Source organism: Sceloporus occidentalis, unplaced genomic scaffold (genome assembly GCF_023333645.1).
Source record: "Sceloporus occidentalis isolate IW3139 unplaced genomic scaffold, rSceOcc1.0.p SCAF_469, whole genome shotgun sequence".
Lineage (NCBI taxonomy): Eukaryota > Metazoa > Chordata > Lepidosauria > Squamata > Phrynosomatidae > Sceloporus > Sceloporus occidentalis.
The window spans coordinates 127,326-255,361 of NW_028317449.1; the positions used below are offsets into that span (position 1 = coordinate 127,326).

At 50.1% G+C, this 128,036-nt stretch overlaps 5 protein-coding genes across 5 annotated transcripts; 3 read left to right on the forward strand and 2 right to left on the reverse strand.

Moving 5' to 3' along the window:
• The first annotated feature begins 1,141 nt into the window (after positions 1-1,141).
• LOC149271724 (sodium-dependent multivitamin transporter-like) lies at positions 1,142-6,917 on the forward strand. The gene is made up of 15 exons (XM_089507170.1): positions 1,142-1,471; positions 2,222-2,287; positions 2,753-2,804; positions 3,198-3,265; positions 3,440-3,594; positions 3,707-3,847; positions 4,339-4,468; positions 4,726-4,814; positions 5,114-5,226; positions 5,312-5,379; positions 5,508-5,594; positions 5,712-5,893; positions 5,977-6,080; positions 6,226-6,380; positions 6,762-6,917. The coding sequence occupies exons 1-15, from the start codon at positions 1,142-1,144 to the stop codon at positions 6,915-6,917; spliced, it is 1,896 nt and encodes a 631-aa protein (XP_089363296.1).
• A 35,470-nt stretch (positions 6,918-42,387) lies between these two features.
• Positions 42,388-53,363, forward strand: LOC149271725 (adhesion G protein-coupled receptor F3-like). The gene is made up of 13 exons (XM_089507171.1): positions 42,388-42,477; positions 45,702-45,753; positions 45,997-46,137; positions 46,280-46,453; positions 46,671-46,895; positions 47,559-47,774; positions 48,290-48,430; positions 48,832-49,031; positions 50,280-50,471; positions 50,736-52,208; positions 52,567-52,608; positions 52,715-52,826; positions 53,254-53,363. The coding sequence occupies exons 1-13, from the start codon at positions 42,388-42,390 to the stop codon at positions 53,361-53,363; spliced, it is 3,168 nt and encodes a 1,055-aa protein (XP_089363297.1).
• Positions 53,364-67,127: 13,764 nt separating this feature from the next.
• Positions 67,128-72,980, reverse strand: LOC149271726 (trifunctional enzyme subunit beta, mitochondrial-like). Its single transcript, XM_089507172.1, has 15 exons — positions 72,926-72,980; positions 72,398-72,439; positions 71,920-72,019; positions 71,159-71,203; positions 70,971-71,070; positions 70,758-70,845; positions 70,279-70,466; positions 70,011-70,191; positions 69,324-69,445; positions 68,841-68,920; positions 68,390-68,437; positions 68,175-68,262; positions 67,919-67,993; positions 67,414-67,578; positions 67,128-67,163 (listed from the first exon to the last, which is right to left on the reverse strand). The coding sequence occupies exons 1-15, from the start codon at positions 72,978-72,980 to the stop codon at positions 67,128-67,130; spliced, it is 1,413 nt and encodes a 470-aa protein (XP_089363298.1).
• Positions 72,981-76,618: 3,638 nt separating this feature from the next.
• LOC149271727 (trifunctional enzyme subunit alpha, mitochondrial-like) lies at positions 76,619-90,073 on the forward strand. The gene is made up of 20 exons (XM_089507174.1): positions 76,619-76,676; positions 80,144-80,185; positions 80,272-80,342; positions 80,553-80,686; positions 80,834-80,972; positions 81,079-81,198; positions 82,244-82,346; positions 82,657-82,779; positions 82,952-83,070; positions 86,287-86,343; positions 86,437-86,546; positions 86,934-87,068; positions 87,149-87,320; positions 87,422-87,508; positions 87,622-87,762; positions 88,147-88,215; positions 88,948-89,143; positions 89,251-89,365; positions 89,629-89,774; positions 89,928-90,073. The coding sequence occupies exons 1-20, from the start codon at positions 76,619-76,621 to the stop codon at positions 90,071-90,073; spliced, it is 2,283 nt and encodes a 760-aa protein (XP_089363300.1).
• Positions 90,074-94,504: 4,431 nt separating this feature from the next.
• LOC149271728 (GRB2-associated and regulator of MAPK protein 2-like) lies at positions 94,505-120,119 on the reverse strand. Its single transcript, XM_089507173.1, has 7 exons — positions 120,008-120,119; positions 115,169-115,309; positions 100,402-100,532; positions 97,745-98,908; positions 95,928-96,100; positions 95,044-95,495; positions 94,505-94,980 (listed from the first exon to the last, which is right to left on the reverse strand). Exons 1-7 carry the CDS (start codon positions 120,117-120,119, stop codon positions 94,505-94,507), a joined length of 2,649 nt encoding a protein of 882 aa, XP_089363299.1.
• Between the last annotated feature and the right edge of the window lie 7,917 nt (positions 120,120-128,036).

The following is a 128,036-nucleotide window of genomic DNA, read 5'->3' on the forward strand; positions in this document are numbered from 1 at the left end:
TTTATATATAACCTCAATCCAATGAGCACCGAACCCAACCCCCAATCCCATCACTCCCATCCCATCACAAATCCCATCAGTATACGGGGGATGTATCAGGTGAGGGGGTTAAGGGATACAATGGGTTCCCCCACCTGTGTTATCCCCCTGTAGTGCGGGGGCCGGTGGGGCCGACAGGGCTGTGCTGGCTGATTAAGAGCCCCAGCCGGGTTACCTGATCGTCTCTTTGAAGGCTGGAGCTGCAGCCACATTCAGTCTCTGGGCCGGTTACACAATAAACACAATATAATATATTACCGGGTGACGGTATACAGAACCGGACACAGACGCTCCGTGACCCGGCTACACGCCACACGGACATATGATCCAGCTAGCCCGGTCCTGTCACAGAGCGGCGGGTTTGGTCCGGGGAGGAATAATCCGCGTAGCATTTAGGTGCCATGTTCATGGGTCCAATGGGGAGACCGACTGCCATGACGATTGGACTCTCAGGTGCCATGGTGATGCTGGGTTAATATATTTATATTATATGGCCCCCCGTTTGGTGTAAAGCCCCCCGATGCTCCTGGCCATTCAGTCTCTGCACATGCGCAGGTGGCGCTGCCTCGGCTCCCGCAGGGTGTTCGCTGTCAGTCTTATTCCTTCCTTATGTAAATTACCCCGAACTGTACTTTAACCCCATAACCTCTGGGTCGCCCGGCTCATTTCCAGCAGTGAGCTATTAACTATTGCTGCACCAGATTGCGGTTTGATTGGCCAATGAGAATGCGGCTTGCTGGAGATATATCTGACTTGTGAAACGTTCTTTTCACAGACCGCCGTGCGAGAGCGTCCGAGACAGCCAGAGGAGCCGCCGGGCCGTCCAGAGGAGCCGCCGGGCCGTCCAGAGGAGCCGCCGGGACCCTCTTCCCCTCCTCGAGACCTCGCCGAAACGGCTCTAAGACTACGTCGGGGGATAACGTTAGAGCGAGCGTGACGCCCAGAGCATGCTGATAGTGTGTGCACGGCGTGTTCCTGGCTTTATGGGGCTGTCTCCGGCATCATGCGCGAGTCAAAGGCTGGACTGAGCGCCGCCGATCCGTCAGAGAGACGCTGAGGGGGCCGCTTCCGCGCATGCTTGGCTCCCACACCGGGCTTCACCATGCGCTTCTCCACCGCCGATTACATCATCTTTGCGCTGCTGCTGGTCCTGTCCTCGGCCATCGGGCTGTACTACGCCCTGAGCGGCGGGAAGCAGCGCACCACGCAGGAGTTCCTCCTGGCCAATCGCAGCATGAGCTTCCTTCCCGTGGCCCTGTCTCTCCTGGCCACGTTCCAGTCGGCGGTGGCCATCCTGGGGGTCCCTTCGGAGATTTACCGCTTCGGCACGGAGTACTGGTTCCTGGGCTGCTCCTACATCATCGGCCTGCTGGTCCCGGCGTACATCTTCATCCCCATCTTCTACCGGCTGAGACTCACCAGCACCTACGAGGTGAGGCCCGAGGCCGCTCAGCCTGCGGGGGGTCTCTCCCGGCGAGAGGGGTTACCGCGTGCGGCTGCTTTACCCCTCGCGCTCTGATTCTCTGGATCTCCCCCGTCCCCCGTCCCCTCGCGCGCTCTGATTCTCTGGATCCCCCGTCCCCTCGCGCGCTCTGATTCTCTGGATCCCCCGTCCCCTCGCACGCTCTGATTCTCTGGATCCCCCTCCCCCCCCGTCCCCTCGCGCGCTCTGATTCTCTGGATCTCCCTCCCCCCCCGTCCCCTCGCGCGCTCTGATTCTCTGGATCTCCCTCCCCCCCGTCCCCACGCGCGCTCTGATTCTCTGGATCTCCCTCCCCCCCGTCCCCTCGCGCGCTCTGATTCTCTGGATCTCCCCCCTGTCCCCTCGCGCGCTCTGATTCTCTGGATTCCCCCCTGTCCCCTCGCGCGCTCTGATTCTCTGGATCCCCCGTCCCCTCGCGCGCTCTGATTCTCTGGATTCCCCCCCGTCCCCTCGCGCGCTCTGATTCTCTGGATTCCCCCCCGTCCCCTCGCGCGCTCTGATTCTCTGGATTCCCCCCCGTCCCCTCGCGCGCTCTGATTCTCTGGATTCCCCCCCGTCCCCTCGCGCGCTCTGATTCTCTGGATCCCCCGTCCCCTCGCGCGCTCTGATTCTCTGGATCTCCCCTCGCGCACTCTGATTCTCTGGATTCCCCCCCGTCCCCTCGCGCGCTCTAATTCTCTGTACTCCTCTCTCCCGCAGTATCTGCAGCTGAGGTTCGGGAAGGCCGTGCGGATCTGTGGTACCGCGACGTTCATATTCCAGATGGTGAGTAGCTGCTAACTGTCCCGTTTTGTTGCATTCTGTACCGTGGTATTGATTGTCCCATCCCCCCGGTCGCGCATGCGCGTCACACCGGACATATGTCCTCCGGGCCAAAATCCCACCGGAGTGCATCAGACGTCCGGATGCTGAAGCGAAGTCGCGCAGGATTCCGGGTGTTTCTCCTACGGCGGGATGGTTGGTTCCGTGTAACGTGACAAATTATTTGTGTGGGGGTTTGAGCTGCAGTCATGCGGGTCTCTCATGCGCGGGCGAGTGTCCTTTCCAACACCAGCCATTGTCCTTCATTGTAAGGTTAGTGGCCACTTACACGTACACTCGGTGGACTGTGGCCTCCTGCCCCGGAGGCATTGGGGGGGTATGTTTGTGATCAGCCTCTGTGCCTGCTTAGGCAGTGAAATGGTTAAAGTGCCTCCTCTCTGTTACCTTCTTGCCCCCGTGTCTCCGCAGGTGATATACATGGGAGTGGTGCTGTACGCGCCGGCGCTGGCCTTCAACGCAGGTAATGCCTTCCGCCGCCACCGCATTGTCTTTAGAGATGTTTAGTAAATTGGGGCCCCCTGTAATGGATGCGTCTCATCGCGGGGCAGCTCCCGGGAAGCTTGCCCTGTATAGATAGCGCTGGGTCCTGCGTGGCCCCTGGGGCCCCTAGTGTTTGAACAGAATGCTGTGTTTGTGGCCCCTGTTGCCAGCACTTTCTCTTACTGGTTAGGCTGGCAGATCCCCGTGGGGAGCGGGTGTCACTGGTGATAAATGCCCAGAACCCCCCATTCTCTGCTTCTTGGTGCAGCCCCCAGGACTGGCTCATTTGTAAGATTCCCTCTCTTGTGTATGGTATTGTCACGCGTGTGCAGAACACGCCTGTAGTAATGGCTGTTTGTATGTTTTGTTGCAGTTACTGGATTTAGCCTCTGGGGGGTGGTGTTGACCATGGGACTGGTCTGCACTCTTTACACCACGCTGGTAAGCTGCTCCGTGTCCGCTGGCTGGCAGAGCATTATGAGAGTTGTAGTTGGCGGTCTGTCGAAGAGGATGAATGACCGAGCGTGTCTGTCTCTTGGGGGGGGCGCGCTGTGTGACTGTCACATTGTACATAGACTGTCGCCGACGGTAACCCTTCCTCTCCGCTCCTTCCAGGGGGGTCTTAAGGCCGTCATCTGGACGGACGTCATCCAGACCCTGGTGATGTTTGCCGGGCAGCTGGCCGTGATAATCGTCGGCACCATGAAGGTGGGGGGCATCGGGGAAGTGTGGCAAATCGCCACCGAACACAACAAGATCGCCGGCGTGAAGTGAGTTGCCGGGTGACGTGAGAGCGGGCGCTGGTTGGCTGTTGCCGTAGAAGGGAAAGGTGCCGCGTTTGCCGTGTCTGTTAACCGCCTGTCCCGTTTTCTTGCTCCACAGCTGGAACCCCGACCCGTTCGTCCGCCATTCCGTCTGGTCTCTGGGCATTGGGGGGATCTTCATGATGCTGTCCCTCTACGGGGTGAACCAGGCCCAGGTGCAGCGCTACCTCAGCGCCCGGACCGAGAAGGAAGCCATCTTGTGAGTGGCGGGCGAGTAGCGGCTCTGAGCCCTGTTACCCCTGTGCAGGCGGGGAGGGGGTTGGGGGACATCATGGAGTGAAGATGGGATATAGGCTTTTGATATCAACTGGTAGAGACCGGGATGAGCCGTTCATGCGCGAGGCCTCAGCCGCCGTCTCTCGCCACCGCCGCCGCCTCTCTCCTCCTCTCTCACCGCCGCCGCCTCTCTCCTCCTCTCTCACCGCCGCCGCCTCTCTCCTCCTCTCTCACCGCCGCCCCCTCTCTCCTCCTCTCTCACCGCCGCCCCCTCTCTCCTCCTCTCTCACCGCCACCCCCTCTCTCCTCCTCTCACCGCCGCCGCCTCTCACAGCCGCCGCCTCTCTCCTCCTCTCTCACCGCCGCCCCCTCTCTCCTCCTCTCACCGCCGCCGCCTCTCTCACAGCCGCCGCCTCTCTCCTCCTCTCTCACAGCCGCCGTCTCTCTTCTCCTCTCACCGCCGTCTCTCTGCAGGTCGTGCTACGCGGTGTTCCCCTGCCAGCAGCTGGTGCTGGCGCTCGGCTGTATCACCGGCCTGGTGATGTTCTCCTACTACCAGAAGAACGAAATCCAGCACCCGGAACTGATCGCCACGTCCGACCAGGTGAAGCCCCGCCCCCGGCACCATAAATATTTAAATTAGTGAATGGAGGCGCCCCTCATCCTCCATCATCCCGCAGGTGAGGCCGCCCTGTCCAGAAACTGCCCTCTGTGACGCAGTTAGACTCCAATATGGCCGACCCATGGGGAACGAGACGCCGGGACGCTGCGCGGGGGTGTAATAATACTATATTATGCTTTGGGGAGGGCGGCGCTCGCCGTGACTTATGCTGTTGTGACCGCCATGTTTGTCCTCCCCAGATGGTCCTGTATTTCGTGATGGACGTGCTGAAGGACCTGCCCGGCCTCCCCGGACTGTTCGTCGCCTGCCTGTTCAGCGGGGCTCTCAGGTCAGCACCTGGGGGGTGGGGCTCTCAAGTCAGCACCTGGGGGGTGGGGCTCTCAAGTCAGCACCTGGGGGGTGGGGCTCTCAAGTCAGCACCTGGGGGGTGGGGCTCTCAAGTCAGCACCTGGGGGGTGGGGCTCTCAAGTCAGCACCTGGGGGGTGGGGCTCTCAGGTCAGCACCTGGGGGGCGGGGGCTCTCAGGTCAGCACGTGGGGGGCGGGGGCTGGGCAGGAGAACTTTCCCATATGCGTGGCCCATGGCCGGCACTCGCTCCCCATGGCTTTAACGTCTCTCCCCCCGCAGCACCATCTCCTCGGCGTTTAACTCCCTGGCCACGGTCACCATGGAGGATTTCATTAAGCCGCATTTCCCGGGCCTCACAGAGGCGAAGGCCACCCTGCTGTCCAAGTGCCTTGGTGAGTGGCTGGCTGAAGTGATGGGATTTGTGGATTTCATGTATTTCCGCGGCCGGGTTTAACCCCGTCTTGCCTGTGTTTGCAGCTCTGGGTTATGGCCTCCTGTGCCTGGCCATGGCGTATCTCTCGTCTCTGATGGGCTCCGTCTTACAGGTAACAGGGGCCGGATATGGCGCGGGTGCCACGGCCCTGGGGCAGGGAGGCTCACTCCTGAAATCTTCACCTCGCTAGGGGCCCCGGACCTGTGGATTCATGTGGGATGACTTGTTTTTCCTCCCCAGGCTGCGCTCAGTATTTTCGGGATGGTCGGCGGCCCTCTCCTGGGTGTCTTCTGCCTGGGGTTCTTCTTCCCCTTCACCAATTCCGCGGTGAGTGCCCGTTATGTCGAGTAACACTCATGTGGTTATATCTCTCTGTTCCCGTGTGGGGGGTGACACGCCTCGTAATGCGTGTTTTGTTGACCTCCCCCCGTCTCTTCCGTGTAGGGTGCCATTAGTGGTCTTGTCGCTGGGCTCGTCATGGCCTTCTGGATCGGGATTGGCAGTTTTATGTCCAGAATGTCGCCTGTGGCCCCCCCTCTGCAGAACGTGACCGGGGTCCCTGAGGTGGCAAATCTCACCACGGCAGTTATGACCACGCTGCTGACATCACAGGCCCCCCAAACAAGGTGAGGGCACGGGCGGGGGTGGTTTCCGGGTGGCTTCTCTGTGGTAACGGGGCATTTTCACTGACTGGCGTGTCTCTCCACAGCGTCGGCGGCCTCCAGAAGTTCTACTCGTTGTCGTACATGTGGTACAGCGCCCACAACTCCACCACCGTGGTCATCGTGGGCATCATTGTGAGCCTGCTCACGGGTAAGTACCACTGCGTGGGGGGGTAAATTCCATGTGCGGAACCCCCCTGTATGGGAGCGCGTTGGGACGGCCCCAGCTATAAATGTATCCGTCCTGTGCCTTGTGCGTTTTCCAGACTGTTATTCTGGTGGATTTTTCTTTTTAGGTCCAATCAAGGGGGAGGACATTAACCCCCGCACGGTCTACCTCGTCCTGCCCAAGCTTTTGTTCTTCTTACCGAAGCGGTATAAGGAGAAGCTCCGCTTCGGGGTCCCGCACATTGCAGAGGTAGGGGAGCGTCCGGCCGTCAGATTCCTGCAGGTACCTCGGCTGGGGAGGGAAAAAAAATACCTACGTCTTGGTGACTCCTTAACTAGTGGCTTTTAGTTTGGTTTATTGCATTTTGCAGAATGGGGGAAGGACTTTCCTGTTGCACCAGGAAGTGGGGGGGCGGGTCTGAGATTTATAGGGGTGTGGGATTTATTTGTGGGATTAAGTCTAGTCTAACCCCCCTCCAGTCGGTGGGATTTGGGGGGGCATTTAAATGTCCGGGGCCCGGCGAATAGTTCTAACTTCCGGTTATACCGGGAGGTGCCGTGCGGAGCTTACACTCTGCAGCACAAACCGCCCGGGCCCCGACGCACCCCACCTGCCCCCCGCGTTCTGCCCCGAACCTGTCCCAAACATCTCTTACCCCCTCAGGAGCTGCCAAAAGCCCCGGCCGCTGAGAAATCCTGCAACGGCTTCCTCAACGGCAGCGTGAAGCCAACCGAGAAAGAGGAGATGGAAGAAAGCTACGGGGGCTTTACCCGTCCCGACGGGGGCCACTCGTACGTCGTCCAGGAGACCTCTCTTTAGAGCGCTGATGGACACGTGAGATACGGAGGGTCTCACACGGTGTCGCCCGGAAGCCCCTTTAACAGAGGAGCACGCGGGGGACTGAATGATGGATCTCCGGGACAGATGGCTTATCTGATTCGTCGCGATACCTGCCGAGTTCTGCCCCCGCCGGGTGTTTAGAACGTCTCCCGTCAGCTGCTTTATCTAATGTTACCCGGCAGAGAGCGGAAAGGGTTAACCGGTGCGCCCCTCTCGCAACCAGTGGACCGTTCCTGGGCCATACCAGTTTTTTTGCTGTATTAATAAGACCAACCTTTTTAAAGCTGCCCCAGAGTCCCTCTGATGCCCCGGGTGCCGGGTTTAATGCCCGCGCCGTCGGCACGGAAACGCTTGGAAATGACCGTAATTACTGTGTTTTTGGGGTATTTTGGATCGGTTTGGTGTTGCTGCTGTCACGCGGTTACGTCATAGCCGCCCGTTTATTGGTCAGACATTTTCATGGCTTGGACTGGAATGTGGGGGGGGGGGCAGATTTGGGGGGCATCTGGTGGGGGGGAGCGGCAGAGGGGTAACTGCAGGCTGCTTCCTCCCTGAGAAATGGTTAAATTAATCATATCTTTGTGTCTTGCCCGAAACGTATTTCGGTTTTTAAGGCACTTTAATCGTATTTAGCTGCCGAGCTGTATTAGCGGGGCGGAGGTTGCCGGCCGGTTGCCGGGGGTCTGTATGATTAGATCCATGATGATTATGCAGGGGGGGGTTATTTCAGTTTAGGGGTCTCCAATGCCTTAACCCTATCTCCTCCCTGGGTCGGCTGTGTGACCCCGGATGGACGGGGATCCGCGTGTCCATGTAACGTGGCCCCTCTGCCGCGTGTGCTCAGGTTTCCTCGGCTCGGAGTAGTTATTTAGTGAAATGCCGCTGGAGTCGGCTGGGATAAAACCAAGTAATCTCCGGCCCGTCTCCCCCGGCGCGCTGAGACCGCGGAACGCGTCGGGGGGGGCAGTGTATTTATTCGGGGTTCTCTTGGAATTCTTACTTTTGATGTTTAGTAAGTACAGACCTGGCTGACTGTGATCTGATTTTATGTAAATGAGTATAGCGCCTCCGCCTGGCTGTCGTGGGGAAGAGTCTTGATTTTCTTCCCCCGTAGTTGCTTAATGTGATGTATTTAAAATGAAAAGTGTTAGTCCTCCCCAGCCGGTGCCACGGCGCGCTCCCTGTTCTGTCGTGGCCGGTAACTGATCTCGTGTCGTGCCGCTCCGTGGCCAAAGTGATTCTTGAAATCCTTTCTGGGATTAATTGCACTGATTTTTTTTTTGTAACGTGAAATATTTGTCCATTTCCTGTCATTCCGTGATTTATAAATAAAAGCAATAAAGTGACGCGGAGCCGGACGTCATGTATGTGTAATTCTACATATATAATACACACACCCCAGAGCTGGACGTCATGTATGTGTAATTCTACATATATAATACACACACATGTGAGCGGGACATCATGTATGTGTAATTCTACATATATAATACACACACACACGTGAGCGGGACATCATATATGTGTAATTCTGTGCGTGTGTGTGTGTGTATATATATAAATATATATATATATATGCACACACAATCACCTTTTGCCTCTATACCCACTTTATACACGGATCCCTTGAAAGTAATCGCCTGCTGTCTTCGTCCAACATTCCGCGTAACAAGAAGTCGGACACAAATTCCTCCCTCCCCGGGTCTTCTGGCCCTCCTCCTGCAGAAGGGCCGCTGTGCGGGAGAGGTAGGGAGCCCAGACCCCCTCCTGGGGCGCAGTCCGTGATCCAAAATCAATCCTCACCGTGTTCAACAGCAAAAAAACAATTAAGTGGGGGCCCAGTTAATTGGCACACGTGTGCGTATCCGTGCTAATCGTGAAATAAATAACGTGTGCAGCACCGGGCTCATGGACGGCTGTTTCATCCTCATCGGGGCTCAGCATGAGGTTGTGATGCTGGATTAATACTGGAGGCTTGGGGTAGATAAGAAAAACCATCACAAGTTATTATATAAGAAATACCATCACATGAGTTATTATATAAGAAATACCATCACAAGTTATTATATAAGAAATACCATCACATGAGTTATGGTGGGTAAAGGTGATGGAAACCCTTCCACTAAAATAAAGGGGGTAATAGAAGCGTTATTATTATTAATCACTCATCTACAGACACGCCAGAAATCTCATGGTGCTGCCACAACCACGGGGGATTCTGGGTAGGCGCATGCAAATAAGGTAAATAATGATCACCTTTTGCCTCTATATCCCCTTTATACACGGATCCGGTGAAAGTTATTGCCCCGCTGCACAGGACAGACTTTACACAAAACCCGGGTAAGAGGAGCAGCAGCCGGATCACCGCTCGTTGTGGCTGTGGCTGCACCATGAGATTTCTGAGGGATAAACAGGCCGTCTGTAGATGAGTGATTAATAATAATAACGCTTCTACTACCCCCTTATATATATATATACACCGCCTCCCACCTACTGCCTCCTGCATATACCCCTCCCAGCACTCAAAGGTTTAAAGAGTCACCCTTGCGCAAGTTTATGACCATTAGGCAGTCATTGGGCCTTCTTTATAACCCCCTCCTTGGGGGGCGTGATGATAGTAATCCCCCCCCGTGTGATGATAGTAATGCCCCCCATCTCCCCGCGTGATAATTAGCCCGGGTTGCTTTGGCCGTGTGAGAGCCGGATCTGCCCCGTTCACTGGCTGGGCTCTGTGTAATTGGGGTGAGATCGTTGTGGCCCCGGCCCCGGGTCAGCCGCCTCTCCGTGGGAAGCTTTGCCGGCTCAGGTTCACGTTGGCAGTCTGGCCGGGTCTGATCTGCCTGATTATGGGTGAGAATGTGCCCCCCCCCCCGGGCCGTAACACCCCCCCCCCAGGCCGTGTCCCTGTGCCGAGGAGGTGACGGGCGGCTTAGCGTTTGGCCGGTTAATGAGCTCGTTGGCTTTAAGCCTCTGGAATCCGCTTTCATCGCATTACGGCCGGGATTAAAGCGGATTTTTATTAAACGCAGAATAGTCCAAAAACGGTGAAAAGAAGAAAATAACGTAAACAATACATAAAGTGCCGCGTATGGAGAGCGTCTTCTCCCCGCAATACGAGCCGCTGCGGCCTTCAGTCACACGCTTCCTTCCATAAAGTCCTGCTGTGTGCCGTGTCACGTGAGCTGTCACATGATATATATGTAATGTACACACACGCCTGTTCTGAGTGGCCCCGTGAAGCTCCCACGCAGCTCGGGGACACCATTAGGGGTGCGCATGTTTTCTGTTTGTTTCTGGCGGCATGTTGTGTGAATCAAATGATCCGAACCCCCGACGTCTCCACCTTCACGCCTCGCTGTAATGCCACACAATGGGGCAGATGCCCGGGGGGGGGGGTAAACAAAAGTTACGTGGCCCTGTCCATGGCACCAAGCGCATGCGCAGAGGGACCACCTGGCAGGAAACACGGCACAGACGGCCAACACCACGCAGAGCAGGGATCACACGCGTGACACGCGGCTGCTCTCATCCCCCAACGCACAACACGTGAAGACGCAGCAGGTCCGTGTGTTCCGGCCTCAGCACAACTCCACTCACTCTCAGCCGCTCACTCTCCATGGTTCCCAAACACATGATGCCTATTCTAAGAATGTGGGCGGAGCTGACCTTTACCCCATGTCGGCCACGCCTTCGGGACTTGCCTTTTTAGGAGTTCTGTCAAGATTGATACAAATTGGTGAAGATGGTAACAACTTTCTCCCTCTATCTCTCTCTCTCTCTGGCTCGCTCCCCCTCTCTTTCTCTCTCTCTGGCTCGCTCCCCCTCTCTTTCTCTCTCTCTCTCTCTCGTGCTCGCTCCCTCTCCCTCTCTGGCTCGCTCCCCCTCTCTTTCTCTCTGGCTCGCTCCCTCTCCCTCTCTGCCTCGCTCCCCCTCTCTTTCTCTCTCTCTTGCTCGCTCCCTTTCTCTCTCGCACTGCCTCGAGGTGTCTCGAATTGGGGAGAGATCTGCAAACAGACAAAATAGCAGATTTTTTTACCGCTTTTCATATATTTTGATCATTAAACACCAAGCGGGGAAGCAGACGCCGCGCATGAAGTTCTGCCGGGAGGAGACGTGGCGGCAGCCGGCGGGGAAATCAAGAAGAGACCATCCTGGCTTTCAAGCTCATCGGCCCCTAGGCCTGGTCCGGGGTGCACCGCGCAGGCACTTCCGCCTCCAGGGCTCCGGCGTAAAGACGGGATCTCATGGGCCATTTCTGGAATACAAGATCGACGGGGGGGTAAAAACACGGCAGGGCAGAAGGGACAAAAAGAAAGAGTAGGCTGAGAATATCAGCTGCTGTTTGTTTTATAGGGAGCCGCATGCAAATCAGCCAAAGAGCCGGCAGCTAATTTGCATAGAGGGGCAGCGTTTATAGTGGACAGCGGAGGGAGGTATATAACAGATATCTATATGTGACATATATTTACGTTATAAGATTAACCCCGCTGCTGCCGGTCTCACTGCCGGTCCCAACGGATAGAGCGAGGAGAATAATCGGCTGATACCTTCATGGGGTGCAGGAACCCCCTGCTGAGGTGCGGGGCCCCCGGGAAGCGGCCCTCCTGGTCCAGGGTTTGCGTGAGGTGGGCGATGTAGCTGGTGGCCAGGACCAGTACGTCCAGTTTGGAGAGCTTGGTGTCCGGCGGCACGGAGGGCAGCGCTGCCTGCAGGGACAAGAAGGCCTGGCGCAGGGTGCGGACGCGGCTCCTCTCCCGGGCAGCGTTCTCGGGGCACGGCTTCAGGGGGCCGGATAAAGCCTGAAGGGTAACAAAGACGTGGCGGACTGGCAGTTAGCGGGTTCTCGCCTGCCCCCGAGCCGTCGTTTACCGGATGTCACCCCGGAGGCCCCGACGTCGCCCTCAGGCAGCCTTTAGCTAAAGCCTTATTGTAAGACTGGCGGTAACAGCATGTCTGGGTTTCCGGTCTGTTCTCATCACACCTGCTGTACCGTTTTTCCAGGCATCCACTACTCTTTCAGTAGAGGAAGCCGCCCACCTGTTGAATCCACACTGCCAGGTGTCTAAGGGCCACATTATCGGAACAGAACCGAGACAACTCTAACCCGTGGGCGCGTTTCTATGGCGATTAATGAAGATTTAGCCGTTGGCCCCCAATTACCCCAGTCGGCCCCGATAAAGCCCTCTGGTGAAGGAGAAGGTACTCACAGACGGGGCCGCTTTCTGCCTCTTCGTGCTCCAGCTTTGGGGTGGCCGGTCCCCCACATTTGCCGGCCCGTCCTGTCTTCTCTCTGCAGCGTCGGGCGCTAGAGCGTCGCCGGCCGGCCACCCCTGCAGGTCTGCTGCTCCAGTAAACGCTCCCTCCATACTCCTCGCCTCACACATTAAATAACAGACGATCTCTCCGGCGCCGCGTTGAAGGAGTTGGAAAGAAGAGCGGATTCCGGGGATGATTTACGGCGGCTCTCTGAGGCTTCGCATCCCCCAAAGCGCGGATAATGAGGCTCCCGTCCGGCGATGTCCTCCTTATCTGCTACAGACGGGTAATGAGGGAACGGGCGGCTCGCTTGGCTCGCGCCGTTATCTCGGTGACCATCCCACGTTGTCGGCTCGCTCACAACTATTCGAAGAGAGCAAGACGGCCATTCCAGACATCCGAAGGCGTGAGAGACGGCACCCCGCGAGAAGCCGAGACGTTTTCACCGAGAGGGGAACAGCCTCCCAGCAGAGGTGGTAGAGGGTAATACAGTGAGGGGATTAAACATGCATGGGATAGACAGACGGCTCCTGCATCTAAGACGAGACCAACGACTGATTAAGGTTTGGAGTCTTTACAGCAGGAGAAACGGCGACTAGATGGGGCTGGAGGGGTAGAGGCCTGGGCCCCATCCTGTGGTAGATTTCCCTGATTATTATTATTATGTATTGTTTATATAGCGCCATCATATTCCGTAGCGCTGTACAGTGGGTACACATAACAAGTAGTATGTAACATAACAAACTGACTAAGAAGAGACAGCAGGTGAGGAGGGCCCGGCGCGCAGGAGTTTACAGTCTAAAGGATTAGCAGTATGTGAGCGGCCCCTCTGCCGGGGTAATGTGAGGAGATTACCGGATTAATCCAGTCAGAGCGGCTCCTCCCCCCCAGCGCCATCCCCACCCAGACAGAAAGAATGGGAGGGCTTTAGGGCACAGAGTGAGCTCTGATTGGCTGTTCAGCCTCTTCCCTTTCCCTCCATTTTGTGTGCAGTCACTGGCCGCGCAGGAGCCGCTACCTGCTGGGGAGAGGCCGGGAGCCCCAGACAGCAACGGCTGATGGCAGCTCCAGGTCAGTTTAAGGGACTACTTGACCCTTGCACTGCCCATACCCAGGAGGTTCCCCATTTCTCAAACCCGAAATAAGAGACAGACACCAGCAGGATTGGATTTAGAAAAGGCCGAGACATTTATTTAACAAATGTCTCGACATAACTTTATTTAACATCTTATAAATTATTGTAAAAACACTTTAATAATAACTTCTGTATAAATACTATACAGTCTTCTGTACACCTGTGTACAAACAGCTGAGGGTTCCCAACCTAAACACCAAACAATGGCTTCACACTACCCCTTCCGCCGGATACCACAATCGCCCAAGCGACCGCGGGTCGGATAGGGGAGCTCCACCTTAACGCTTTGGTTAATCCTGTACAGGGAGGGCATTAACTCTAACCTCTAACCAAAACCATCAACTTGCCACTCCCATTATCATTCAAACTTCTCCAGGGAACTCCTCCGCCACAGCAAAGAAAACGGATCCTGCAAAAAGAAAGAGGGAAAGGGGGAAAGAAAAAACACACAAAGCCAACACAAAAACACAAAGCAAAAGACAAAAAGAGGGAGGGCGGGCGGGAAACTGCTCCTGTGGTGTTCAGTAATTGCCCCTTGCACGTGTGCTTAGAGGGGCTTTATAGCCCTGTCCCCTTCCCCCTACAGTCACGTTCCTTGTGACTTCCCCCTCGTTCCCTGTGCATTCTCACCTCGTGCTAACCCTTGCTGAGTTAACCCTTTCCTGCCCTAATACCATGTGCACCGTCCTGTAGTGCTGGCAGGGTCATGTTCCCCTTACGCCTATGACTCCAGGGTTTCTTTCTCCACCCAGAGCTGTGTGGTATCTGTGATGTTATGCTGTGTTATATTTCTACCAGTTGTCCTGATATAATCGGGACAGTCCTGACAGGAATTTTGTGCCGTTTGCAAACAGTCACCACGGATTGGCCTTTCACTGGCTGCAAATGTGCAGCGCCAATTTTACTGGGAAACAAGGATTGTGTATTCGCCGCGCCGGGCCTTGGATTGGGGGGGCATAATGTGATGCCATCATTTAATATGAACAGGAAGTGACATCATGAAGGATTACAGCGGAGTCCGCAGCAAACCGTGTTTTCTTTTACATTCTAATGTTTCATTTGTGTTGACATCGGCGGAAGAAAAGAGGGGCCCTTTGTGAATAAGTGCCCCGGGGGCCTCGTCTCCCCAGATGCTACACCCAGTCCTGGGACTCACTAGAGTGACTGCGGCGGCCATGGATGCCGGGCCACCCACATCAGGTAAAGTGCTGCCCCCTGCAGGGTGTGGGGGGTAACTGATGGAGTAATACCCCCCATCTAATATAATGTTCAATTACATCTGATCACACACTTTAGTGCACTTTTGCTGTAGTGGGTGTGGTCTGGGGCGGGGCTATATGTGTAACTGGGCGGCATTGAGAAGAAGAATAATTAATTTATTTACCCCGTTTTATTTATAAAGCCGTTTCCTGCTGTTTCTATACACATTATCGGGGCTTTTAGGGCCGTAGAACCCTGCGATCCCCCTCATACCCAGCAAACATTCTGACCTCCTAGAAAAGAGGGGCATCAGGGGAGGAGAGAGGGGCATCGGGCGTCATCAGGGGAGGAGAGAGAGGGGCCTCAGGGGAGGTGAGAGGGGCATCAGGGATGGAAAAGAGGAGCATTGGGGAAGCAAAGAGGGGCATCAGAGGAGGAGAGAGGGGCATTGAAAGAGGGACTGGTCAAGCTAAATAGGGATAGTTAGGAGGTATGCCACCTCAAGCTGCCTCCCAAGTGTGCTTTTGTAGAATGAATAATCTTTTCTTTTCTGTTTTTCCTCCCCGCCGGGCCTTCCCAGGTGGCAGCGAGTTACTGTGAAGGCCACGAGCCTCCATGTTCTCACCACAGACATTTCCTCTACGAAACAAACATCTCTCGCCAAATCCGTTTAAAGGAAATGCCTTAAATCACCCGAAATGCTAAAATCTTCAAGGACGGGACAGAAACGAGACAAAATAAATCAGCCGCGATGAGCCTGCGGGGGCGGGGCTGGGGGTGGGGCCAGAGCGCTGGCTTCATAAACCATACATTTATTTCTAAATAGATCTAGAATTATTCTCACATCTTTGTTTTCCACATTATTGACTATTTGTGAAAGGCATGTGGGTGGAGAGAAGCAAAGGCCCAACCCACGCCTGCCAATGCCCTGTGGGTGGAGACAAACACAGACCCAGCCCACTCTTGCTGCCAACATTTAAGTGACTTTTGCCTCGGACGCACTGCCAAAGGCATCGCCCAAATCCCACAATGCAACAGAAGCGTTAGAAGGACCGTCTGAAGGACTCCCAGCAGTAGTCCAGAAATGTTCCCTCTCCATCCAAGCCTTACGATAGGCCGTCCAGGTAGTGGGGGCCAGTGACCGCTGGAGCAACTCTATTGCTGACCGACCACGAAACGCCACATCCAAGCCGGGCAAGAATGACCTTCCAACTCCGCATCTGGTGCCGGCGGCCGGAATTGCTGCCGAGATAGAGTGTCAGTGATGACCATGTTTAACTGTAAACACCGAAGGACCAAGTGCCGGAGCAACCCAACCACCAACGGAGAGGAAGCCGAAGCCACCTCCATGTCATCACACCGGAACTCAATCCTCCTGTCCCGCAACAAGTCCCCCCATAACTCAACGGCCACCACAACTGGATTCCTAACCACATCCGCTCTGGACCAACCTGCTGGCCACGTGCCGGGGCCACCTACCCCGAAACCTTCAGATGCAAACGTGGCGGTAAACAAGCCAACCTCCCGATCCTTGACCTCCTCCACCAACCAGAATGGTTTTCCATTAAAATCCGACAGAAAACCCCCCCCGAACTGCCAGATCATCCTCCAAGAAAATGGCGGGGAGCCTCCATGCCGGCCGTCGCCAGCGCCAGCCGCCCCCCATGGGGATAATCCTGCAGGCGGAATGACGTTTCCACAAAAGTCACTGCATAGGAGTCAAACATCTAAGATCCAACTAAGAGAGCGCCGACAAACCACGCCGACAGCGTCACCTCCAATTCCCAGACACCTCGACCTGGACCCCCGAAACCGCGACCAACCCGGCGCGCGGGGGGTCTCCTCGCACTGGGTTCCCTTGGCACTCCCACTGTGTAAAGGTCACATGTTCATCGTTTGGGGGGCTCACTGGGACACTGGGGGGTCCTGTTAATAAGGTCAGGGGTTAACTCCCCGCACCCTGGGTACTGTGACAGGTCTCTACGGAGTGCAAAGGTGTCGGGGTAATTAGAGAGGGAGGATCGGTGCGAGGCGAGCGCCGTGGGGAGGCTGCTGTGGATGTCGGGTCTTAATGACCCTACAAACACTCGGTGAGATCGCGTCCCAACAGGCTGTGTTTGTGTAACGTTCCGTGTCAGCAAACATCGTACGGAATCCGGACACCATGATCTGATTAGGAATGGGGGCCCCTGGGAATTATTTGGCCCCTGGAAATATATCCATGCGCGGTTATGGAACGAAAGCATCGCAGGGATGCCGCTCGCAGGGTCCTTCCATAACTGCATGCCTCCCGACTGTCCTGATTGCGCAGGACAGTCCCGATTTCTCCATTCTATCAAGCTCTACCTCTGCCTGGTTTCCCAATTTCATCCTGCGGTGACTGGGACCCCGGGGAATGCACACAGCGCTGCCTCCCAAACTCCACCCCCTGGCATCCCGATTCGCTGGGGGTAGAAGTTGGCAGGTATGCACCCAGGCAGCGCTGTGATGTCACATCAGGCTCCGCCCACATAAACCAAAAGGCGCGGTGATGCGCCCGCACGGTACTCGATGGATGGAACACCTGTTTGTCATGACTGTTGCAGCAAATTTGTGACTGTTGACAGCTATGCACCCAGGAGGAATCTGTGTTTTAGAGGAAGAGGTAACGTCTCGGGTCTTATCGGCCAATCAGAAGACAGCCCGGATGATGCAGAGGAAATAGCGCCCCCTATCTGCAGTAAAAGCCCCGGACTCCCAGCTCTTTTAAACGCTGTTGATGTCTCATTAAGTCCCCACAAGCTGCCCACAGAGCTAGCACTCTATGGATCAGACTGCGCAGGCAGATGGGATTTGGGAGTCTCCCCGTCACCCTCCGCCGCTTGTTTATGTGAAAAAGGCCTGATTTGGTTATTTATTTAAATGGTTAAAGTTTGCAGAGCCGGCCCGGTATGTGTCTTATGGAAATGAGCGCGTGCGGAGCGCAGGCGGCTGTGTTTGTAAAGTACACAGCGGCACCGGGGGGCGTCTGATGAGCGGGAGGGTATGTCACGCAGGGGCAGCTCGGGGGCAAAATAAACCAGGGGCAAAAACATGGACTGGGCAGTAAGGGTGTTCCCGGCTGACTAGTGATTTGCCTCTGCCCTGGCTGGCCAGTGATTTCCCCCGTGTCCCCCGCTGGCAGGTGATTTCCCCCGTGTCCCCGGTGGCCAGTGATTTCCCCCGTGTCCCCCGCTGGCAGGTGATTTCCCCCGTGTCCCCGGTGGCCAGTGATTTCCCCCGTGTCCCCGGTGGCCAGTGATTTCCCCCGTGTCCCCGGTGGCCAGTGATTTCCCCCGTGTCCCCGGTGGCCAGTGATTTCCCCCGTTTCCCCGGTGGCCAGTGATTTCCCCCGTGTCCCCGGTGGCCAGTGATTTCCCCCGTGTCCCCGGTGGCCAGTGATTTCCCCCGTGTCCCCGGTGGCCAGTGATTTGTCCCGTGTCCCCGGTGGCCAGTGATTTGTCCCGTGTCCCCGGTGGCCAGTGATTTCCCCCGTGTCCCCGGTGGCCAGTGATTTCCCCCGTGTCCCCGGTGGCCAGTGATTTCCCCCGTGTCCCCGGTGGCCAGTGATTTCCCCCGTGTCCCCGGTGGCCAGTGATTTCCCCCGTGTCCCCGGTGGCCAGTGATTTGTCCCGTGTCCCCGGTGGCCAGTGATTTGTCCCGTGTCCCCGGTGGCCAGTGATTTCCCCCGTGTCCCCGGTGGCCAGTGATTTGTCCTGTGTCCCCGGTGGCCAATGCGGGGCTGATTTACAAACACATTTATACCTGGTCTTCAATCGGTTATGTGGACATCTCAGGAGGAAGAAGAAATCTCTGGTGACCAGATGTGTGGTAGATACATGGAACAGGCTTCCGGCACGAGTGGTAGAGTTTAATGCAGCGAGAGGGGGTTAATAAAGGACGGAGGGATTTATTTCAAAGGAGGAGAAAAGTTAGAACAAGAGAGCGGAATCTAACACTAGAGAGTCAGAGACTGAGATGGAACGGAAGGAAGTTTTACTTTACTGAGAGGGTGGTAGATACGTGGAACAGCCTCCCAGCAGAGGTGGTAGAGGGTAATACAGAGAGGGTATTAAACATGCATGGGATAGACATACAGCTCCTGAATCTAAGACGAGACCAGCGACTGATTAAGGTTTGAGTCTTTACAGCGGGAGAAACGGGCGACTAGACAGGGGGCCATAATATTCTCGTTGTGACCAGACAGGAGTCTGTGAGCCACAAGAGCTTGCACTTCACACAGAAGCAACATGGCAGGTCTGCTCTGAGTTACAGGATAAATGGCGCTTTGTACAGATGCCGATTAGTATTATTTACAACAAGCCGTGCTAGAAACAATTTGTACTGGAAAAAAGAGGAGGAGAGCCCTGCGCACAGGAGCTGACAATCTATAGTAACCCCCACCAAAACCACACCTTCCAAAGACCCCCACCAAAACACACTCACTAAAGCCACACCCACCAAAACCACACCCATTAAAAGCACACACACCCTCCAAACACCCCCACCAAAACCATGCACCCTAAACTACACCCACCAAAGCCACGCCCACCACACACGCCAAAACACACTAACATCCATTATGGTATATCATGATTAATAAAATGAAATGAAACACACACTTACATACTCAAACACACTTACACACACATACACAACACTGTCACACACACTAACATATCCAGACACACTAATGCACCCAGACACTTACACACTCACACATACACAACACTGTCACACACATTAACATATCCAGACACACTAATGCACCCAGACACTTACACACTCACACATACACAACACTGTCACACACATTAACATATCCAGACACACTAATGCACCCAGACACTTACACACTCACACATACACAACACTGTCACACACACTAACATATCCAGACACACTAATATATTCAGATGTATTCATACACACAGACGAGTTTATTCACACACACTAATATATCCAGACACACAAACACTAGTTTATTCACACACACACACTAATATATCCACACACACACTAGTTTATTCACACACACTAATATATCCAGACACACACACACTAGTTTATTCACACACACACACTAGTTTATTCACACACACACTGATATATCCAGACACATACACTAGTTTATTCACACACACTGATATATCCAGACACACACACTAGTTTATTCACACACACTGATATATCCACACACACACTAGTTTATTCACACACACTGATATATCCAGACACACACACACTAGTTTATTCACACACACTGATATATCCAGACACACACACACTAGTTTATTCACACACACTGATATATCCAGACACACACACTAGTTTATTCACACACACTGATATATCCAGACACACACACTAGTTTATTCACACACACTGATATATCCAGACACACACACTAGTTTATTCACACACACTGATATATCCACACACACACACACACACTAGTTTATTCACACACACTGATATATCCACACACACACTAGTTTATTCACACACACTGATATATCCAGACACACACACTAGTTTATTCACACACACTGATATATCCAGACACACACACACACACACTAGTTTATTCACACACACTGATATATCCAGACACACACACTAGTTTATTCACACACACTGATATATCCAGACACACACACTAGTTTATTCACACACACTGATATATCCAGACACACACACTAGTTTATTCACACACACTGATATATCCAGATACACACACTAGTTTATTCACACACACTGATATATCCAGACACACACACTAGTTTATTCACACACACTGATATATCCAGACACACACACTAGTTTATTCACACACAGTGATATATCCAGACACACACACTAGTTTATTCACACACACTGATATATCCACACACACACACTAGTTTATTCACACACACTGATATATCCACACACACACACTAGTTATATCCACACACACACACTAGTTTATTCACACACACACTGATATATCCAGACACACACACTAGTTTATTCACACACACTGATATATCCAGACACACACACTAGTTTATTCACACACACTGATATATCCAAACACACACACTAGTTTATTCACACACACTGATATATACACACACACTAGTTTATTCACACACACTGATATATCCAGACACACACACTAGTTTATTCACACACACTGATATATCCAGACACACACACACTAGTTTATTCACACACACTGATATATCCACACACACACACTAGTTTATTCACACACACTGATATATCCACACACACACACTAGTTTATTCACACACACTGATATCTCCACACACACACACTAGTTTATTCACACACACTGATATCTCCACACACACACACTAGTTTATTCACACACACTGATATATCCAGACACACACACTAGTTTATTCACACACACTGATATATCCAGACACGCACACTAGTTTATTCACACACACTGATATATCCAGACACGCACACTAGTTTATTCACACACACTGATATATCCAGACACACACACTAGTTTATTCACACACACTGATATATCCAGACACACACACTAGTTTATTCACACACACTGATATATCCACACACACACTAGTTTATTCACACACACTGATATATCCAGACACACACACTAGTTTATTCACACACACTGATATATCCAGACACGCACACTAGTTTATTCACACACACTGATATATCCAGACACGCACACTAGTTTATTCACACACACTGATATATCCAGACACACACACTAGTTTATTCACACACACTGATATATCCAGACACACACACACTAGTTTATTCACACACACTGATATATCCAGACACACACACTAGTTTATTCACACACACTGATATATCCACACACACACTAGTTTATTCACACACACTGATATATCCAGACACGCACACTAGTTTATTCACACACACACTGATATATCCAGACACACACACTAGTTTATTCACACACACACTGATATATCCACACACACACTAGTTTATTCACACACACTGATATATCCAGACACACACACTAGTTTATTCACACACAGTGATATATCCAGACACACACACTAGTTTATTCACACACACTGATATATCCACACACACACACTAGTTTATTCACACACACTAATATATCCAGACACACACACTAGTTTATTCACACACACTGATATATCCACACACACACTAGTTTATTCACACACACTGATATATCCAGACACACACACTAGTTTATTCACACACACTGATATATCCACACACACACACTAGTTTATTCACACACACTAATATATCCAGACACACACACTAGTTTATTCATACACACTAATATATTCATTTAAAGATGTTTAAATGCATCGGATTATTCGTTTTCAGTTCCCGGTGCCGACGCGCTTCGCAGGCAGGATCACGGCTTTTGTCTTTATTACTAAATGGAATCCTTTTATCTTATTTTTATTTGGTGAGGGAGCTGATAAGACGCCGCGGGGGCAGAGAAGCCGTGGCTGGTGTCAGTCTGACCCCAAAGGACATTCTGAGGAATCCCGTGAGGTTAAACTAGTTGGGTTTAGAAGATTTTGTTTTCATTCTGAAAAAAAAATGTGGTGCAGAGCAAGCGGCTTTCCCAGTCCTTGTCTTCAGGAGCCATATACCTATCCCGTGCATGTTTAAACCCCCTCGCCGTTTTACCCTCTACCACTTCTGCTGGGAGGCTGTTCCGGTGATGTTAAACTCCTTTCCATTACACTTAATGTAATCGGTGCTGTAATTCCGAACACACTGCTGTGAATTGTATATATTTTCCAAAAAGCTCCTTTTTGAAGGTAAAATCCCACCCCGTTTCGTGCCACGAGGCAGCCCACTGCAGTCATGCGTCTTGTTTAAGGATGAATTTGCATCGGAGTTCACCTGGTCAGAGGAGCAGCGCGCGCTCCGGCTTACACATCGCTTGGCTGATCTGCGAGGTTCCAGGGATGGACTGGTCGGTCAGTTTGCTCAGCTGTCTTCTGCTGGTCTTCATCTCCTTCTTCCTCCTCCATGCGGAGGCCCTGGAGCTGAATGTGAGTAGGACCTTCTCCGAGTGCCTGCAACCTGCGGGACGGGGACGCGGAGCAGGACGCAGAATTCGGTGCAATAATTCAGTATCAGAGTTCCGGCTGGCAGTTGGCCGTGTCTTATATTTAATAAATGGGCCCCAGGGGCCCTTGTAAAGAAAACGGCGTGTGTCTGAGACAGACCCAGGAGCCAGAGAGAACATCTTCCTGCCTCCGGGTCTTACATTTCAGTTAAGCGCTTTTGGGCATTATGGGTGCTATAGAGAGAGCGCTAGAGAGAGAACGCTATAGAGTGTGCTAGAGAGAGCGTGCTATAGAGAGAGCGTGATGTTTCTCCGGGGCGCTGCAGACTGTGCGTGATACTTCAGGATGGTTCCACGTCTCGCAGGCGCCTCGGACTTTGCGTTTTGTTGCCGCTGATCCAGGGTCTGCTACGAGGGGCAGAAGAAGCTGGCCGGGCAGGAATTGCCCCCCTAGCTATTTTTCCCACCCCAACATGTTTCTCTCCTCTCACAATCTTCTAACTTTACTCCCCTCAGAGTTGTTCTCTTTCTTATCCCTCCGTCCTCCCCTCTCCCTCACACCAGCTTTTCCCTTTCTTGCCACATCAACGTTTTTTTTATTTTATTTTTTAATTCTGTGTTTTGTCTCTTTTTTCCCACAATTCCAAAGTTCTTCTTCTTCTCTCTCTCCAATCTATTCTTGCCCTCTCTTTTTTTTCTCTGCCCTCCACTCCCTAAAGGCTTTTTTCACCCCAGTGGTGGGAGCAGAGCCTGGCCCCTCGTGTAGTTAAATGGTGCGGGGATCTGTCCCTCGTGGGCTGGGGTCTCCGTAGAGTTACCCCGCGTAGTCATACGCCCCGCGTGATACCCAGTAACAGAGGGTATCGGGGTAAGATGTCGTATCCACATGGATCCCATCACTCACCCCTGGTACTAATTCACACTAGCGCTGGTGGGGGGTGGGCATTCAAGTTGGGGGCAGATCCAGCCGAGTGGCAAAGTAATAAAACTGCTCAACGTGCTGCATGTGCACCCCCCAGAACGTATAAAACACACTTACAGAACGACACCGCACAGAAAAGCCATCAAGCATGCCCAGAAAGGATCCGCTCACGGGGTAACTGCTGCCTGACGCATGTTATTCTATGCCCCCGGTGGCTGTAAGTGGAACTGCAAGTAAAACACGAAAAAGCTTCAGGTCCAAGATCTGGGAAGCAGAGAAGCCGAGGGGCCGCTTGTCTCCACTGCGCTTCTCGGCAGCCACCCCCTGCCCCCAATTTTAAAAGAAGGAATACAATAATAGTCTGCGGGTCCATGCGCGGGTCCATGCGCGGGTCCATGCGCGGGTCCATGCGCGGGTCCATGTGCGGGTCCGGGGTACCAGGGCATCATTTAGCTTTTGGGTAAATGTGCTAATATTTAAAAAGAGATAATAAACTACAATCAGTGTTTTTATATCAGGAATTAACCCTACGTTAACTATCTTTCTGCTAAAAACCCTAAATGCTGTGATTTCCGTCTCGCAGGGGAACACCAGCCTGGTGGGCAAAGACTTATGGCTTCCTGGAGCAAGAGGCAAGAGAGCTGCGGGTAGGTACCACGAAAACCCCACTGAACCCTCCCCACCAGTCAACGAATTCCTGATTAATATCCAATTACATATACGTTTCCCAAAATATTCATATATATATATATATACTACCCCACCTGTAGTTTTTGCCCCATAATATAATGTTTTCAGGCAGCTGCCATTTGTATGATTCTCGCTCTGTTATCTGATCTCCAATCTTCTAACCCCCCCCAACTCCTTATCATACTGCCTGTGGGGAATAATAGAATGGCTCAGTCTCAATCACCTAACCGGACTCTTTGACTAACGAAAGTCTATGGAGGAACGGACTTCATTAGCATCACCATAAAGCATCAGCTCAGTGTGGTGTTTGAGCCGGGAAAGTCACCTAAAATATCACCTGACTGACAGCAATGGCGCCTGCAGAGGAGAGTTTTTGGGGTAAAATGAGATGAATCCAGGTTTATTTATTTTCTATGTGAGGGTAACAGAGGAGTCCGGAGATGAACTGAAAAACCCAAGAAAAAAAAATGGGGTTCATTGCTTCCTGATTCTGAATGCCCGACATGGAAGAGGGAAGCACTTTGGGGTATTTAGAAATCGCAAAGCCGGCAGCAAAGCCTATCTGCCCCACCAACGAACCCCCCGCTATTAAAAATAACAGATAAACAAAAGTCCTGTGAGCCCCCAGGACAGCGTCCGCGCATGCATGCACCTGGGGTTTATTAGGGGCGGGTAGCTTGCTGCAGGAAGGGTAAGTGAGGGTGAGACCTTGTGATGAAGGGGCAGTTTTTTTTAGAGGATATAGTGGGGCAGACAGTGGCTGGTCCAAGGGAGCGCATGACTGTGAACTGCAAACAGTCTGACCTCTACCACCTCTGCTGGGAGGCTGTTCCACTTTACTACCTCCCTCTGAACTTCCTGTAGCGTTATTCTCTTGTCATGTCGTGCATGTGATGGGGCCGTTACCGGGTTACCGGGTTCTAATAACGTTTCCTCGTTCTTTCTCAGCTAAAGGTCCTGAATGTTACTTCCCGTTCGTGGCTAACGGCGTGCTGTACAAGCAATGCACCATGGTGGGACAGACCAGAGCCTACTGGTGCGCCACCACGGACAGCTTCGACCGCGACGGACAGTGGTCATGGTGCACCGGCCCAGGTGAATTGCCGTTCCATCATCACATGTGCCAAATGCCCCTGTTCCGTTGGGCCAGTCCCTCCTAGCTAGCAATAAGGCACAATTAGGAACAGTCCAACTTCTCCAAAGAACTTCATGCAAATGCCCCCCGCCGTGATGTCCATGTGACGACGTTTTAATGAGCATCCTGTGGTGGGGTCCATACATCAGGGTACCTACTAACGAGCGCGTTCTGCAGGGACCAACAGCTACCTCGCCTGCTACTTCCCGTTCCTGTATAAGGGGGTCCTCTACTCGGAGTGTCTCCTGGACTCTCGGACCGGGGATAAATGGTGCTCCATCACGGCCAACTACGACAGGGACCAAAAGGGCATCTACTGCTTGGTCGTTGGTAACGTATCTCTCCGGGGGGGGGGGCAAAGCGTAATACGTCTCACCTGTAGGAGCCACTTCAGGGCCTGTCAAGCCGCACTGGGCCGAGAACTTCGTCTTCCCAGGTCTGTCCACAGAAGCTCACAGTCTAGTTTGGGCAGACTAAGGCGGGATGACCTTGTTTTGCCTTCTTGCTGGACGTGTAAGGGGGCTAACGAGGAACTGCCCCTGAGACCCCCAATAACTCTCTAATAACCCATCACACTTCCTAATGCTGCAACCAACTGGTTCTTGGCCCTTATGGAAACCAGGACTTGTCAGGAGGTAAAGATATTCTGAATGAAGTCACCTGTATGCAAGCAGGGATCCCAGCTGTGATATAGCAGGGAGAAAGGCACCAATCAGGAGGCTCAGATATCATTAAATCAGAGTATGAAGGGGTCGGCTCCAGACTGTGTGACCCCAGAATCTGCCCGTTCACCCCAAGACTTGGGCAAAAACCCTGAGAATCTGCCCATTCACTCCAAGACTGGGGTAAAACCCTGAGAATCTGCCCATTCACCCCGAGACTGGGGTAAAACCCTAGAAATCTGCCCATTTACCCCAAAACTGGGGTAAAAACCCTGAGAATCTGCCCATTCACCCCGAGACTGAGGTAAAACCCCAAAAATCTGCCCATTCACCCCGAGACTGGGGTAAAAACCCTGAGAATCTGCCCATTCACCCCGAGACTGGGGCAAAAACCCTGAGAATCTGCCCATTCACCCCGAGACTGGGGTAAAAACCCTGAGAATCTGCCCATTCACCCCAAAACCCTGAGAATCTCTTTGCTTTTCGCGTCACTTTAGGCCCAGTTTTAGCTGCTCATCCCTCACCTCTTTTTTTTGGAAATACATTTTTTAGGGGCCCCAATAACCCTTTTTTGGAGGGCCCCTAAAACCCCCCACCACCACCCCACGGCCTGTGACAGAGGGTTACAAATGTTTCCAGAACCATCCATGGCCAGAAAGTCCCAAATCTGACTCGTGGTGAATCTGAAGCAATGTTCCCCGGCAGACATCCCCGATAAACCCCCGCGGGGCGGCGGTGACTCCTTTCCGCTCGTTGCAGATTTTAGGATCGCCGACACCAGTCTGATTCCGAGTGACGTCGGCGGCGGATTGCTTGCCACGACCGCGATGATCTCCACAAAGAACTCCACATCTGCGGCCACAGAGACAGCGCCCCCCACTGTCACAGCCGGGGCGTCCGCCGTGCCGGGACTCCTTCATTCCCTGACAGAACCGTCATCAGCCACAGCAGCCACCACCGGCATAACAGGTACGTTTCACCTCGTAAAGACGGGTCAGAGGACGAGCCGGTATCTGCCGCCACCACCGGCATAACAGGTACGTTTCACCTCGTAAAGACGGGTCAGAGGACGAGCCGGTATCTGCCGCCACCACCGGCATAACAGGTACGTTTCACCTCGTAAAGACGGGTCAGAGGACGAGCCGGTATCTGCCGCCACCACCGGCATAACAGGTACGTTTCACCTCGTAAAGACGGGTCAGAGGACGAGCCGGTATCTGCCGCCACCACCGGCATAACAGGTATGTTTCACCTCGTAAAGACGGGTCAGAGGACGAGCTGGTATCTGCCGCCACCACCGGCATAACAGGTACGTTTCACCTCGTAAAGACGGGTCAGAGGACGAGCCGGTATCTGCCGCCACCACCGGCATAACAGGTACGTTTCACCTCGTAAAGGAAATATACAATCACTAAAACATGCAAATATATGGCACTCGCCACACGTATGTAAACGGACTAAAACACGGCTTCTTCGGCCTCAGTCGTGACCAACTAATCGCGGCCTCGAGTCCTGGACGATTCCCACGACACGCGATGGGGTTTAGGATCCGTCTTTCTTATCTCACTACACAGCGGGTATAAAAGCAGCTGTGACCACCGGGAAAAAACTCCGCAGGAGAAAGGCCATCAAATAGAAACCCAGGACCCGCCGGCGGATCGGCCCCATCCGGCCCCCGTCTAGTCGCCCGTTTCTCCTGCTGTAACGACTCAAACCTTAATCAGTCGTCGGTCTCGTCTTAGATTCAGGAGCCGTATGTCTATCCCATGCATGTTTAATCCCCTCACTGTATTACCCTCTACCACCTCTGCTGGGAGGCTGTTCCAGTAATGTCGATTGGAAACTACATGTATCTCCCGTTTAGTGTTAGATTTTGGCCTCCTGTTGTAACGTTTAAGCCAACGTGAAGAGCGTTTGTAGTGCCGGGGGTTTGTTGGCTGGGATGGGGGATACTGGGATGCAGACCTACGCGAGGGCCCCAAACACTGCATGAAAAAAACTGAAAAAGTATCATTTATAAGCTGATACCGTGAGCCGCGGTCTGAGCTGCCGCCTGGTGGTCAGATGGGGTCATTGCACCTCATTGCTCCATTCAGGGTCTTGTTTCTTGTGGGTCTCCCCATCAAGCTCAGCGCCCGCTTTCCGTGCACTGTATACCAAGGCCGTGCTGACGATTTAAGACACGTATGTTATATCTGAAGCATACATGCCTTGGTTGCCATGGTAACAGAAAAAACCTGCGCAGCCATTAGTAGCCGTTAACCTAAGACCATTATCCTGTAACCTTTATTGGGTTATAATACAAATATAAAACATAAAAAATATAAAATAAAATCCCCCCATGAATTTAATTAATTAATCAGCAAAAGATGGGGGTTCAGTTTAGAATTTCTCTATTTGCGTGTTTTTTTTTTCCTGCAGATTATAAGGATTTAGGGATCACTGAAGCCCCAAGTACCTCCAGCGTAGCGGGTAAGTGGAAAATGTAGAAAATAATGTAAATAAAAATAATTATGGTTTAAGTGATGAAATAAATAGCTGGACAGAACCCCTGGTGATGTCGCTGAGATATTGTCAGGGGGTTCCTTGGAATCGAAAGAGAGTTCCCCGTGTTCTAGGGGCAATAAGGAGGCACGTGGTTGGCTTTGTAAGGAAAAGACCGGGGGTTAAAATGCAGATGGGCTCTTTAAGGCCAGCGGCCGATGAACCGCGTGCGTCCAGCCGCTCGCTCTAACACCACATGCAGGCGCTGTGTGTATCCAGCAGGTGGCAGCAGAGTGCTAGCAGCGGCAATAAAGGGAAGAGGCACCGTGCGGCAGCCCACTGGCCAGGTGTACCTGGTGGTCTGTCCAGGACCGGGGCTTGTAGTTCTGTTGGGGTACATGTGGGAGCAGCTGTGGGCCCCCATTTTGTGTTCCAAAAGACTAGGTCAAACCAGGCCAGGAGGTCAGCAACTGAGGTCAAGCAGCAAAGGGGCAAACCACAAGTGCAAGTCCAATAAACAGGCCAAGGTTGTAAACAGGTAACGGGGACAGGTAAACAGGTAACGGGACAGACAAACAGGTAATGGGGAAAGGTAAACCGGTAACGGGGACAGACAAACAGGTAACGGGACAGACAAACAGGTAATGGGGAAAGGTAAACCGGTAACGGGGACAGACAAACAGGTAACGGGGACAGACAAACAGGTAACGGGACAGACAAACAGGTAACGGGACAGACAAACAGGTAACGGGGACAGACAAACAGGTAACGGGACAGACATACAGGTAACGAGACAGACAAACAGGTAATGGGACAGACACACAAGTAATGGGGAAAGGTAAACAGGTAACGGGACAGACAAACAGGTAACAGGGATAGGTAAACAGGGACAGGTAACGGGACAGGTAAACAGTTAACGGGGACAGGTAAACAGGTAATGGGACAGGTAAACAGGTAACAGGGACAGGTAAACAGGTAATGGGGACAGGTAAACAGGTAACAGGGACAGGTAAACAGGTAACAGGACAGGTAAACAGGTAACGGGGACAGGTAAACAGGTAACGAGGACAGGTAAACAGGTAACAGGACAGGTAAACAGGTAACGGGGACAGGTAAACAGGTAACAGGAACCGGGAATCCTGCAGGTAGAGTCAAAGGGCCGGGAAAACCAGGTTCAAGCAGAACGGAACGCTAAGTCACGCTGGTGCGGGCAGATAGTAAGACTGAGCTCCTGTCTACAGGTGTTCCGGGTTTAAAAAGGGGGGTATTGTGTCTGGGTATGCTCCTCCCGGAATTAGGTTGTGGGGTCTGTAGGAGCGCAGGGTGGGCGCAGGAAGAGGCCGTGTAATGCGGTGAGGTTGAGGGGCAGTATGATGACGCCCATCGCAGGGAGGACCTGGAGACGCTGAGGCTGTGGCGTAGCCCCTCGCGGGAGGACGGCCCAGCACCAGAGCACCCGCCGCGGGGGTTTGTCGGTGTCGGGATCGTGACAGCTGGACTGTCAAGGGTTACAGCAGCCGGGTCTGCTGACCTAACGGCCGACCCAAAGCTAATAAAAAACCCAGAAACACGTATTAATGGCATTTCCTCGGATTTTCCTTTTCTCCCATTAATCGGCGCCTTGTTCTTTGTTGAGCAGATAGTGAGGGGAGCTCAGGACCCATGCGCACTCGGGGTGAGTACAGCTTGTAACAATATAACAACAGTATGTGACGGCCCGGGGAAGGGGTGAATAAGACAGAGGCATTCTAATGAAATAAACGCAAATAATTCCCTACTATTTTAGTTTTTGACGAAGGGGGTTCAGTGACGTCGAGCTCCCCGAAGACGTTTTATGTTAAGACAGGTGAGATGTTTACATTTTCTACCTGCGCCGGTGGGTCTCCTTATAATATAATCTGAAATCTAACAATAGAGCGGCACTGAGTATCTGTGATACACCTCAGACGTAGCCAATAGGGGCAGCATTCAAATAAGACAAACTAATCGTATACAAAGGGGTGTGGCTAACAGGTAACCCCACCCACTCATTTTGTCCAAGCACTTCCCATCTACACAGCCAAATGTCCTTGTCTCTTGAGAGGGCAGTAGATAAGTGGAACAGCCTCCCAGCAGAAGTGGTAAAGGCTAATACAGTGAGGGAATTCAAACATGTATGGCATAGACATAAAGCTATCCTCACTATGGGACCAGACCAAGGACTGATAGGGGGAAAAAAGGTGGTTCTTATCTGGCGTCATATTCTGCGGGTCTATATTTCAGTATGAATGTTCCTTTATTGACTTGTTATAATGTGATGACCCCAATAGGGACTTCAGCAGGTCGGGGTCCGGAGACCTCGGGGGATTATTCCCCAAACTCCACCAAGTGGCATCAGTTAGAGCAGTGGCTGTCGCTGTCATCCTGGGTAGGTGCAACTGATGACTTTTAACCCTTTTAATGTCCACGAATCATTATATATATATATATATATATATATATTATAATTATTATTACTATACATTATATCATCGCTTTTACTGTCTCCTATAACCAGAACAGCTCAGCAGACCTGGGGACGGGGATCATCCCCGATTTGCAGGAATACACGGACGCCAAGAGTCCTTTTGGCTTTCATAGGGATGAAGTGTCGTTAATCCTGTATATTCTGGGGAATATAACAGAAAAAGCCGTCCAGTCGAACCAGACCTTCGGCGTGGCCACGGTGCTGGTGAGTTCATTGCTGTATTGGATTATATACAAGGGGCGAGGACGCTCAGAAGCCACTAAATTATTTTTTATTACCCCCTATACCCCATTCCAAGGTTTTGGAAGGACAAGTATCAAATATTTGTGTCGCTGCCCAAAATCCACATTAGGGGCCATCTGTTAAACCCAAACTGGGTATGAAACCAGAAGTCAAACCGGGTCAGGGGAGGCGACTCGCTCCTTCCACGGTCAAGAAAGCCATGACCACAAATAACCACAGATAATCATACCCAGAAGCGTCATTAAAGTGAGACCGTCAGGGGCTCTCAGAAAGACGCTGCAACAGCGAGTCCAGTGCGGACTCTGTAATGGTCAGAGGTCTTCTTCTCTCTAGACGACAAGGACTCTACATAAATTTGATTGTCCTAGATACAACTCTTTCATTAAGACCGTTCATGGCGTGGTTGAACTATTTTAAAAATGTCTCTTACCAGCTATCTTGTTGGGGCAAAGGCTGTAGTGCCAATTTTTAAGGGTTTCCTGTTGTATAAGAGCCTATCCACCAGACTCTATGGTTTCCTTACAGGATATCCTATATATTGCCAACCAGCTGCTCAACGAGTCTTCGTGGAAGCCGGCAGCCAGCACAAACACCGCCCTTGGCCCCCACGTGCTCCAGTTCTTTGAAAGTATTTTGGGTGCGATGGAAGAAACTAACCAGACTTTCAGCGTCTCTTATGAGAACATCGAGTTTCACTGCCTCAGCAGGCCGTGCAGCAGCCTGAGGAATCAGACCGCGCTGGAGCTTCACACAAACGTCAGCGTTTCACTACACGAGGAAGACAGCGAGCACGACTTCCATGCTTCATGTTTGGTCAACATTAGGTCCTTGTCCTACAGAGGTCTCAGCATGGACTTCCCAGGTGAATATGCCCACAATGAAGATCCAAGCATCTCCTTCGAACTGGAGAGCCGCATTTTGACAAACTCCATGCTATTTGACAAGAAGAGCTACCATTCAGCGCACGTCAACATGAGTTTCCTTTGTGACTCTAGAGATTGCCACCCGGCAGCCATATGCGTATTCTGGAACTTCTCTCTAGGAAAGTGGTCTTCCGAGGGGTGCAGCACAGAAATCGTCGACGGGGTGGCCAACTGCTTTTGTCATCACCTGACCTCCTTCTCTGTGTTAATTTCAAAATTCCTACCACAAGGTCTCCTAAACTCCTCTGTTCTCGATTACATCACAAAAATTGGTCTGATAATCTCCATCATCTCCCTTGTTTTGTGTATTTCATTACAAGCCTATCTGCTTAGGGTTACTCTGAACCTCGTCGCCTACTACAGACACTTGGCCATACTCAACGTGTCTACATTCCTCCTTTTAAGTAACATCTCTTTCGTGGCAGCCACTTATATCACACCCAAGGATTATCTGAGGCTCTGCATCGCGCTGACCTTCTGCACACATTTTTCTCTGTTGGCTTTCTTCTGCTGGACCTTGGTGCAGAGCTTTTTTCTGTTCTGCCGTTTGGTCTTTGTCTTCCACCACATAACAAAGCGAGAATTCATGACCTTGTCCACCGTGCTGGGGTACGTGTTTCCAGCATTGATCTCCATGGGCACCTTCCTGTACTACACTCCAACCGATGAGTATCGGAGGGAGACTGTGTGTTGGCTACAAAGTGACTCAGGGGCTTCCCAGGCGTTCACAATCCCGACGATAATCGTCTTATCTGGAAATTTCCTGGTGCTGATCGTCGTGATCCGTAAACTTCTCAGACCGTCCATTTCTGAGGGCACCGGCGAGGATGAGGAGGTTGTGAAGAAGCTGGTCAAAGCGGTTGTCTTCTGCACCCCCCAGTTTGGGTTGACTTGGGCCATTGGGATCCCACTTCTCACTGATTCAAACTCCCTGGTTTTACATTATATGTTTGTGCTGCTCAACCCCCTGCAGGTAACATAACTGAAGAGATGGTTAGTTAAGGGTTAACTCTGCTGACCACATGCACTCGTAGGCTAACACTTGACTGTTATTTGCAAGAGCATGCAACTACGATTTGTGACTTACAGATGAGGGCATGTGAGTTTAATGAATCCGCATATCCTCACCTGAAACTCACAAAAATGATGCCCTCGAGAACAATTTAAAATAAAAAAAATAATTTAAAAAAACAAAGAAGGGGAGGGGCGATGTTAACTCCCTGCCCAATCCCCTGCTCATGAAGATGGGGATGGTTAAATGATATTTAAAACACCTATGGAGGCACAGAGCCCATCACCCCTAATCTCATTCCTGGTGGAATGGAGGGTTAAAATAAAACAAATGAGTCTTAGAGGACCATCTTTGCCACCCCTGCCCTCCACATCCTGCCTTTTGGGGTGATGGGGGTTAAAAAAATACTTTGAAGGGGGTTAAATTACAGCCCCCCCCAAAGAAAAAAAATCTGATAAAAAAAATAATCCTCACCTGATGGCTGTAGGTTGAAAAATGGCTGCCGCGTTTGGGTGAACTCTGCAGCCAACAACCGTTTCTCAAGCCAGTGCCGTCCCGCTCTCATTAACGCATGGTTTTAAGACCCCCTACACCAGGGATAAAATGGCAGCTCTGCCAAGGTTAATCTCTGAACATATTGAGGAGGGCAGTTCATGTTTTAACGAAGTGGAACAGCAGCTTTAAAGTAACAGCTCGTTTAAAAAGGTTTCTGTGACGCCGTTCTGGATAAATAACCATTTATAACCAGATAATAATCTGCTTCTCCGCAGGGATTTTTCATCTTTCTCTTTAGTTGTCTTCTGGATAAAAAGGTGAGTCGGTTATGGAGATCTCCGCATTATCTGTCGCACGTCGCGCTTCACTAGCGCCTCCTGCTGGGTGTCTCCTTATATTCATCTAAAGACACCGGCACAGTATACAGTAATGTAGCCCCCGCGCTGTATACAGTAATATAACCCCCCCAGCACTGTATACAGTAATGTACCCCCCGCGCTGTATACAGTAATATACCCCCCGCTCTGTATACAGTAATATAACCCCCCCTGCGCTGTATACAGTAATATAACCCCCAGCGCTGTATACAGTAATATAACCCCCAGCGCTGTATACAGTAATATAACCCCAGCGCTGTATACAGTAATATAACCCCCAACACTGTATACAGTAATATAACCCCCAGCGCTGTATACAGTAATATAACCCCCAGCGCTGTATACAGTAATATAACCCCCAGCGCTGTATACAGTAATATAACCCCCCGCGCTGTATACAGTAATATAACCCCCCCTGCGCTGTATACAGTAATATAACCCCCAGCGCTGTATACAGTAATATAACCCCCAGCGCTGTATACAGTAATATAACCCCCAGCGCTGTTAACAGTAATATACCCCCCGCGCTGTATACAGTAATATAACCCCCCAGCGCTGTATACAGTAATATACCCCCCGCGCTGTATACAGTAATATAACCCCCCAGCGCTGTATACAGTAATATAACCCCCAGCACTGTATACAGTAATATAACCCACCAGCACTGTATACAGTAATATAAACCCCAGCGCTGTATACAGTAATATACCCCCCAGCGCTGTATACAGTAATATACCCCCCACGCTGTATACAGTAATATACCCCCCCAGCGCTGTATACAGTAATATAACCCCCAGCGCTATATACAGTAATATAACCCCCAGCGCTGTATACAGTAATATAACCCCCCAGCGCTGTGTACAGTAATATAACCCCCAGCGCTGTATACAGTAATATAAACCCCCAGCGCTGTATACAGTAATATAACCCCCAGCACTGTATACAGTTATATAACCCCCCAGCACTGTATACAGTAATATAACCCCCCAGCACTGTATACAGTAATATAAACCCCAGCGCTGTATACAGTAATATAACCCCCTGCCCTGTATACAGTAATAACCCCCCCAGCGCTGTATACAGTAATATAACCCCCCCAGCGCTGAATACAGTAATATAACCCCCCAGCGCTGAATACAGTAATATAACCCCCCAGCGCTGTATACAGTAATATAACCCCCCAGCGCTGTATACAGTAATATAACCCCCCAGCGCTGAATACAGTAATATACCCTCCCAGCGCTGTATACAGTAATATACCCTCCCAGCGCTGTATACAGTAATATAACCCCCCAGTGCTGTAGACAGTAATATAACCCCCCAGCGCTGTATACAGTAATATACCCCCCAGTGCTGTATACAGTAATATACCCCCCAGTGCTGTATACAGTAATATAACCCCCCAGCGCTGTATACAGTAATATAACCCCCCAGCGCTGTATACAGTAATATAAGCCCCCAGCGCTGTATACAGTAATATAACCCCCCAGCGCTGTATACAGTAATATAACCCCAGCGCTGTATACAGTAATATAACCCCCCAGCGCTGTATACAGTAATATAACCCCCAGCGCTGTATACAGTAATATAACCCCCCAGTGCTGTATACAGTAATATAACCCCCCAGCGCTGTATACAGTAATATAACCCCCCAGCGCTGTCTACAGTAATATAAGCCCCCAGCGCTGTATACAGTAATATAACCCCCCAGCGCTGTATACAGTAATATAACCCCCAGCGCTGTATACAGTAATATAACCCCCCAGTGCTGTATACAGTAATATAACCCCCCAGCGCTGTATACAGTAATATAACCCCCAGCGCTGTATACAGTAATATAACCCCCCAGTGCTGTATACAGTAATATAACCCCCCAGCGCTGTATACAGTAATATAAGCCCCCAGCGCTGTATACAGTAATATAACCCCCCTGCGCTGTATACAGTAATATAACCCCAGCGCTGTATACAGTAATATAACCCCCCAGCGCTGTATACAGTAATGTCAGTCGGTGACAAAAACCTGGTTTTATGTCATTTTCTCCCAATAAACTCCCTTTATCTGCAGAGCTGGAGCTGCCATCGTTGTCGGCTCCAGCAAACTGATGCTTTATGGCAATGCTAATGTGGTCCGTTCCTCCGTAGTCAGTGTCAGTCTGGGTGATTAAGACTGAGCTATTCTAGTGTTTTCTACAGGCAGTGGCATATGTATGTATGTGTGTGTATTTATGTTAGAGTTAGAATGTATGTGAGGAGTGTCTGTTACCATGAGCTTGTGTGTTAGCATGAGTGTGTATGCGTGTTAGCGTGTGTAAATATGTGCTCCAGAATGTATGTTAGTTACCTAGTGGGATAACTTTACATGGGCTAGGAGGTGCCAGCCTTCTTCTCCCTGCTATTAACGTTTCTTCCTGCTGTTCAATCACTTGTTTCAGATCATGGATCTCGTGAAGAAGAGGTTTTCTAAAAACTCGGCTTTCAGCAGCACGGTAAGAATAATGGTGGCTGGTGGCAGACTTTTGGGACCTCAGATATCTGTTTTTTGAGCAGGAATTGAGTTCCCCGTCCTTCCCTTGATGCCCCCTCTCTCTCCTCCCCTGATGCCCATACCTGGGAACTTCTCAGCTCCAGCTACCCGGAGCCTTCCCTTGTGGGACGCGGCCAGGACTGCACACTGACGGCGGTGGGCGGTCCCACTGATGTCAGTGGGCGGTCCCACTGATGTCAGTGGGCGGTCCCACTGATGTCAGTGGGCGGTCCCACTGACGTCAGGGGCAGTCCTGCTGACGTCGGGGGGAACACCCCCATGTACAGGAAAAAATTGTTGACACACCCCGTCCCAGAGAGTGTTCCCAGATATGCTGATACACCTCTTTTCTAGGAGGTCAGGATGTTTGCTGGGTATGAGGGTATCGCAGGGTTCTACTGCCCTAAAAGCCCCGATAATGTGTATAGAAACAGCAAGAAAACTGCTTTACAAATTAAACGTAAATAAACCCCATTATTCTTCTTCTAAATGCCATTTATTAATAAATTGTACAGATGTTTAAAATAAAATTTTGGACATCTTATAAAACAATTTTCACACAGGAAGTAGATGCCATATCTGATGACACCTGGCCACTCATTATTACTGATGGCTGTATTACTATATCCACAATTTAGTAATGTCTGTCTATATACCCGCAGTTTATTAGTAATGTCTATCTATATATCCACAGTTTATTAGTAATGTCTATCTATATATCCACAGTTTATTAGTAATGTCTGTCTATATACCCGCAGTTTATTAGTAATGTCTATATACCCGCAGTTTATTAGTAATGTCTGTCTATATACCCGCAGTTTATTAGTAATGTCTATCTATATATCCACAGTTTATTAGTAATGTCTATCTATATATCCACAGTTTATTAGTAATGTCTGTCTATATACCCGCAGTTTATTAGTAATGTCTATCTATATATCCACAGTTTATTAGTAATGTCTGTCTATATACCCGCAGTTTATTAGTAATGTCTGTCTATATACCCGCAGTTTATTAGTAATGTCTGTCTATATACCCGCAGTTTATTAGTAATGTCTATCTATATATACCCACAGAATAATAGTAATGAAGCCAATCCCCCGACACCTCTGTGTTTATCTAAAGTCTTTGTTAACGTGTGAATTGTGCTTTTGTATTTAGAAAAGTCTCTGTTGGCTTCATTAATGCCGGAGGAAGGGACCGGACAACTTGGTCTCGAAAGCTTGCAATTAAACTCTCAGTTAGCCAATAAATTGTGTCATTTAGTAATGTCTGCACATTTATCCAGTTTATTAGTAATGTCTGTCTATATATCCACAGCTTTTTAGTAATGTCTGCATTAATATCTACGGTTTATGGTGTCTGTAGCCAGAATACTTATTTTTCCCTCAGAAATCTCATGGTGCAGCCACAGCCACAACGAGCGGTGATCCGGCTGCTGCTCCTGTTACCCGGGTTTTGTGTAAAGTCTGTCCTGTGCAGCGGGGCAATAACTTTCACCGGATCCGTGTATAAAGGGGATATAGAGGCAAAAGGTGATCATTATTTACCTTATTTGCATGCGCCTACCCAGAATCCCCCGTGGTTGTGGCAGCACCATGAGATTTCTGGCGTGTCTGGTGTCTGTAGATGAGTGATTAATAATAATAATAACGCTTCTATTACCCCTTAAATTTTAGTGGAAGGGTTTCCATCACCTTTACTCACCATAACTCATGTAATGGTATTTCTTGTCTACCCCAAGCCTCAAGTATTAATTCAGCACCACAACTTCATGCTGATGAGTCCAGGCTGTCCATGAGGTCTCGGTCATTGACACTTTGGTTAAGATTAGGTGTAGTACCCTATGGGAAGCGGGGAAAAACTTGATCCTCAGGGCTGAGGTAATATGGAGCCTGAGGTGTATACTTGAGCCCCAGAGTAGTTCCGGGTCACCTTTACAACCTTGCACTTATTGTTGTTGAATATGTTTAGTGTGAGGAACACCGAGGGCCACCGTTACAGAGAAGCGCCTTTCACTCCTTCACCCTTATGGGCGTGTGTGAGACACAATTTGTTTTCATTTGGCTGCACAGATATGGCCGGACACTTATTTATTTCACTATTTGCACTTTCCGTTGGTTCCTATTAATTAGGATGGATTCACAGACTTTTGATACACGGCCTGAACATGATTTTCTATATATATATATACGGTAATGGTGTATCCACAGTTTATTAGTAATGTTTGTGTGTGTATATATATATATATATATATATATATATATATATATACGGTAATGGTATATCCACAGTTTATTAGTAATGTCTGTGTATATATATATATATATATAAATACGGTAATGGTATAGCCACAGTTTATTAGTAATGTCTGTGTGTATATATATATATATATATATATATATATATATATATATACGGTAATGGTATATCCACAGTTTATTAGTAATGTCTGTGTGTATATATATATATATATATATATATATATATACGGTAATGGTATGTCCACAGTTTATTAGTAATGTCTGTGTGTATATATATATATATATATATATATATATATATACGGTAATGGTATATCCACAGTTTATTAGTAATGTCTGTGTGTGTATATATATATATATATATATATATATATATACATAAGTTATGGTGGGTAAAAGGTGATGGAAACCCTTCTGTCTTGTACAGCGGGCAATTACTCTCAAGGGATCCATGTATATAGTGGATATAGAGGCAAAGGTGATAATATATATATATATATACGGTAATGGTATATCCACAGTTTATTAGTAATGTAATGTTTGTGTATGTATATATATAAATACGGTAATGGTATATCCATAGTTTATTAGTAATGTCTGTGTGTGTGTATATATATATATATATATATATATATATATATATATATATATATATACGGTAATTGTATATCCACAGTTTATTAGTAATGTCTGTGTGTGTGTATATATATATATATATATATACGGTAATTGTATATCCACAGTTTATTAGTAATGTCTGTGTGTGTATATATATATATATATATATACGGTAATGGTATATCCACAGTTTGTGTGTGTGTGTGTGTATATATATATATATATATATATATATATATATATATATATATATATATACGGTAATGGTATATCCACAGTTTATTAGTTATGTCTGCACACATATGGTTTGATAATTATTACTTTTATCTATTACAGGCCACAACACTCAGTTCATATTAATGATCCTGGACTTCATGGTGAGATTTTATTGGATGATTTTTCTGCTCCCGCCTTATCTCGCCGGTCAGTGTGAGTTGCCGGTAACTCCATGGTTACCGTTGGGGTCGCTTAGCACATCAGACGTGGCCCTTTGGGTAAAAGGTCACCTACAGGGTAGGAGCATTAACTTTCCATGTGTTAGTCGCCGACCGTATCCCAGATCACTGCCACGAACCCAACTTCCTTAGAGGTTCTGAACTGGAGCCAGCGGAGGGGGTTAACATCAGACCCAGTCAGTACCAGTCTAGCAATGGAAAGGACTGTCCTGTCCCAGTTTAACACCCTGTTAACCCTTTTACTGACAGTGCATCAAATGCACCTCTAGCACCCATCTGTTTAATGTTAATAAAGAATGTAAAAAAAATGATTTGACTTTTTACCTTTTTAGACTAAAAATATTGATAACGTTCCTTTATTTGTAATCATTTTGGATTTATTTTTTTTATTTTTTTTTGCACTCGTTCAGCACAGGATCCAGGAAACCCACATGGATACTCGGAACCGGACCACAGACATCTACGATGAGACCAGCTCAGAGTGTACAGTGTGAGACCCCGCTTCATGTTACCATGGCAACAGATCCAGGGAATGGGAGGAAATCTCTGACAAATCAAAATTTTCAGATGCTTCTCAGAGAATCCGATCGAAAAAAAGAGATTAGATTTGAATAGTCTGTAAATTTCTCTTTTTGGAGAGTAAAATTCCTGAGTATTGTTCCTGATTTTGCGTCTTTCTTGATTACGGTCTTTCTAGAAGTTATTTTCTGGAATAAAGGATCGCGGATTCACCGGCAGTGGATTCCGCATCTCGACTGCCTTTACTGTCACCGGGAATGAAGCTCTGTGTGTGTCAGGGGCCCCGGGCGTTAGAGCCCGAGTGTGATGTCTCAGCCAGGAGCCCCCCACCGTATCATTATATATATTATATAAAATATTCATGTTCTGGTGGCAGGGGCCCCGGGCGTTAGAGCCCGAGTGTGATATCTCAGCCAGGAGCCCCCCACCGTATCATTATATATATTATATAAAATATTCATGTTCTGGTGGCAGGGGCCCCGGGCGTTAGAGCCGAGTGTGATGTCTCAGCCAGGAGCCCCCCACCGTATCATTATATATATTATATAAAATATTCATGTTCTGGTGGCAGGGGCCCCGGGCGTTAGAGCCGAGTGTGATGTCTCAGCCAGGAGCCCCCCACCGTATCATTATATATATTATATAAAATATTCATGTTCTGGTGGCAGGGGCCCCGGGCGTTAGAGCCGAGTGTGATGTCTCAGCCAGGAGCCCCCCACCGTATCATTATATATATTATATAAAATATTCATGTTCTGGTGGCAGGGGCCCCGGGCGTTAGAGCCGAGTGTGATGTCTCAGCCAGGAGCCCCCCACCGTATCATTATATATATTATATAAAATATTCATGTTCTGGTGGCAGGGGCCCCGGGCGTTAGAGCCGAGTGTGATGTCTCAGCCAGGAGCCCCCCACCGTATCATTATATATATTATATAAAATATTCATGTTCTGGTGGCAGGGGCCCCGGGCGTTAGAGCCGAGTGTGATGTCTCAGCCAGGAGCCCCCCACCGTATCATTATATATATTATATAAAATATTCATGTTCTGGTGGCAGGGGCCCCGGGCGTTAGAGCCGAGTGTGATGTCTCAGCCAGGAGCCCCCCACCGTATCATTATATATATTATATAAAATATTCATGTTCTGGTGGCAGGGTCCCCGGGCGTTAGAGCCCGAGTGTGATATCTCAGCCAGGAGCCCCCCACCGTATCATTATATATATTATATAAAATATTCATGTTCTGGTGGCAGGGTCCCCGGGCGTTAGAGCCCGAGTGTGATATCTCAGCCAGGAGCCCCCCACCGTATCATTATATATATTATATAAAATATTCATGTTCTGGTGGCAGGGTCCCCGGGCGTTAGAGCCCGAGTGTGATATCTCAGCCAGGAGCCCCCCACCGTATCATTATATATATTATATAAAATATTCATGTTCTGGTTTTCCATTAAAAAATAGATTAGAAACGTGAATCGAGGGAGCTGGAATCATTATTTATTTAATGAATTCAATCATTTAAATAATAGAATTTCTTTGGTTATTTCACGTTTATTTATAAATACTGTGAATGATCTTTTTTAGTTATAGATATTGGTGTAAAAATTCACTTTCTTATCAGGGGAGGAAAGAGGATTCAATATTAAGGAATAAAGGTTTTTTTCCTTCGAGTTCCTGCTGTAAGGCAATCGCCGTAGCAACCAATAAAACGTTTATTCTGATGATAATAAAGTGCTGTTGGGATGGTGACATCACACCCAGATACTCTCTGTGTGGGGGGGTGCATTTCGTTGTAGGGCGAGTAAACACTCACCAGGTGCTTATTCAAATGAGTGCTGCGGTGCCCGCTGGTCTACCCTTCCCTGTACCATTTGAACGCGGGTATTATCAGCAGCACGCACAGTCCCGGCCCCCTCCCCGGCATGGACCCCCCTCGCTATTCGCTCGTTTTCACCTTTCTTCTAATCTCCGGCTCTCCTCTGAGGACTCGTGAAATCCCCCCGGACGACGCGGTGAGTCTCAGATCTACTAAATGGCGTTTATTGCGGCTCCCGGGACGCTTTATTCAAACTGTTCCGGATGGTTTGTCGGTTTTCCTCCGTTATGGCGCATTCTATACAGGCTGTCCTACCCTGGCTGTGATGAGCTTCTGCCGTGGCAATGACATGGTCTTATTATCCGCACAGGGGTTAGGACGTGGAAGTGGCGCATGCATTCAATTCGCTGCTTCGTGGGCATTTCCCATAGAGACCTCTCAAGTCTTAATGTCGTTTCACAAAAAAGCAACTTTTTTTTTATCCCATTAAAGGTGTGGCTGGGGCTGATGAGAGTTATTTTCCATTGACCTAAATGGCAGATAATCCTCAGCACCCTCAGCCGCCTTCTGGTGACGTTTCTTTTTCATTCCACCGAATGCTTTCTCCGTCCGCCATTGATATCCCATTACACCGATTAATATAGCGCCCGCAGATTCCATAGCGCTGTTACAACACGGGGGGGGGGACTTAACAATAATATTCAAGTTAACAATAAAACACATGAAGACAAGAGGCGGAGAGAGCCCTGGTCCTAGGAGCTTACAATCTATTAGGAGGGTGAGGGGGGATGAGACGGAAGGAGCTGGGCTGCATGGCTGAGGATGATGGGATTGTAGTGAGCCAGAGGTCTGGAAGGTGGGGAGGATTTCTTCAGGATGCTGGCTGAGGGTATTAGATTGCAAGCTCCTCTGAGGTTTTAAGGTTAAGTAGGGGAGAGTCTGACAGAGCGGGGCAGGAGATCCCCGAGAATAGGAGCGGTGCGGGTGACATCACGGAGATGCTGGGGGGGAGAGGGGATAACGGATGGAAGGACGGAGGGGGGGGGAGAGCGGAGAGGTGATTTAGGGGAGTATTTGGAGATAAGGGATATAGAGAGAGGTAATGGAGGGGGGGGGGAGCGGAGAGGTCAGTTAGGGGAGTATTTGGAGATAAGGGATATAGAGAGAGGTAATGGATGGAGGGGGGGAGCGGAGAGGTGAGTTAGGGGAGTATTTGGAGATAAGGGATATAGAGAGAGGTAATGGAGGGGGGGAGAGCGGAGAGGTGAGTTAGGGGAGTATTTGGAGATAAGGGATATAGAGAGAGGTAATGGATGGAGGGGGGGGGGGGGCGGAGAGGTGAGTTAGGGGAGTATTTGGAGATAAGGGATATAGAGAGAGGTAATGGATGGAGGGGGGGGAGCGGAGAGGTGAGTTAGGGGAGTATTTGGAGATAAGGGATATAGAGAGAGGTAATGGATGGAGGGGGGGGAGCGGAGAGGTGAGTTAGGGGAGTATTTGGAGATAAGGGATATAGAGAGAGGTAATGGATGGTGGGGGGAGAGGTCAGTTAGGGGAGTATTTGGAGATAAGGGATATAGAGAGAGGTAATGGATGGAGGGGGGGAGCGGAGAGGTGAGTTAGGGGAGTATTTGGAGATAAGGGATATAGAGAGAGGTAATGGAGGGGGGGAGAGCGGAGAGGTGAGTTAGGGGAGTATTTGGAGATAAGGGATATAGAGAGAGGTAATGGATGGAGGGGGGGAGCGGAGAGGTGAGTTGGGGGAGTATTTGGAGATAAGGGATATAGAGAGAGGTAACCGGAGTGTCACGGAGTCTCTGATATCTCTCCAAATATGAAAAAGTGATATGACAGTTGGGGGTCTCGGGGGCAGTGAGGCTGCCCCGGGGTATGTATATCATATGTGTCTCGCACCCTCTGACCCCTTTGCTCAGGGTCACTGCCGCATATATCTGCCAGTAATGATTTGTTTATTCAAACGGCCCCCGCGGACGGATACACAGCTCGGTAAATACTTCAGCACAGCTCTGTTTGCACAGCTCAGGTTTGCATGCTTAGAACACGGCTCGGGTGTCCCATCCTCAGCTCCGAGTCAGGGGGCAATAATATCATTATTCACTACCTCCGGGGTACCCCAGGGCTCAGAAGGGGGTCAACAATATCATTATTCACTACCTCCGGGGCGCCCCAGGGCTCAGTAGGGGGTAAATATATATTTACTTTTTCGATACTTCCTATACTATAAACAAAAGCGAATGTTCTGGAATTTTGCAATTAAAAAAGGCTCAGTCTTAATCCCCCCCGCCGGACTCTCTGATTAATGAAAGTCTATGGAGGAACGGACTTCATTAGCATCGCCATAAAGCATCAGCTCAGTGTGGTGTTGGAGCCGGGAAAGTCACCCAAAATATCACATGACTGACAGCGCCGGCGATACCAGAAATCCCGGCCGCTGGCGTTGATATCGTTACCCCCGGTAACATCAGCCGAGACGGAACCCCTGAGGCTCAGCCAGGAACTCCTGACGTCATCACCAATGAAACATAATGACTGTTTTTTGCAGATTCCGCCCCAATCCATCATGATGTCACTTCCTGTTCATATTAAATGATGACATCACATTATGCCCCCCCCATTCCAAGCCCCGGGCGGTGCATACACAATCCGTGTTTCCCGGTAAAATTGGCGCTGCGCATGTGCAGCCAGTGAAAGGCCAATCTGTGGTGACAGGTGGGCAAATGGCACAGAACTCCTGTCAGGACTGCCCCGGTTATATCAGGACAACTGGTACAAATATAATGTGGGGCGCAGCATAATATCACGGCCTGTGACTGCACACTAAATGGAGGGAAAGGGAAGAGGCTGAACAGCCAATCAGAGCTCACTCTGTGCCCTAAAGCCCTCCCGTTCTTTCTGTCTAGGTGGGGATGGCGCTGGGGGGAGGAGCCGCTCTGACTGGATTAATCCGGTAATCTCCTCACATTACCCCTGCAGAGGGGCCGCTCACATACTGCTAATCAGGGAAATCTACCACAGGATGGGGCCCAGGCCTCTACCCCTTCGGGGCCCTGGGGAAATTGCTGCATGTGCTCCTTGGTTAATCGTGACCTGATTCTACCCCCCATATATCCCATTGGATCTGCAGGATTATTCCTCCCCTTTGAGTTGCTGATTGGTTCAGGCAGCCTCTGTAATGGTAATCAGATAATGCTGGCTCTGCCACGGGCTGCCTCCGATCCCGGCTTCCCTGAAGTAAATTTAAAGGTTTTAAGCCAAATATTTCGGAAATGATCACAGATTGATAAATACCGAGCTGTGCGGAGATTTTTCCCATTCCGGAGATTATTACCCCAAAAAGGGTGTTTTTTTGCCGCCATCTTGTTCTTTGCATTAAATGGAAGCTATGACTGACTGTTTCAGGCCGGAAGCATTTGCCCCCGTGCTGGACTCCGGGTCCGAAGCTCTGGATCCGGTGAGTATTTTATATCCTTTTATTATCATTAGAATTTGCCTCTACCTGGGGCAGAAAGGATCTCGGCTTTCACTTTTCTAGGGACACTCAGGAGGCAGGTGGGAGGGGCTAAATATAAACCCCACCCACATTGTGCCTTAGCCTCTGCCCCTGCGGGGTCACTGTTTGTATCCACATATTTTGGGGGGGCCCTGAGGTGAGGGGGGTAGTTAATGAGCGATTGACGGCGGTAATCTCTTGCAGGCGTGGTTTCCGCGGCGACGTACGTAAAGTTTACCCCGCGTAGCTGGGATGCAGATAACTTCCAGCTCGTCACAGAAATTCTCCAGAACGCGGCCTTTCCAGAGACCGCCATCAAAATCACAAAGATCGAGACAACAACAGGTGCGTGGCACAGACGCCCAGAACCCGCCGGCGCACCGGCCCCATCCGGCCCCCGGAATTTTTGTTCCGTTTTAGTAAATGATCTGTATTTTGGTGACGGATTCTGCTGGTTTAAGGCTGATGTTTCCGTGTCTCTCTCTAGAATGTTCCAGAAGACCAGGCGGGATTCAGTGCGAATGTCAGCCCGGCTATTTATTCAACATGACCAAGTGCCGAGCGACCCCGTCGTGCAGCGTCCCGATGGGAATCGACTCCTACTGCATGTGCGCTCAGGGGTCCGCGTGGAGCACGGTCTACTGCGAAGAGCCACCCCCCAGTACGAGCGGGGCACGGGGGGGGGCACAAGCGGGTTAGATCGCCAGCTGGTGACTGCGGTCCTAGTGTGCTGATTAGCAGCGCAGATCATGCCTTCACCCTCAGAGGAGAAGCCGCCGTCTTGGTGCCAGCGCTCGGATTTGCTCTCTGGTCGGGGGTCTATGTCATTGCGTCGGGGGCTCGTAGTTATTGATCATCGCTCTGTTGCTAATCGTCAGCTTGTTTCGTAGACCCCGGCAGCATATCGCCGTTATCGAGCCACGTCGGGGGGGACGTCCACCTGCTGTTCAGCTCCGCCGAAGAAGTCACCAACATTCAGTGGTTTTTGGTAAATGTGATTCAGAAACAGACGAGGGAACTTCATAACGGCACGAAGACCACCATAGTGACGTCCGGCGCGGGCTCCGTCCTCAGCATACGGGAGATATCCAGGAGCTGGGAAGGTATAAGCACTGTGTTTAGCAGATACAGGTATCAGAGTTCCGGCGGTCAGCTGGGTAACATGTTTGCTGCGTGTCGCAGGCGTATACGTGTGCAGATACAGGTATCAGAGTTGCGGCTGTCAGCTGGGTAACATGTTTGCTGCGTGTCGCAGGCATATACGTGTGCAGATACAGGTATCAGAGTTCCGGCGGTCAGCTGGGTAACATGTTTGCTGCGTGTCGCAGGCGTATACGTGTGCAGATACAGGTATCAGAGTTGCGGCTGTCAGCTGGGTAACATGTTTGCTGCGTGTCGCAGGCGTATACGTGTGCAGATACAGGTATCAGAGTTGCGGCTGTCAGCTGGGTAACATGTTTGCTGCGTGTCGCAGGCATATACGTGTGCAGATACAGGTATCAGAGTTGCGGCTGTCAGCTGGATAACATGTTTGCTGCGTGTCGCAGGCGTATACGTGTGCAGATACAGGTATCAGAGTTCCGGCTGTCACCTGGGTAACATGTTTGCTGCATGTCGCAGGCGTATACGTGTGCAGATACAGGTATCAGAGTTCCGGCTGTCAGCTGGGTAACATGTTTGCTGCGTGTCGCAGGCGTATACGTGTGCAGATACAGGTATCAGAGTTCCGGCTGTCAGCTGGGTAACATGTTTGCTGCGTGTCGCAGGTGTATACGTGTGCAGATACAGGTATCAGAATTTACTGTGGCAGTCGATCTTCACGTTCCACCTGCCGCTGCAGCCGGGAGAGATCCGGACGAACCCCGCGTCGCTGACTCTTTGGAGGGATGACCCTGATTTCGGGGGGGTTACCCTGGAATGCTGCATCCTGGATGACGGGGAGTTTTATAACGTGGTCTGGGAGCCCCACAGCACCCCCGCAGGTAACACGGAATGCACCCAAACACGTGCGTGACTGTGTGACCATCCGGTGTGAGCGTGTTAGCTTGCCGTGTGACTGTGCCGTGTGAGTGTGTGAGCATGACTATGCTGTGTGACCGTCCCGTGTGAGCGCGCGGTGTGACCGTCCCGTGTGAGTGTGTGAGCATGACTATGCTGTGTGACCGTCCCGTGTGACCGTCCCGTGTGAGCGCGCGGTGTGACCGTCCCGTGTGACTGTCCCATGTGACCGTCCCGTGTGACTGTCCCATGTGACCGTCCCGTGTGAGCACGCGGTGTGACCGTCCCGTGTGAGTGTGTGAGCATGACTATGCTGTGTGACCGTCCCGTGTGACCGTCCCGTTTGAGCGCGCGGTGTGACCGTCCCGTGTGACCGTCCCGTTTGAGCGCGCGGTGTGACCGTCCCGTGTGAGCGCGCGGTGTGACCGTCCCGTGTGAGCGCGCGGTGTGACCGTCCCGTGTGAGCGCGCGGTGTGACCGTCCCGTGTGTCTCTTTCAGACATCGAGGTGAGGCACGGCGAGGTTTGCTTCTCGCTCTCTCTAGACGTCGCTCCGGAGAGGGATACTCGCTATCGCTGCGTCTTCCAGGACGGTGCCAATCGCTCTGTGGCCGTCGGCGTCCCCGTGGCGGTCATACAAGGTGCTTGACGTGTTACATGTTACCGGGTCCCTACAGACAGGTCTAACAGCTCTGCTGGGGGCCCCTGAAATCTTTTCACTGAGGGCCCCTATAACCCCAGGGTGTTAAAATCAGCCCCCACTTACTGATCGTGAACCTGCGCATGGCCGCCTGCTGCACGTGTAATGTGTGTGTGTGGGGGGGGTAGGCGCTGTGGGGTTGCCCAGTGATCCGTCCCGGGCCTGATAAACAGTTATATAAATACAGGGGAGGGGTATTTAAAGGGTAAAGAGGTGGGGGAGGTGCATTTTGCGCATGTGGTTCTTACTCGTAGTATTTAGCTCATTACTGGGGTAATCAGTGCTGGGCCTATCTAATTGCATGCCCCTTTTTCCTTTACACTCTGTTTTTCCTCCCCACAGTCACAGATGTATTCTGCCCCGTTGAATATGGTTATAACGCTGTATGGAATGTCACCAAGGTGGGGCAAGTGCAGGAGATTCCCTGCCCGCGGGGTAAAAGAGGCAGGGTAACCCGGAGGTGTTTGAAAGACGGGGGGTGGGAAGCCCCACAAGCCCGATGCGTGGACGCCGCCCTGCTGGCCCTGCTGGGGCAGATACAGGTGAGATACAGATTCATTTCACTAATTCCACCCCAATTACAGGCACCGGGGCAATAACCGTTACAGGTTCAATGAAGAGGTGATGAGTCACCCTGCAGGGGGCGCTACACGCATTGCCACCAGTGTCTCATATATACTACATCGTCCGCACCCTACCCACAATCCTCCGGAGATTACCGGGACCACGTGAGGCTTCGTAAAAAGTTCTCTTTATTTAGTGCATTGGGGTAAGATGACAGCGTGACACGGATAGATAAGTGGAACAGCCTCCCAGCAGAGGTGGTAGAGGGTAATACAGTGAGGGTATTAAACATGCATGGGATAGACATACGGCTCCTGAATCTAAGACGAGACCAACGACTGATTAAGGTTTGACTCTTTACAGCAGGAGAAACGGGCGACTAGACGGGGGCCGGATGGGGGCCGATCTCCTGACAGGGTCTATGTAAAAAAAAATGTTCTTTGTCAGCCAAAGAATGAACGCAGAATTTAATGCAAATAATTAACCCTAAAAGTATTATTATCAGTGAAATACAGTATTTATTATTATTTTATTATTATTAATTATTGTTCTATTATTATTATTATTATTATTACTATTTATATTATTATTATTACTAATATTTATATTATTATTTATATTATTATTATTATTACTAATATTTATATTATTATTATTTATATTATTATTATTATTACTAATATTATTATTATTATTTATATTATTATTATTATTACTATTATTATTATATTTTCAAACCCAGATGAAAGCAAAAAAAAAAAAAAAAACTCAATGCCTAATTTTGCCCAGAAAGTTGAAAACTTTGATGATTTGTGCCTCTGGGGGCAGTCAGAATACCCCCCCCCCCCCGATAAACCCCTTTCTAATGGGATCTAAAAGTCATTAATGCCAGAAAAGAATGAAATCCGCCATTAAAGTCGCCCCCCGTACCCCCGCCGGGGAGAGCGTCCTTCTCGCCCGGGCCTCATCTGATTGTAATAAAGAGCCGCGGGTTCTCTGCTCGGCCCTCGTAAGGACACCAAGTGTATCGGCGTCCCTTAGGCTTCACTTTTCCGGGGTGAAAAACCCCAAATTTGTTACATTTTTCTAGTTCAGGCCAAATTCCATAATTTGTTTTCTTTATGAATAACCTGTGTGGATATTTTTTGCCCCCAAAATCCCTTTAACTTCGTTTCACGTGAATAACCGTGTAACGGGGGGGGGGGCGTGTTCTCTTCCTCCATCAGCGGCTCCGGGCCGGGCTGGGAATCCCAGAAGAGGAGATTCCCGGGAAGATTCAGACGTTGAGAAACTACAGTCTGCGGCTGGAGAAATCCGTCGATTCCTTCTGGGAGGTCGTGACCTTGGTGGAGGCGATACGGGGCATCTCGCTGGCAGCCACCGAAAACCACGTGAAGATTAACAGCAGCACCATGGCGGTCAGTGCCGTCTTCTTACTGCCCAAGAGACCATTTCTAAAAGTGGAGGTCCATCCAAATACAGATAACCCCATTATTGCCCCCCCCCCAGAGCAGAGGGCAGTAAAGTCATAACAAGCAGGTTATATGGAGTAAAATCTGTAAAGGGACCCTAGGGGCCCATATCTAGGCAATGGACCTGCGCAGGTAAACCTGGCCATGGTGTTTAGGATGCATGTTGTGGTGGGCCTGGCGCTGAGCTTTATGTCAATTTACTCTTTGTAGGACTTTGCAACCGCGTGCAGTCAGGTTTTGGACCTGGAATCCCAGTCCGCGTGGGCCGATGCATTTGTTCGCTTTCCTTCGTTGGGGGCCGTGTTCATGCAGTCTGTGGAGAACATGACTAAGAGTCTAGAACCCAACGGGAGAAGTCTCAACCTCATCCTGCCCAATGTTCAGATGAAGGTTCTGGCGCTCAGCAACCTGTCAGCGAGCGACTACAACCTGACGTTCTACGCAAACCCCGCGGTGGAGGTGTACATCAAGAACGCCACGTTACAGAGGCTCCTGGACCTCGGCAACCTCACGGCGGCCAGCGTGGTGCTTAGAAAACTGGCGCCGTTTCTTCCAGGTCATTACGGCGAAGGCCTAGAGGACTCCAGTTACGTCACTAAAAGCAATATCCTCATCACCGCGATTGTAACACAGAACGGCAGCGTGAGACAGGCTGACGTGGATTTGATTTTTGCCCAGGACTACGGGGTAAATGACACGAGGACCGGCTTTGCTCGGTGTGTGTTTTGGGATTATACGTCCTTAGGAGGCGTCGGGGGATGGTCCACCGAGGGATGTCTCTCTTTCCCCGAAGATAATGACACTTTATGCCGTTGCGACCGTCTGGCTTCCTTCTCGATTCTGATGTCTGCTTCCGAGGCCCCCGAGGTTTTCTCCCTGAAATTTATCAGTTACTTTGGTGTCGTGACATCCGTCGTGTGTCTCGTTATCTGCCTCGTCATATATGCGGTGGAGTGGAAATCAATGGTCACCAATGAAATTTCCTTCTACCACCAAATGGCTATGGCCAACGTGGCCTCGTCTCTGCTCATCGCTGACGTGTGGTTCCTGGCCTCGTCCTTCATGGAGAAGAAACACACCAACTCGCTCTGCATATCCGCAGCCTTCTTCCAACATCTATTCCATTTGGCAATCTTCTTCTGGACGCTCTTCCAAGGCCTTGTTCTTCTTCATCAACTCGTCTTCGTCTTTCAACAGCCCAGCAGACTGGCTGCATCAGCCATCATGGCGGCCACCGGATACCTCTGTCCGCTTGTAATTGCCGTAGTGACTCTTGCTATATATTATCCCATGAAGTCATACATCGAGGACGGAGCCTGCTTTCTCAACGGAGACAACGGAGCCATACATGCCTTCTCGATACCTGTACTCTGTGTTGTTGTGGTGAACATCTTCATAGCGACGCTCGTGGTCTGGAAATTACTGCGACCCGCGGTCTCCGAAGGACCCGACGGGGAAGACAAAGAGGCGTTGATGTCAATCTTTAAAGCACTCATCGTCCTCACAATCGACTTCGGCCTGACCTGGTTGCTTGGAATAATAACTATGGTCACGGAGGTCGACGTTGTCTTCCATTATCTATTTAGCGTGACTTCATTCCAGGTGAGTGAGAGGATGCGGCATACGGCGGAATCTGCCTCGGTTACAGCAGATTACCGAGCCGGTTACACGCGTCAAACGCCGGTTAGTAAGCAGCATAGAGGCAGTAGATTTCCAGGAGGCTCCTTACTGAGGTCCCCAAACCGTGGTTTTCCCAGCCAACCCGAAAAAACTGCAGAAGATGGGGTTACTTAATAACCGGCACATTTTCCTCCACTTTAGCCGTGTCACGGGGGGTACAGCGTTTAAGGGTTTAGACCCCCATCTCTGGGATTGTAACTGTATACACGGTAAACTAACCCTCGCCGTTACCCATCCCCCGAGGTGCCTAGGAGAGGCGGTATATATATACACAGCGTATATACCTGCATGCAGACCATATACATTAAGATGAATGTTACTGGAAATAACCCGAGAACGTTTATTCATTGTTACCCCTCAGGGGCTGTTTATCCTGCTACTCGGATGTCTCACAGACAAGAAGGTAAGTCTCGTGTCTGTATCTGTTGCAGGGTCGCATGGCGGGCCGTGGGTAATTTGGGGTGTCTGATGGACGGTAGCTCGGAGCTCACGTTCGCTCTTCTTCACAGATAAGAGACGCGCTTTCCGAAGGGTGCCTGAAGCTTCGCGCCCGGTGTCCGGCTCTCCCATCCTTAAACGTCTGCGGAAGAGACTCATACTCCATGGTGAGAGCTTCACCTCGTGAGATTTATGGATAAGTCCCCGTAAATCTGCGTTTCACTCGCCCAGATCTCTCGCGCCTTCACAGCTCGCAGCGCCGTTCAGTCATTTTGTTCTTTCGTTTCCTTCACAACGTAAAACATGGAAAAACTTCATACAAAATGTATCTGGAAAAAGTGTTTTTTAACAGAATTAAGCGCATTTTTTTTTAATCAAAAAATCTTGTTTATTGTCTTATGCTCAATGACGTGGGTTACGGTCATTCCGGCAGACGCTTAGGAGGTAGATTGCAGCTCAAATTGTGCCATAAAATAAAAGAGCATGTTTGGACCTTACAGGCATCTAGAAAGCCCCCATCTCAGCTCCCGGTACAGGGGGTGCGAGGGGATTTTGCCCGCTTGTGAAAAAACAAAAGACGGACTTCATGCTTCATGTTTTCTTTTGTCAGGACCAGGGGAGCGAGGAACAGTCTTTAGAAATCTACAAGCCGACGGAGAGCGGCGTGTCGGGCGCTGGGTAACCTGGGATCCCGAGGAGAAAGAGCGGCAGATGCCGTGAATCCCAACATGGTACTGACCGACGCCGCAAAGCCCGAGACCCACGGGCGTCCTGACCAAAGCCATAAATCCCGAGACCCACCGCAGTCCTCACCCCTGCCGCAAATCCCACTGCAAAGCCCGAGACCCACCGTGGTCCTGACCAACGCCGCAAATGCCGAGACCCACTGTGTGTGATAGGACCAGGTTAACGGGAGTTGCCCCAGACCTCCTGTCCCTGGGCAGAGACAGACATTTTCGTGGCACTCGGGTTGTCTGGGGGCAGTTTAGACAAAGTGGTTCGTTGTGTGAGCCTGGCCCTGTCACACCGTGGTCCTGTCCACCGGCACAAATCCCGAGACCCACCGGAGTCCTGACTGATGCCGCAAATCCCAAGACCCACCGGAGTCCTGACTGATGCCGCAAATCTCAAGACCCACCATGGTCCTGACCGCCGCCGCCTGCATTTGCTGATCACCCCAGGTAATACTGTCTACCAAGAGCAAAGCCTCCCACCCCAACTAACTGCCCTCCCCAACGCTATTAAACTTACTTTCAGAAACACTTTTTGCATTTGTTTGCATTCTGTATGAAAATTGTAATTATATATCAGGTTGTCACGGGAACCAGGACCTTAATCTCGGTTTCCATGTAGGAGATAGCTGCCCGTCTCTAGAACTAGACTTGGGCACCAGGGGGCTCTTCGTGTTCGTCTTCGTGTTCGTCTTTGGGGGGGAAAAAACCTTCGTATTCCGCGAATATTCGCCCGTTCCTGTCTTCTCTTCGGGCGAATATTCGCGGACATTCTTCGTGCTCGTTTAATCTTCGTTTCCTTCCCGGTTGCCTAGCAGGGGTTAATACGGGGTTAACAACACATCGGAGCAGCAGCAGCTGCCGTGAAGGAACGTGTGTGCAACTCTATTGGTCGTTTCGGCAGGGGGCTGGTCTGGCATCAACGAGTGAATTGCAGAACGCACTTCATTCGTTGATGGCAGGCCAGCCCCCTGCCGAAACGACCAATAGAGTTGCACACACGTACTGAGGTGTACTGTACACAAAATGACCTAGAGACAAATGCTCCAAGGAATTTGGCCTCCGTTTATCATACACAAGATCATCATCCATAGATGTTTAATAAAAGAATAGGGATTATTTTACATTTTTAAATTGATTTTGGACCACTTGTAATACATGCCTAACATTTGCTACCTATTCACAATGGCATACTTTGCAACAACCCAACTTTTACTGGACAGGACTGGAAAAAAACAGGACTGTCCACCAAAATCTTGGGTGTGTTGGCAGGTATGCGGATGGAAAAATGTTGGACAAGAACTAAAAAATAGCTTAGGGTTAATGTACGGTTATGTTTAAGATTAGTAGCAGTGCACTGGTTTGGTTAAAGATGTATTATGTCTAAATAATAATTTAATTTTAATTTTAATGGGTTTTAAAAAATTAAGGGGTTTATTTAAATGTATTTTAAAGTTAGATTTATTATTTAGTACTTTATTATATTTATTTAATGTTTATACTAGTGCTACCTACCGAGCTATAACTACCAACGTGTATTTGCATACCTAGATAGCTAAATTAGATGGGACAGGACTGGAAAAAAGCAGGACTGTCCCTGAAAAAGTTGGGTCTGTTGGCAGGTATGTGGATGGAAAAATGTTATAGTATGAAGTGTGAGTTATAGCGTTAATGCTAGTGAGTGTAGAAGTGAAGGCCAGGACAAATAACAAGAGGAAAGGTCCTTGTGATTTGTGCATTGTACGTGTATGTGTTATGTGTGTTATGTGTGTTGTCACTGTGTGTTATATGTGTTGTGTGTTATGTGTTATGTCACTGTGTTATTTGTGTTATTGTGTGTGTTATGTTTGGTTGGTTGTGTATCAGAAGGAAAATAATGAAATGGAAAAGGAAAAGGAAATGGGAAAGGCGAATGAGTGGGCAATTGGCGACCCGCTCACCTGTTTCACCCTAGGGCAAAGCATCCGAAGACTGTCAGTCCTTGGCGTTTGGCAGCAGACTTCCAGAACTCAGACACTAGGCCCTAGCGTAAATTGGCTACACCGGCGGAGGTAGCAGGCATTGCCACACCGCAGCAAGTGCAACCAGGGGGGAGAAACTACCCTTTCCATTAGGGACATCTGAGGCATGATTTCAGCCAGGAAGCGAACTGGCAAAAGATACTGGCACCACCACCAGCAGCAGCGTTGGAAAAGGAAAAAGGTGAATGAGTGGGCAATTGACGACCCGCTCACCTGTTTCACCCCAGGGCAAAGCATGAAAGTCTGTCAGTCCATGGCGTTTGGGAGCGGACTTCCAGAACTCAGACACTAGGCCCTAGCGTAAATTGGCTACACCGGCGGAGGTAGCAGACATTGCCACACCACAAACACGTGCAACCAGGGGGAGAAACTACCTTAAACATTACAGAGAAAAAAAATTAACTTTCCAAGCTAAGAGCTGGGTAACCCAACTTGGGCAGATTGAATTTAAGAAAGGCAATCTGCTCCATCAGATGAGGTGCCATGTGTGAGCGCTGTGGACTCAGTATGTTTCCAGTCATAGAAAACACGCGCTCACTTTGAACAGTGGTTGGCGGACATGATAGTAGCTGCTGCGCAACCCATGAGAGTGCAGCCCACACACTCTTCTTTTCATCCCAGAAGCTAAAAGGATCAACATTAGGCGCAGAAGGAACTTCACAGAGGTAAAGTTTGACCATTTCAGCAGCACTACTCTCCTTTCTGCTGCTAGCTCTGTCAGATGGTCCAACTATACTCCCAAGTGCCTCTTCCCAAAACGCAGCTGCTCCACTCAGCTGTGTTGTGCTGCTTGTGGCGCTGCTGATGATACTGCTGCTAGGAGTGGCAGACCACATCATCTCTTCCTCCTCCTGCACCTCTCCCTCCTCGGACAGCATTCCCATTTTACGCTGCCAGTCACGCACCTTGTTGACCAATTGCTCCCGGTAGCTACTGAGAACATTAAATTTCAAAGCTAGCTTTCCCATAATTCTTGGATCGCAAAGGCACGCTAGCATCATTTCGGGACTCTCTTCCATGCGTTTGCGAAGGTGTACTTTTAGCAGATCCTTCAGCTTCCTGGCTATGGCTGCTACGTCAGGATGTAGAGTGCCACCTTGAACAGCCTCACGGTTTCCAAGGAACGCATCCATCTTGCTGCCTAGATGGGAGAACACTGGGATTACCTGGGCCAGACTGGCAGTGTTTGAGCTTAAATTTTCTGTGGCATCCCTGAATGGTTTAAGGACTGCCACTAGCTGGGCGATCACTGTCCAATCCTCCCTATTCAATGGAGAGGTAATCCCAATATTGTGCTCTGAGGCAAGATTATGGATTGCCCTCTGCTGCTCCAAAATCCTCTCCAGCATGTCTAACGTGGAGTTCCACCGTGTACTGACATCCTGGCGTAGGCAGTGTACGGGAAGACCTGACCTCTCTTGCTCTTCCCTCAAAAGTTGGCTAGCCTTAACACTATGGTGAAAGTGCCCAGCGATCATTCTGCAGCGGGACAGAACTACTGCTGCCACATTAGTTCCTTCTGACATTGCTGCCTTCACTACAAGATGGATGATGTGGGCTGCACAGCGCACACCAACAAAATGACCATCTCGCAGCGCTTTCACCATATTGGCACCTCCGTCAGTTACCACAAAACCAACTTCAACATTGGTGCCCGCCTCTGCTCCCACCCAAAGGCTAAACATTTTCCTCATTGCATGCAGAATATTTTGGGAAGTGTGCTTTTCATCCATCACTTCTGCATGGAGAAGGAAAGATCGGTAGCCTGCTGCAGCAGCTTCCTTAGACACACCGGGCTGCCACCAGGGTGCTGTCAAAGAAAGAAAGGCATGCTGGCCGCTAGGTGCACTCCACAAATCTGTAGTGAAATGAACAGACTGACCAGCAGCCTTGGAAAGCTCCTCTTTCGCTGCTGCAACACAGGACCGATACAATGAGGGGACAATGTTCCTGCTGAAAGTGGAACGTGACGGAACTGTATATTGTGGAGCCACAGCCGCCATCAATTGTTTGAAAGGCTCCCCTTCGATCATAGAGAAGGATGCCCCTCCAACAGCAATGAACTGACCAATCAGTCGCGTTACTTTATTGGCCTGCTGTTTGGGCATTGACCTTTTGGATTGGAATGCCACAAATTGTTCCAGGGTGGGCTGGACATGCAGTGCTCCAACCTGCCTTGGTCTCTGGCTGCCAGCACTAGCTGCTGCTGCTGCTATTGGCTCAGAAGAAGAAGCTGTTGGGGTTTTTCCACGGCCACCAGCTATGCTGCCTGCACTAAGTTTTACTTCTGCATCTTTTCCCAATAGCACAGCGTTGTGTTGAGTGCTGAGGTGATGCTTCATGCTAGCACTGGTAAAATGGCCAGACACTTTCCCACTGCTTATTAGCTTCCCACAATGCTTGCACTTTCCATAGCGCCCTTCTTCAACATTTTCAAAGTGCTCCCAAACTGGGGCGCGCATAGCCTTGGAGTGTGACTTGGGTGCTGCTCCTACTGCTCGGGGTGGATGAACAGAGGCAGAACTAGTGGTGGTGGGACTGGTGGTAACAGTACTGGCCATAGTGGGACTGCTAATTGCTTTAGATTTGCTAGGTTTTGCTGCTGCTGCTGCTGGTGGTGGTGATGGTGATGATCGTAGCGGAGAAGGTGGAGGCTCAGGGGAAAATTGTGCACTAGTCATTTGGACACTGCTCCCTGAGGAATCTGATTCCTGACCACTCATCTCCTCTACTTCCTCTGGCTCATAGTCTAGCTCTTCATTAGCCAGATCGAATGGAATTCCTGCTAGGCTGGAGCTAAGACTGATATCGTCGTGAGACTCGTGACTAGTAGTAGTGCGAGCAGGAAGAATAGACTCTGCACTTGGCCTCTCAGTCTCAGGCTCCTCTGCTACCTCGCTAGGTGGAGTTCCACTATGTGTAGCCCTCTCTCTAACTGTCTTTACAAAAATTTTGTAAGGACTTGGTGGCTTGCTAGAGGTACTAGGAGGACATGGCGTGGCGGTACCAGTGGGAACAGTAGGCGCAGCACTAGTGGTGGTAGAGGCGGTGGGGGTGGTGGTTTTCTCTACAAAGGAATTAGATCGCTTTGGTTTGGGACCCCTCTGAGTCTTGCTGCTAATTTGGCTCTGCTTGGTACCTTGCATGCTGCTTGTGGATGGGGAAGATGCTGCTTGGGGCAAAAGGCACTTCTTTTTAGTCACTGGGCTGGTACTACTTGTGCTACCCTTTAACTTTGAACGTGCTTCTGGTGCTTTAGGCTTTCCGTAAAAAACCATAGAGCTTGTGGGCCTAGCCGCACTACTACTGCCTGCTTTTGGTGCCTTTCCTTTACTTGATGATCCTTCAAGCAATGCTTCCCCAAATGATAAGCGAGAGCTTGGCCTACTTGGCCGACTAGACTGACGCAAAGGCTGCATCTTAGAACTTGTGGTGGTGCTGGTGGTGGTGGTAGATGGAGCTTGTCCCTCCTTAGTCCCAAAAGGAGGATCCATTTCAAATGTTGTGTTGTGTGTGTAGTGTAGTGTAGTGTAGTGTTTAAAAAACTATAAAAAAAAAAAAAAAAAATATAAAAAAGGAAAAACGAATTAAAGACAAAAAAATTAGAGAAAGTTCTCTTCAGTGCTACTGCTTAAAAAGTAAAACTATGCACTACTGCACTGTGCTGTTGTGTGCAATCTGCCAAAGTGCTAAAGTTATTTAAATTATTAACTCAAGATTAACTATTTAATAACTAGCTATATTTCCTTACTATAAATCTACCTCTAGGCAGACGCTCTCAAACCCACTAAGCTAAAGTGAGGTTAAATCAGATTCAGTATATGATTTATTAATTAATATTAAGTTATATAATATTAATAGATTAGAAATAATTCATTATAATAGATTATGAATTAGAATTTAGAATTAGAATTACTTATATTATAGATTATGAATTAGAATTTATATTGTTATATATTATTTATAATATATTATAGATTAAGATTAAAGAAGATTAGAATTATTTTGGTACTACAGCTAGTAGCTTGAAGCTTTGCTTAGTACAGCTCGTCACAGTCAATTTTTCTTGAAAAGAATTAGAAATAAAATAAAATGTCACAGCAAAACGGTTATCTTCACTGCTGGCTGCACTCACTAGCCCAACAAGTTCACTTCACTGATGGACTGAGGTGAGCAAAACACTAAGGGTACTTTTAATAAAATTGAAATAAAATGTAAAATAAATGAGAAAATCTTTGCAAAACAGTTAACGTCACTGCTTGCTGATCAAAAAAAAACACAGCACTTATGCGGCTGCACTCACTAGCCCAACAAGTTCACTTCACTGATGGACTGAGGTGAGCAAAACAAATGAAATAAAATGAAAGATTATTAATTAAGAAAAATTGACTTGGTCTCTTGCTGTTGCTAAAACAAAGCACAAACTATAGAGCTGCAGCACCAGTACTAATAAGATTAGCTGAACTATACGCTAGTAGCAATTAATTAATATTATTACTTTTATTTATAGCTAATTTAATTAACTATTAAGATAAGAAAGAATTATAGAATTATTGATATTACTGATTTTAGATTAGACACTAGCAGATGTCTTGAATGTCTACAGTACACTCTACACTAGTATACTATTACTAACTATAACTGACAAATATATATATAATTTTATAATGAATTCAATTATTAATATTAATTAATATTACTGATTTTAAATTAGACACTAGTAGATGAATGTCTACAGTACACTCTACACTAGAATACTATAGTATATATATATATGACTGACAAATATATTTATATATAATATTATAATGAACTATTAAATTATAGACTCTATTAAATTGTTATTTATGAATTCTATTTAATTTATTTAAGCAGGACAGGCAATAGGCACTAGTGCCAGCCCAGGGCAAGGGCACCCCAGTGCCACTGAGACACTGGGTGCACTGTCAACTCAACAGCACTTACACTACAGTTGATGACAAATTAAAAAAAAAAAAAAAATTAAATTAATCAAATTATTATTATTAATTATATTAAGTAGCACTGAAGTGAGGATGAAGTACACTGTGAGAAATGGCAGGCTAAGGCTTACCAGTCTCACACAGAACAGAACAATCTCTCTGTAACGCTCGGATGCAGCACAGCAGTGTTGCCAAAGCAGTCACAGCGAAAAATGAATGGATCTCTCAGGCAAGCTCTGGTCTTATAAAGGCGCCTTCAGAATTCAAAAAACAGCAGCACAGGCATTGGACGAGACCCTTAGCGTGACGTCACAAGAGTGAGCTGATTGGACAGACGAGATCAGCTCACTCCTGTTTGAAATTTTGGCGGCTGCGCGGCAAAAACGAAGACGATCACGAAGAGTCTTCGTCTTCTCCTACGTTTTGCCGGCACTGTATTCTCTTCGGCGTGTCTTCGGAACGAACAAAAAAACGGCCTCTTCGTGCTCGTTTTCATGTTCGCCCGAAGACGAATGCGCAAGTCTACGTAGAACTCCCTCCCCGTATCGGCCTCCACAATGATGCTGATTCGCTTCTCTTTCTCTGCAAATCTATCGGCATTATTCCAGCCTCCGGGTGCACTTCTGCAAAAGGGGTGGATCCAAGGGGCCAGCTGCTGCCCCGTTCCACCAATCAGGGGAGGAGGGTGTGTCCAGAGGATCTCCACCCTTTCACAGAAGTGCACCGGGAGGCCCGGCTGACAGAGAAGCGGATGGAGAAAAACGACACAGGGCGAAGCGGACTAAGACAGGACTAGAAGAGGGATGAGAAGCGGATCCGCAGGAAAGGAGACGGTCACACGGAAGCAGTTGATGGAGAAGTGAGAGAGACACAGACAGAGAGACAGACACGAGAGAGTGAGAGTGCCATAGACACGAGGGACATGGACACAGAGACAGAGAGATATAGACAGAGAGACATAGACAGAAGAGAGAGAGACATAGACACGAGAGTGAATGAGAGACATAGACGCGAGAGAGAATGGGACTCAAAGTACTTTACAGGAGTGAATTATCTGAAGGATTGGGAGAAAAGATGGGTTTTAAGTTTTTTTTTTAAAGTCTCTAAAGATGGGGCCTCTCTGATTGACAGCGGTAGAGAGTTCCAGAATGTGGGAGCCGCGTGACAGAACGCGCTGGAGCCGGATTTCGTGCGCACTTTGGGTAATGAGAGAAGAGACATATGTGCGGATCGGAGGGGGCGAGCAGGGATGTCGGGAGTAAATAGCTCTTTCAGGTAACAGGGTCCCTGGTCCTTTAGGGCTTTAAATGACAAAATGCCTATCTTAAAGTGAATTGCATAGGAAGCCAATGGAGAGACCGTAAAATAGGTAAAATAATATGGCACGAGCAGGGTTGATTTGTTGATAGTCTGGCTGCTGCATTCTGAGCCAACTGCAGTTTGTGAAGATATTTTTCTGGGAGGCCTACATACAGAGCATCGCAATAATCCAGACGAGATTCACAAATGCATGGATTGGGGCGCCGTATCCTCCGGTGGGATTAGGTGCTTTATCCTGGCCATATTCCTCAGGTGGAAGAAGGCACATTTTGTTGTGTAGAGATTTGACGTTTAAGTGACAAACCACCGTCACGGAGTACTCCGAGATTTCGCACTTCACTTGACCTGAGTAGCTCTAAACCCCCGGATTCTATGCCAGTTGTGTTAGTATTTCCTAGGATCGGCGCAGTTATCCTTTGTCCTCTGATCCACAGGACTTCTGTTTAATCAGGATTTACCTTTAACCAGCTGGCCTGCATCCATTCTAAGAGACCTGCTAAGCATCTGTTGAAAGGAGATGTTGGATCCTTAGTTCCTGGTGTAAAGGAGAGGTGGAGCTGCGTGTAATCTGCATAGCAGGGGTATCTTAATCCATGGTGTCTGATGATGCCCCCAGTGGCAGCAGGTATAGGGCAAATAGAGTGGGAGATAGAATGGATCGTTGTACTCCACACGTTGGTGGTGTGGGAGGTGAGGAACACATTCCTGATGACACCCTCAGTGACGAAAGATTTAAACCATGTTAGAACTGTGCCTCCCGGCCCGCATAGGTGTTGCAGCCGCTCAATAAGAATCTTCTGACCAATGGTGACCAATGGTGCCCAATGCTGCCGACAGGTCTAGAAGAATTAGGATTGAATGACGCCCTTGTCTCTTGCCAGCAGGAGGTCATTCAGAACGCGAACCAGGGCAGCTTCATCGCTATGACGTTTTCTGAAGCCTGACTGGAAAGAATCAAAGATATTATTATTTGACAGATGGGTTACATTAACACACATTTTTCAATGATTTTTCGGGCCCTTTTAGAAGAGGTTTCACGATTGCTTCTTTCAGTAGGTCTGGAAAAACTCCGGCGTTCAGAGAACATTGGATATTTTTGTAAAAACTGGGCCTGCTGTTTCTGATGTAGGGAGGAGATATGCAGGTCCAGGATCTAAGTCGCAGGTTTTGTGAGATTGAGACGATTTCTTCCTTGCCCAGAATGTTAAAACTTGTCCACAGGGTGGGGGAATTTGAACCCCCGTTTTTTTACCTCTGTAATGCCTTTGGCTGTCCTTCTGGAATAGAGGTCTGGAGGGAAGCTATCTTACCTCAAAAGTAGGCTGCAAAATCTTCACATTTGGACCGTGTGAGGTTTGTGGAGGGATGCGGGCAGAGCCTTTCTACGGTGCGGAAGAGCTGGGCTGGTCGGTTGTGTGCAAGGCTGATTTCATGAGACAGAAAAGTAGATTTTTTCTTAGTTATTGTGAGTGGGTAGTCGGTAATGCGCTCGGTGAAGGAACGCTTGTCATCCTGGTTGTGCTTTTTTTCTTCAGCATTCTGATGGTTGGGTGACCACATTTTATTTGCCATTCCGGGACACACTATGAAGCCCATGAGATCACACACACAGATGTGTGTATGTATATATATATATATATATATATATATATATATAACTCAGCACTGAAGGTATAGATCAAATAAACACATGGAAACAGCACTGCAGATATTGATCAACTGAATACGACATAAAAACCCTGTACTTGCAGATATACATAAATAATGTATGGAAGCATAGCAGATATGGATCTACAGAATAACACACAAACCCAGCTTTGCAGGTATAGATCAATTGGAATTCACATAAAAACTCAGCATTAAAAGGTATAGCTAAAATCCCATAAATTACAGGCATAGATCACAGGTTGCACACCCCAAAGCCAGCCCTGGCAGCCACATCACCCACGTAAAACCTGACCAGCACCCAGATAACACACAAGACTTGCCATCTTTGTCCCCAAACAGTCCAGCATGAGTCAACTTTGTCTCTAAACAGTCCGTCCTGTGCCATCTTTGTCGCATATACACCCTGCTTGTGCCATTTTTGCCTTTCCACAAATAAATTATACATCTATGATACACACAAACACTTTTACAGTCACTCACCGATTCACACTTTCATTCACATACCGTATATCAAATGAGGTCTGACTATTAGACTAAGATCCAGATCCCCCGCATCGCTGCAGGGGACCTGGATCCTCCTGTGCGGTAACCTCAGCTGCTGCCGGCAAAAGTGCCGGCAGCAGCCGAGGTTGCATACGCGCGTACCTTCCTACTCCCGGGATAGCCCGCCCACTGCGGGGAAGCAGAGCCGGTTGGGGAGATTGCTGCAGGAGCGGGACCCGGCGGCACTGTGCCATCCCAGAGCGGATCCAGTAGACCTCTTCAATTTTCTGGAGGAGGCGGGGCCTAGCGGGGTCACACAGCGTCATGCGGAAATCCCGTGGGAGCTGCAGCAAGCGCCTGCTGAGGCATCGCGGTGAGTGAAGTGCCTGAGTGGGTATATTAGTGTCTGGGTAGGTAGGTAAGTGTCTCGGTGGGTAGGTAAGTGTCAGAGTGGGTAGGTAAGTGTCTGGGTGGGAAGTGTCTCAGTGGGTAGGTAAGTGTCTCAGTGGGTAGGTAAGTGTCTGGGTGGGTATATTAGTGTCTGGGTATGTAAGTGTCCCCCTATATGCCACTCTGTCCCATGATATGGGGCAGAGTGGCATATAGGAGGGTATAAGGCATGCCTGGGGGCAGATGTGCATAACTGGTGGCAGATTGGTAAATTAAAGGAAATTAAAAACAAAACAAAAATAGACATGAATTCTTATTTACTAGTAAAACTTTTTTCCTATAGGGTCGTCTTATAATCAAGCAAATACGGTAATTGTTTATTCTCTCACTCACACAAATCATTTACACAAATGTATTAACACATTCTCGCAAATTCTTTCTCTCCCTCATTCAATTCATCCACACATTAATTCATTATCTCCCTCATTTAGACAATTCATCCACACATTAATTCATACTCTCTCATTCAGACAATTCATCCACGCATTAATTCACTCTCTCATTCAGACAATTAATCCACACATTAATTCATACTCTCTCATTCAAACTCATCCATACATTAATTCATACTCTCTCCCATTCACACAACTCATCCACACACTAATTCATTTATTCTCTCACTCAATCTCACTCTTTATTTCAATATTCTTACAACCCTCTTCCTCACTATCTACCCCACTCTCCCTCCCAATGCATTGTCCTGGACTGAGGCTGCCCATTGCGGGACTGTCCCGGGCAATCCGGGACCCATGGTCACCCTATCTGACGGTATCATAAAAACCATCCACCATGCTCCATGGTTTGACAGGTTCAATGCGAAGCGGAGCAAGGCTGTTCAAGGTATAGCTCACCCTCTTAATATACTACTTGGACTAATAGGTTGGGGTCTTTGCAGGTGCCCAGTAATTCTGTCGAGGTTTGATAAAAAGATTGGTGACGTCAAACCCTTTAATGAGCAACGTTTGGCTAGCCTTGGCGGGGGAAGATTGGTCAGCTCTGAGGAGATGGAGAAGTTTAGGCAGGGATGATCTGACCATATTACTGGGTTTACTTTTACAGCAGGGATTTCAAGTTCAAGTTGAAACACCAGGTCGAGTATGTGGCCTCTTTTATGAGTGGCAGACGTGACAGTTTGTGTGAAGCCAAGACTACCCACCACGTTTAGCAGATCGTTTCCCAGTTGGGAAACTGTATCATCAATCCAGGCATTGAAGTGCCCCAGGATTAGTCCTGTCCCAAGATCTGCGCGTTCCTCTATGAATCTCTTCCTATCACCAGGTGGCCTGTATATCAGTAGACTCCTGCACCCTTTCACAATGGAGATGCGGGCAGCTATGCATTCAAAATGCTTTGTTGTACTAACTGAGGAGACTAGGATTTAAAGGAGACGCAGCCGCGAGAGCGATAAAAAAAAAATTCAAACCACAATTCTGAGCTCTTTGCTTCGCTTTCGTTTGTTTTGCGGCGCCCTCTCTATTTCGAGACATCCGTACAAATTGACAAATTTCTGTAGTATTAAAATTCGTACAATTCCGACATCACACGTCTAGTATGGTGGGGCAGAGCGGAGACGGTAATAAATGAGACGACTGTGGGCAAACGAGCCGATTTATTAAAAATGGAACCAGGTCTTTCATCCTCCGCAGAGCAACGGGAAGGCGATGAAACCAACAAATTAAAATTAGGCTTAAGAATAAATAAACCAATCAACTTTTATGGGGTTAAACCTTCAGAGTAAGGGGGGGGGGGACTGATTTCTGCAAAAGTTTATTCACTTCATTTGCTAAAAGACTGCAATTTGTAACAATCATTCACACATATTGAACGTGCTTAATTCACACAGAAGACGCGCTGGGATTCATTGGCCACGGCCATCAACATAATATATATATATTGTTAGGGATATTAATGAGACAAAATAGGCAAAACCAATATTTCGTCACACACACAAAATAACGACGCTACCAAACATTGTAGGACCGCATCCACAATATTAATTTAAGGAGATACCCTATATTTTATCTCCGATCCTAAATCCTTTCAGATCGCCGAAAATTATAATTCAAATTATATAGATAACGCCACGATAGTCAATAAAAAATATTTAAAAATATCTGACAATATAAATAGCACATACGCACGCACATATACATACACACACACACTTTTTAATTAGCACTTCTTAAGCGTTCAGGCCGGCCGTTCAGCGGTAACTTTCTCTTTTCCCATCACTAAACCTCCCCGTCCGCCAGCCAAGGGCAGCACAACGCAAGCCCACGGGGGCCACAAACATGCCAGGGACCCCAGCCTGAAAGCAGTAGCCGATCCTGTGAGCCATCAGGGGCTGGAGTTGCGTGGTCGGGGAAATTGTGTGAACCCCCCCCAGACAACCGGAGAGCTTACTATTCGGGATCTTGTTTCCTCGGCGTAGATTCTCAGCCAGGCTGATGGCGAGGAAAGCAGAAGACAGAAGACAGGCGTAACGTTCACGTTTATTAAAGCTGAAACCCCACCAGTGAACATCCTGCCCGGGTGGGGGGGCACACAGTGAATACACACGCGTGTGCCGGGCATGTGCTCCGGGCCATAGTACGCAGTGTAATAACTCGCTTATGAGCATTGAGCACATTGCATACAAACTTACTTCCTATGAAGGGTTAACAGGAGGGTGGTAAGATTATGCGGGGAGAAGGGGGGGTGTTAGTGCCAGTCCCCCCCCCAAAAACAAATGTTATTTACTCCAGATTGCAGACGAGGCGTCTAAAAAATATTTACAGAACTGCAACGTTTTCTTAGCCGGAAAGAGACTTTAAGGCATTTAGTGCATCGCCGGCGGCAACGGCCGGGAAATCAGTGAGGATAAACTTCTACGATCATCCCGTGACCCTAAAAACACAACAAACAGTCAGTTACACATTCACTAACCACACATTTAACCATCACGAGCGCATGCTCGCCCCGGGGCCGCAGGTGCACCAGCCGGGGTATTTACCCCCACCCCCCGGAATATAACTTTAAAAAAAAAATACATTCTAAAACAAATATTTATGCCTGAAAAAGCATACGTTGCATCGCATAACATTCTTAAGCTGTGCTTACTACACGTGTAACACACGCGTGTGCGCCCGGCACTCACCTGCCCTCCTGCCGCACACGCAGCCACAAGGCCGTACTGCCCTCCTTCCTTCTTAAGCCTGTGAGCGGCGGCCATGACGAGGCGGCAGCCGGTGGCTCCGAACGGGTGTCCCAGAGACAGAGATCCGCCCCACGTATTAAACTTCTCCAGCGGCGGGGCCCCGACCTGCGCGAGGCGGATTTATCAGACGGGGCGAGGCGGATTTATCAGACGGGGCGAGGCGGATTTATCAGACGGGGCGAGGCGGATTTATCAGACGGGGCGAGGCGGATTTATCAGACGGGGCGAGGCGGATTTATCAGACGGGGCGAGGCGGATTTACCAGACGGGGCGACGGCAAGCGCCAGACCTCTTACCAGCAGCCCAGAGCCCCCCCCCCCCAAACACAGGCCTCAATGTCCAATCAGCTGCCCCTCTGTGTATAGTTATTTATATAGCGCCTTCATATGCCGTAGCGCCGTACAAAGGTTTGGTTCGTTATAACGCACAGCCGGCCTTTTATTACCTTTGTTTTCCGTCCCATGTAATTCTCCGCAAACCAGTCGGACTCCATGGCTTTTAGGTTGGCCACGATCTGCCCCTGCGGGAGAAAGGACAAACTTCAGCAAGCGGGCTAGCAAGGGTTAAACCCGCTCCTTCCAACATGCGGTGGAACAGCCTCCCAGCAGAAGTGGCAGAGGGCAGTACAGTGAGGAAGTCGGAAGGAGCAGGTTTAACCCCTTGAAGACGCCATCCATTCACACAAAACACGAGGATCTTACAGCAAACGCTTCGTGGAACTCGAAGACGTCGATGTCGGCGAGGGACAGTCCGGCTCGCTCCAGAACTTTGGGCGTCGCGTAGGTCGGGCTGAAAAGAGAGAGAAAAGGTTCATCCCGGCGCGGCCAATGAGAGCGAAGACAGTAAAGGGGGCCGGCGTACGCCACACGCGGGGCATTATCCCGCGCGTCACCCGTGAGGGCCACCCGCCACATACCCCAGAAGCAGCTGGTCCTTGGGGTCCTGAGACACGTAAACGAAGTCCCTGCGGAGAAGAAAGGGTAAACGATCATTTCCAAGACCCTCGCCTTAAACCGGCGTTCCTGCAGCGCTGGCACTTAATGCGCGGGACGGACGTCACATCGAGGCGGACGCCATTTCTTTCCACCCCCCCGCTGTTACGGACTCGATAAACGCGCAGCGAGCGCGGTAACTGAGTGCGTTCAGAAGTGGCCCCTATTCAGGGGGGGGATCCCTAAACTGCGTTTTTTCTCTCCCCAAACACTTTTGAAGAGGGGGCCGGGAAACGCGGCCGCATGAAGGATGGCGGAAGAGGAAAGATTTACAGGCAGTGAGACGCGCAGCACGATATCTGCCGCTAAACGCAGGCGGTCGGCGCTCATTCTGGGTGCGGGAGAATGGCTCTAAGGGGTTAACCTGTAACCTACCGGAGGTACGCCTTGGGCTTGTAACCCATCGCCAGGGCCTTCTCCTCCGACATGATCAGCACTGCGGAGGCTCCGTCCGTCTGCAAACGACAACACCGTGAAACGAGGTCATGACGGAGCGCACGCTCGCCCCTGCCCCCGACAGAGCGCACGCTCACCCCTGCCCCCGACGGAGTGCACGCTCACTATTCTGAGACAGCATCCTATATATCATCCACACGCATATCCCTACGACACAGGTATCTGCCTCCCCTATCAGAAGACTCACATTTATGACATAAGATCCCATATCCTCTGACAGATAACCTGCAGCCAACGTACTGCGCATGCACCCAGCGGACGAGCCGTGGAGACAGTTACCGGGAACCTGTAGCCCGCGCATGCACCCAGCGGACGACGAGCGTGGCCAGTTACCGGGAATCCGCAGCCCGCGCTCCAACGTACTGCGCATGCACCCAGCGGACGAGCCGCGTGGACAGTTACCAGGAAGGAGGAGTTGGCTGCCGTCACCGTGCCGTGCGGTTTGACGAACGCGGGTTTCAGTTTCGCCATTTGCTCCATCGACGACGGACGTATCCCGTTATCTTTGTCAACCGTCGCTTTGCCTGCGAAGAGCAAGAACCGACTGATACCGACGACACAGAGCGGGGCGATCATACTAACAGCGGGGTCACACGCAGATCATACTAACAGCGGGGTCACACGCAGATCATACTAACAGCGTTGGGGGGGTCTCACGCAGATCATACTAACAGCGGGGTCACACGCAGATCATACTAACAGCGGGGTCACACGCAGATCATACTAACAGCGGGGTCACACGCAGATCATACTAACAGCGGGGTCACACGCAGATCATACTAACAGCGGGGTCACACGCAGATCATACTAACAGCGGGGTCACACGCAGATCATACTAACAGCGGGGTCACACGCAGATCATACTAACAACTGGGGGGGTCTCACGCAGATCATACTAACAGCGGGGTCACACGCAGATCATACTAACAACTGGGGGGGTCTCACGCAGATCATACTAACAGCGGTGGGGGGTCTCACGCAGATCATACTAACAGCGGTGGGGGGGTCACACGCAGATCATATTTATAAAGAGCGGGGAGGTCTCGCTGTCGGGGGGTTAGTGTAGAATAGGCGGCAGCGGCTCGTCACCTGGCACTTTGTAGGCGACGACGTCAGACAGGTGGCCGGCGTCTTGCGCTTTCTTGGCCAGGTTGTGCGAGCGCAGAGCGAATTCATCCTGCTCCACGCGAGACACGGAGAACGCGGCGGCCAGCCTGTCCGCAGAGTGCCCCATCGTCTCGCTGGTCGAGAACTCGGCCACCGCCGGGAGCTACGGGAAGACGGCAGCGAGGATAAGACAAGCGACTCGCTGGCAGCAGCCCAGCGCAAGCAAACCCGCGGCCAAGCGGCGTCTTACCTCCGGGGCAAAGTAATCGGGCCGGATCCTGGAGATCATGGAAAGCCTCTGGCCCAAGGTCTTGGCCTTGTTCAAACCCAGCATAGTCTTCCTCATCTTCCGGCTGTGGCGAATGGGAACATCCGACATGAACTCCACGCCGCCGGCCACCACCACATCACACTGGCCGGAGGCAATCAGACCCACCGCTGCGGACAAGACAGTCAACGTGTTGAGCGGAGGTCCGAGGGGGCCGAGTCTCCAGCGTTACACACATGTACGCGTTCCCAGTGAAGAGCACACCAACATTATATTTGCCAACCCGCGGTATGTTGGAAAACCCCCTGTACTTCTATATGTTTTGTAACACGAAAGTGTGTGACGTGCCAGGTACATCATTGGTCCTCTAGGGGCATCCTTTCATGATGTACAGGGTACGTCATCGGTCACGAAGGGGTTAGACAAACATGTAGCCTCGCTGAGGCCAGAGCCAGCTTTACCTGTAGTCATTGCCTGGTTGGAGGAGATACAGGCCATGGTGACGGTGTGAGCCGGGGTTTTATCGGAAAATCCGGCCCCGAGAGCCGCCTGGAGGAGAGTCGGGAGCAGAGAGAGGCAGTTAACAGCTGTCACCGATTCAGCAGCAGCCCACAAACACCGGACACTGTCTGGCACCTCAGCAATAAAAGAGTTAACAAGCAGCGGGTCCGCACCTCACGCGCCACGTTGCTCGTCTTCACTTCTTGGATAACCGTCCCGTACACGATATAATCCACGACCTCGCGGGGAACGTTCGTACGATTCAGCAAACCCCTGGCAGGGAACAAGTCAGTTCAATGGAGTGCGCGGCTAGTGCATGCGCGGGATTTACTGCCAGACTCATAGCCATGGAGATACTTACTGCAGCGCGGTCCTGGCCAGGTCATGCGGCATTAAATCTGCGTACCTGGAACAGACAGAGGGAGAGTGAGCATGCGCAGAAGTGGGAGCGCACGAGACCACAGGACTGCTGATTAATGCAGAGACTGTTAGCAGCTATATATCAAATGTATTTATATTATAAGAAACCCCACACCTCCCCCGGTACCGAGGCAGGGGTAGGAGGAGCATTTACCCAGCACGGGGCAGTCTGGACGCACGCAGGCCTGTCCACTCTCTCTACACGTAACGGTCACGTATGTAAGCGCTCAGATTTACAGTCCCGTGATATGCACACACACACACATATATATATATACACACACATTATATATAATATACACACACACATATATACACACACATTATATATAATATACACACACACACACATATATATACACACACACACACACACATATATATATACACACACACACACATATATATATATACACACACACACATATATATATACACACACACACATATATATATACACACACACACATATATATATACACACACACACATATATATACACACACACACACATATATATACACACACACACATATTATATATATACACACACACACATATTATATATATACACACACACACTATATATATACACACACACACACACACACACATTATATATAATATACACATTATATATAATATACATATACACATTATAATATACACACACACACACACACACGTATACGTTGGACTCACGTGGTTCCCGAGAGCAGAAACGGGGTGCGGACGCCGTCAACCACGACGACATTCTTCACGCCCGGCCGGGCCAAAGTCTTCTTGCTTTTGGTCTGGACGGCTGGAACGAGGAGAACGGCCGCTTTTATTACTTTAATATAAAAATAATCAGGGAACGCGGCAAATATCGCCGGAGACGCGGCCGCCACATTAACAAAATACAACCGAAACCCCAACACCAGCATCAAACCCCCCTGGAATCCACCGTGCAGCAGAAGCTGGGATCGCCAGCTCTAGCCAGACGGAGCATGTGATTGGCTGGAAGTTTGCCAATGGCGAGAACAACCCCCCTCCTCCCCATTGGCCGATTCCGTAGCGCATTACTACACAATGCCCCCCGCCACAAAACAGTCACGGGGGATTAACCGTCTGAGCGATGTCTGGAAACAGAGAACCCGACGGGAACCCAGAAGGGCAGAGTCAGCACCCCAAACATTACCTGGAGCCAGCACGGGGGCCGAGCCGCCGAGGCATCTGACGCCTGCAACACAACAGACAGAGTAAAGGAGCAGCCGGGGCCACGCGGTCAGTATACATTACTACATACGTTTATATATACGGCGCGGAGAAGCCACACACTGCAGCCGGCGACCGGGTGAGAGGGTAAAAGGTAACCGAGTCCCGTGTATCCTACAGACCTAGACCACGGCGGCTCAGGGGATTCTGGGTAATAAACATGAACTCTCACAACACATTCGGCTCATCCACTATGCTTCTTGCTACAGTAAAGACCACGATTCTTAATCAGTTCTTAGCCCCAATACCCCCCTCACTGTATTACCCTCTACCACTTCTGCTGGAAGTCTGCTCCACTTATCTACCCCCCTCTCAGTAAAGTAAAACTTTCTTCCGTTCCATCTCAGTCTCTGGCCCTTTAGAGTTAGATTCCGGTAACGTTTCTCGTCCCGTCCTTTATTAACCCCTTCGTGTAAGTGTCTCCCCCGGGGTCACGCCGTTAAAGTCTTACCGTATCTGGACGCCGCGGGGAGGCCTCGGGCGCTCTGTCTCAACATGAAGGCCATTCTGAGATCTACAACTAAAAAGAAGCATCATTCGCTGGCGTGTGGCAGGTAATCCCCCATGGATACCCCCCATCCCGGAGCACAGACTCCTGCCCCGGCCCGCCGGGTAGTTTCACACAGACAGCCGGCGTTGGGGTATTTTGTACCCCCCCCCCCCGAGCTATAACTAATCCATATGTGCAGGGGTGTCTGCGCCACAGCTCAGGCCACGGAACATGGAGAGAAAACGGTTAATAATTATTTTCGCTATCATTAAGGGGGGGGGGCATGCCCACTGCTCCTGGCTCCTCCCCCCCCCCCCCCATGTGAACCTTCCCCGATATCATGTCTGAGCCACAACCTTTCACCCAGTTCCCCAGACTCACCACGTGGCCCATACCATGCATAATACAGAACAAGGTCATGCACTAGTCCAAGAGCACCCCTCCCCCACGGACGGGCGAGGAGCCACAGAGGTGGCCCAAATATTCCAGGAGAGGGGTGACCCTCAGCCCAGCGAGTACATACATACAGGGCCCTACCCACAGAGGTTAACCAGGACAGATCAACCCTGCCCCTGTATAATGTATAGATAAATCAACGAGCCGGCCCCCTTTATAATGTATAGATAAATCAGTGACTGCCCCCCTGCATAATGTATAGATAAATCAGTGACCGGCCCCCTGTATAATGTATAGATAAATCAGTGACCGGCCTCCTGTATAATGTATAGATAAATCAGTGACCGGCCCCCTGTATAATGTATAGATAAATCAGTGACCGGCCCCTGTATAATGTATAGATAAATACAGGGTTGTGTAGGGTGTATGTATAGTATGGGGCTGTATGGTTGTGTGGGGTGTATGTATAGTATGGGGCTGTAGAGTTGTGTGGGGTGTATGTATAGTATGGGGCTGTAGAGTTGTGTGGGGTGTATGTATAGTATGGGGCTGTATGGTTGTGTGGGGTGTATGTATAGTATGGGGCTGTATGGTTGTGTGGGGTGTATGTATAGTATGGGGCTGTATGGTTGTGTGGGGTGTATGTATAGTATGGGGCTGTAGAGTTGTGTGGGGTGTATGTATAGTATGGAGCTGTAGAGTTGTGTAGGGTGTATGTATAGTATGGGGCTGTAGAGTTGTGTGGGGTGTATGTATAGTATGGGGCTGTATGGTTGTGTGGGGTGTATGTATAGTATGGGGCTGTAGAGTTGTGTAGGGTGTATGTATAGTATGGGGCTGTAGAGTTGTGTGGGGTGTATGTATAGTATGGGGCTGTATTGTTGTGTGGGGTGTATGTATAGTATGGGGCTGTATGGTTGTGTGGGGTGTATGTATAGTATGGGGCTGTAGAGTTGTGTGGGGTGTATGTATAGTATGGGGCTGTATGGTTGTGTGGGGTGTATGTATAGTATGGGGCTGTAGAGTTGTGTAGGGTGTATGTATAGTATGGGGCTGTAGAGTTGTGTGGGGTGTATGTATAGTATGGGGCTGTATGGTTGTGTGGGGTGTATGTATAGTATGGGGCTGTATGGTTGTGTGGGGTGTATGTATAGTATGGGGCTGTAGAGTTGTGTGGGGTGTATGTATAGTATGGGGCTGTGGAGTTGTGTATGTATAGTATGGGGCTGTAGAGTTGTGTGGGGTGTATGTATAGTATGGGGCTGTAGAGTTGTGTGGGGTGTATGTATAGTATGGGGCTGTATGGTTGTGTGGGGTGTATGTATAGTATGGGGCTGTATGGTTGTGTGGGGTGTATGTATAGTATGGGGCTGTAGAGTTGTGTGGGGTGTATGTATAGTATGGGGCTGTATGGTTGTGTGGGGTGTATGTATAGTATGGGGCTGTATGGTTGTGTGGGGTGTATGTATAGTATGGGGCTGTAGAGTTGTGTGGGGTGTATGTATAGTATGGGGCTGTAGAGTTGTGTGGGGTGTATGTATAGTATGGGGCTGTAGAGTTGTGTGGGGTGTATGTATAGTATGGGGCTGTAGAGTTGTGTGGGGTGTATGTATAGTATGGGGCTGTAGAGTTGTGTGGGGTGTATGTATAGTATGGGGCTGTATGGTTGTGTGGGGTGTATGTATAGTATGGGGCTGTAGAGTTGTGTGGGGTGTATGTATAGTATGGGGCTGTATGGTTGTGTGGGGTGTATGTATAGTATGGGGCTGTAGAGTTGTGTGGGGTGTATGTATAGTATGGGGCTGTAGAGTTGTGTGGGGTGTATGTATAGTATGGGGCTGTAGAGTTGTGTGGGGTGTATGTATAGTATGGGGCTGTATGGTTGTGTGGGGTGTATGTATAGTATGGGGCTGTATGGTTGTGTGGGGTGTATGTATAGTATGGGGCTGTAGAGTTGTGTAGGGTGTATGTATAGTATGGGGCTGTATGGTTGTGTGGGGTGTATGTATAGTATGGGGCTGTATGGTTGTGTGGGGTGTATGTATAGTATGGGGCTGTAGAGTTGTGTGGGGTGTATGTATAGTATGGGGCTGTAGAGTTGTGTGGGGTGTATGTATAGTATGGGGCTGTAGAGTTGTGTGGGGTGTATGTATAGTATGGGGCTGTATGGTTGTGTGGGGTGTATGTATAGTATGGGGCTGTAGAGTTGTGTAGGGTGTATGTATAGTATGGGGCTGTAGAGTTGTGTAGGGTGTATGTATAGTATGGGGCTGTATGGTTGTGTGGGGTGTATGTATAGTATGGGGCTGTAGAGTTGTGTGGGGTGTATGTATAGTATGAGGCTGTATGGTTGTGAAGAGTGGTGTAGGATGTGAGGGTGTATGTAGTGTGAGGCTGTAGAGTTGCATAGTTGTATGTATAGTATTAGTGTGTACCATTGTGTAGTTGTATGTATAGTGTGAGGCTGTAGAGTTGTGTAGGGTGTGAGGCTGTAGAGTTGTGTAGTTGTATGTATAGTATTAGGGTGTACCGTTGTGTAGTTGCATGTATAGTATTAGGGTGTACCATTGTGTAGTTGTATGTATAGTATTAGGGTGTACCGTTGTGTAGTTGCATGTATAGTATTAGGGTGTACCGTTGTGTAGTTGTATGTATAGTATTAGGGTGTACCGTTGTGTAGTTGTATGTATAGTATTAGGGTGTACCGTTGTGTAGTTGTATGTATAGTATTAGGGTGTACCGTTGTGTAGTTGTATGTATAGTATTAGGGTGTACCGTTGTGTAGTTGTATGTATAGTATTAGGGTGTACCGTTGTGTAGTTGTATGTATAGTGTGAGGGTGTACCGTTGTGTAGTTCTATGTGGTGTATTAGGGTGTACCGTTGTGTAGGGTGAGTCTGTACGGTTGCGTTAATAAGCCCCGCTGCGCGCCCCGCACTCACCTCTGTGTCCGGTGTCCGCTCTCAGGGCCGCTGAATCGCCGCGTGACGTTCCTGTCAGTGTGAGGCCCTCTGACCACGCCCACCGTGGCTGCCCTCCATCTGCCTGATCGTTTTCGAGCTCTCGTTACCGGGTATTCCGGGGTCTGCGGGGTATCTTCGGGTCATTTCTGGGGGTTACTAGGTATCAGACTCCTTCCTCCGCCGTATAGCTCCTGGTTGGGGATTAATCTCCCGACAGGCCAGAAAGGCACCTCACGGGGCAGCCCCATCCCTCAGAAAAGCCCCAGCTCGGCCTGTCAGTGTCACACCGGGCAAGATGGCAGCAACGAGGATCATCGGGGTTGTGGCGCGCCTGGGCGGAGGCCCCACGGCAGGTAACCCGGGACGGCAGCGAAGTTTACCTCGGGTTTATGATAATGTCCCGGGCAGCAGGAAGGAGATGGGGTGGATGGATGCGGGGAACAGAGCAACTAGTCGGGTACGCGGGGGTCATGAGCCGGTTTTGGTGATAACCCGGGCTGTGTATTTGTGCTGTAACTGCCTCCTGAAACTGGGGGTTATTTACCAAACACAGGGCTTAACAGTCGTGACCTGCCCTTCACACCCTCTCCTTGGGGTCAGCAAGGGACGCTCGCCTGGGTTGGCGGCATCCAAATTGCATGGAGTGTTAATGCATACCGCGGGAATCAGCGAGCCGGCCCCCTGTATAATGCATAGATAAATCAGTGAGCCGGCCCCCCTGTATAATGTATAGATAAATCAGTGAGTCGGCCCCCTGTATAATGTATAGATAAATCAGTGAGTCGGCCCCCTGTATAATGTATAGATAAATCAGTGAGTCGGCCCCCTGTATAATGTATAGATAAATCAGTGAGTCGGCCCCCTGTATAATGTATAGATAAATCAGTGAGTCGGCCCCCTGTATAATGTATAGATAAATCAGTGACTGTATAATGTGTAGTTGGGTCCGGGAGCTGGGGCCTCCCTGTATAATGTATAGATGAATTGTCTAGCTGGCCCCCCTGTATAATGTATAGATGGGTCGGGGAGCCGGGGCCCCCCCGTATAATGTATAGATGGGTCGGGGAGCCGGGGCCCCCCCGTATAATGTATAGATGGGTCGGGGAGCCGGGGCCCCCCCGTATAATGTATAGATGGGTTGGGGTGTCCTGTATATCCCCTGTATAATGTTATACGCCCTTGTAGTTAAAGGGTTACTCCGGCCATTGAATGCACGTTAATGTATATAAGTTGCTGTTCAGCCCCATGGCATGCGCAGAAAGCACGCCTTTGCTTTCAGACGGCCTCCTTTCCTGCCTCTGATTGGCTGCGTGTTATTGTTAAAGCCCTGGCAGGGGTTGGGGTGACCCCTTGCATGCTTTGTCTCTGACTGCACCGGGTTGAGTCGGTGACCTTCAGCGGGACAGGAACAGGGGGGGGGGGGTCATGAGCTATTAATACCGCGAGCACACGGCGGGGCTTCACATGTTCCGTGTTACTGTCCTTGGATGACCTGCTGTGTGATATGGCACATGCTCTGGGTTCCAAGCTGAATTCATCCTTCGTGTCCTAAAGAACCAGAGGCCGTAATCAAAAACTGTGCTCTATATATATCTATATACTAATTATATATATATATATAATCTATATACTAATCACCTATATAATCTATATACTAATCATCTATATAACCTATATATAATCTATATACTAATCATCTATATAATCTATATATATATATCTATATACTAATCATCTATATAATCTATATATATATATCTATATACTAATCATCTATATATATATATCTATATACTAATCATCTATATAATCTATATACTAATCTATATAACCTATATATAATCTATATACTAATCATCTATATAATCTATATACTAATCAATTATCTATATAATCTATATACTAATCATATATGTAATCTATATAATCTACCGTATTGGCCGCGGCCTATATTCGGGGTCTAGGGGCGCGGCCTATATTCGGGGTCTAGCGCCCGACGCCCAGGACATGCAGTCCCGGGCGCCGGGCAGGGTTAGGATACAGAATCCCCTGCAGCGGTGCAGGAGACCCGCATCCTACTCCCCGATACGCTCAGACAGCCTCCCCTGCCAGCACTTTCCACGGGGGGGGGTGCCGGCACGGGGGGTTGTCTAAGCTTTACCTCTGCCCCCAAGATTTACCAGAGGAGACTCTCTGGTGTCTTGCGGGGCCGGCGGGGGACATCTACGCAATACGCGTATACAACTTCCGGTGCCGACACTCAAACTTCCGGTGCCGACACTCAAACTTCCGGTGCCGGCACATCCGCTGAGTGCCGGCACCGGAAGTTGTGTACGCGTATTGCGTAGATGTCCCCCGCCGGCCCCGCAAGACACCCGGGAGTCTCCTCTGTTAAGTCGGGGGGGGCAGAGTGGCAGCATATCTCGGTGGGGGGGGGGGAGACAGAGTGGCAGCATGTTTTTTTTTTTTTTGTAAAAGAAAAAAAACTTTCTTTAAAAAAGCACCAAACTTTTAGGGGGCGGCCTATATACGGGGGCGGCCTATATCCGAGCCAATACGGTAATATATATCTATACTAATCATCTATATAATCTACATATCATCATCTATATAATCTACATATTGGTAGATAAGTGTCTGCCTCTTCTGTTGCCATAGAAACTCGGGTATTAGGGATGGCGAGCGGTCTGGGCTTCGGTTTCGGTCTGGATTAGATCCCCTCATACGGCCAGGATTCTCTCTCTACTGATTGGATGATTGTTGTTGTTATTATTTATTGATGTATATAGCGCCATCATATTCCATAGCGCTGTACAATGTTATTGTTTTATGTAGCGCCATCATATTCCGTAGCGCTGTACAATGGGTACACAGCACGTAACAAGTAGCTGGTAACAATTTGATTTAGTGACAACAGGTGAGGTCCCTGCGTACAGGAGCTTACAATCTAAAGACAGGGTGTGTTGCACAATAGGTAAAAGGTATAATCGGCACCATCGGTTGCCATAAATCCTGTTTCTCTGTGACGCAGCTGGCGTGTGCCCCGCGTGTCGCTCATGTATGTAGGACAAAGGTTGCTGTGTAGATGGAATGATAAGATGTAGGGTAAAGGTCTGCCGTCTGCAGCGGCCGGATCGTGCTTAGCGGGGTGGGGGGGTGGTAGCCGTGTTTATGTAACCGGGGGGGGGGGGGGTCATGTATGTGTGGTATCTGTACGCCGGCGTTTCAGTTATGCGTGTAAACTGTCTGCGTGAGACATCCAAACCCGGAGTGTCTGAATAGTGAGCGCCACGCATCGGAGCAGTCTAATGTACAGCTGGCAGCGTGGGAATGTGTATGGGCTATACTGCAGCCGGGGGAGGGGGGGCTGGCATTGTGCTCCGTGACTCCATGTGTGTTAGGGGAGTGTGAATGTAAGTCGGCGTGTGGCTGAGGGTGCTATGAGTCTGTTTTATGTTGGTGTGAATCGGAGCTGACAGTATGGTCCGTGGCTCGTGTGGCAAACAGTGGGCAGTATGAGTAGGTGCTTATTGGGTTGTGAGTGTGGCTGGCTGAGAGTGGCGAGTGTGGTTGGCTAAGCTTGTGTCTGTGGGTCATGCTAAAGAAATGGTCCCCTGTTTTGGGGGGGGAAACCCTGTAAAGACCATTGGCTGTCCAGCTCTTCATGATATTACGTGTTGTTATGACGTATACATAGGCTGGTAAGTCTGGGGCCCGCCGGACGGCCCTGAGCCTCTCATTCTGCCCTCCGCGCCGTGTTACAGAGACCGGATACACGCGTTTATTTAACCCCTAACCATCTGTTATCTCCATCCAGCAGGCTTCACATGCAGACCCCTGTCCATGTCTTCCGCCGTACTCAGTAAGTAGAGTGGTACCCGGCCCTCGCGCTCCCCCCCCCCCCCCCCCCCCCCCGTGTAACGCTGTCATTCCATATTCTCTTCGCAGCGAGGACACACGTCAGCTACGAGCTGAAGACCGATGTGGCCGTCGTCCGCTTTAACACCCCGAACTCAAAGGTAAGCTCTGTTATTGTATATGATATATACTGTGTAATGTACTCCAGTACGGGGGCTCTCTGACCCCTCGTACCCCGAGATGTACGGGCTGCTTGCATTAAGGGATGATAGATATGTGTAATGTGATATGTGTATGATGTGTGTAATATATGTGTGATATGATATGTGTAGTATGATATGATGTGTAATATGTGTGTTATGATGTTGCAGGTGAACACTCTGTCCAAACAGCTGCAGTCAGAGTTCGGGGAAATAATGAATGAAATCTGGGCCAACGATGCCGTCAAGAGCGCCGTCCTGATATCCTCCAAACCGGGCTGCTTCATCGCCGGGGCCGACATCAAGTGAGTGTTAGAAACGCGCCGGCGCTCGCTCAACCCGCTGTACCGGCCACTCACTGACTACCACTCGAGTGTCAGCCGCCCTTTATAAGCCGCGCTCGCCCCGTGGAACGGCGTCCCGGTCACCCGCTCGCTCTGCTCTCTTCCCAGTATGATCGAGTCCTGCACCACGGCTCAAGAGGTCACCCAGCTGTCTCAGGAAGGCCAGAAGATGTTTGCCAAGCTGGAGAAGTCTCCGAAACCCATCGTGGCCGCGATTAACGGCTCCTGCCTGGGTGGGGGGCTGGAGGTAACCCCAACACCCTGACTCTGTGCTTATTCGCTCCGCTCGGGGGGGGTCCCCACCGAAGCCTTCCGCACGGTGCCGGCCGTGACTGTGTGCTGTCTGATTTCAGGTGGCCATCGCTTGCCAGTACAGAGTGGCCACAAAGGACAAGAAGACTGTTCTGGGCACTCCTGAGGTCTTACTCGGGCTCCTGCCAGGCGCCGGAGGGACTCAGAGACTCCCCAAAATGGTGAGTGAGCTCTGGCGGCTTCCATAAATGTCTTTCTGGTGTGATCGTGGGCATGCGCGCCCTGGCTGCATATCCGCAGGAGCCCACGTTATTATACACATTGTTATACACGTGAGGGGTATATAGCTTGCTTGCTGCGTCCCTTTCGCATGTGGGGATTATTTAACGGTCTTGGGCAGCTGTCCCTGCTCTAATACCCCTGCTGTCTGGGGGTTACGAAGCCCCTTCATGGCATCATTTTCAGAACGCCCTAGTGCTTCCCTGTTTTATGGCGTTCTGGTGACCTTCTACGCAGAGGTCATGCTGGGGTTGCCCCTTGGAGCTGTGTGTGGGGGGGGTTTGCCCTTGGGCACTGGTCTTCTATGTACGGGGGGATATACTTGTGTTCCGGCCGTCTCGTGTAACCCTGCTCTGTGTGTAAGTGGGGGGGTTGCCGGTGGGGGATATACTTGCGTTCTGGCCGTCTCGTGTAACCCTGCTCTGGGGGGGGGGGTTGCCCTTTGGCGCTGTGGGGGGTGCCGATGGGGGATATACTTGCGCTCCGGCCGTCTCGTGTAACCCTGCTCTGTGTGTAGGTGGGGGGGGGTTTGCCGGTGGGGGATATACTTGTGTTCCGGCCGTCTCGTGTAACCCTGCTCTGTGTGTAAGTGGGGAGGGGGGGGGGTTGCCGGTGGGGGATATACTTGCGTTCCGGCCGTCTCGTGTAACCCTGCTCTGGGGGGGGGGGGTTGCCCTTTGGCGCTGTGGGGGGTGCCGGTGGGGGATATACTTGCGCTCCGGCCGTCTCGTGTAACCCTGCTCTGTGTGTAGGTGGGGGGGGGGGTTTGCCGGTGGGGGATATACTTGCGTTCCGGCCGTCTCGTGTAACCCTGCTCTGTGTGTAGGTGGGGGGGGGGGTGCCGGTGGGGGATATACTTGCGTTCCGGCCGTCTCGTGTAACCCTGCTCTGTGGGGGGGGGGGTGTTGCCCTTTGGCGCTGTGGGGGGTGCCGGTGGGGGATATACTTGCGCTCCGGCCGTCTCGTGTAACCCTGCTCTGTGTGTAGGTGGGGATCCCGGCTGCTTTCGACATGATGCTCACCGGAAGAAACATCCGTGCGGACAGAGCCAAGAGGATGGGGCTGGTGGACCAGCTTGTGGACCCTCTGGGTGAGTCTGCGCTGTCCGCAGGGTAACGGGGTATGCGGGGGGGGCACAGCAGGGTACCTGTCTATTATCCGGGTGCCACCTCTTCTTATTAACAAGTAAATAATAGTATTTATAACGCTTTATTTTTGCTCCACTCTCTTGGGAAAAGTAATATTACAACCAAATAATTTATTCATATTCGCTACTTCAAGCAAGTGAAATCAGATGAATAGGATCTTTGGGGCGTATTCTATACGTGATGCCGGGAGCCCCCCTCTAATAGACGCAGCTGATAATGAGAGGTTTTAATTTCTCTTCTTATCCATGCCAGGCCCGGGGCTGAAGAGTCCGGAGGAGGGAACCATTCAGTACCTGGAAGAAGTGGCTGTGGATTTCGCCCGAGGAATCGCCAACAAGAAGATCTCGTTAAAGAAAGACAAGGGGCTGATCCAGAGTAAGAGCCTGCAGATACCGCCGCCGGGTCTAAACACGTTAACGCGCGGCATCCGTGTGACCCGGGGGGGGGGGTTCCGTGTGACGCGTGGGCTGTTTGCGTGAACGTTTATCGCTAGCTGTGGCGGGGTAGGTACCCTCACAGGTTACGATGCTTTCCTCCTGTCTTCCAGAGATCACAGACTATGTCATGTCCGTGGCGTTCGTGAGGCAGCAGATCTATAAAACTGTGGAAAACAAGGTGAAGAAACAGACAAAGGGGCTCTACCCAGCCCCCCTCAAAATCATCGAGGTACGTTCACACCAACCCAAACCCCCACCCCCTCGGGCCGTTCTCTCTCTCTCTCTCTCTCGTGCCCGCGGACGGGCCGTTTTGTTTTTTCTCTCTCACTCTCGTGCCCGCGGCCGGGCCATTCACTCGTTTTCTCTCGCTCTCTCTCGTTTTCTCTCGCTCTCTCTCGTTTTCTCTCGCTCTCTCTCGTTTTCTCTCGCTCTCTCTCGTTTTCTCTCGCTCTCTCTCGTTTTCGCTCGCTCTCTCTCGTTTTCGCTCGCTCTCTCTCGTTTTCGCTCGCTCTCTCTCGTTTTCGCTCGCTCTCTCGTGTTCGCTCGCTCTCTCGTGTTCGCTCGCTCTCTCGTGTTCGCTCGCTCTCTCGTTTTCGCTCGCTCTCTCGTGTTCGCTCGCTCTCTCGTTTTCGCTCGCTCTCTCGTTTTCGCTCGCTCTCTCGTTTTCGCTCGCTCTCTCGTTTTCGCTCTCTCTCTCTCTCTCTCTCTCGTTTTCGCTCTCTCTCTCGTTTTCGCTCTCTCTCGTTTTCTCTCGCTCTCTCTCTCTCTCGTTTTCGCTCGCGCTCTCTCTCTCTCGTTTTCTCTCGCTCGCGCTCTCTCTCTCTCTCTCGTTTTCTCTCGCTCGCGCTCTCTCTCTCTCGTTTTCTCTCGCGCGCGCTCTCTCTCTCTCGTTTTCTCTCGCGCGCGCTCTCTCTCTCTCGTTTTCTCTCGCGCGCGCTCTCTCTCTCTCGTTTTCTCTCTCGCGCGCGCTCTCTCTCTCGTTTTCTCTCTCGCGCGCGCTCTCTCTCTCGTTTTCTCTCTCGCGCGCGCTCTCTCTCTCGTTTTCTCTCTCGCGCGCGCTCTCTCTCTCGTTTTCTCTCTCGCGCGCGCTCTCTCTCTCGTTTTCTCTCTCGCGCGCGCTCTCTCTCTCGTTTTCTCTCTCGCGCGCGCTCTCTCTCTCGTTTTCTCTCTCGCGCGCGCTCTCTCTCTCGTTTTCTCTCTCTCGCGCGCTCTCTCTCTCGTTTTCTCTCTCTCGCGCGCTCTCTCTCTCGTTTTCTCTCTCGCGCGCGCTCTCTCTCTCGTTTTCTCTCTCGCGCGCGCTCTCTCTCTCGTTTTCTCTCTCGCGCGCGCTCTCTCTCTCGTTTTCTCTCTCGCGCGCGCTCTCTCTCTCGTTTTCTCTCTCGCGCGCGCTCTCTCTCTCGTTTTCTCTCTCTCGCGCGCGCTCTCTCTCTCGTTTTCTCTCTCTCGCGCGCGCTCTCTCTCTCGTTTTCTCGCGCGCGCGCTCTCTCTCTCGTTTTCTCGCGCGCGCGCTCTCTCTCTCGTTTTCTCGCGCGCGCGCTCTCTCTCTCGTTTTCTCGCGCGCGCTCTCTCTCTCGTTTTCTCGCGCGCGCGCTCTCTCTCGTTTTCTCGCGCGCGCGCTCTCTCTCTCGTTTTCTCGCGCGCGCGCGCTCTCTCTCTCGTTTTCTCGCGCGCGCGCTCTCTCTCTCTCGTTTTCTCGCGCGCGCGCTCTCTCTCTCTCGTTTTCTCGCGCGCGCGCTCTCTCTCTCTCGTTTTCTCGCGCGCGCTCTCTCTCTCTCGTTTTCTCGCGCGCGCTCTCTCTCTCTCGTTTTCTCGCGCGCGCGCTCTCTCTCTCGTTTTCTCGCGCGCGCGCTCTCTCTCTCGTTTTCTCGCGCGCGCGCTCTCTCTCTCGTTTTCTCTCGCGCGCGCGCTCTCTCTCTCGTTTTCTCGCGCGCGCGCTCTCTCTCTCGTTTTCTCGCGCGCGCGCTCTCTCTCTCGTTTTCTCGCGCGCGCGCTCTCTCTCTCGTTTTCTCGCGCGCGCGCTCTCTCTCTCGTTTTCTCGCGCGCGCGCTCTCTCTCTCGTTTTCTCGCGCGCGCGCTCTCTCTCTCGTTTTCTCTCGCGCGCGCGCTCTCTCTCTCGTTTTCTCTCGCGCGCGCGCTCTCTCTCTCGTTTTCTCTCGCGCGCGCGCTCTCTCTCTCGTTTTCTCTCGCGCGCGCGCTCTCTCTCTCGTTTTCTCTCGCGCGCGCGCTCTCTCTCTCGTTTTCTCTCGCGCGCGCGCTCTCTCTCTCGTTTTCTCTCGCGCGCGCGCTCTCTCTCTCGTTTTCTCTCGCGCGCGCGCTCTCTCTCTCGTTTTCTCTCGCGCGCGCGCTCTCTCTCTCGTTTTCTCTCGCGCGCGCGCTCTCTCTCGTTTTCTCTCGCGCGCGCGCTCTCTCTCTCGTTTTCTCTCGCGCGCGCGCTCTCTCTCTCGTTTTCTCTCGCGCGCGCGCTCTCTCTCTCGTTTTCTCTCGCGCGCGCGCTCTCTCTCTCGTTTTCTCTCGCGCGCGCGCTCTCTCTCTCGTTTTGTCTCGCGCGCGCGCTCTCTCTCTCGTTTTGTCTCGCGCGCGCGCTCTCTCTCTCGTTTTGTCTCGCTCGCGCTCTCTCTCTCTCTCTCGTTTTGTCTCGCTCGCGCTCTCTCTCTCTCTCTCGTTTTGTCTCGCTCGCGCTCTCTCTCTCTCTCTCGTTTTGTCTCGCTCGCGCTCTCTCTCTCGTTTTGTCTCGCTCGCGCTCTCTCTCTCGTTTTGTCTCGCTCGCGCTCTCTCTCTCGTTTTGTCTCGCTCGCGCTCTCTCTCTCGTTTTGTCTCGCTCGCGCTCTCTCTCTCGTTTTGTCTCGCTCGCGCTCTCTCTCTCGTTTTGTCTCGCTCGCGCTCTCTCTCTCGTTTTGTCTCGCTCGCGCTCTCTCTCTCGTTTTGTCTCGCTCGCGCTCTCTCTCTCGTTTTGTCTCGCTCGCGCTCTCTCTCTCTCTCTCGTTTTGTCTCGCTCGCGCTCTCTCTCTCTCTCTCGTTTTGTCTCGCTCGCGCTCTCTCTCTCTCTCTCGTTTTGTCTCGCTCGCGCTCTCTCTCTCTCTCTCGTTTTGTCTCGCTCGCGCTCTCTCTCTCTCTCTCGTTTTGTCTCGCTCGCGCTCTCTCTCTCTCTCTCGTTTTGTCTCGCTCGCGCTCTCTCTCTCTCTCTCGTTTTGTCTCGCTCGCGCTCTCTCTCTCTCTCTCGTTTTGTCTCGCTCGCGCTCTCTCTCTCTCTCTCGTTTTGTCTCGCTCGCGCTCTCTCTCTCTCTCTCGTTTTGTCTCGCTCGCGCTCTCTCTCTCTCTCTCGTTTTGTCTCGCTCGCGCTCTCTCTCTCTCTCTCGTTTTGTCTCGCTCGCGCTCTCTCTCTCTCTCTCGTTTTGTCTCGCTCGCTCTGTCCCGCGCCCGGTTTCATGCCACTCTTTTATTCCAGGTTGTGAAGACCGGTTTGGAGCAGGGACAGGAGGCTGGGTATCTCGCAGAGTCTCAGGTCAGTTTCTTCATGCTTCGTTCTTCCCACTGCAGCTTCTACTTCAGCGTCTGCGTTCCGTGAATTTATAACCCCTTCTTGGCTCTTCTGCAGAAATTCGGTGATCTGGCGATGACCAGTGAATCCCGCGCACTGATTGGCTTGTACCACGGACAGGTCCTGTGCAAGAAAAACAAATTCGGAGCCCCTCAAAAAGAAGTGCAGTAAGTCGCCGTTAGAAAGCCCCTCGAAGATCAGGACGCTGTGTGTGACTGTTTTATGCCGCGTGTTTCCAGTTCCCTCAAATAGAAGCTGAGCGTCGTGTATGTTGGGGGCTGTGTGATGGCGCGTCGGGGCACGGGGGGGGCTGCTCTGTGATGCCGCGTCAGGGGGAGGTGGGGGTCTCTGTGATGCCGCGTCAGGGGGCGGTTGGGGGCCTGCTCTGTCATGCCGCGTCAGGGGGCGGGGGGGTCTCTGATGCCGCGTCAGGGCATGGCAGGTGGTATTGGTATTCATCTTAGGTCACGCTGTGTCCGTCGTCGCTATTTCTTCCTGTCCGTGTGTTTTAGGACACGTATGTATATGACATGAATTCGTGTATGTTCCTGCAGGAAGCTGGCTGTCCTGGGGGCCGGGCTCATGGGTGCGGGTATAGCCCAGGTCTCTGTGGACAAAGGTCTAAAGACTATTCTGAAGGACACGACCGTGGAAGGTCTGGGCAGAGGACAGCAGCAGGTCTTCAAAGGGTAAGGATGAGTGCGAGGGCCGCGTGTCAGCCTTACAGTACCTCTCGTAAATCCCGTAACGCCGCCGCTCCTCTGCGCAGCCTGAACGATAAGGTGAGGAAGAAGAACCTGACGTCCTTCGAGCGCGACAGCCTGATGAGTAACCTGACCGGCCAGCTGGATTATAGAGGCTTCGACGCGGCCGACATGGTGATCGAGGCGGTGTTTGAAGATATCCGAATTAAACACAAAGTGCTGCAGGAGGTGGAAGCCGTGAGTATTGCGGGCAGCCGGTCGGGAGGTCTCTCAGGATCGGGAGCTGCTGCTGTGTCACGCGTGGTTTTAACCCCCGACGGTGTTCCCTTCTCCTGCAGGCTGTTCCCCCGCACTGTATCTTCGCCAGTAACACGTCCGCGCTTCCCATCTCTCAAATAGCTGCCGCCAGTAAGAGGCCTGAGAAGGTGAGACCCCGAGCCGTGGCCGCCGCCGGTCCTCGGATTATCTTACCGCCGAGTGTCTGGGCTGTGTGCTTTCCGATACAGACGGGTGTCCCACGTGCTCCTCTCTTCACCAGGTTATCGGAATGCATTATTTCTCCCCGGTGGACAAGATGCAGCTTCTGGAGATCATCACGACAGACAAAACTTCCAAAGACACCACGGCCTCCGCTGTGTCTGTTGGCCTCAAGCAGGGAAAAGTTATTATCGTGGTTCAGGTGCGTGAGCTTTGACTCGTGGAACTGTAGAATTTTCTGGCAGATCGGCCCCATCCGGCCCCCGTCTATTCTCTCATTTCTACTGCTCAAACCTTAACCCGTCATTGGTCTCGTCTTAGATTCAGGAGCTGTACGTCTATCCCATGCATGCTTAATACTCTCACTGTATTAGCCTCTACCACCTCTTCTGGCAGGCTGTTCTACACCTTCTCGGTAAAACTCCTTGCCTTACATCTCTTAAAACGGATTTCGTGTGGCCGTGATGAAAGCAGCGGACTTTCTAAGCAGATGTGTATGCACCGTAACGGGATTCCGGGTCTTGTTTTGGGCAATTGACGGGGAGATGCCGCTGATCTGACGGCTCTGTGTTTTGTGTGATTTCAGGACGGACCCGGGTTCTACACGACGAGGTGCCTCGGCCCCATGATGGCGGAGGTGGTGCGTGTCCTGCAGGTAAGCGTTGCGATGCTCTGTGTGTAATAAGGTATAATGTGTGTCTGCAGATTTAAGCGGAGCCTCGTTTCCTGTGACGTGATCTCTGCTCTTAAAGCTGGGGGTGGGGGGGGTTGTGTGCTTTGTGCGGGTTGTGTTGGGCCGGCTCGTTCTATACGACGTTACCAGTGATGTTACAGCGACCGGTGCTAGATATTACCGGCACGCGGAGGAGGAGAGCTGCTCGTACCGGGCTGAGGGGGGATGAGTCTCTGGTTGCAGGAAAGGAGAGCGCGAGGTGGTTCATGGATGGGCAGAAGGGGGGGGGGAATAACTGCGTATCGGTTATAAAGCACAGACGGGCCGGTAAAAGGCTTTATAAGAGTAATCTGCATCTTATCGCTAATTCGATTTCCGAGTTTGCAGAATTCTGATGCCTTCTGTGAAGTTCACGCTGCCTTCTCCCAAAGCGTTTTCACTCAAAATGCACCAGAAAATAATCATTTGTGAAACGTGGTTTTGTAGGAAACATTTTTTCTTTGATTAGTGCAGAATTGCTGTTATTACTAACAAAATAAGGAAATTCACATTTTCCCACAAGTTGTTTATTATAATTCATATCAAAAAGTGACGTCGCTGCAGTAAAATTTGATTATTAACAGACGTTTGTCACTATATGTGAAAGTGCGTGTATCGATTTTTATATATATATTATATTTTATATATAATATAATATATATTATTTGTTTTTAGGAAGGGGTTGACCCCAAGAAGCTGGATGCCCTCTCTACCGGCTTTGGTTTTCCGGTGGGAGCCTCAACGTTGGCGGATGAAGTCGGCATCGATGTTGCGGCTCATGTTGCGGAGGACCTTGGCAAAGCTTTCGGGGAACGATTTGGTGGCGGAAACATTGAGCTGTTGAAAGCCATGGTAGCCAAAGGGTTTTTGGGTGAGTGAGAGGCTGGGAACGGGATTAGAATACCCGTTATTGTGATTCATTCGTTAGCTGTCCTGGCAGAGGTTCTCTGCTCATAGAAACCTTTTCTTTCTCAATAGGCCGTAAATCAGGGAAAGGTTTTTATATTTACCAAGAGGGAGTGAAGAACCGAGCAAAGAACTCTGGGACTGAGGAGATCTTGGAGAAGTTCAAGCTGCAAGCAAGGCCTGAGGTGTAGGTGACCCCCTTTTTTTACTGGACTGTCGGATGCCTAGGGTTCTGCACCCCGCTCTTCTGGAGAAGTACTAATAAAGTATTGTCCGCCTTCCCGTTTTCTACGCTGGTCTGATCCAACAGATGCTCAGCATAAACCCTACGTGGATGCGGTTCCTATCCATATGTCGATGCCCGTAGCTGAAGTTTCTGCATAGAAGTGTCGTAAATATTGTCGCTATATACCCGGTTTAACTTCTTTTTTTTCTCATTTTTTTTTGTAGCTCGTCGGATGAAGACATCCAGATGCGTCTAGTCACGAGATTTGTGAACGAGGCCGTGATGTGCTTGCAGGAAGGCATTCTGAGCAATCCTATAGAAGGAGACATCGGGGCTGTCTTCGGCCTGGGATTTCCACCCTGCCTTGGAGGTATTTGTTACAATGTAACATGTCGCATGTTGTGATTATTTTCGGGTTGCTAGTCTCACATTCGCACACACACTCTCCGCTGTGTAATATGGGACCTTCGATCCTGGCTAAGACTGTTTGGATTAAAATGAGTTTAACATTCCTTTTTATTAGGTCCGTTCAGGTACGCTGATGCCTATGGGGCTGGGCGCTTAGTGGACAGAATGAGGAAGTATGAGAGTGTGTACGGCAGCCAGTTCACTCCGTGCCAGCTGCTTATTGACCATGCCAAGGACCCCAGCAAGAAGTTCCACCATTAGACGTGTCCGATGTGGGCATGCTATCACGGATGAGGAGGCACGACCATCCCTGGCCATCGTGTGATGTCTGCCGTCCAATTACACAGGACAGTACGCTCTTCTAACCTCGCTAATGAGCCGGATGTGCCTTACCTGTTCCCCGACCCAAGCACTGGGTCCCAGCACTATTGAAGCTTTTGTTTAAAGTTTTAGTGTTTCGTTTTTGCACTTACTGCTGCCGATGAGAAGGCATTTAAACTGTGGTTTCTGATCCGGGTGAGGCCGTTGTTCTGGTGCAGTGCATCCATTCCATTGCAATAAAACAACTAAATATATTGTCATGGATTGCGCCTTTATGCTTCTTCACTTTCAGAAAGAAAAAATTAGCATTTTCCAATTAATGAAAGTTTAGAACAAGAATGCTGGATTCTATTGTCTCATGCTTATTCTTAATTGGACAAAAAAAATCAATAATATTATATATAATAACTGCAATAACACTCCTATCATGCCCAGGCAGACAGTACTTGCTAGAACCTGGGCATGATAGGAGTGTGATTACAGCCTCCCTATGCCATGACTCACACACCTTCACAAGCATTCACTCATCTATATGCTCAATCACGCATACTTGCTCATAGCTGAAGCGTTTCTTTGTCACATAAGTGGATCTTCTTGGAAGAATATGTGTATTTAAAGTAGGAGGCCATTTAAAGCATGAATAAGGACGAGAACCCAAAACAAAGTACTGCGTCTGTCTCGTTTCATAGCAGGGATTTTGCATGTGAGCCGAACGTGATAACCACTACACTACAGAAACCTGATAAGTCTTATGTGTTGTAGATAGAAGATCCAGCTCCACAAATGAGGGTTTAAAAAGTCAAAATTTAATTAGGCCAATTAAAACATGATAGGCAAAAAAAGAGATGTGCTCAAGTGATTGAGAAAAAAAATACACCAACGCGTTTCAAACCTTACGGTTCTTGATCATGGCTTTTTCTCAATCACTTGAGCACTTTATTTTTTCTTTTTTTTTTTTTTTTTTTTCTTTTTTTTTGTCATGTTTTAATTGGTCTAATTAAATTTTGAATTTTTAAACCCTTATTTGTGGAGCTGGATCTTCTATCTACACTATTATTTGGATTAACCGAGGATATGGCTCGGCCTTCTATCCCGTGCTCCCTGCAATTTGAAGCGTCTCTGCAAAACATCTAAATGGTGAGCTGGAGTTATCATTGTTTTTTGTTACACTTATGTGTTGTAGCCTCTCTGACGGTACCCTTTATGTGAAAACACATCAACGGAAAAACTCGGTGCGTGCCGACTGCGTGAAAACGTGGTTTTAAATAAGTAGCAAAACGAAAGCTGTTTCGAACCGGGGACCTTTCGCATGTGAGGCGAATGTGATAACCACTACACTACAGAAACTAAGCTGCATGAGCCTTGCTGACAACTGTGGCTGTATCTGAGGCAGGAAAACTTCACCGGTGACAGGACTATGAATTGTTGGGATTAGAGCCAATGTTGGGGTCAGCAAAACGCTGAGACACATCACAGTTCACATGATTTACCCCCGGCCCAACCTGTGACATAGTTAACAACCATGGGTTTCCAGGGATCTTGCTAAGGACCTAAAACAGTCTTAGAATTTCCTATGTTCCTGATTAGTGGCTATTATTAACATGGAACATGACATCAGGTCTTTGACATGATCGGATCCTCTCCTAAAGGAGTATGTGTGTATAAATAGTATGGCGATGGAAGCATGGACGAGGAAGAAAACCCTAAAGAAGCTATCACCTTTTGAGTGACAAACCAGATATACGATTAGCACCCCTTCTGCGTACGTGCCAAACCCCTTGGAAGAACCTGCCCCCAATACCCGCCGCCTTGTACACTGATCCATCGGCATGTTCAGCGGGTCTGGGATTCTCGGCGCGCATGCTTCAACCTGTCCCCTCCTCCTACTAGCCAGGGAACGTTTAAAAGTCAGCTCGTTGTTCCTCGTTGCTTGGTGTATTGTTCCCTGAGCGCCGTCTCTTGCAGTCTTATTTGTTGCTGACCTCGATTGTTATAATGCTTATTTCTTCCTCCTGTGTTTGTGACATCGTGCATACATAAGCTGCCCGTTTCGACGTAAAAAGGTACACGGACTGTGAAGAAAGTGACAGAAATAGTAAAGCCTTTCTAAGTCACGCTTCACTATCAAATGCTTCCCGCTTTTTATGATCACAATAATCTTTGAGATGTGAGATCAAAAGATGTTTAATTATTACCTGCCGTCTGATGTTTTGGAAGATGTTCTCCTTATAATTATTCCTTTCAAAGCAGGTACTGCTCAGGCTTTGAGTATCTCCATAACAGAGTCTTTACCCACTTACCCCCATATTATCCCTCCCCGTTCCGATTGCCTTTGTGCATTAGATCCGTGGTACGCAGATACAGGAAAGATCTTTGAGCTCTCCATTAAATGAAGGTCTACTTAGCTCTTCACCCTTTCTCCTTTTACCCTGAGCTGTCTTCTTTTAAATGCCCGTAATAACGCACGTCTTCTGGAATCATAGTCATTTCTTTCATTGTTCGTAGCTGAGCCTTAAATATCGTCGTTCCAGCCACACTTTCCACCACGAGTAGTTTTCACATCGAGAAAGTCACCGCCTCATGCTGACGAGCCCCATTAAGGATGAAACGGCCGTCCCCGAGCGGTGATCCGGCTGCTGCTCCTCTTACCCGGGTTTTGTGTAAAGTCTGTCCTGTGCAGCGGGGCAATTACTTTCACCGGATCCGTGTATAAAGGGGATATAGAGGCAAAAGGTGATCATTACTTACCTTATTTGCATGCGCCTACCCAGAATCCCCCGTGGTTGTGGCAGCACCATGTGATTTCTGAGCGATAAACAGGCCTTCTGGTGTCTGTAGATGAGTGATTAATAATAATAATAACGCTTCTATTACCCCCTAAATTTTAGTGGAAGGGTTTCCCTCATCTTTACTCACCATAACTCATGTAATGGTATTTCTTATATAATAACTCATTGCTTTATTTATGAATCAAAAATACGCCAACATTATCTGCAATCTCGGCCTTTTGGCTAAGATCAAGTGTAGTTCCTCTTAGGGAAGGGGGGGACTATGCTGATCCTCTGGCCTTAGGGTTCGGGATAGCAGATGGAGCCCGAGGTGAAATTGCCCTGGCAGAAATGCTGGAGTCACCGTGTGTGGTATTTCACGCCACTGCACACGGTGAGCACACGTTTCCACTGGCGGCCTGTCAGCACTACCTTTTCCCCAGGTACCTTCTGGTCCTGGGGTAAAGTTTATTTTTGAATCCGGCAGGCCAGCAATATTTAATTCACTTCGTTTCACGAGTGCCTATTAATTTGCCCCCCCCCCTTTTGAATTCACGGCTTAAATTCACGGCTCGGCCCTCACTATTCTTGGCACACGATTTTGTTCCCACGTTTTTGGACACTGTTTTCTTTTTAAGAGGCAGTGAAGCCTGGACTTTGCTGGAGGAGGATTGGGAGCCTTCTGGCCCCTTCCTCTCTCTACAAACCCAGCAAGGAGTCTCACTCTTCGGGGTGAGACTCAAGATCCGACCCTCCCGTGGGGGGGGGGGGGGTTGGAATTTGTCCGAGTTCTCCGTGAGGGAACTCGGAATCGTAGTCTGGCTTCTGTTGCCTTGTGCACAGAATGCGGCACCTAAAGGAGCACGCCCACTACATGCTGGATTAGAACAGAAAAGAGCTTACACTCTAACGGAAGCGGTATAATAAGAGAAGGGAAGGCGCAGTGCGGAGGGAATCTGCGATATCTGTCTTGTTATTTTTCCTCCCCTGTCTGTATTTCAGTGCGGTGCTCATCGATGTTCTGCCTGCACTCACCATCCCTACTCCCAAACGGTCAGTATAAGGGAGATCACGCAATCTGAGCCAACTCCACTGTGTCCCTTTTAACATCATCCGCCGGACGACAGATGCAATGCCAACTACCATCTCTTTAATTTTGTTATTTTCACAAAGAAAAAAAAAGGAAAAAACAACATAACAGGAATAAAAAAAGAAGAACAGCATAATAACGACTTGGCCAGTAGCCGGCTGTTAAATACTGGCTTGGTATTTACAGCCCTATTTGCACAATCAGCGCAGTTTCATATCAGTGTTGCTTTTGCGTTGCTTTTGTGTGTTTATCATAAAATGGTGACTCATGTCATCCCTTTTTGCGCCTGTTTTTTGATCTGATACAGAATCCTAAAGGTAGTGCGACCAACAGCTGGTCGAACCGAATCGTAGGTCACGTTCTGTGCAAATTGTGCTATTTATGCCGCTGAGCGGATCACACAGGGGCAGACCCCGCGAGACGTCCATCGATAGCCCTCGGGCGAGACCGCTCCGGTCAGGCGCTGTTACTAGGCCTAGGGGTTAGCATTAAGTCCGTAGGAGACGGTCTCAGTCATATTTTCGGCCTCCAGCCCTTGATAAATTGCATGATTTTTTTCACTTGAAGCTTAGTAAGTTTGAAGTCGTCGGAAAGAATTTCCTCCGTGAGCTGCACGAAAATGCTCCCGTCAATGCGTTCCTTTATGAAGAACGTCACCACATCCTCCGACAGGCCGATAAACCTGAGGCACCGAGACACCTCCTCCACCGACAGGGTGGATAGGTCAGAGGGTGGGTGCCAAGTGTGGGGGTCCCCGGGGAACCGGGGCATTCCTGGAGTGTGAGGAGATGACGCATTTGAATTCATTCTGGAGGACACTGGCGGCACCTCGATGACCCCTTGGGTCAGGTAAACTCTGGTGATACCCCCTTCTGCCCCTCTCAGGATAGTAGGGGAGAGCGGGGCTGTGCTCCTGATGACAATATTTTCAGTCTCAAAGCCTTTTGTCATCCTGGGTGGGGGCACGGGACACGAGCCGGTCCCACCGGCTTTAAAGATGGGTTCGGGGATGAAACGCAGCTCAGATCCAACAGAGAGAGAATCTGGAGAGCCGCTCTGACCACTACTCACATCGAAAGGGTCAAGGACGTCAGACGCACAGGACAGGGGCGACTTCTGCCTCTCCAAGGGGTCCAACCGCTCTCCGGAGGACGAGGGAGTGGAGCCAAAGGCCGGGTTGGCAAATGGATTGAGCGCTCCGAAGGGGGCAAATCGTTTCTGAGTTTGCGGGGGCTTCAGTCTAGGGCAGCTGTAGTATGTTTTAATCGCGGCGTCTGTACTCAGGAGCGGAGTCGTTCGGCCGCTGGCCACACTAGGGCCGCTGTCAGGGTAGGCCCAAGAGTCTGACCATGATGTGTGCGTGGGCTGCGAGGTGGAAGCCATGGTTCCTGACATCTGGCGACCGGAGGCATCCCCGGCCTTGCAGTCCCCCCACGTGCAGGGGTAACAGTACAGGGAGTAGGAATCCGGAGAAGGGGAGCAATTCCCGCTGCGATTTCCTGATCTGTCGGGAAAGCAAAAGAAACATTTCAGCCACGGACAGCCAGGGCAGCCACGGACAGCAGGGCAGCGTTAATGACTGATGTGTTTCCCTGATTATCGAATGGAATACAGGAGAGAGATGTTTGCCAAGTAACCATCGAGAAGACCTTTGTACTGCGCTGCTGAATGTGATGGTGCTAATGAATTAATCAATAATACCCCCTGCGGCTCTAACATCACAGCCTAGGGCCCCATAATTCCCAAAGGGCTCACATAAGATTGCAATAAGATTCAGGACAGGAATAAAGAAACGAGCTTGCGATCGGTTACAGGGCTCTGGGGTGCGATGGGGGTCAGGCTGCCGGCTTGTGGTCCGTGTCGGGGACTCATATATATATGAGTATATATTTATATATTTAGTGTTAGGGAGGAAGACCCCGTCGGATTCACTCACATGTCCTGGAGACCCGGCGAGTAGTAGGACAGGCTCGGACCGGGGGACTGGGTGGACAGAAGAGACGCCTTTGGAATCCGCGGTGGGACGGGGGGGCTGGACGAGGGCGGAAAAAGTCTCCCGCCGCGCGGAGGCACTGGGGGGGCATTGAGAAGGCGACATTCTTCCCTCACCTGTAAGAGAGAATCCATCAGGCTTCACGAGAACATTTAACCTCAAAGCAAAAGCTTTACTGAAGCAAAGCCACGCGGGCGCCATTTACAGGAGCGCCATTCACTGATTCCGCTCGGTGGGTTTGCTGCAGGAGAGCTTTTGCTGGACGATGACAGAGAAATTAAAACAAATTTCATTTCCAAATGAAAGAAAAATCTGAAAGGGCAGAAAATGAAATTAATTGCCCCAAAACGAGGGAAAAACAAAATGAAAACTTCACCCCAGACCATGTCTGGAATCCATTCGACCCTCAAAGCCGTCTGCGTGTCTCTTGGCCCCTGGGCCCTTTAGATGTGGCTCTGTCGGAGCAGCCAGCACATCTTTAGGAATCGGGCTAAAATTAATAAAGTGTCTGCAAGCCCCCCCATCATGAAAATTAACCCTTTCCATTTTTGGTTGTGGATGGCGACACTGGGCCATCTGGAGCCAAATGGGTTAATGCCTTAAAAATCATCTAAATGGCTAACAATCGCTCCAGAGGGTCTTCAGGGTTTAATGCCCCCGACGAGCGTCTCTAAGATACCAATCCCCCCGCGTCTCCCCGGATAAAGGTTACGGGGTCTCAGAGCCAATAATATCGGAGCGGCCGGGCGTCACGGCAACCGCAAGTAACCAGCGGCGCCGACTTGCTATTTATTGACATTATCACACTTTGGGGCGAGATGTTCCCACGGGGGGGGGGCATTAACTGGAGACCGGACCTCAAGGGGTACGAAGAATGACGGCATCTCTGTGCTGGGGGGGGCATTTCATGAGTAAAGAACTAACAAAGACTACCCAGAATGGGGTCACTGCTTCAACTACTTCACATCAGAAAAGAGGGTGACCTTTAATAACTTTGAAAAGGAGCCAAACCTCTTCGGTATTAAATGTTCCGCGAGCGTCAGCCTCGCCGCAGGAGCCTAGAACCAGCTGCTGCAGCTTTCTTTCTGTCCCGGTCTGCTCCCCCCCCAATATAATTGTAATAAGAGTAAAATTTTTTATATCTGATGTGTTAAACGAGTGTCTCGATCCTAAAGTATCAGTCCGACCCTTTGAATGCAGGGACTGTAGGAAATGCTGCGGGAGTTGCTGGCGCTATATAAATAAAACATAATAATAATAATCCCATTTGCATGCAGGAATCGCAGGTCCCACTAGATGACGCTGCATCACATTTCATGGAGGAGAATTCCTCAGGCTCAGGGCGATTCTTTTGGCCATATGGAGTCACAGGGACACGGAAAGAGGGGCCTGGAAAGTTGCCACTGCCAACCATAGAGACTAAAGCAGCTCATTCCAGAGCGTCTCTCGAAGTGACGCTACCATATACTACAGGAAATGGGTGCATTTGCCCTGTTTGGGTGATTAGATGGGGGCCGAATGGGGCCGATCTGTCGGCAGGCTCTGGGTTTCTATGTTTCTTATATTTATTTAAAATTAGTCATTTTTCACTCAGTATTGCCGAAATTACCCTTTTTCCAGAATCTTTGTGTTCCCTTTGAGATGTTGAAGTAATGTGGACACATAACATCGTTACTCATGGCCACCCCGTTCCCTGAACTCACCAAAACCAAACAAAAAATCAAATAAACGCTGATTAACGAACAAACTAGAGGACTCACAGCATCAGATTTTGGAGGGACTGGAGGTGGCGTCTCTGTCCTTTTCTCCTCTTTATTTAAGGCCGGTGGAGAAGACGAAACTCCTTTGCCCTCCAAGGGAGGAGAGAATGTGGTGAAGGAGATTAAGTCCTGCTGGACCTTGTTGTAGCTCTCCAGATCGATGGGTTTGCTGCTGGGTTCGGAGTAATTGTCAGAGTTCTGGTTGGTCCAAAGTTCTTCGTATGGAATTTCAACCTGCTCCTGAGTCCTAAAATCCCGCTCCACCCAGTCGGGGGTCATGTACTCCCTATCGAGGTCTGAGTTCTCTGAAGATGACCCCAAACCCTGGTGTGGAATCTCCCCACAGTTTTGTGGACCGGGGTTCTCGGGTAACGTTCCGCTGTAAACACACAGGGAGAGTCGCTGGAGACCCTGGCTGAGTTCCTCTCTGGTGTAGTTGATGGATCCGGTAGAGAAGCCTTGAAGGCAAACCCGGATCTTTCTGGGGCTGGCACATTCTTCCCCGAAGTCGGTCTTGGTCTCTCGGACAGCCTTGGAATACTCATCCGGGTTGAACCTCTGCTCTTGGCAGAAAAGGGAGCAGTCTCTCACCAGTTTGTCAAAGTGGGGGTCTCCACAGAGTAGACCTTCAGGTAGAGAAAACCGTGGCATGTCCGTGAGGAGCAGGAAGTGGAAGGGGTTCACCTCCTCCCTGCGAAGGAGGCAGCAAAGAACTACAGTCTTGGAGATGATGCTCACCAGCTTATAGCGGTGACCTTCTCGGATGACGTGAAGGTCGTAAGGGTTGCGGGCCGGGCGCGTGGGCACGATGACGTTGACAGGCAGCCGCACCTTCTCGATGATGCTCCTGATGGTATGTTCACCTTCCTGCATCTGAAGCTCCAGCGGGCTGCGGGTGCTGAAGCTTCCCTTGCACTGGAAGGGCAGGCTGAGGCTTTCGTTGGTCCGGTGGTTCATGCAGATCAGACAGGGCATCTTGCCCTTCACCTGTTTGCCGAGGGTCCCCGTCTTCCCCAGCTTTCTCAGGATGGTGTTGAAGCGGGACTTTTCCTTCACCGTCTTGGCACACAGGATCTCCGCCTGGCCCATGAGTGTCAGCTCGTCGCCGGCGTGCAGCGTAAAGTTGTAGACCTCGCTGTCCTCGCTGAATTCTCCTGACACCACCTGGGAACGAGACAAGGAAGTCACTCCTCTCACTGGGTCCAGCTGGACAGCTCTGCTGTGCTGCCCTGCCCAGAAGATAAAGACTACGTCGGGAAAGACTAAGGGAGCTCAATATCTCCGGCTTGGGGGACAGAAGAGCGAGACAGGGGGAGGAAACAAGAGATAGACAGAAGAGAAAAGGGCATGGGAGAGAGAGAGAGAGAAAGAGAGGGAGGGAGGATGGGGAAATCAAAGAGAGAGAGGGGATGAGAGACAGAGATGGGGGAGAGAAGAGAGGGGATGGGGGAGAGAAGAGATAGAGAGAGGGAATGAGAGACAGAGACGGGGGAGAGAAGAGAGGGGGATGGGAGACTGAGATGTGGGAGAGAAGAGAGAGAGAGAGGATGGGGAGACAGAGATGGGGGAGAGAAGAGAAGGAGAGAGGGGATGGGAGACCAAGACGGAGGAGGGAAGAGAGAGAGAGGGGATGGGAGACAGAGAGATGGGGGAGAGAAGATAGAGGGGACGGGGAGAGAAGAGAGGGGATGGGAGACCGAGACGTGGGAGAGAAGAGAGAGAGAGGGGATGGGAGACAGAGAGACGGGGGAGAGAAGAGAGAGGGGATGGGGAGACAGAGATGGGGGAGAGAAGAGAAAGAGAGAGGGGATGGGAGACCAAGACGGGGGAGAGAAGAGAGAGAGAGGGCATGGGGAGACAGAGATAGGGGAGACATGGGGATGGGGAGACAGAGATGGGGGAGAGAAGAGAGAGAGAGAAGATGGAAGACAGAGATGGGGGAGAGAAGAGAGAGAGAAGATGGAAGACAGAGATGGGGGAGAGAAGAGAGAGAGAAAATGGAAGACAGAGATGGGGGAGAGAAGAGAGAGAGAGAGGGGATGGGGAGAGACAGTTGAATATATAAACAGATTTAAAGACGGACAGGAAAGAGAACAAAGGAGGAGAAAAGTTAGAACAAGAGACCGAAATCTAACACTAGAGAGTCAGAGACTGAGATGGAATGGAAGGAAGTTTTACTTTACTGAGAGGGTAGTAGATAAGTGGAACAGCCTCCCAGCAGAACTGGTAGAGGGTAATGCAGTGAGGGTATTAAACATGCATGAGATAGACATACGGCTCCTGAATCTAAGACAGGGCCAACGGCTGATTAAGGTTTGACTCTTTACAGCGGGAGAAACAGGCGACTAGACGGGGGCCGGAGGGGGCCGGATGGTTCTGGGTTTCTAGGTTTCTTGTGCCTGTCCCATGCATGTTGAAATTCACTTGCTGTAATAATCTGTACCACATCTGCTGAAAGGATGTTCCACGTATCTACAGCCCTCTTAGTAAAGTAACGCATCTGATACGTGGACTCGCTTTACGTCCCACATTTCACGCACGGCACTCAGGTTAAGGCACGGCTGCGTTACGTATAAAAAGGGACTTCTGGAAAGGTCACTGGAGCCCGGCACTCCTTGTAGTTTTGCCGACGTGCGCGAGGCGGACAGAGCCCTGACCTTGACGCTGAAGGTGATGGCTTCCATGACGAAGATGCGGTCGGGGAAGACGCTGGCCACCTCCTCCACGCTGCTGAAGTACTGCACCGGCTCGCGCACGTCCCGGTCCTGATCCAGCAGCTTGAACTTCCCTGGGAGGTCAGAGAGAGGAAAGTCACCGAATGAAAACAGCCCTGCACGGGGCATTTCAAACTGAATACCAGCCCTGTATAATGTATAGATAAATCAGCGAGCTGGCCGTCCTGTATAATGTATAGATAAATCAGTGACCGGCCCCCTCTATAATATATAGATAAACCAGTGACCGGCCCCCTGTATAATGTATAGATAAATCAGTGACCGGCCCCTGTATAATGTATAGATAAATCAGTGACCGGCCCCCTGTATAATGTATAGATAAATCAGTGACCGGCCCCCTCTATAATATATAGATAAATCAGTGACCGTCTCCCTGTATAATGTATAGATAAATTAGTGACCGGCCCCTGTATAATGTATAGATAAATCAGCGACCGGCCCCTGTATAATGTATAGATAAATCAGCGACCGGCCCCTGTATAATGTATAGATAAATCAGCGAGCTGGCCGTCCTGTATAATGTATAGATAAATCAGTGACCGGCCCCCTCTATAATATATAGATAAACCAGTGACCGGCCCCCTGTATAATGTATAGATAAATCAGTGACCGGCCCCTGTATAATGTATAGATAAATCAGTGACCGGCCCCCTGTATAATGTATAGATAAATCAGTGACCGGCCCCCTCTATAATATATAGATAAATCAGTGACCGTCTCCCTGTATAATGTATAGATAAATTAGTGACCGGCCCCTGTATAATGTATAGATAAATCAGCGACCGGCCCCTGTATAATGTATAGATAAATCAGCGACCGGCCCCTGTATAATGTATAGATAAATCAGTGACCGGCCCCCTGTATAATGTATAGATAAATCAGTGAGCCGGCCCCCTGTATAATGTATAGATAAATCAGTGACCGGCCCCCTGTATAATGTATAGATAAATCAGTGACCGGCCCCATGTATAATGTATAGATAAATCAGTGACTGGCCCCCTGTATAATGTATGGATAAATCAGTGAGCCGGCCCCCTGTATAATGTATAGATAAATCAGTGACCGGCCCCTGTATAATTTATAGCTAAATCAGTGACCGGCCCCTGTATAATGTATAGATAAATCAGTGACCGGCCCCATGTATAATGTATAGATAAATCAGCGACCGGCCCCTGTATAATGTATAGATAAATCAGTGACCGGCCCCCTGTATAATGTATAGATAAATCAGTGACCGGCCCCCTGTATAATGTATAGATAAATCAGTGACCGGCCCCCTGTATAATGTATAGATAAATCAGTGACCGGCCCCCTAAAGTAAATATCTTTAGTCTGGAACAAGTAACTCCCTTCGGTCACCACTAGGGGGCGATAAAGTCATTTGTCAATATAAGGAGAAGCATTTAATATTCTTCAGCACCAGGGAGAGTTACTGCACTGCAGGGAATGGGGGGTCTATGGGGCAGTTACTGACCCCTGCAGGGAATGGGGGGTGTATGGGGCAGTTACTGACCCCTGCAGGGAATGGGGGGTGTATGGGGTAGTTACTGACCTCTGCAGGGAATGGTGGGGGGTGTATGGGGCAGTTACTGACCCCTGCAGGGAATGGAGGGGGTGTATGGGGCAGTTACTGACCCCTGCAGGGAATGGGGGGGGGTGTATGGGGAAGTTACTGACCCCTGCAGGTAATGGGCCGGGTGTATGGGGAAGTTACTGACCCCTGCAGGTAATGGGCCGGGTGTATGGGGAAGTTACTGACCCCTGCAGGGAATGGGGGGGGGTGTATGGGGCAGTTACTGACCCCTGCAGGGAATGGGGGGGGGGTGTATGGGGAAGTTACTGACCCCTGCAGGTAATGGGCCGGGTGTATGGGGAAGTTACTGACCCCTGCAGGTAATGGGCCGGGTGTATGGGGAAGTTACTGACCCCTGCAGGGAATGGGGGGGGGTGTATGGGGCAGTTACTGACCCCTGCAGGGAATGGAGGGGGTGTATGGGGCAGTTACTGACCCCTGCAGGGAATGGGGGGGGGTGTATGGGGCAGTTACTGACCCCTGCAGGTAATGGGCCGGGTGTATGGGGAGAAGTTACTGCCCCTGTGTGATTCTATAGGGGCCACATCCTGCGGGCCGGGATCCCCAGAGCCCAATAAATCCTCTCATGAGCGGCGATCCATCCAGAAAACGTCTGTCAGACCGCAGGCCGCAGGCGCTTCCTTCCAGTCCAAGTTCGCTGACATTACCTGCCCCCCCCAAGCAGTTAATGGGTTAAGTGCAGCCCGAGTGGCCCCTCGGCTCCCCGAACGGCTCGCTCTGTTCCCTGCGTCCCGAACACAATCGCCGTTATCGATTCAATGAGCCGGGAGCGTCAGACGGCGGGGGCCGGACGGGCCGGTATAAAAGGGCCATGTCTGCTCCATGCATTATTAACGAGCGTCATTATATATATCTAGTGCTTCCTGACACGGCCGCTGACCATTAACCCTCCGAAACCTTGCAGATTACGGTGTTTTTTAACATTTTTTGAATAAACTAAATATTTCATTTTTGAGTAAATTCTAACAACAATAATTTATACAGCCTGCAATAAATAGCCCACATCCGCTGACGTTTAACCCTCTGAACGCCAGACGGGGAAATACAAACCCAACAAGTAAGAAAAGGGCTTTTTGTTTACAAAATTTACTAAAAAAAAAAGAAATATTTAACAATTTGCAAAGTTTTAAAAAAGAAAATATTGAATTTATGAATAAAGTCAATCTTTCTTCTTTGAGTAAATAACCTGCGGCCGCTGACCTTTAACCCTCCGAAATATTTTTGAGTCGATTCTAATAGAATTCAGACTTTTGGGGTTATTAGCGGGGAATTAATTCGATTCATTTCCAATAATTAAAAATAATAATTATAATGAAAATGGAGGAAATAAGCTTTTGTCTGGATTTTGCGGCTTTTGCCCATTTTGGGCTGAGCGGTGTCCGTGGAGAGGGGGGGCCAGGGGTAGAGGAATTTGCGGCTGTGTGCTCTGCGCTGTGTACCCAGGGGCCACGGTCAGGGTGATCTGCACCCAGGGGCCAGGGTCAGAGTGATCTGCACCCAGGGGCCACGGTCAGAGTGATCTGCACCCAGGGGCCACGGTCAGAGTGATCTGCACCCAGGGGCCACGGTCAGGGTGATCTGCACCCAGGTGCCACGGTCAGAGTGATCTGCACCCAGGGGCCACGGCCAGAGTGATCTGCACCCAGGGGCCACGGTCAGGGTGATCTGCACCCAGGTACCACGGTCAGAGTGATCTGCACCCAGGGGCCACGGCCAGAGTGATCTGCACCCAGGGGCCACGGTCAGGGTGATCTGCACCCAGGTACCACGGTCAGAGTGATCTGCACCCAGGGGCCACGGCCAGAGTGATCTGCACCCAGGGGCCACAGTCAGAGTGATCTGTACCCAGGGGCCACGGTCAGAGTGATCTGTACCCTGAGGGGGTAATCTGGAGAGGTGGTAGGGGTACATGTTATTTTGTGCACATGCCAGGCGCTCCCATTACGTACAGCGGGGAGGAATAACCCAATTATCGGGGAAGCAGTCTGGCCCGTGGTGGGACATGCCTGGAATCAGCGCCTTACAGACAGACGTGGAACCGCCGGCAATAAGTGGTCAGCTCTTGGTCCCGGGTGACCGATCAATGCCATGAAATGGATCAGATGATTACCGGGAAAAATGCCTGTCCCCCCCCCCCCCCGAGCCCCCTCCATGAGCTGTAAATGGAGAGGATGGGGGGTGAGGGGCAATTATCAAAGAGCTCCCGGTCAGGGTGATAAACCCAGGGCATTACACGCGGGTCAGATCCGAGGGGCAAGAATCCCATCACCAGCTTCTGCTACCCAGCACGTTAATGGTTAACAGGCCCCAATATCCCTCTGGGCCTCCGGCATTTATTGAGTTAACATGGTTTAGTTGGTCGAGCCCTAGCGGCCGGTCTCTGAGCCTGGAGGCCAATCATAGAGTTAACGGTTTGTGGCGTTTCCTCTGCTGAGGTCACCTTTATTGGCTCCCTCCCCCGGGACGCTCAGCCATGGATCGTATGACAGGTTTAATGTGCACATCCGGCATTCAGAGGGTTAATAATAAAGGTCCTGGGGGTCACAGAGGATGTCTGTGGTCTGCCACTGGCACTCGAAGGGTTATCAATATACTTCCCTATTCAGAGGAGATGACTCCCATCAAGCTCATCCATGGGACTTTTAGTAATGCAGATCGGCCCCCGTCGGCCCCGTCTAGTCGCCCGTTTCTCCTGCTGTAAAGACCCAAACCTTACCCTCACTGTATTACCCTCTACCACTTCCGCCGGGAGGCTGTTCCACTTATCTACCCCCCTCCCAGTAAAGCATGAGCATTAATGCTTAATGAAATGAATTAAAGAGCCCGGCCTGAGTCTTTTCCATGCGTTCCGGCTCATTCCCCAGACGACGGGGGTCTGCGGAAAGCTTCTCTCCGAGCCCCCTGTGCAGGGGACGGTTACTTCAGGACCGCGGACAGCAGCGACTGCTTCCCTCTGCCAGCCCACGTGTGCGTGACACCGAGGGTCCGGAAACAGCCGAGGGGGCAAAACGATCCCCCGCGTCTGGATCCATTTATGGAGGAGCCTGTGCCGGGGCATTAACCCTCGCCACTAATAACAATAATAATAATAATAAAAACAACAATAACAAATAAACAATAATAATAACAACGATAACAATAATAAGCATCCTGTAAAAATGTATACAAATATATATACATTGTTGCACCAACAAGGAACTGGGCAGCTGCAGCTTCTCCCTAAGGAGAATAATAATATTCCTCGGGTAAAGCTGCAGCTGCCAGGCTCCTCCTTGGTGCAACAATCAGTGCAAACACTCACAAAAAATGGGAGCTCTCTCCATACATGCGCTGCAGAATCTGACGGCGCTAAAGAAAACAATAAATGATAATAATAATAATAAATAATAATAATGGTAATTTTAAGGCAAGACAGGAGGCTTCCTATTTTGCATCTCTTCCTTTACTCTCACCAACAGCAGCAAAGAAAGGGTTAACAAGAAACAGTGAAACAACCAATAGAACATCATACAGGAGGTATATAAACCCCTAAACCTTCCCCCTCTTCCTCTTTCTTTGCTGCTCACCGTGGCTACAGGCCTTTTGGGGCGAGCCCCTGTCATCATATTGCACTACCATTGTCTGAGTGAGCCTCCGTGTCTGCATTCAACATGTCCCAGGACGACACTCCTTCTCAGGATGCCTTCATGGCTTGGTTAGAGTCCAAGTTTTCCTCCTCCATGGAATCTTTCCTATCCAAGATGACAGCTAATATGCCTCCAGAGCAGCCCCCTGCACCCTCCAGACCTACTGCTGTGCCATCAGAATCTGACTCTGAGAAGTCTGACGAGGAGGCTCTTGGTTCTAAGCGCCCTTGGAAGGGTAGCAGTGTGTCAGCGGGCAAGGGTAAGGCACCCGCCAAACGGCCTAAAACCTCAGACACCCCTCTCCTAGATTGTGTGGAAGGTCCCTCTCAAGACCCACTCTCCATAGTGGATGAATGGCGGGCTGATTCCTCTGATGGATCTGAAGCCTCAGTAAATCTGGTTTCGTCCAGAGAATTCGACTCACGCTTCGTTCGTGAGTGTTTGGTGGATGAGCCCCACCTGGCCGAGCCCCAACAACCTTCGGGTTCATCTCCTATGGCACATGCAGCTTCCACCTCCACGGACCTCCCAGTCCTTGATCCTACGGGCTCCTCACTATTTGACCCGCATACTATGCGCCACCCCAGAGCCACTGAATGGGCCCCTCCGGAACATATCGCTCTGTATATTCATAAGTGGCTTCGCAAGTCCCTGCCTAAGGAGGTGCGCAACAAGATGAGGGCTGAATGCCCACGCCCCTGCATACCGGATAAGGTGGCTCTAACTCCCGAGTTTGACCCCAACTTGGTCTCCCTTCTGTCCCTCCAAAAGCGGGACCCCAGGAAAGGGCTGGAACAGGGTCTCAAGTCAGCCCAGGACAAACTGCTGGATCTGGTGGGCCCCGTTACCCAAATCCTGTCTCTGGCTGACAGGGCCATCCTACAGGCGGCTCCCCTCGACCCTAAGCTCGTTCGTGATTGGGCCCAACGTGTAGTGTGCCTCCTGGGCAATGCCAACGTGGCCTTAGCCACCGAACGCCGCAAAGCGGCGTTGTTTCGCATGGATCCCCGCCTGGCTTAACTAGGCTCCAAGGATTTGGGGGCAGCGGCTAATGGTCTCCTATTCGGGGACGCCTTCGTCAAAGAACTGAATAAGCATGTTTCGTTGATGACCTCCTGGAATAAGGCCAAATTGTCCATGCGGAGGGTCTTTCAGTCGAGCCCTCGTTTTTCCGCTAGGGCTGGACGACCGCGGGGCCGGGTCGCCAGCCGTTCCTCGTTCCAAGGCTCCCGGAGTTTCACGCAGACCCAGACGGCTTACAGACCCCCATTCCAGCAGCGGTCCTTCGCCCCATGTGGAGGCAGCAGAGGCCGCGGCGCTACCGGATTCCCCAGAGGCCGTTCTGGATTTGGTAAGCATGAGTTTTTCTTGTCCTTCTTCCCTTCCTCGGGTGGGGGGCAGGATATCTCGTTTTTTCCACAACTGGGGGCGGATTTCGTCAGACCCTTGGATCCTCCAAACGGTCCGGGGGTTTCAGATAGACTTCGTTTCTCCTCCCCATCAGTCGCGCAGGCCTCTCCCCATGCGCAGGTCTTCCTCCGACCAGGCCCTGGTGGAAGCGGAACTTCGTTCCCTTCGCGACAAGGGCGCTATCCAGCGGGCGTCGGGCCCTATCGGGTTTCTCAGTTCTATCTTCCTGGTGCGAAAACGGTCCGGGGACTTCCGCCCGGTTATCAACCTCCGGGCCCTCAACGCGTTCGTCGTGTATCGCCACTTCAAGATGGAGGGTATCCACCTCCTTCGAGACCTTATGTCGGAGGGCGATTGGTTCACCAGGCTGGACCTTACGGACGCGTACCTGTCCGTCCCGATCCTGCAGTTTAGCTGGGGCAGACAAATATGGTAGTTCACGGCTCTGCCGTTCGGCCTCAGTTCTGCCCCTTGGTGCTTTACGAAGCTCCTAAAGCCGGTCATGGCTCTCTTTCGCTCCCGGGGTATCAGGTGCATCGTCTACCTCGACGATATCCTGCTCTTCTCCAGCTCCAAAGAGTCCCTCCGGGTTCAGACGGACTTTGCGGTCCAGTCCCTCCACCAGCTCGGCTTCCTGGTAAACGCAAGCAAGTCCGAGCTGTCTCCGCGGCAGCGCATCCTTTTTCTCGGCTTCGAGATAGATTCGCTGGCTGCCATGCTTCGCCTCCCGAGGCCCAAGATTGTGGCCATCCGCAAAGAGATCCGGGCGCTCCTTCGGGCGAATTCCTGTTCTCTCCGTCTCCTGGCCCGGGTGGTGGGCCTCCTCTCGTCGCCCATCCAGGCGATTTTCCCGGGTCCGCTCCATTATCGAGCCCTGCAGCACCTCAAGGCGCATCATCTCCGCAGGATCCCGTCCTACGATCAGCCGGTTCAGCTGAACCCCGAGGTTCGCCAGGAGCTGACCTGGTGGCTTCGGCATATGGAGGCGTGGAACGGTCGGGCGATCTTCGGATCCCAGCCGGATTTCGTCCTCGAGTCAGACGCCAGCATGCTGGGCTGGGGTGCAGCCTCCGCCTCAGAGGCGACCGGGGGCCTCTGGTCCCTGGAGGAGCGCTCTCTCCACATCAACTGTCTGGAGTTGATCGCCGGGTCGTTCGCGATAAAGAGCTTGGCCAAGGACCGCACGAATTGCTGTCTCCTCCTTCGGATGGACAATGTGTCGGCCGTGCGCTACATAAACCGGCTAGGCGGGTCTCGCTCCAGGCGACTTACGGAAGTGACCAAGGACATTTTCAAGTTTTGTCTGGCCCGCAATATCACCCTGCAGGCGGAGTATCTCCCGGGCGCAGAAAATCTCCTGGCCGATTGGTTCTCGAGGCACTGGCGGGACGCCAGCGACTGGAGACTTCATCCTCAGGTCTTTCAGGCTCTCCATCGCCAGAGGGGTCCTTTGTGTCTAGACCTCTTTGCGTCCCGGACGAACCGGCAAACGAGAGACTTTTTCAGTTGGCTTCTGGATCCAGAAGCCCTGGCGACGGACGCCTTCTCCCAGGAGTGGCCTCCGTCGGGCGGTTATGCCTTCTCTCCTTTCGCTCTTATTTCGAGGGTTGTCCATCATCTGTCCTTAACTTTTTGGCTGATTTGTTCGAGTCGGGCAAGTCATACCGGACGATCAACGTGTTCCGTTCGGCTATTTCGTTCGGGCATGTGGGGTTCGCCGGTGATTCTGTTGGTAAGGCGCCCCTGGTTTGCCGCCTTCTGCGGGGCATCCGTCTGTCTAGGCCTCCGGCTCCTCGTTACGAATCCCTCTGGGACGTGGCGGTGGTGTTGGATTTCCTTCGGGCTTGGCCCGATAATGAATCCTTGTCTCTTCGGCAGCTTTCGGCAAAACTTACGTTGCTTCTCTGCCTGTTGTCCTTCCGCCGGGTTTTGGATGTTCGGGCGTTCGATGCGTCCGGTATCTCTTTTTCTCCTGAGGGCGTTACTTTTCGGGTCCTTCGGAGGACCAAGTCGTTGTCTTCCTCTGTGTCGTACCCGTACCTTGCTGGGGATCCACAGCTTTGTGTGGCTCGGTGCGTCCAGGCCTACCTCTCTCGTTCGGCGGTGGTCCGACCTCCCTCGGTCTCCCAACTCCTTATTTCTTATGTCAAACCGTTTAAGGCGGTGTCTCCTCCTACGCTGGCCAGATGGGTCCGGTGGCTTTTGTCTCTGGCCGGGGTGGAGCCGTCTTTTGGCGCCCACTCGGTCCCTCTGGGACATCCTTCAGGCTGCGGATTGGTCTCGGGCCTCCACGTTTCGCTCCTTCTATTTTCGGCCAGTTTCTTCGGCTGCTGTAGCTCTTTTATCAGGCGTTAAAACTGCAAAATAGGAAGCCTCCTGTCTTGCCTTAAAATTGGAAATTATTCTAGCCTTGGTGCCTGAATAATTATAATTTTAATAAAGACAGGAGGCGAGTATTTTCCCTCCCTCCTCTCCCTAGGGGTGTGTTGGGCTTGGTGGTGAGTATGTCTGCTTGCGTTTGATGCGTGCTTATTCTTTCTCGCACTTTGGGGTTTTTTCTGCGCTGGCCTTTTATGCTCTGTTTTGTCGGGCTGTTGTGTATATTTTGTTTGCTGGTGCATGGTTCTGTTACAGTTTTCTCTCTCTTTCCAGCCTGAATTCGTCTTCCGCATGTTCCTGTTGCGGTTCGCCATTACGGGCGCCTGATTGCCCGGTTCAGGAGTTCTACTGGTTCAAGCTCCGGTTCCAGTTGCTGTTCTTCGGTTTGGTTCTCCGTTGAGGACGTTCTGATGCTCCTCGGCTCCGGTTCGCAGAGGACGAAAGAGGAAGAGGGGGAAGGTTTAGGGGTTTATATACCTCCTGTATGATGTTCTATTGGTTGTTTCACTGTTTCTTGTTAACCCTTTCTTTGCTGCTGTTGGTGAGAGTAAAGGAAGAGATGCAAAATACTCGCCTCCTGTCTTTATTAAAATTATAATTATTCAGGCACCAAGGCTAGAATAATTTCCAATTATAATAATAGTCACAATAATAAATAATAATGTTAATAATAATAATAATAGTCATAATAATAATAAATAATACAAGTAATACTAAATAATAGTAAGAGTAATTAATAAAAATAAATAATAATAGTAAGAGTAATAATAATACATAATAATAAATAATAATAGTCAAAACAATAATAGTATTAGTAATAATAGTAATAGTAGTATTAGTAATAGTAGTAATAATAGTATTAGTAATAGTATTAATGATAATAGTATTAGTAATAGTAGTAATAATACTATAAGTAATAATAGTATTAGTAAGAGTAATAATAATACATAATAATAGTCATAACAATAATAGTAATAATAGTATTAGTAATAATAGTAATAATAGTATTAGTAATAGTAGTAATAATACTATAAGTAATAATAGTATTAGTAAGAGTAATAATAATACATAATAATAAATAATAGTAATAATAGTAGTAATAATAGTAATAGTAGTAATAATAATAATATTAGTAATGACTTGCACCGTGGGGTCAGCAGCGCTGGGGGGGCTCGAGGCGAGAATTCCACGGGGAGGAAGAGGATGAATTATTTAGGATCAGCTCATTAATTATTGAGGAGCCGGTGAGTTAAAAGCCCCCACTGCCCACGTTGCCTCATTTAACAGAGGTGGGGGTCTGACCCCCATCCCGTATACACCCTGAAATTAACCCTCTCGCTGCCCAGCCCTAAGAGGGGGGGTGACCCCCCCCTGCTGCCCCACGATGGGGCTTTTAATAATAAGAATAAAAATAAAGTTTCAGAAAACCCTGCAGCCGGCATAGTATATAACGGGATACATTTTACTGCCAGGAAACACACTGTCCGGGTGGGAAAGGGTTACATTTACAATGATTGGAAGAGAGATTTTAATTCATCATTAATTCTTCTGGCCAAGAATGATCTGCCCCCCCGGTAACCCACACGTGGCCGGATCTGCCCCCCGGTAACCCACACGTGGCCGGATCTGCCCCCGGTAACCCACACGTGGCCGGATCTGCCCCCCAGTAACCCACACGTGGCCGGATCTGCCCCCCAGTAACCCACACGTGGCCGGATCTGCCCCCCAGTAACCCACACGTGGACGGATCTGCTCCCAGTAACCCACACGTGGCCGGATCTGCCCCCGGTAACCCACACGTGGCCGGATCTGCCCCCGGTAACCCACACGTGGCCGGATCTGCCCCCCAGTAATCCACACGTGGACAGATCTGCCCCCGGTAACCCACACGTGGCCGGATCTGACCCCCCCGGTAACCCACACGTGGCCGGATCTGACCCCCCCGGTAACCCACACGTGGACGGATCTGCCCCCCGGTAACCCACACGTGGCCAGATCTGACCCCCCAGTAACCCACACGTGGACGGATCTGCCCCCCGGTAACCCACACGTAGACGGATCTGCCCCGAGGTAACCCACACGTGACCAGATCTGCCCCCCGGTAACCCACATGTGGCCAGATCTGACCCCCCAGTAACCCACACGTGGACGGATCTGCCCCCCGGTAACCCACACGTAGACGGATCTGCCCCGAGGTAACCCACACGTGACCAGATCTGCCCCCCGGTAACCCACATGTGGCCAGATCTGCCCCCCCCCAGTAACCCACACGTGGCCTGATCTGCCCCCCGGTAACCCACACGTAGACGGATCTGCCCCGAGGTAACCCACACGTGACCAGATCTGCCCCCCGGTAACCCACATGTGGCCAGATCTGCCCCCCCCAGTAACCCACACGTGGCCTGATCTGCCCCCCGGTAACCCACGTGTGGACGGATCTGCCCCAGGTACTGATTGTTACTGTGATTGGTTGGTGGATTAAAGGCGTTGTGGCTGCGCAGGCTGAAGATGACTTGTTTGCCAGTTTCTGTAACAAGGGGTTCAGAATAATATGTACCCCTTGGAGGGCCGAATCATGGACCAGTGCTGGGCAATTACTAGAACAGCTCAAGTATCTTACATACTGGGGTAACTTCAGCCAGCAACCCCCGACCCTCCCCCGACAGATGAATAACCCCCACCCCAGCGACCCAGACAGCGAGACTGTGGGCAGCATTGGAAACGCGGGACCCCCACAGTGTCCCCACCCGCTCTCTGTATGATCTCGCGCAGGCACTTTATTGCCCTGACCCAGCATAACCTCTTTACCTTCTGCACTTAGCGTCCCCGCGGGGCCCCTGGGACTCGGAGCCGGGATATCATCTGCCTTCCTTCCGGAGTAAAGATTGCATTTTATGCACTAAAACATCCGCCTTCCCGGAACGCCAGGGATCCTCCGGCCGGGAGAGATAACCACGGGCTCAGGGGCATCTACCTGAGAGGGTGGGGATGGGGCAATTCAGGTAACATACCACGCACCCCCCCATCCCCTGAGGAGAAAAGTTAGAACAAAAGAGCGGAATCTAACACTAGAGGATCAGAGACTGAGATGGTACGGAAGGAAGTTTTACTTTACTGAGAGGGTGGTGGATAAGTGGAACAGCCTCCCAGCAGAGGTGGTAGAGGGTAATACAGTGAGGGTATTAAACACGCATGGGATAGACATCCGGCTCCTGGATCTAAGACGAGACCAACGACTGATTAAGGTTTGAATTTTTACAGCGGGAGAAACGGGCGACTAGACGGGGGCCGAACTCTGTTTCTGAACAGCGAGGAGATGCTCTGTAGGTCTGGGTATTGCACGGCCCGGACATGTATGTGCTTAGCGTGTGCCCCTTCGCGCTCCGTGTCTGCGAGGATGTGCTAGAATGATGGGAAAATGATGCAGCTTTATGAATGGGACGGGGGAGGTTATTCGTCCTTTCTGAGTGGCCGGGATGCATTCTCATTACTTATGCATCAGCTGAATCGCTGCCATCAGAACGCGCGCATTAAAGCCAAAGCTCAGCGGGAATGACCTCAGATCCCTCGCACATCCCCGCAGCCAGAAACAATAAACCGCTAAGGAGCCGCTGAGGCCGGGGTCTGGGGGGGGCCGTGATAGGGCAGAGCTGGGTCGCAGCTCATTGGAGGCTCAGAAGGCCCCTTGCTACTTTGTTAAAGAATCACACTTAATGTTGCCTCGGCGTACACTCCTGAGAGGTTAATTGCTAGATGTGTTATTCATTGATGCATTCAGCCATTCATTCCTCCAATCATCCATCCATTCATTCATTCCTCCATTCATCCTTCGAATCATTCCTCCATTCATCCATTCAATCATTGCTCCAATAATTAATGCATGCATTCCTCCAATCATTCCTTCATGCATTTATTGAATCATTTATCCATTCATTCTTCCAATCATTCCTCCATTCATCCATCCAATCATTCCTCTAATCATTCCTTCATGCATTAATTGAATCATTCCTCTATGCATTCATGTTGATGCAATATATTAAAGCCTTAGACAAAACTCGTATTCATTGGGGTGCAGGGGAGTCTCCAGGTCTCAGGGGGGCCCCAGACCTTCTACACTAGAGAGGCCCTGTTAACATCACTCGTAATTATTCATTACTGGACCTGCGTCGGTGTGACAGGGCCAGGCTAGCTGGCTCATATGTCATATGAAGTTTAGCCGGGTCACGGAGCACTTTTGTGTCCGGTTCTGTATACCGTGACCCGGTAATATATTATATTGTGTTTATTGTGTAACCGGCCCAGAGACTGATGTGGATTCAGCCCCAGCCTTCAAAGAGACGATCCTATAATCTGGCTGGGGCTCTTAATCAGCCAACACAGCCCTGTCTGCCCAGACGGCCCCCGCACTACAGGGGGGATAACACAGGTGGGGGAACCCATTGTATTCTGTAATCCCCTCACCTGATACATCCCCTGTATACTGATGGGATTTGTGATGGGATGGGAGTGATGGGATTGGGGGTTGGGTTCGGTACACATTGCATTGAGATTGTATATAAGTTCTGTGTGTTTGTAATAAAGAGAGTTCTTCTTGGTTTACTACGAATGGTGGTCTGGATGATCCGTGGATAGCTGAGTGCTATCCGTATGAGGGACTGACTGGTGATTCCTCAGCCCTCAAACAGGGGTACCCAGCCTTGGGTACGGTGACCCTGTAACAGTCGGGGTTATCATATTGCTTTGGTTTATTCACTTCATCGTATGAATTCACATTAACGAGCACATTTCATACCTGTGCAGTCACGTGATCCAAGAGACAGCCAATGAGAGACATGCCCAGGCATCTGTGTTACATATTCACGCCGTTTTACGTCATTACATTTAAAGCTCTCGCCGGCAGCGGAAGGAGAAACCTGAGGCGGCCTGGAGAGGAACATTCAGGTCTCCGTCCCGCTGTATGTGAAGTCCACAGAGAACCTACAGCGAAGCCCATTGTGCGTGGGATGGGCCCTAGGGGCCCCTTACATATCCTGGGCCCCATAGTTTAGGGATATTTTTTCTCCGAGCCAAATCCCCCCAAACTGTCCCGGGCTGGACCTCCTGAGTAAGGACAGGTTACTAGAATATGAGCTCATTGCCCCCCCCCCGTTTCCAGCCCTCCCCTGGACCCTCCAGTTATGGTAGAAGCCGCAGAGACCCGGCACAAGACCCGGCACAAGACCCGGCACCAGCGGCGAGTGTTTTATGAATGAAGTTTTGGAATAAACTCCGTCGGCCAGAACTCCAAGTGAGAGCAACCAGGCGGCGTGCATCGGGGGGGGGGGGGTCTCGGGTTGGGGTTGTCAGCCTGCAGACAGCCGCTATTAATCCATGCCGGGGGTCACGTCAGGTCACAGGCGTCACCGGCTGCCCAATACCCGCCATAATGTATAAACCGACTAAACCTAATCAATTAACCCAAGTGTGGCCAAGAAGAATGAACGTGTAGAAACAGCAGCTACCGGGCTACTAAAAGTGGAGCAGTCACCACGGCAACCAATATACTGTAACTATAGGGGACCAAGGAAGCAGCTACAACACGAGATTCGCCCCAAAAGGCCCAGTTACCCCCTCCGTGTCCTAATGCCCCTGTTCAGCCCCCTATACCCCACCCGGCTCGGCCCCCCCGCATCCTGCTCACCTGGGTATTGGAGGGGGATGTCTATCTTGGGTCCGATGACGTAGTGGCCCTCCTCCAGGCTGTGGGCCGTCACCGTGGTCCACTGTCGGCAGGAATGGATCAGGATGACATCCTGGTCGCTGACGCCCTCCACGCGCTCCCCTGCGGTGACAAGACGGGGTTCAAAAACTTTATTTATAAATCTATTCCACGACAGCGGCTGAAAAATGGCACGGACCAACAGCAAGGGGCAAGGATTTTACCCCAGTCCGGGGTGAATGGGCAGATTCCCAGGGTTTTTACCCCAGTCTCTGTGATAATAGGAAGATTCTCAGGGTTTTTACCCAGTTTTGGGGTAAACGGGCAGATTCTCAGGGTTTTTACCCCAGTCTCGGGGTGAATGGGCAGATTCTCAGGGTTTTTACCCCAGTCTCGGGGTGAATGGGCAGATTCTCAGGGTTTTACCCCAGTCTCGAGGTGAATGGGCAGATTCTCAGGGTTTTACCCCAGTCTCGAGGTGAATGGGCTGATTCTCAGGGTTTTACCCCAGTCTCGAGGTGAATGGGCAGATTCTCAGGGTGTTTACCCCAAACTCGAGGTGAATGGGCAGATTCTCAGGGTGTTTACCCCAAACTCGAGGTGAATGGGCAGATTCTCAGGGTTTTTACCCCAGTCTCTGTGATAATGGGAAGATTCTCAGGGTTTTTACCCCAGTCTCGGGGTGAAGGGGCAGATTCTCGGGGGTCACACAGTCTTCTCTGATTTAATGATATCACAGCTGGAATCCCTGCTTGAATACAGGTGACGCCATTCAGAATATCTTTACCACCAGACAGGTCACGGTTTCTTCTGATCGTAAAAAACACTGAAATAGCTGAGGGTGCTGAGAGTGCTGGTGATGGGAGTGGCAGTCTGTGGCAGAGCCAGCATTAGCTGATCAATTCCCTGTCTTGAAGACCCTAAAACCCCTCCCCCCACACTGACAGAGGCTGCCTGAACCAATCAGCAACAATCAGCAACTTGACAACAGGGGAGAGCTAATCCTGCAGATTCTGGGAACAGGAAGTTCTGATGGCCGCTCCCATTATACACAGATATGATGGGGGGGCTTTTTATCAGCAAACATCATTAATATGAAATAAAATACATTTAACCGCTTGTGATCCGGCTACTCTGACGCATCTTATAACACGCACTCATTTTTAACCCCTCGTTAAACCTCATGAAGTGCGTGGGGTGATTAACGCAGTGATTAATCCCAGCCATTGCGAGGGGTAAGAACGCGGGGGCAGCCGACGGGGTCATAATTACCACCGATTCTCTCTAACTCCCGGCTGTCAGCTCCAAACCTGGAATTACAGAAACTCTAGAAACTTCTCGCCTCTGGGTGTCATGGCAACCGATGGGCAGAACCCCCCCTTTCCCAAGTGGCGGGGTCCTGGCCTATGAGCTGACACTCTAAATATCGCTGACGTTTTAACCCCTGATCCATGAAATGCTGAAATATCTCTGGACGGACTTGGCGTCACAAATCGTGGGGGTTTTGAGATTGATGGTCACCTCGTGGCGCAGAGGGGCATCACTCGGCTACCCAGACCGTGGCAGATGCCCCCTACAGCCGGCCGCCCGGGGCAGTTGGTTCTTCACGCCGGTCTAGGGCTCTGGGGTGTTGTAGTCGGGCTAGAGAAGAGGCGGTTTTGGATGACACGAGGGTTTGTTCTCCTGCCCCTGGACATGGTCATCAGTTTGCTCGGGGGGGTAGTTTTTAAAGCTACAAACCAAGGATTTCCCACGGCTGAGTGTGATAGAGTTGATAACGAGTCTGCCAGCTGAGCTGTCGGTGGCCACGGCTGCCGGTCCCAGATCGGTTATTGCCCTTCTTCCGGAGTCTTGGGGCCCCTCTTCAGCTCTGCTGCGTGCCACCCGCCGACTCCACTGGATTCCGCTCAAAATGGCGGCCAAAAGAAGAAATAGGGGGGTGAGGGGAAATTAGCAGAGGGCCTGGGACTGCATGCCTGTAACAGCCGCGAAACGTACAGAAGATGGCCCTGAGCTTCTAGCCAGGCCGGAAATGGGGGCCACGGGCCACGGGGTGACGGGTCAGAGACCTCACAGTTTGTGTCTCCGTGAAGCGCGTCGGATCTCACGCTCTGGGCGCATTCACTCGCAGAATGTCTCATTGCTAAGTGCAAGCTCCACAGACAACGAACCTCCTGCCCAGGGGCCACAAATAGTAGTGGCGGGGGCCACAAATGCGGTGACAGCCATGGGAAAGCTGCATTTACCATCCGTGGGGCGCCTTCCTCCGGCTCCGGGGCAGATGGGGCTTTTGTCACCCCGCGGATCACAGATTCTCACCCTGCTCAGGGGTTGTATTTGGAGTTTTTTTTGCCCTTCTGTATTTTTTTGCCCCGCACCGCGCTACGTTCCTGGTGGACAGATGGGGTCTGCTGGTAAATTAACCCCTTCACTGATGTAGTTCCAGGACGTGTGCAGAGAGAAGCCCTGTGCCTGGTCTTAAGGGGTTAATCCTTGTAGCCCCCCCCCCATTCAGGGTTTTGGGGGAGGGGAGCGGGACAGGAGCTCTGTGTGCGGATAATACAGGCTCTGCCATCTGCCCCACGCACCCTGCATGCTAATGAGGGGCACAACGCAAACACCCCCAGCAGCTGAAGTGGGTGCCAAGAGGCGCAGGGGGGCCCATGGGAAGCTCATTTATTAGCGCCCGCACTAAATCAGCCCCCTCCCCCCATTCACAGTGTCTGGGGTCCAGTGTGACCCACATTCTACATTCACACACAGACTGAAAACTGCCCCAGAGCCACCTACAACTCCCATTACTCCCATTCAATGGGTGATCGGGCATGACGGGAATTTTAGCAGCTAGAGAACCACCAGATGCCCCCATCCCCCCCGACTGGTCACTGAAACTCTCCAGGTTGCCCCTCATTAACTGAAACATGGAGCTGAAGTCACTTTGTATAAACAAATAACATCTTAGATTTCCCAAAAGTAGATTGCAAGCTCTTTAGCATAAATTGGGAGCCCAATTTGCAGTGTGCCTGTGCTAAAGAGCTTGCAATCTGTTTTATGCCAGGGGGTTTGCCAGGGTCAGTATAGCAGATTATTTTTTTTTACCCGACGGATAGCGTCTGATAATCTGGCAGACATGGGGTTAACGCGCTGACCTGGGGAGATCGATTATTTTCAGTCTGACGGCAAAGCGAGCGGCCTTATCAATCAATGCGCCGGCCCCCCGCGGCCCGCTCTGCTTCCGAGCCAGTGAGAGGCCTGCCAGGCATGGAGGGTGGATGCACGGGACAGACTCCCAGGAGAGGCAGTAAAGAAACGGCTGGGATAGACATGGCCCTGTCCAAAAATGGCTCAAGGAGTTAAATAACTGAGAGTTGCATCAAAATGCGTTGCTGGAAAGATTCCCGACTGCTGGGGGCCCCGAATCCACTGCCGGACCCCCAATCCACTGCCGGACCCCCAATCCACTGCCGGACCCCAATCCCAATCCACTGCCAGACCCCCAATCCACTGCCGGACCCCCAATCCACTGCCGGACCCCCAATCCCAATCCACTGCCAGACCCCCAATCCACTGCCGGACCCCCAATCCACTGCTGGACCCCCAATCCACTGCCGGACCCCCAATCCACTGCCGGACCCCCAATCCACTGCAAGCTCCAGCACGAGAGAGATCCCCCCTGGTTACAGAATCCTCCCTGTTATTCCAACTGAAGAAGAGACCGCCGAGGTCAGCACCATTTGCCCCCTTACTGGATCCTTACTGTGCTCCCACCACGGGCTTTCTGTCAGTATGAAGGACGGGGCTTTTCCCCAAACCGCTCCATAAAATACAACCTACAGACCCGGGAGAGAAAGTTCTTCCACCCCAGCATCAGCTACTTGTTTAGTAAATCTGCCCCTGGTCTCTCCCTCCTAATCTACGTCTCTCATGGCCTCAGCCATCAATATCCGCACCAAGGCCAGTGCCGCCTGGAGCCCCACGTGTGGCCCCTGGGGGGCATTCACATTACGTCAAGGGCACTCGCCCAGCTAACGCACTTCAACCAACGCAGATAAATGCCCTGAGACGCATCCCTGTCCGGCTATATATAATGTGCAGCCAGAATCTACAACTCCCATCAGGCCAGCCAGAATCTACACATCCCATCAGACCAGCCTTAGTCTACACCTCCCATCAGTCCAGCCAGAATCTACACCTCCCATCAGACCGGCCAGAATCTACAACTCCCATCAGACCGGCCAGCATCTACAACTCCCATCAGGCCAGCCAGAATCTACAACTCCCATCAGACCGGCCAGAAGCTGCCCCTGTGCCCCTCGACATGAATACACTTTGCCTCCATCCCTGAATAAATCACCCGCTGCCTCTGCTCCTCAGAAACCAAAATTAAATTGTAAGCTCCTAGGGCAGGAAATATCTAGAGCAACTTAGTTAAGATAGTGGGTCCTGGAGCAGGTTCCCTGTCTGTTCTAGATGTCTCCATTCAGACATTCCCAGCCGAGGCATGACTCCCAGCATCACCCCCAGCCGAGGCATCACCCCCAGCCGAGGCATGACTCCCACCCGAGGCATCACCCTCAGCCTCAGCATCACTCCCAACCGAGGCATCACCCCCAGCCGAGGCATCACCCCCAGCCGAGGCATCACTCCCAGCCGAGGCATCACCCCCAGCCGAGGCATCACTCCCAGCCGAGGCATCACCCCCAGCCGAGGCATGGCTCTCAGCCGAGGCATCACCCCCAGCCGAGGCATGGCTCTCAGCCGAGGCATCACCCCCAGCCGAGGCATGGCTCTCAGCCGAGGCGAAGCGCTCCGTCCCGTTACCTGTTCCCAGTCTGACGAGGGTGGGGAGTCGGAATTTGCTGACGATGACGTCCAAAGGTAAAGCCACGGAGCTCCAGGTGAGCGCGGAGACGCCGGCCGAGACTTTCTCCATGGTCGCCGTCTCCCGGCAGCATAACCCTCGGCAAAGAGCTGCAGCTCAGGGCTCCTGGGGCTTCGCCAAGAGTCCCACCAACCCCACCACGACCAGCAGCCCCACCGCCAGCAAGAGGTCCGAGGGCAGCGCTGGGAAGGCACGGCGGGACGCGGCTCCGGGAGGTGCCATGGTGCTCCGACTCAGAAGCTTCATGACATTCCCAGACTTCTGAGCAGGACCAGTCGGAGGCTCCCTCCACCCCCAGCCGACAGTCAGAAGCCCGCCCCCACCCGTGGGACTTTCAGAGAGTTTGGCCGCGGCCCCTCCTCAGGAGACGGGGGGGGGGGATGCGCTGGAAGCATCAGCCGCACAAAGTGATCGCATCCCCTGCAGGGTATCGGCCGCTGTCCTGGAACACCGTCACTAACGCAGCAATCAATGGGTTAATCCCGATCTATACTAATCAGCTCATTAGCAACTCTGCAAATCAGTGCAGCACACTGTGTACACGCGTGTATTGGTGTGTGTTAGTGTGTACACGCGTGTATTGGTGTGTGTCAGTGTGTACACACGTGTATTGGTGTGTGTCAGTGTGTACACGCGTGTATTGGTGTGTGTCAGTGTGTACAAGCATCTGTCAGTCTGTAATAGCGTGTGTGTCAGTGTGTACCTGTGTGAATCCGTGAGTACCGGTGTGTGTCAGCGTGCATTGGTGAGTATCAGTGTGTTCCGTTGTATCGGTGTGTATCAGTGTGTGTTGGTGTGTATTCGTCTGTGTCAGTGTGAATCAGTGTGTGTCATTGTGTGTCCTTGTATCGGTGTGTTACATTGTATTAGTGTGAATGAGTGGGTATCCTGTGTATCAGTGTGTGTTAGTGTGTTACATTATGTCTGTGTGAATCGGTGTGTTACATTGTATCAAAGTGTATCAGTGTGTGTCGTGTGTTACATTGTATCAGTGAGTATTAGTGTGTGTTGGTATGTATCGGTGTGTGTAATTGTATCAGTAGGTATCGGTGTGGGTATTAATGTGTGTGTCGGTGTGTTACACTGTATGGGTGAGTATTAGTGTGTGTTGGTATTTATCGGCGTGTTACATTGTATCAGTGGGTATCGGTGTGAGTATCAGTGTGTTACATTGTATTGGTGTGCATTAGGGTGTATCAGTGTGTGTTACCTTGTATCAGTGAGTATTGGTGGGTATTAGTGTGTGTTGGTGTGGTACATGGTATCAGTGAGTATTAGTGTGTGTTGGTGTGTATCGGTGTGTTACATTGTGTTGGTGTGTATCAGTGAGTATTGGTGGGTATTAGTGTGTGTTGGTGTGGTGCATTGTATCAGTGAGTATTAGTGTGTGTTGGCGTGTATCGGTGTGTTACATTGTGTTGGTGTGTATCAGTGAGTATTGGTGGGTATTAGTGTGTGTTGGTGTGGTGCATTGTATCAGTGAGTATTAGTGTGTGTTGGTGTGTATCGGTGTGTTACATTGTGTTGGTGTGTATCAGTGAGTATTGGTGGGTATTAGTGTGTGTTACCTTGTATCAGTGAGTATTGGTGGGTATTAGTGTGTGTTGGTGTGGTACATGGTATCAGTGAGTATTAGTGTGTGTTGGCGTGTATCGGTGTGTTACATTGTGTTGGTGTGTATCAGTGAGTATTGGTGGGTATTAGTGTGTGTTGGTGTGGTGCATTGTATCAGTGAGTATTAGTGTGTGTTGGTGTGTATCGGTGTGTTACATTGTGTTGGTGTGTATCAGTGAGTATTGGTGGGTATTAGTGTGTGTTACCTTGTATCAGTGAGTATTGGTGGGTATTAGTGTGTGTTGGTGTGGTACATGGTATCAGTGAGTATTAGTGTGTGTTGGCGTGTATCGGTGTGTTACATTGTGTTGGTGTGTATCAGTGAGTATTGGTGGGTATTAGTGTGTGTTGGTGTGGTACATTGTATCAGTGAGTATTAGTGTGTGTTGGTGTGTATCGGTGTGTTACATTGTGTTGGTGTGTATCAGTGAGTATTGGTGGGTATTAGTGTGTGTTACCTTGTATCAGTGAGTATTGGTGGGTATTAGTGTGTGTTGGTGTGGTACATGGTATCAGTGAGTATTAGTGTGTGTTGGCGTGTATCGGTGTGTTACATTGTGTTGGTGTGTATCAGTGAGTATTGGTGGGTATTAGTGTGTGTTGGTGTGGTACATTGTATCAGTGAGTATTAGTGTGTGTTGGTGTGTATCGGTGTGTTACATTGTGTTGGTGTGTATCAGTGAGTATTGGTGGGTATTAGTGTGTGTTACCTTGTATCAGTGAGTATTGGTGGGTATTAGTGTGTCAGGTCTCCTCGGGTACTGGGACTCCGTGGGGTATTGGGCCTCTCATACGGACCGGGTCTCCTCGGGTACCGGGCCCCCACGGGGTATTGGGCCTCCGACACGGACCGGGTCTCCGCCGGTAATCTTCCCAGGTTTTTTGCCCCGGAGCGGCGGAGGTTTGGGGCAGATTCTGTGGATTTTGGCACCTGCCTCGCCGCGTGGGACTAGTAACTGAACGGCATTAATCAGAGATTCACCGGCAGCAAAGGGTTAAACCACTAATTACCTGCGAGGCGGGGGAGGTGGAAGTCAGTATCGATCTAGGATGGGGGCTTCCCGGGGGGGGGGGTGTCAGATAATTGGATTAATACCCAGGGCAGGAAGTGGGTGGAGGGACAGAGGGGGTATTAAGTCTCACGTTGAATTAACCCCTTTGTGGATGGAAGTCAGCGGGTCCGTGATAGACTCCCTCACACTTTGGGGGCCCCTGAAAGAGGGGTAGATCTGCTTCCTCACACGGGGGGCATTTCCTGCTCCAGGTGCCCCACACAATTGCCCGGCAGCCTCCTGAGCTCTCAGGGATCTGGTTCACAGACGGCCCAGACTTCTTTAAGGGGTCTTCGGGGGGCTGCAGAGCTCAGTGGGACGTCCGCGGACAGGGCAGAGTTTAGATAATCCGGCTCCCAATGGTCCAACCCAACAAAGCTACCCCAAACCGGGGCAACTACTGAACACGCTGGTTTGAGTCTGACGCCACCTTGTGGCTAATTTGGATAATGTCTGCAATTACCTCCTCTACCTGCTCAGAATAAAGGAGGATCTTCGTCAATGATGCTTCAGAGACTAAAGAGTTAGTAGCCAGATCTAGATCTATATGAGAATCATTAAAATGCGATTCGAAATGAGATTCCTGCATCGGAACAAACGGGCAGCTACCTGAGTCGCATTATATGGAACAGGAGGAAGTTTTACTTTACTGACAGGGTGGTGGATAAGTGGAACAGCCTCCCAGCAGAAGTGGTAGAGGGTAATACAGTGATGGTATTAAACACGCATGGGATAGACATACGGCTCCTGAATCTAAGACGAGACTGAGGGCCAGGTCTGGGTTTCTATGTTTCTAGAAGAACGCGAAAGATAATAGTGAGGAATCCAGACATGGCTGCTAGTCCCAGACAAGACGGCCCAAATAATCCTGTGACGCTCACAGACTAAGTAAAGAGTAACATAAACTTTCAAGGCCTCAGAGGTCTCCTGTTCAAAAAAACAAGGCATATCCTGTGCGTATGGCGCGGCCGGACCTTGCACAAGGTTATCAATACGGGAGGACGGATGGACTGAGGTGAGAAGACGCTGCCCGCCGCCTCACGCCTGAGAACCCACCACGAGATGTCAGAGGCGTCTATTTATACCCCGCACTGACATCCTCTCACCGCGTCATAACCCGCCACGCCGCGGGGGTAACGGAACGGACCAAAACAGAGCAACCTCTCTGCTGGGCGGCGGCTCCGCAGCTTTCTCTACAATAGTGATGATAATAAGTATAATAATAATCTATAGATCTGCCGGGGGCCGGGCAGGTGATAATGGGGATTGGTCGGATTCCAGTACTGTCTTCCTGACGCTCCTGGGGATTGTGGGACTTTATGTCGCTGCCATTCTTCCCATCCACAGAGCGTCATATCCCCTGATTTGGTACTGAGTGTGCTGGACGGTACATGCCGAGTGCCCTTCAGCCAGGCCGTCTGATTCACCAGCCATTGTCAGGAAGGCGTGGCCCCTAGGGGCCCATCATACTTTACTAGTCTACGCAGCAGGAGACCTTATAACCCGTTATATCCTGTATATTCCTCATATTATATATTCTCCGGCTGTATAACTAATCCCGTCCTTATAACCCGTTATATCCTGTATATTCCTCATATTATATATTATATACTCTCCGGCTGTATAACTAATCCCGTCCTTATAACCCGTTATATCCCTGTATATTCCTCATATTATATATTATATACTCTCGGCCGTATAACTAATCCCGTCCTTATAACCCTGTTATATCCTGTATATTCCTCATATTATATATTATATACTCTCCCGGCCGTATAACTAATCCCGTCCTTATAAACCCGTTATATCCCTGTATATTCCTCATATTATATATTATATACTCTCCGGCCGTATAACTAATCCCTGTCCTTATAACCCGTTATATCTCTGTATATCCTCATATTATATATTATATACTCTCCAGGGCGTATAACTAATCCCGTCCGTATAACCCGTTATATCCTGTATATTCCTCATATTATATATTATATACTCTCCGGCCGTATAACTAACCCCGTCCTTATAACCCGTGTTATTCTCTGTATATTCCTCATATTATATATTATATACTCTCCCCCCGTATAACTAATCCCGTCCTTATAACCCGTTATATCCTGTATATTCCTCATATTATATATTATATACTCTCTGACCCGCATAACTAATCCCGGTCCTTATAACCCGTTATATCCCTGTATATTCCTCATATTATATGCTATATACTCTCCGACCCGCATAACTAATCCCGTCCTTATAACCCTTTATATCCCTGTATATTCCTCATATTATATATTATATACTCTCCGGCCGTATAAACTAATCCCGTCCTTATAACTCGTTATATCCTGTATATTCCTCATATTATATATTATATACTCTCCGGCCGTATAACTAATCCCGTCCTTATAACCCGTTATAACCCTGTATATTCCTCATATTATATATTATATACTCTCCGGCCGTATAACTAATCCCGTCCTAATAACCCGTTATAACCCTGTATATTCCTCATATTATATACTCTCCGGCGTATAACTAATCCCGTCCTTATAACCCGTTATATCCTGTATATTCCTCATATTATATACTCTCCCCCCGTATAACTAATCCTGTCCTTATAACCCTTTATATCCCTGTATATTCCTCATATTATATACTCTCCGGCCGTATAACTAATCCCGTCCTTATAACTCGTTATAACCCTGTAATATTCCTCATATTATATATTATATACTCTCCGGCCATATAACTAATCCCGTCCTTATAACCCGTTATAACCCTGTATATTCCTCATATTATTATTATATACTCTCCGGCCGTATAACTAATCCCGTCCTTATAACCCGTTATAACCCTGTATATTCCTCATATTATATACTCTCCGGCCCGTATAACTAATCCCGTCCTTATAACTCGTTATATCCTGTATATTCCTCATATTATATATTATATACTCTCCAGCCGTATAACTAATCCCGTCCTTATAACCCGTTATAACCCTGTATATTCCTCATATTATATATTATATACTCTCCGGCCGTATAACTAATCCCGTCCTTATAACCCGTTATAACCCTGTATATTCCTCATATTATATACTCTCCGGCCGTATAACTAATCCCGTCTTTATAACCCGTTATATCCTGTATATTCTCCATATTATATACTCTCCCCCCGTATAACTAATCCTGTCCTTATAACCCTTTATATCCCTGTATATTCCTCATATTATATATTATATACTCTCCGGCCGTATAACTAATCCCGTCCTTATAACTCGTTATATCCTGTATATACCTCATATTATATATTATATACTCTCCGGCCGTATAACTAATCCCGTCCTTATAACTCGTTATATCCTGTATATTCTCATATTATATATTATATACTCTCCGGCCCGTTATAACTAATCCCGTCCTTATAACTCGTTATATCCTGTTATATTCCTCATATTATATATTATATACTCTCCGGCGTATAACTAATCCCGTCCTTATAACCCGTTATATCCGGTTATATTCCTCATATTATATACTCTCCCCCCGTATAACTAACCCCGTCCTTATAACCCGTTATATCCCTGTATATTCCTCATATTATATATTATATACTCTCCGGCCGTATAACTAATCCCGTCCTTATAACCCGTTATATCCCTGTGTATTTCCTCATATTATATATTATATACTCTCCGGCCGTATAACTAATCCCGTCCTTATACCCCGTTATATCCTGTATATTCCTCATATTAGATATTATATACTCTCCTGCCGTATAACTAATCCCGTCATTATAACCCGTTATATCCCTGTATATCCTCATATTATATATTATATACTCTCCGGCCCGTTATAACTAATCCCGTCTTATAACCCGTTATTATCCCTGTATATTCCTCATATTATATATTATATACTCTCCGGCCGTATAACTAATCCCGTCCTTATAACCGTTATATCCTGTATATATCTCATATTATATATTATATACTCTCCGGCCGTATAACTAATCCCGTCCTTATAACCCGTTATATCCTGTATATTCCTCATATATATATATATATATACTCTCCGGCCGTATAACTTATCCCGTCCTTATAACCCTTTATATCCTGTATATTCCTCATATTAATATATTATATACTCTCCGGCCGTATAACTAATCCCGTCCTTATAACCCGTTATATCCCTGTATAATTCCCTCATATTATATATCATATACTCTCCCCCGTATAACTAATTCCGTCCTTATAACCTCGTTATATCCCTGTATATTCCTCATATTATATATTATATACTCTCCGGCCGTATAACTAATCCCGTCCTTATTAACCCGTTTATTCCTGTATATTCCTCATATTATATATCATATACTCTCCCCGTATAACTAATTCCGTCCTTAATAACCCGTTATATCCCTGTATATTCCTCATTTTATATATTATATACTCTCCGGCCGTATAACTAATCCCGTCCTTATAACCCGTTAGTATCCCTGTATATTCCTCATATTATATATTATATACTCCTCCGGCCGTATAACTAATCCTGTCCTTATAACCCATTACAATACATGTATATTCCTCGTATGTTATATACATTTTTCATTTACTTTGTATAATGCCTTTTCTTTCATGTAAAGGAATTCCTCCCCAGCCTTTCTTCGTCGCGGTTCTTTCCTCGTGTATATAGAAACGATTTCAGAGATGTATCAGGCTGCTGTCAGCGATCGCCTTTAGTTTTAGGGGTTTCAGTCGTCAGGCGGTTTCTCTCATCCTCAGTAAAATAGAAGACCGTAACGGCGTACAAAAGGCTGTAACCCAATCCCAGGGCATTAAACAAGGAACCCTGATAAAATATTCATGTGCAGGGGCTGCTCGGCTCACTGCAGAGTTAATCATGATATCTTTTAGATATGCTGTACTTTACCCTCAGACGAGCAAAAGTGGTTAATTCAATCCGACTGCCTGCTCTGTATCGTACATGTAGTACCAGCAAACCATGGGTTAAAAGAACCCAATAGACTTTTGCTGGGAAAACCACACATAAATTGTAAAAACAAAAAACCCAATAGCATCACAAAAGAGGGTCACATGAGGCGGAGGGTGCCTTTTGAAGTCGGGTGGTGACGAGGCAGCGCTGTACCCTTCTGTGCACTAGAGGGCGACAGCACGGAAGTCTTCTACTCAATGACTCTGGATCATCTGCCCCAATCATTGTGAAGAATGACACGGGGGTAACAGTAATGATATTGCCAGAAGGAGTTTGGGGGGTAATTTACATTACAGGTAAATAAAGCG

Excerpts from the sequence above, each read along its gene's own strand:
- LOC149271724 (XM_089507170.1), top strand. The coding sequence starts at position 1,142 with ATGCGCTTCTCCACCGCCGATTACATCATCTTTGCGCTGCTGCTGGTC. Across the intron at positions 1,472-2,221 it reads GACTCACCAGCACCTACGAG|TATCTGCAGCTGAGGTTCGG; the intron begins GTGAGGCCCGAG and ends TCTCTCCCGCAG. Across the intron at positions 5,380-5,507 it reads TGATGGGCTCCGTCTTACAG|GCTGCGCTCAGTATTTTCGG; the intron begins GTAACAGGGGCC and ends TTTCCTCCCCAG.
- LOC149271725 (XM_089507171.1), top strand. The coding sequence starts at position 42,388 with ATGGACCCCCCTCGCTATTCGCTCGTTTTCACCTTTCTTCTAATCTCC. Across the intron at positions 42,478-45,701 it reads AAATCCCCCCGGACGACGCG|GCCGGAAGCATTTGCCCCCG; the intron begins GTGAGTCTCAGA and ends TGACTGTTTCAG. Across the intron at positions 46,896-47,558 it reads GATATCCAGGAGCTGGGAAG|GTGTATACGTGTGCAGATAC; the intron begins GTATAAGCACTG and ends TGCGTGTCGCAG.
- LOC149271726 (XM_089507172.1), bottom strand. The coding sequence starts at position 72,980 with ATGGCCTTCATGTTGAGACAGAGCGCCCGAGGCCTCCCCGCGGCGTCC. Across the intron at positions 70,192-70,278 it reads CCGATTACTTTGCCCCGGAG|CTCCCGGCGGTGGCCGAGTT; the intron begins GTAAGACGCCGC and ends GTCTTCCCGTAG. Across the intron at positions 67,164-67,413 it reads CGTGTGCGGCAGGAGGGCAG|GGTCACGGGATGATCGTAGA; the intron begins GTGAGTGCCGGG and ends TTGTGTTTTTAG.
- LOC149271727 (XM_089507174.1), top strand. The coding sequence starts at position 76,619 with ATGGCAGCAACGAGGATCATCGGGGTTGTGGCGCGCCTGGGCGGAGGC. Across the intron at positions 83,071-86,286 it reads CCCCCCTCAAAATCATCGAG|GTTGTGAAGACCGGTTTGGA; the intron begins GTACGTTCACAC and ends CTTTTATTCCAG. Across the intron at positions 87,321-87,421 it reads TGCTGCAGGAGGTGGAAGCC|GCTGTTCCCCCGCACTGTAT; the intron begins GTGAGTATTGCG and ends CTTCTCCTGCAG.
- LOC149271728 (XM_089507173.1), bottom strand. The coding sequence starts at position 120,119 with ATGGAGAAAGTCTCGGCCGGCGTCTCCGCGCTCACCTGGAGCTCCGTG. Across the intron at positions 96,101-97,744 it reads TCCCTCCAAAATCTGATGCT|GTGAGGGAAGAATGTCGCCT; the intron begins GTGAGTCCTCTA and ends TCTCTCTTACAG. Across the intron at positions 95,496-95,927 it reads TCGCCGGGTCTCCAGGACAT|ATCAGGAAATCGCAGCGGGA; the intron begins GTGAGTGAATCC and ends CTTTCCCGACAG.